The sequence below is a fragment of the Cebidichthys violaceus genome, unplaced genomic scaffold (assembly GCF_023349555.1).
Source record: "Cebidichthys violaceus isolate CVI_PGR_0920_01 unplaced genomic scaffold, fCebVio1.0.p SCAF_2, whole genome shotgun sequence".
In the NCBI taxonomy this organism is placed as follows: Eukaryota; Metazoa; Chordata; class Actinopteri; order Perciformes; family Stichaeidae; genus Cebidichthys; species Cebidichthys violaceus.
The window spans coordinates 8223200-8363008 of record NW_027176372.1 but is presented as its reverse complement, the minus strand read 5'-3'; the positions used below and the strand labels follow the sequence as shown (position 1 = coordinate 8363008).

The 139809-nt window shown below is 43.2% G+C and overlaps 4 protein-coding genes, 57 non-coding genes and 1 pseudogene across 61 annotated transcripts; 4 read left to right on the top strand and 58 right to left on the bottom strand.

Moving 5' to 3' along the window:
- Positions 1-38148: 38148 nt before the first annotated feature.
- Positions 38149-39281, bottom strand: LOC137875818 (uncharacterized; annotated as a pseudogene).
- A 1176-nt stretch (positions 39282-40457) lies between these two features.
- Positions 40458-54650, top strand: LOC137875817 (uncharacterized). The gene is made up of 11 exons (XM_068715319.1): positions 40458-40972; positions 47061-47137; positions 48482-49180; positions 49323-49394; positions 49493-49564; positions 50060-50113; positions 50212-50319; positions 50530-50604; positions 50696-51806; positions 52016-53151; positions 53429-54650. Exons 1-11 carry the CDS (start codon positions 40458-40460, stop codon positions 54478-54480), a joined length of 4971 nt encoding a protein of 1656 aa, XP_068571420.1. The 3' UTR covers positions 54481-54650.
- Positions 44919-44989, bottom strand: trnas-gcu (transfer RNA serine (anticodon GCU)). The gene has a single exon. It is a non-coding gene; the product is annotated as a tRNA-Ser (tRNA).
- Positions 46072-46142, bottom strand: trnag-acc (transfer RNA glycine (anticodon ACC)). Its single transcript has one exon. It is a non-coding gene; the product is annotated as a tRNA-Gly (tRNA).
- A 2343-nt stretch (positions 54651-56993) lies between the features above and the next one.
- On the bottom strand, positions 56994-57064 carry trnag-gcc (transfer RNA glycine (anticodon GCC)). The gene has a single exon. It is a non-coding gene; the product is annotated as a tRNA-Gly (tRNA).
- A 705-nt stretch (positions 57065-57769) lies between these two features.
- Positions 57770-57840, bottom strand: trnag-gcc (transfer RNA glycine (anticodon GCC)). The gene has a single exon. It is a non-coding gene; the product is annotated as a tRNA-Gly (tRNA).
- A 330-nt stretch (positions 57841-58170) lies between these two features.
- Positions 58171-58241, bottom strand: trnag-gcc (transfer RNA glycine (anticodon GCC)). Its single transcript has one exon. It is a non-coding gene; the product is annotated as a tRNA-Gly (tRNA).
- Positions 58242-58546: 305 nt separating this feature from the next.
- On the bottom strand, positions 58547-58617 carry trnaa-ggc (transfer RNA alanine (anticodon GGC)). The gene has a single exon. It is a non-coding gene; the product is annotated as a tRNA-Ala (tRNA).
- Positions 58618-58946: 329 nt separating this feature from the next.
- On the bottom strand, positions 58947-59017 carry trnag-gcc (transfer RNA glycine (anticodon GCC)). The gene has a single exon. It is a non-coding gene; the product is annotated as a tRNA-Gly (tRNA).
- Positions 59018-59724: 707 nt separating this feature from the next.
- Positions 59725-59795, bottom strand: trnag-gcc (transfer RNA glycine (anticodon GCC)). Its single transcript has one exon. It is a non-coding gene; the product is annotated as a tRNA-Gly (tRNA).
- Positions 59796-61703: 1908 nt separating this feature from the next.
- Positions 61704-61774, bottom strand: trnag-gcc (transfer RNA glycine (anticodon GCC)). Its single transcript has one exon. It is a non-coding gene; the product is annotated as a tRNA-Gly (tRNA).
- Positions 61775-62104: 330 nt separating this feature from the next.
- Positions 62105-62175, bottom strand: trnag-gcc (transfer RNA glycine (anticodon GCC)). Its single transcript has one exon. It is a non-coding gene; the product is annotated as a tRNA-Gly (tRNA).
- Positions 62176-62480: 305 nt separating this feature from the next.
- On the bottom strand, positions 62481-62551 carry trnaa-ggc (transfer RNA alanine (anticodon GGC)). Its single transcript has one exon. It is a non-coding gene; the product is annotated as a tRNA-Ala (tRNA).
- Positions 62552-62880: 329 nt separating this feature from the next.
- On the bottom strand, positions 62881-62951 carry trnag-gcc (transfer RNA glycine (anticodon GCC)). Its single transcript has one exon. It is a non-coding gene; the product is annotated as a tRNA-Gly (tRNA).
- Positions 62952-63658: 707 nt separating this feature from the next.
- On the bottom strand, positions 63659-63729 carry trnag-gcc (transfer RNA glycine (anticodon GCC)). The gene has a single exon. It is a non-coding gene; the product is annotated as a tRNA-Gly (tRNA).
- A 2169-nt stretch (positions 63730-65898) lies between these two features.
- On the top strand, positions 65899-73471 carry LOC137875196 (uncharacterized). Its single transcript, XM_068714230.1, has 10 exons — positions 65899-65952; positions 67303-68001; positions 68144-68215; positions 68314-68385; positions 68881-68934; positions 69033-69140; positions 69351-69425; positions 69517-70627; positions 70837-71972; positions 72250-73471. Exons 2-10 carry the CDS (start codon positions 67308-67310, stop codon positions 73299-73301), a joined length of 4374 nt encoding a protein of 1457 aa, XP_068570331.1. The 5' UTR covers positions 65899-65952; positions 67303-67307; the 3' UTR covers positions 73302-73471.
- A 1139-nt stretch (positions 73472-74610) lies between these two features.
- On the bottom strand, positions 74611-74681 carry trnag-gcc (transfer RNA glycine (anticodon GCC)). The gene has a single exon. It is a non-coding gene; the product is annotated as a tRNA-Gly (tRNA).
- Positions 74682-75011: 330 nt separating this feature from the next.
- Positions 75012-75082, bottom strand: trnag-gcc (transfer RNA glycine (anticodon GCC)). The gene has a single exon. It is a non-coding gene; the product is annotated as a tRNA-Gly (tRNA).
- A 305-nt stretch (positions 75083-75387) lies between these two features.
- trnaa-ggc (transfer RNA alanine (anticodon GGC)) lies at positions 75388-75458 on the bottom strand. Its single transcript has one exon. It is a non-coding gene; the product is annotated as a tRNA-Ala (tRNA).
- A 329-nt stretch (positions 75459-75787) lies between these two features.
- Positions 75788-75858, bottom strand: trnag-gcc (transfer RNA glycine (anticodon GCC)). The gene has a single exon. It is a non-coding gene; the product is annotated as a tRNA-Gly (tRNA).
- Positions 75859-76590: 732 nt separating this feature from the next.
- trnag-gcc (transfer RNA glycine (anticodon GCC)) lies at positions 76591-76661 on the bottom strand. The gene has a single exon. It is a non-coding gene; the product is annotated as a tRNA-Gly (tRNA).
- A 706-nt stretch (positions 76662-77367) lies between these two features.
- Positions 77368-77438, bottom strand: trnag-gcc (transfer RNA glycine (anticodon GCC)). The gene has a single exon. It is a non-coding gene; the product is annotated as a tRNA-Gly (tRNA).
- Positions 77439-78143: 705 nt separating this feature from the next.
- Positions 78144-78214, bottom strand: trnag-gcc (transfer RNA glycine (anticodon GCC)). Its single transcript has one exon. It is a non-coding gene; the product is annotated as a tRNA-Gly (tRNA).
- A 331-nt stretch (positions 78215-78545) lies between these two features.
- Positions 78546-78616, bottom strand: trnag-acc (transfer RNA glycine (anticodon ACC)). Its single transcript has one exon. It is a non-coding gene; the product is annotated as a tRNA-Gly (tRNA).
- Positions 78617-78946: 330 nt separating this feature from the next.
- Positions 78947-79017, bottom strand: trnag-gcc (transfer RNA glycine (anticodon GCC)). The gene has a single exon. It is a non-coding gene; the product is annotated as a tRNA-Gly (tRNA).
- A 305-nt stretch (positions 79018-79322) lies between these two features.
- trnag-gcc (transfer RNA glycine (anticodon GCC)) lies at positions 79323-79393 on the bottom strand. Its single transcript has one exon. It is a non-coding gene; the product is annotated as a tRNA-Gly (tRNA).
- A 1107-nt stretch (positions 79394-80500) lies between these two features.
- On the bottom strand, positions 80501-80571 carry trnag-acc (transfer RNA glycine (anticodon ACC)). The gene has a single exon. It is a non-coding gene; the product is annotated as a tRNA-Gly (tRNA).
- A 330-nt stretch (positions 80572-80901) lies between these two features.
- trnag-gcc (transfer RNA glycine (anticodon GCC)) lies at positions 80902-80972 on the bottom strand. The gene has a single exon. It is a non-coding gene; the product is annotated as a tRNA-Gly (tRNA).
- A 305-nt stretch (positions 80973-81277) lies between these two features.
- On the bottom strand, positions 81278-81348 carry trnag-gcc (transfer RNA glycine (anticodon GCC)). The gene has a single exon. It is a non-coding gene; the product is annotated as a tRNA-Gly (tRNA).
- A 706-nt stretch (positions 81349-82054) lies between these two features.
- Positions 82055-82125, bottom strand: trnag-gcc (transfer RNA glycine (anticodon GCC)). Its single transcript has one exon. It is a non-coding gene; the product is annotated as a tRNA-Gly (tRNA).
- Positions 82126-82430: 305 nt separating this feature from the next.
- On the bottom strand, positions 82431-82501 carry trnag-gcc (transfer RNA glycine (anticodon GCC)). Its single transcript has one exon. It is a non-coding gene; the product is annotated as a tRNA-Gly (tRNA).
- Positions 82502-82830: 329 nt separating this feature from the next.
- Positions 82831-82901, bottom strand: trnag-gcc (transfer RNA glycine (anticodon GCC)). The gene has a single exon. It is a non-coding gene; the product is annotated as a tRNA-Gly (tRNA).
- A 331-nt stretch (positions 82902-83232) lies between these two features.
- trnag-acc (transfer RNA glycine (anticodon ACC)) lies at positions 83233-83303 on the bottom strand. The gene has a single exon. It is a non-coding gene; the product is annotated as a tRNA-Gly (tRNA).
- Positions 83304-83608: 305 nt separating this feature from the next.
- Positions 83609-83679, bottom strand: trnag-gcc (transfer RNA glycine (anticodon GCC)). Its single transcript has one exon. It is a non-coding gene; the product is annotated as a tRNA-Gly (tRNA).
- A 329-nt stretch (positions 83680-84008) lies between these two features.
- Positions 84009-84079, bottom strand: trnag-gcc (transfer RNA glycine (anticodon GCC)). Its single transcript has one exon. It is a non-coding gene; the product is annotated as a tRNA-Gly (tRNA).
- Positions 84080-84786: 707 nt separating this feature from the next.
- trnag-acc (transfer RNA glycine (anticodon ACC)) lies at positions 84787-84857 on the bottom strand. The gene has a single exon. It is a non-coding gene; the product is annotated as a tRNA-Gly (tRNA).
- A 731-nt stretch (positions 84858-85588) lies between these two features.
- Positions 85589-85659, bottom strand: trnas-gcu (transfer RNA serine (anticodon GCU)). The gene has a single exon. It is a non-coding gene; the product is annotated as a tRNA-Ser (tRNA).
- A 681-nt stretch (positions 85660-86340) lies between these two features.
- Positions 86341-86411, bottom strand: trnag-gcc (transfer RNA glycine (anticodon GCC)). The gene has a single exon. It is a non-coding gene; the product is annotated as a tRNA-Gly (tRNA).
- A 681-nt stretch (positions 86412-87092) lies between these two features.
- On the bottom strand, positions 87093-87163 carry trnag-gcc (transfer RNA glycine (anticodon GCC)). Its single transcript has one exon. It is a non-coding gene; the product is annotated as a tRNA-Gly (tRNA).
- A 330-nt stretch (positions 87164-87493) lies between these two features.
- trnag-gcc (transfer RNA glycine (anticodon GCC)) lies at positions 87494-87564 on the bottom strand. Its single transcript has one exon. It is a non-coding gene; the product is annotated as a tRNA-Gly (tRNA).
- Positions 87565-89047: 1483 nt separating this feature from the next.
- On the bottom strand, positions 89048-89118 carry trnag-gcc (transfer RNA glycine (anticodon GCC)). The gene has a single exon. It is a non-coding gene; the product is annotated as a tRNA-Gly (tRNA).
- Positions 89119-89448: 330 nt separating this feature from the next.
- On the bottom strand, positions 89449-89519 carry trnas-gcu (transfer RNA serine (anticodon GCU)). Its single transcript has one exon. It is a non-coding gene; the product is annotated as a tRNA-Ser (tRNA).
- Positions 89520-90200: 681 nt separating this feature from the next.
- trnag-gcc (transfer RNA glycine (anticodon GCC)) lies at positions 90201-90271 on the bottom strand. Its single transcript has one exon. It is a non-coding gene; the product is annotated as a tRNA-Gly (tRNA).
- A 330-nt stretch (positions 90272-90601) lies between these two features.
- Positions 90602-90672, bottom strand: trnag-gcc (transfer RNA glycine (anticodon GCC)). Its single transcript has one exon. It is a non-coding gene; the product is annotated as a tRNA-Gly (tRNA).
- A 1082-nt stretch (positions 90673-91754) lies between these two features.
- trnag-gcc (transfer RNA glycine (anticodon GCC)) lies at positions 91755-91825 on the bottom strand. Its single transcript has one exon. It is a non-coding gene; the product is annotated as a tRNA-Gly (tRNA).
- Positions 91826-92155: 330 nt separating this feature from the next.
- On the bottom strand, positions 92156-92226 carry trnag-gcc (transfer RNA glycine (anticodon GCC)). The gene has a single exon. It is a non-coding gene; the product is annotated as a tRNA-Gly (tRNA).
- A 681-nt stretch (positions 92227-92907) lies between these two features.
- trnag-gcc (transfer RNA glycine (anticodon GCC)) lies at positions 92908-92978 on the bottom strand. Its single transcript has one exon. It is a non-coding gene; the product is annotated as a tRNA-Gly (tRNA).
- Positions 92979-93308: 330 nt separating this feature from the next.
- trnag-gcc (transfer RNA glycine (anticodon GCC)) lies at positions 93309-93379 on the bottom strand. Its single transcript has one exon. It is a non-coding gene; the product is annotated as a tRNA-Gly (tRNA).
- Positions 93380-93709: 330 nt separating this feature from the next.
- On the bottom strand, positions 93710-93780 carry trnas-gcu (transfer RNA serine (anticodon GCU)). The gene has a single exon. It is a non-coding gene; the product is annotated as a tRNA-Ser (tRNA).
- Positions 93781-94862: 1082 nt separating this feature from the next.
- trnag-gcc (transfer RNA glycine (anticodon GCC)) lies at positions 94863-94933 on the bottom strand. Its single transcript has one exon. It is a non-coding gene; the product is annotated as a tRNA-Gly (tRNA).
- A 305-nt stretch (positions 94934-95238) lies between these two features.
- trnag-gcc (transfer RNA glycine (anticodon GCC)) lies at positions 95239-95309 on the bottom strand. The gene has a single exon. It is a non-coding gene; the product is annotated as a tRNA-Gly (tRNA).
- A 330-nt stretch (positions 95310-95639) lies between these two features.
- On the bottom strand, positions 95640-95710 carry trnag-acc (transfer RNA glycine (anticodon ACC)). Its single transcript has one exon. It is a non-coding gene; the product is annotated as a tRNA-Gly (tRNA).
- Positions 95711-96441: 731 nt separating this feature from the next.
- trnag-gcc (transfer RNA glycine (anticodon GCC)) lies at positions 96442-96512 on the bottom strand. The gene has a single exon. It is a non-coding gene; the product is annotated as a tRNA-Gly (tRNA).
- A 706-nt stretch (positions 96513-97218) lies between these two features.
- Positions 97219-97289, bottom strand: trnas-gcu (transfer RNA serine (anticodon GCU)). The gene has a single exon. It is a non-coding gene; the product is annotated as a tRNA-Ser (tRNA).
- Positions 97290-97594: 305 nt separating this feature from the next.
- Positions 97595-97665, bottom strand: trnag-acc (transfer RNA glycine (anticodon ACC)). The gene has a single exon. It is a non-coding gene; the product is annotated as a tRNA-Gly (tRNA).
- Positions 97666-99148: 1483 nt separating this feature from the next.
- On the bottom strand, positions 99149-99219 carry trnag-acc (transfer RNA glycine (anticodon ACC)). Its single transcript has one exon. It is a non-coding gene; the product is annotated as a tRNA-Gly (tRNA).
- Positions 99220-100210: 991 nt separating this feature from the next.
- LOC137875195 (uncharacterized) lies at positions 100211-107777 on the top strand. Its single transcript, XM_068714229.1, has 10 exons — positions 100211-100264; positions 101609-102307; positions 102450-102521; positions 102620-102691; positions 103187-103240; positions 103339-103446; positions 103657-103731; positions 103823-104933; positions 105143-106278; positions 106556-107777. The coding sequence occupies exons 2-10, from the start codon at positions 101614-101616 to the stop codon at positions 107605-107607; spliced, it is 4374 nt and encodes a 1457-aa protein (XP_068570330.1). The 5' UTR covers positions 100211-100264; positions 101609-101613; the 3' UTR covers positions 107608-107777.
- A 1140-nt stretch (positions 107778-108917) lies between these two features.
- On the bottom strand, positions 108918-108988 carry trnas-gcu (transfer RNA serine (anticodon GCU)). Its single transcript has one exon. It is a non-coding gene; the product is annotated as a tRNA-Ser (tRNA).
- A 305-nt stretch (positions 108989-109293) lies between these two features.
- trnag-gcc (transfer RNA glycine (anticodon GCC)) lies at positions 109294-109364 on the bottom strand. The gene has a single exon. It is a non-coding gene; the product is annotated as a tRNA-Gly (tRNA).
- Positions 109365-109694: 330 nt separating this feature from the next.
- Positions 109695-109765, bottom strand: trnag-acc (transfer RNA glycine (anticodon ACC)). Its single transcript has one exon. It is a non-coding gene; the product is annotated as a tRNA-Gly (tRNA).
- A 2374-nt stretch (positions 109766-112139) lies between these two features.
- On the top strand, positions 112140-122541 carry LOC137875816 (uncharacterized). Its single transcript, XM_068715318.1, has 12 exons — positions 112140-112803; positions 112946-113017; positions 113116-113187; positions 113683-113736; positions 113835-113942; positions 114153-114227; positions 114321-115431; positions 115641-116776; positions 117054-118096; positions 120474-120688; positions 121230-121263; positions 122047-122541. The coding sequence occupies exons 1-12, from the start codon at positions 112140-112142 to the stop codon at positions 122539-122541; spliced, it is 5079 nt and encodes a 1692-aa protein (XP_068571419.1).
- On the bottom strand, positions 119250-119320 carry trnag-gcc (transfer RNA glycine (anticodon GCC)). Its single transcript has one exon. It is a non-coding gene; the product is annotated as a tRNA-Gly (tRNA).
- Positions 122542-139809: the final 17268 nt, after the last annotated feature.

The window sequence follows — 139809 nt, the reverse complement described above, 5'->3', positions numbered from 1 at the left end:
TCTTTATTTCCTTTATCTCTATTTTCCTCCATGATGACCTGAAGAGGAATCCGTTTTCCAGGACGGCCAGGACCTGCAGTTGATGTCTATATTGTAAAATCACAATATAAAGAATCCACATGACAAAATGATACATAGAATGTGAAGATGTATGAAAAATCTTGGGTCAGGGAGGATGTCAAGCAGCTCCCAGGTTCCGCCAAACTGCTAGAGCCTGAGCCACATGACCTGATCTCTACCGTTGTACTTTGGAAAGAGGCTACACAAACATACAGGCAAAAGTGAAGCACATCATTCACGCAGATAGGATAAATAGATAAAGAAGAAGAGATGCTGAATCTCCTGGGCAACGGAGATCCAGATCCAATATGAGGAATGAGACACCGATAGCTAGGAGAGAGAGAGACGATCCCAGAAGGCTGAGTTAAAACTTTTTTCACTGTTCTCGCAGTTGGTGTGGTGCGGATGATGATGTTGCGCAATTTGCAACTTGGGTGACCGTACGTGGAGAGTGTCAACGCCAAGCCGTGTACCTCCAAGATTTTGTAACAATGACTATTAGGCTTACACTATACTTTGACACTGAGACCAAAGCGCCAGCCGCATAATGAACGAGAGGGTGGTAAAATGTGAAGGGAATCATATAATTGATGCTTTATCTGATTGAATTAAAAAAACAAAAAAAACAGGGTTTTTCAAAGAAGAGGGTACTCCTGACCATTCTTGTCCAGATGGATGATCAGGTCTGATTGAATTCTGATTATTATGATCGTCACAATGCCTTAAACATAATTCTCGTATAACAGGTTTCATGACTGGCAGCAGTGGGTTGTAGTTCTGTAGCTGAACATGACCTCTGACCCCACTATGGAGGAGGAAAAGACAACAGAAATAGACACTGGGAGAGAAAAGAAACTTTCCATGTTTTCGATGATCAGAGGAGCTTTTGTGGTTTGAGTCTGTGACACCGGGTCGCTGTCTATGGTTTCCGTTATTCTTTCTCTCCACTTGTCTTTGCTGCTGCTCCGTCTGTCTGCGGAGACGGGGTATGAGAAAAGGGGATTGGAGGGAAGTTTGTTGTGTGCGTTTTTTGTCTGGCAAAGGTGCTTTGACTGAGCGTTCATGCCAGTATTCAGCATAGCACTGCTACCGCAGGATATGCAGTCAGAAATAGATAAGTGGGGAGATAAAGAGAGACAGACGGCCGGCAACACAGGAACTGACTGCAGGAAAGCAAAAAAATGACTGTGTATAATGCCAGTGCACTGCACAATCCTCTTTAATCTCCAGAAACATTTCAGAAAAGGAGAAAAAAACGACCATTGTCCCCCACTGACAGCTACGCAAAAGTGGTATTTTACAAACCATTAACACAGGAATGGCTGGGATTATTTTCTATACATGTGAGGGACAACATTCCCTCTAATTTTCAATCCAAAGGAAATCAAAACTGATGCTTCCAGACACGATAGATAAAGTACTGTAGCAGCGTGTGCTGGCGTATTGGAAATGTATTTCTGCGATGCGGTTTTATTTTTTGATGTTTCCAGGGGGGTTGAGGTAAACAGAGGTACAGGGAAGTAGTGATTGATGGAGGGGATTTGAGGTAGGTGGAGTATTTTGGCTGTTGCGTTCTGACTTAAAGGGTCGCTGTATACTCTTTTTGCAATAAGCCACAAGAGGCCAGAACAATTGGGTATACTGCATATACCTGGCAATGTTTTATTAATTAACACACAGCAAAAAATGACAGTGTAGCAAGAGAAAAGTGAGCATAATAGGCTACAAATAAACATGGTGGAAGTATCTTAACCTTTATTTATTTCTAATGGACATCAGGGGGTGACTCCTCTGGTTGCAAAAATAAGTCAGATTGTATAGATGTCCATGAGAAAATGAAAATACTTCTCACTTGATTTATTACCTCAAGTAACCATTATATGTTTATGGTCTCAATTCTTCTTCAGTACAGAATGATAAATTCAGTGAATTATGGTCCCATTTAGGGTAAAATAGACCATCAAGCAGAGTATGCTGTAGGGCGGTGCTACCTTGTGATTGACAGAGTTAAAATAAAACAAGATGCCAATGGGCCAAAAACCAAGACGGCGACGGCCAAAATGCGGATCTCGAGGTTTCAAAAGTGTATACCACAAAACAATGGGTGATGTCACTGTGACTACGACCACTTCTTATATATACAGTAGTCTATGCTCAACACTTTCTCATTCTCAGGTGGCCTTTCGCTTCACACTCGACGTACCCCTTGAGCATCAGTTTTTAACACGTCAGGGAGATCGTGTTAATTTCTTACATTAGTGTCTAACTAACTAGAAACCAATAACTCCCTTGACTAGCTAGTGGCCAGTGTCTCTTGTGACTAATGACACTAAAGAATCACGTGACGAGCGACTGACGTGACAAAATATGTTTACTTTTAGATTCACACGAGATACAAACAGAGGTCTCCTGGGTTTAAGTCCTGTGTTTGTTTGACCCATCTAACACCCTTCCTGCTTTCCCTCTGCCCAGTACCTCTGTGCATTGGTATCAGAAGCAGAGGGGCCTTGGTCGAGCCTCGGTATTTGAAGAGTTTGAAGTGAAAACATGATGGGCTGATTAAACATAAATCCCAGTAGGCTCTTTTTCTTTCTTTTGCCGGCACCTTTTGTGTTTATTGTCCTGTGCTTTCATTGAAAAACAGGGGAGCGTACTCCTGACCATGCTTGTACTGGTGGATGATCATATCTGGAAACGGCGAACAGATCACGTAGTCTGTTTAACGGTGCCAGTTTTGTTTTGTTTTTTCAGCTCTTAAATTTCTCTCTCATTAATTTCATAGTGTCTCCTTCCTTTTCTAACCTTCTCTATCCTTTCCATCTTTTTCCACCACTCATCCTTGCTTTGTCCTCCCAACAAATCAAAGTTAACGACATAATCTGACATTTTGAAACAACTTGTTTGGCACAGTAATACTAAAGTAATGCTTTCACAGCTTTGTGTTTGTAGAGTATTTTAACAACAGTTTTGAAAGAAGCTCAGCCAATCACAATCAAGGACCTAAACAATCCGTCTTGTAACTGACAATTGAGGACACTGTCTCCTTGAGGGTGATACAGCTGGTGAAAGGTGGCTTGCCTCCATGATAATTTTTGTTGTTTTGTATTAGTTTAAAAATGTAGCTGAAGCTGTTGGAGACAAAGTCATTGTGTTCAAAATACACTTATTTCTCAGCCTAAATCAAGTTTCAAGGCCGCATCACAGTGAGTCTTTCAACCCCATGAAATAACACACCATAAATTTGCTCTATGCCTAACTGGAATGTCTTATATCTATTCTGGGAAAATCACTCCTACATTGGGTGTGATTAATTAACTAAAATGCACCATAAAACTCAGTAGTCAGTGCTCCAACCCAGAGGGTTACTGGATAATGAAGTCCCTCAAACGTTTAAGTGCAAGTCTATTTATTGTTCCGAATATAAAAGAAGATTAATAAACCCAACACATACCCAAGTCATACACGGCCCTACGCTTCAAATTATGACATTCGAGGTAAACCGTATCGAAATAAATTTCCAACGTACGTTTACACAGATTGTAAAGGCCCACTGCGGGCTTCATGTTTGACTCAGTCCGCAGAGCCCTGAAGCCCCGCACAGAGTTCTGTTGCTTGTTTATTCAAAGTATATCAATAGTGATCATGTTGCATGTTCAAATTTCACCAAATGTGTCACTGCACGTCCGTGAGTCGCCATTAACACATCCGCCAAGCATAAAGTAGTTTGGAAGAACGATTCTCGAGATATGTGAAGGACACACACTCACATACATACATGCAGACAGCTTTTATAGGCCGATTTAAATCATGTCTTGTGTCATATCAAATCATCGCTGATATGATGAATTACATTTCAAATGACTTTTAAATGAATCCCTGACTTTAAATCAGTCTACATTCTTATTATGTGACTGCTGTTAAATGCAGTAAGTGTCGAAATATACTCTGTCAACTGAAGATGTTAATGATGAAGATGATAATAGAGGATGAATGAACAGAATTAGAAATGACCCCGGTGCACGGTTATAAGCCTAAACAACTGAAATATCAATATATAATTTTAAAGTGGTAGTATAAAAGTCCAGTTTTGATTCATGCTCCAGTTATTTCAATATTTCAATCGATATTCATTAGTATCATGAGACCAATAACAGTGAAAAAAAACAGACAAGTTCAAAATATATAAAAAAGATCAGAAAACTGCTGCATTTTACCTTTTCAATTTAAATGAAACACATGTAAGGCAGAGTGCAATAGCTGTGTTTCTGATTTACGTTTTGTGAGAACAGTTTTTTAAAGGATACCACCATCAGCTAAAATAGATATACATTTATAATAGGCATTAGAACATGACCTATCCATTTCACAATTTGCAGGTAACTTTTAACCCTCTTTTTTTCAATCTCTCTTTGTGACCAATATCAACGGATTATTGCAGTTCAACCAGCCACAGCACAAACTAAATCTCCATTTCATGTTGTATTTAACATGTTTCCTGTTGGTTTGATTCGGAACCACCTGATAGAAGAGGGGAGAAGAGAGCAGGGGGCTGTGAGGAGTTTCGCACCGAATGTGATGGAATCCTGTCCTATTGCATTAGTTGTTATCAGTGAACAATACCAATCGGATGGTATAAATCTCTTCTCCTGCCTTCAGGCCATGTTTTCCTGTTCTACATCTCGCTCAAACTGGCCTGACTGGCACGTTGTACAATCAAGATTGTTCCTCACAGTTGGAAAAAAAATCGTTGTTTACGCAATATATTGCATTTTAATAGGTTTCTGACCCGCAGCTAGTTTAGCATAAAGAATTGGCCAGTCAAGACACCTTACTAATCAGAAAAGAAAATCGAGGGGCACGTTCACGAAAGGGCTGGTGGCTTATGGGGCTGCTAAACCTGCACACATGAGAGAAAAAGACACTGTGCAATTGTCAAAAGCATCTGCTGATGATGAAGCACTCTTACTTTGCTGCGTCTGGGACAGGGGTCGGCAACCCGCGGCTCTGGAGCCGCCTCTGTTGTGGCTCCCTGAGGCTACATCCACACTAACAAAAACGATTTCCATCCACACAGCGCTTCAGCATCGTTTTCAAAATGATCTCCGTCCAGACTAAAACGTCTGTAAACGAATATCACGTGACTATTCACGTACACTGGGCATGCGGGTGGGTGCCGGTGTAAACAGGAAGCCCACTCCATAGGGCTGGTAACGCCGCTGGACACGCCGACAAAATAAAAAATGTTTTATTAGATTGTCAACTAAAATGTGCGTCACATCCTACTACATCGCTGTCAAGCTAATTATGATTTGCAGACCTCCGCCCTCAGTAAACTATTGTAAGCTATTATTGTAACGGGTGGTGTATGGACCCAATTGCAGTACAAAGGACTCAGAAGACAGAGGTAAAAGTTCAACGTTTTACTTAGACTCCGGCAGACAGGCAAACGGTTTAGAAACCGGCAAACAGGAATCAGGAGAGGAGAGGAGAGGCAAAGTTCTTGGTCAGGGTCAGAAGGCTAGGTCGAATAACCAGGAGGCAGACGAAGCAGGGAATCAGGGACAGGCGAGGTCGGTACCGGGAAGACAGGCAGGAGAACGCTGGAAAGACTTGCATGGCAAAGAACAATCTGGCAAAGGAGCGAGTGTGGAGCTGGTGACTATATGCTGGGCTGATTGCATGTGATGAGAGGCAGCTGTGTGCACAGGTGAGTGGAGTGAACTGACGAGGTGGGCGTGGCTGACAGGCTGAGTGGGGCAGAGGCAGGATCAATGGAAAATTACTGATGGCTGGATGACTGAACTGTGACAATTATGTTGAGCACGTTAAGAGCTCTCTAGGAAGCAGTGTTCCTGTGTATGTGTTTGGTGCTTTTATTGTGGATGATGAGACAGAAGAAGAAAAAGAGGTTCTGGTGAAGTGTGGGAGAAGTGAATAAAGTTGCTGCCGTCTTGGCGCAGATTACGGAGCCCCGTGTTTATTATTTTATTATTGTCATAAAGCATTGCCGCAACATTAAGGCTCGGCTACACTATCAATGGATAAATCCTCAAAAAATAAAAGTCATGGAGGAAAATGGAGAGTTTAATTCTGCGTGGACGTATTCATTTGCTTTCACTGCTAGCGATGCTGGCTTACCTGCATGCTTGAAATGTGGTGAGAAATTAGCAAACAACAAAAAATGTAATGTTAAAAGACACTTCCAAAACAAGCACACATTAGCTGAAAAGTATCAAGCTGGAGATGAGCGAAAAAGAGCGATTTCTCAACTGCTGTAGCAAATTGAGCACGTTTTTTCTCCTTTTTATAAGAGTTTGATATTGTTATAACAGGTGAAATAGTAAACAAAATGTCAAGAATTGTCTTTATTGTTGTTCTATAATTTCATAAATACAACAAACTATAGTTTTTGTATACATAATATAAACTATATATAAAACTTTATAAGCTGTGATATCAAATAGCTTTGGCGGCTCCAGACTAAATTTATTTGGTGAAAAACAGGGCAAAATGGCTCTTTGGATAGTAAAGGTTGCCGACCCCTGGTCTAGGTGCTTCTGTGCTATTTGCAAATACTCCAATGAGGTAAAATGCAGACGTTTGAGCAAAATTGACACCTTTCTATGCAAATGAGCCTCATTGCATAAACAGTAAAATTCACAAAGATCGGCACTAATAGCCACACGCAGTTACACTGAAATTATCTTATCTTATCTTTAGAGTCGGCGGGAACTAAAGCGCATTTCTAAGGGGTGTCCGCTCAAACTCATTTATTTTGGGATATAAAAGAATATATGAAGAAAGCGTCCTTATATGTCATTTTTTAAAGAAAGGCGCGTTGCTCTTAATGTATTGTCTCAGCTAGAAAAATAGAGAATAAGAGAATGTAATATTTTGATAGAATATTTTCCCCATTAACAATATATAATTTCACCCACTGTACTCTGCAGTGCAAAGGCGTAAATGAAAAGGGGAGGAGTTTAATGAGCCCTAGGTGAGTACCTAAGTCCGATTCTATATGGCTCAAGCCTGGCCTGAAACGACTTAGCCTGTCGGCTTATGAATTAAGCTGACTCACCCCTCACAACCGACACAATAACCTTGAGTGTGTTTATATTTTGCCACATAGATAACTGCAATCAGAAGCCAAAAAGGGCAATTTGCACTGAGCTGTAAAACTCAATGGCTGCGTTTTTTCTTTTTGCGCTGTAATATCATTAGAGCAATATCTTTAGTGAATCGAACCTTGAAGCAGGGCAGATATCGGTTGCACATGGATGCGCAATTTGGGACGGAATGGATTGCAGCTTGGGCCGCATGCAAGAGTTACCAAATATGGTACGAGAGAAAAGGTCAAGGGATCAATCAAAGACATTAGGATACACCTTCTGGGGATCAAGAATGTCTCAAGCTTATTTCATGCCTATCAATTGTTGAGACGTTGCAATCTGGAGCAAACCAAATTGTGGAAAACAGAAGTACAATTATTGTTGTTCTCACAAATTCCTCAAATTTGGATGAAAGCTTTTTTTCTTTGCTCCACAGCATGTGTTTTGCTGTTTCCAGTGTTATCCAGCACATTGTCAGGTCAACCTTCAGCTGTTAACAATAGGAGCTCAGACAGGTGAAGACACGCTGGCAAAATGAAAAAAGATATTCATTGCTCAAAGAGATTCATTCATCGTCTTACAATGCATTGTTTGCCTGGAGTCTCACCTCAACATAATATAATACAAAAACTGTCCCACTTAAGCTTCATGCGGTTCTGATAAGAATAAACCACTATTCTTTTTTCATGTGTATGTGCAGCAGCGGCATCAAAACATGCTTATCATATGAAATGTTCCATTCTTTAACACTATATAAACATAATGGGGGGGAGATACGTGACCTCATTGTTAATGCAAAAAAACAAAGGCTGCAAGTAATTTCGATAACTGTAATGCAGAATAAAACACCAGTTTCCAGATGATGAATATCTTAATGTTTAGAGGGAAAATGCTTCCTATTATCACCATTGAACACATGACATGTTGCTGGGATTAACAGAGATGCCATGAATTGGTATACATTTCCATTTAGGTGACTCACCCCCCCCCCGTAATGCTATATAACATGAATTCTAGTGCTCCAATATCATTTCTGGTTGCCATGGCATCAGGCCTCTCTATCATTGACAGCGACCTTACACCACTTATGATAGTTATTACTCATTTTCAAAGGCGACCTGCTCCACACTGGCACACTTACACAAGCGTAGAGGTTTTGAGAAAGTGCTTGCTTCAATGTTAAACCCAGATACACCCTTATTTGTAGAGAGGACCACCTATGAATATCTGCTGGCGGGTCTTAAATAAGTCAAAGCTGGATGCAGAACGTAATTTGGCCCTGGGTCAATAGATGGGTTATGTTTTATACAAAAGCCCCTATTTTACTTTGGAGTGATATCAGGGACAAATCCAGGCTTGGAGCATTTTTAATTATGTGCATATCATCCACTATCTCATCATGGAGGATAAAGAATCTTTTATTCTTCTTTTTTATCTCCACATCACAGATTAGACTCTTCAACCTCAAACTGTGGAAAAGCATTTTCACTTTCGCAAAAGTGAAGCGGATGGCCCAAAAATTAATGGAACCCATTTTCAAGAAAATCTTCCACTTCAGTTTCCAGCAATCTTAGCTACCCTACAGACCTGCCGAACCTATCTTCATCATTGAGGATGAAGTGGGTTTGTCAGGAACGTGTCAGAAAAGCTGTGGGGCTCGATGCACTCTTACCTGAAAGCCTCAAACACTGCAAAAATCTCTTCTCCACTTTATTTCTGTTACCATTATTCCCGAGCTGTGGAGCGATGTTGGGTTAGCGGTTTGTGCCACAGGCCTGCAGTCACTGAGGCCAGTGGCTCAAAATGAATACAATCTGTATTTGCGCATATGAGACTGACCCCAGAGACCACAAATTATGGACTACGTTTCAACTGAAGTAACAACCAGAACGTTCAGCACGCTTTGTCCCGGAACATTGGTAAGCTAATTCTTGTCTACCTTTATCTAATAACTCTTAACATGAAGCCACAAAATGTATTCAACAAGACGTGTCAGTTTATTTTCAGTTCATACCGGTCCTTTTAGTTAATTATAAATCTCTGTGATATTTATTAAATCTGGTTTTACTTTTGTCTAATAGTCTATTATGGGTTTACATTTGTGTATAGCTACATTAGCAGAATTAATGCATTTACAATCATGTTTTCTTAGACATCCCAAAAACTTTTCAGGAGACATTGTACAACTGTTTCCTCAGAACCCAAATCCCATAGTGATTACAATGGCTGACATCTTGGCAGTTTCACAGTAATCTGGAAATAAACGTTTAGCGCTTCAACCAGCAATATGTGAATGATGTGGTTCCCCTGCTTCTGTGTTTTCCTTGATAAGCCCCGTCACCATGTGTTACATCTGCCGGTTGATGGCCATCAGTATTGTGCCAACACGCGGGTGTTTGCGACAATACAAAGCCAATATTTCCTCTTCAGTAATGTCTGCCTCCCCTGTGGATCGCTGGTCATGATGTTCTGTCGGCCGGGTGAATTATAGTCAATTGGTTGCATAATCAACCCACACATTCATCATAGATGCCGTTCCCCATGGCAACCCTGCTAAATAAATTAGTCCCTCACTCGTTTTCAGCCTCCCTCGGATTCCTGCGTCGCCCCTTTGATTCTCTCCATCGCTCGATCCGTCAGTTTTCTCTGTCACTGTTGGTTCCTTGTCCTTGTCTCTGTCCGTCCCCTCAGTCATTTTCATTCGTTCCTGCTATTCTATTTTCTACCTCTCCCTTTGTCCTTTCTTGTCCATTTTCTGTTAGCTCCCCCGCTGTCTGCCTCTGGGTGTCCTGTGTCTTCCCCTATCTGTTTATCTATCTGTCTAGACATCATCCCACCTCTGTCTGTCTCACTCCCTCTCATTTACTTTCACCCTCTTTGGCTCTACTTTGTCCCTTTTTGTCACTTTTTCTTCGTTCTTTCCCTCTCCAAGACATGAAGAAAAGACATGAATTCAGGCTGCAGTGAGCATATATTAATAAAGGATCTGGTCTGGAAATGGTCTGTTTTTTACATAAAGGGTTTCTGTGCATTCATTATCGTATTTTTTTGGCACCTTTTAAACTGGCCTCACCCTACATGCATGGTATCCTTTTTTTCATCACAAACTCAGCTTTAAATCTGACTGATCATTTAATGATTAATTAATCGCATGTTTTTTTGCGATTAATCGCATTGTTATGCTACAAAAATAATTTAAATTAAAGCTGCAAGCAGCGATGAGCGGGCCCTCGCATCTTTGCGTACGTCGAGGGTACTTACAAGACCTCAGCTTACGCGGCCAAGAATGTCTGCGACCATCAGATAACGTGACCACGAGTTAGACGTTTTTTTCCTGCTTGGAGTATTTGACCCTGGAAATTGTGCTTTGCAAATAGTCCACCACTTCCTGCAACCACTGTGTAGCGCTAAACAACGTGCATCAACATAATTTATGTTGCTCTATATCAAGTGTAGACAACATCATGTAACTTTCATGTGAATCGGATATTGTTTGTCAAATAACGCTGATTTCCTTTCGCCATTAGGTGGCGCTTTGACTTAGATGGAAAATTGGCTTGTAGACATCCTCAAGCCATGACTGTTATGAAGCATGGCAAGTTTGGGACAGATTTGAACAAGTCCAGTAGAGATACATCAGCTTGCTGTTTCATGGGGAGTCACGTAAAATGGCCGCCACGCCACGGCTACACCATTCAATCAAACGTAAAGCTTTTGATAACTTTTAATCACAAAGGTCTTTAGATTGTAGTGGATCTGAAAAACTCCCTAGGAGGAGTTTGTTAAAGTATAGCACCTAGAAATGGTCAAAAATGAATGGAAAATGCACACAAAGATCAGACCAGACTTCCAGTATGGTTTACAGCATAGTCTCAAGAGACTTTTTTAAATCTACATGTGGTACATGTGCCTACTAAATTTCATACATGGGGCTGGGGCTGCTTTGTTGAAAATTTGCAGGGGGCACTATCGAGGCAATTTATAACGGCCAAGCCAAAAATCCACATGAAATCTGTATTTGCATCACCTATGACATATGTACAAAGTTCCATGAGTTGAGTATCCCAAGTTACAAATAAATCTATCCAAATGAGCATTCCCGATTCTCTCGTACAGTCAAACGTCCGTCTCCTGAATCATATAAATCATCTCAGCAACAAGTCCATACACTACTTCATGGTGATCTAGCAATAGCTTGTCTTAACAACTGGTTTCAAATGCACAGCTAACAGTATGAAAGCAAAGCTAACGATTAGTATGCTAATGCTAACGGCTAATCGCGATTAGCAACACAACTTGTTTTACACTGTAACAATTAGTCACAGTCCAGCGTCCGTCTCCTGAATCAAATAAATCATCTAAGCAACAAGTCCATACACTACTTCATGGTGATCTAGCAATAGCTTAAGCCCCTAGGTCCCCCATTTGGACGCAAGTGTACATAAAACGTACAGAGTTTAGTGTACAAAGTGACTGCCAAAGAACCCACGAAGAACGAATATAATGATGTTATAGTTCTGGAAAAACATCAGAAACTTGGGAACAACATGAACCAAGCCACAACTCCCATCAGCCAAGCAAACAAATAACAAAATATCATTAAAGCTGCAAGCAGCATTGATCGGGCCCTCGCAACGTCACACACGTCGAGGGTACTGGCAGGACTCTGGTTGATGCGGCAATGCATTTCTGTGACCATCATACACTGCACGCACAAGTTAGATGATATTTCCTGCGTCGACCAGCAGCATAGCAAGACCATGTTGCCAGGTCTTAAGCCTCAAATGTTTTGAGTGTACCTCCGATACAATCATAAATGTAAGCCTGTTAAGATCATTAAGAAAATGAACGTGTGAATGTGCTTCAGTATTTGTAACATAACAGACTGTCAGGTTACTGGGATGGAGTTCAACTCCCTGCAGTGTCCTACTGATTGTATTTGGACTTACATGAAAGTTAACAGCAGTGTCATTTGTTTTTACTTGAACACTTTAATTTGACACTGTTTTCATTTTAAGCTCTTCTGTAACTTTAGATTGTAGTGTGAAGCATTCATTGTAACATTTAACCTGATTCTCATGTAGAAGCTCTAGACAGATCATTTATACTAATGCCCACTGACATGGTTTGAAAAACACTGTTGATTAACTTTTGTTCTCCAAGCATCTTAGTTTGCACATATTTAGATCAGAGAAGTCTTTTTCTCATGGTGTGCCCACAAACCCTGTTTGGGCCGCTGTTATTATAGAATTCTGTCTACGTCCGTGGTTGCCAGTAGGTGGCGCTATGACTATGAGTTAATATTGGCATGCAGAAGTCCTAAAATCACGACAGCAATCAAGCATGTCAAGTTTGGGGCAGTTTTGACAAAGTAAGGTTGAGTTACAAAAGCTTGATGGATGATGGCGAATCATGTAAAATTGCCGCGACACCAAGTCCATGTTATCCGATGAAACATCAAGCTTTTAGTAACTTTCAATCGTTAAGGTCTTTAGGTTGTTCTGACCAAATTCTAAGCTGATCGGATTATTTCCCTAGGAGGACTTCGTAGTGCAGCACCTGGAAAAGGAAATAAAACCACAAGAAATTCATACAAAATTCAAATTGGCTGACTTCCGGTTGGGTTTAGAGCATGGACCCCTAAGACTTTTTTTTAAGTCTACATGTGATACACCTGCTTACTTAATTTCATACATCTAGGTGAAACATACTGCGAGGGCTGCATCGTCGAAATATTGTAGGGGGCGCTATCGAGCCGAGTTGCCACTCTGAAGCATTAAAATCACATCAGATAACTACATTCAGGATTTTAAATGTGTGTGACAAGTTTGATTTTGTTTTGAGTATTTTTAGCCCCTCAAAAACACCTTTGTTTTTCATGGCGAGGAATGCGTCGCCACGGCAACGGCATTTCACGAAACAACAAGCTTTGAGTAACTTTTAATCACAAAGGTCTTTAGATTGTTCTGACCAAATTCTAAGTTGATCTGATTAGTTCCCTGGGAGGAGTTTGTTAAAGTAGAGCGCCTGGAAATTGAAAAAACGACACTAGAAATTCAGACTAAATTCAAAATGGCTGACTTCCGGTTGGGTTTAGGGCATGGCCCCAAGAGACTTTTATTTAAGTCCACATGTGATACATGTGCCTACCAAATTTTGTTATTCTATGTGAAACGTACTGCGAGGGCTGCTTTGTCGAAATTTTGTAGGGGGCGCTATTGAGCCGATTTAACACTCTGATTGAATAAAATCATATTATAGAACTACATTTTGGCCTTGTGATCTGTGTGTCAAGTTTGCTTGTGTTTCGAGCTTTTTTAACCTCTCCAAATGACCATCGTTTTTCACGGCGAAGACTGCGTTACCACGGCAACGGCGTTCGACGAAACATCAAAAGCTTAGAGAACTGGCATTATGAACTTCTTACATTTGTGTGGAACAAATTTGATGTTGATCTGATTTTCCAACTAAGAGAAACAAGCCAATGTATAAAGACTTTAACTTACTGTTGCCAGTAGGTGGCGCTATGACTATGATTCAAAATTGGCTTGCAGATGTCTTCAGGCCTGGAGTTTAATCAAACATGTGAAATCTGGTAAAGATCTGATGATGCGGAGTCGAGTTACATCAGTTTATTCGTTCATGGCGAAGGATCGAAATTCGCAGAGCCGCCACGTCGCCACGCTTCGACAACTTCCTACAATTTTCACAATGAAGCATTATCAAGGTCTTAAGGCTTTTGTGACAAAATTTGAGAGGGATCCGATTAATCTGTGAGCAGTAGGGTGTCAAAGTACACAACCTATGACTTCCTGTTGCCACTAGGTGGCGCTATTACTATGATTCAAAATTGTCATATACATGTGTTCAGGGTCAGGATGTTATGACATGAGAAATTTGGAGCAGATTAGGCAATGTACAGCCGAGTTACAACAACTTCCTGTTTCATGGCGAATGGTGTTTTTTTGCCGCCACGCCACGGACACATAGTTCGATAACTTTTTGATCTTTGAGTATCGTTTCACTGCCAAGGTCTCAAGAGCATACTGACCAAATCTGAAGGCAATCGGGTTTAATCTCTAGGAGGAGTTCGTTAAAGTACGGCGCCTTGAAACGGTCCAAAAACGTCATAAAATTCAAAATGGCCGACTTCCTGTTTGGTTTAGGATATACCTCCTTTTGACTTTTTTGTACGTCCCATCACGTTCCACATTCCTACCAAATTTCATACAGCTAGGTGAAACCCAAAGTTGGGGCTACTCTGTAGGGGGCGCTATCGAGCCAAAATGTCATGCCGCAGCTGGACACCCCAATAATACTGGAATTTTTACCACGATTGAATTTTGTGCCAAATTTCAAAAGATTCCCAGTATCCCAAGCACCTCCTTTTTGCGATGAAACTGGTACGATAATAATAATAATAATAATAAAAAACATTAGAATAACAATAGGTCCTCCGCTCCGACTATGTCGGTGCTCGGGCCCTAATAATAATAATAATAATAAAAAACATTAGAATAACAATAGGTCCTCCGCTCCGACTACGTCGGTGCTCGGGCCCTAATAAATCATAACTCAATATCACTGGACCTGACCAGAGAAAACAGCTGCTACGTGCTAGCTACGAAAATGCTGCATGAAAAAGCATGTCCGCTTGACGCACATTACGGAGATATCCTCCATTTCTCTCCCCGGTAAACATCATATATTCAGCATATATTCAGGTATTCAGCATCAAGCACAAAAAAGTCACACAGCTTTATCGAATATTGTACTCACTTTTGGTCGAATCACAGCGAAAAAATTAAATATTTCCGTACTTCCACGTCTCTGTATGTCCAGCTGCATGTGCTCCGTGTGAATCCGTTCGATTCGTGTCTCTCCGATACTGGTCGGCTTCTGGGGAGGGATGTAGTCTCAGCAAATTGGATTTCAGATCTGACTTCAGATGGGACGTTTTTTATTCTGATTGGCTATTAGTGCTGTCAATCATCTAACTTTCAATTCCCTGCAATTCTATTGGCTTATAGGAGGGCTCAATGGCGAAAATCGGAGAAAGGGGGGCTGAGCTGCAGCCCTGAACAGAGAGAGAGGACTGGATCTGAAAATAGTTGAATGAACACAGAGACTTAGAAAGAGCTTAGAAAGGGCTTAGGGCCTTCAAATAAAGCCCAAACTGCTCTATTTAGATGTAGTGAACACCATTAGTGATATATACAAGTTAAATATATAGTTTGGTACATCATAAAGTTAAAACAACACACATTGTGCAACATGTGTAAATATTGGAATCCTCGCCTGAAATTTCTGTACTGTATCCTCTCTAGCTTATGAATGCTTCACTTTATCTAAGTGAAAATGTGAATAGAGACATATAGTTCTATGATCTGGGACAGCTTGAAAGCTTGGATCTACATGATTTCTAAAAAAAATTAAAGCTGCAAGCAGCGATGAACGGGCCCTCGCCTCCTCCCGCACGTCGGGGGTGCCGGCGGGACTCCAACGTATGCAGCCGAGATTGTCTGCGACAGTCGGACAACGCACGTCGGAGTCCGATGATTTTTTTCTGCTTGGACTGCGTGACGCAGGAAATGATGCTATGCAAATAGTCCACAGCATCCTGTATCCGCTGTGTGGTGCTACAGAACATGCACAGACATGTTTTATGTTGCTCTATAACAACTGTAGACAACATTGTGTAAAAGTCATGTAAATCGGATGCCAGTTGTCAAAAAACGCATAATTACTTTGGCCAGCAGGTGGCGCTGTGAGTATTAGTGAAAATTAGCTTGTAGACATCCTCAGGCCATGAGTGTTATCAAGCATGGGAAGTTTAGGAGCGTTTGGAACAAGTCCGGCTGAGTTACATCAGCTTTTTTCATGGGGAGTCACGTAAAGTAGCCGCCCGCTACGGCTAAACCATTCCGTCAAACGTAAAGCTTTTGATAACTTTTAATCACAAAGGTCTTGAGACTGTACCGACCAAATTTGAAGTGGATCCGACAAAGTGCCTAGGAGGAGTTTGTTAAAGTATAGCAACTAGAAATGAGCCTAAATCCATTGAAAAATGACACAAAAATCAAAATGGCCGACTTCCGGTACGGTTTAGAGCATGGTCCCAATAGACTTATTTGTAAGTCTCTCTGAGATACATAATCCTACCAAGTTTCATACAGGTACCTCATACGTAGCGCTGGGGCTGCTCTTTTGAAATATTGTAGGGGGCGCTATGGAGGCAATTTAAAACGGCCAAGCCAAACACCCATATAAGATATGTCCTCCCATTACCTATAACACATGTATAAAGTTCCATGAGTTTTTGAGCATTGCAAGCCACTGATCCATCAGCCTACTTTTTTATGGCGAATGATGCGTTGCCGCGGCAACAGCGTTCAACGAAAACTCCCAATATTCATGATGGTGCATCATCAATGTGTTAAGACTATCTTTACAAAATTTCAGACTGATCTGGTGAACTGGCTAGGAGGAGTAATTAAAAGTATAAAATATGACATTTCCTTTTGCCAGTAGGTGGAACTATGAGTTATTGAACATTTTTCAATTGAAATGTGCTAAGAGTTGAAGTAGCATCATGCATAAGAAATTTCGTGCAGATTGAATAATGTACCTTGGAGTTATAACAACTTCTTTTTTCCCGGCCAATGAGGCAAAATGGCCGCCCCACCACGTCAAGGTTCTTTGATGAAAACTCTAGCTTTTGATAACTTTTCATCACAAAGGTCTTAAGAGCATCCTGACCAAATTTGAAGTCGATCGCATGAATTCTCTAGGAGGAGTTCGCTGAAATACAAAGGCTGAAAACGTGAAAAATCACCAAAAAACTGAAATTGAGTGAAATACTGTAGCGCCCCTTATAGGTTGAATGGAATGAAAATTGCAGGGTATGTTCCACCATGCAATATGCACAAATACTGCAAATTTGGTGATTTTAGGATACACGGTTGAGAAGTTATGTGTATTGAAAAACAAGCCATGCTCCAAGACGTTCATTGGTCCGTATCTTCTAAACGCTTTAAGATATCAACAAGCTTTTCATAACTTCATGTGATCTTGATCCAATAATGATCCACAGAAAATTTGGTAGCAATCGGACCAAGTGTGTAGGAGGAGTTCTCAAAAATGTGTTTTTCACAAAATTCAAGATGGCGGAACATTTTTCCAGGCGGAGATTAGTGGTCTGAGAGGCTTTTTTGTAGAGCTAGTGGATCTGGACATGTGTGTCGAATTTCGAGTAAATCGGACATACTGGCCGAGGGGCGTCGCCGGTCCAACTTTGAGGGGGCGCTAGAGAGACATTTCTTTTCACCTATATATAAAACCTATATCATACCTCTATTTTCACCAGGCCGACAAGTCTGCAAAATTTGGTGAGTTTTCATGCATGGCAAGTACCCCAAATATGCTCCCAAACGATAAAAATAAAAATCATAATAATAATAAAAACTCTTAGAAACTCAATAGGGCCTTCGCTGGCCCGACGTTGTCGGTGGCTCGGGCCCTAATAATACCCCATACAATCTCAATAGGGCCTTTGCTGGCCCGACGTTGTCGGTGGCTCGGGCCCCAATAATAATAATAATACCCCATAGAATTTCAATAGGGCCTTCGCTGGCCCGACGTTGTCGGTGGCTCGGGCCCTAATAATAATACCCCATAGAATTTCAATAGGGCCTTCGCTGGCCCGACGTTGTCGGTGGCTCGGGCCCTAATAATAATAATAATAATACCCCATAGAATTTCAATAGGGCCTTCGCTGGCCCGACGTTGTCGGTGGCTCGGGCCCTAATAATAATAATAATAATACCCCTTAGAAACTCAATAGGGCCTTCGCTGGCCCGACGTTGTCGGTGGCTCGGGCCCTAATAAAACCCCTTAGAAACTCAATAGGGCCTTCGCTGGCCCGACGTTGTCGGTGGCTCAGGCCCTAATAATACCCCATAGAATTTCAATAGGGCCTTCGCTGGCCCGACGTTGTCGGTTGCTCGGGCCCTAATAAAACCCCTTACAAAACTCAATAGGGCCTTCGCTGGCCAGACGTTGTCGGTGGCTCGGGCCCTAATAATAAACATTAGAATCTCAATAGGGCCTTCGCTGGCCCGACGTTGTCGGTGGCTCGGGCCCTAAATATCCTGAAATTGCTTTTTTTTTCAGGCGAAAGTTAGAATATTTCAATTTGTGCTGTGTGCCATCTTAATTTACTCTTAACAAGTAACATATCTACTGATATTTACACATATAAACACATCTCACCAGTGTTAGGGTTATTTTATTACCAAACGTATTAAAATAGCCCTTACAGTTGCAACACTACACTCATTGTAGTATGGGTATGCTATTTTCGAGCTGAGGCCTAAAAATAGGCTGGGGCTTAACAACTGGTTTCAAGCGCACAGCTAACAGTATAAAAGCACAGCTAACAGTATGAAAGCAAAGCTAACGGTTATTATGCTAATGATAACGGCTAATCGCGATTAGTAACACAACTTGTTTTACACTATAACATTTAGTCACAGTATAGAAAACAATTCACAAACTCGTATTTACCTCTTGTACATCACAACAGTCCAAACCATAGGATAACTGGTCATCAGCCATTAAGTTATGAACATTATTGCACTCTCACAATAGTCACTATTCACTTGATGGTGATAATTCGCTTCTCCATTTCTCCAACACACTGAACCTGGCCGCATACGACTAAGTCCCACCCCTCTACATGAGAATGGGCTTGGATTGGCTGTTAGTTTCAGGACAAGCCAATTAAATAAAGTCAAAAGAAAGATTGACATATACTGCTACACAAGTTAGGCTGTTAGGGAGAACACACGTTCTGAATCATGTACTTATCAAACAAACTATGCTTATTTGCATGAACTGCAACTTTTGAACTGTAAAGCTTATGAGTCTCTTATTGAAATACATTTTATCCACCCATATCTATTTTTACCCATTCTTGTACAGTTTTAACTTAGTTTTAGAAAACCATTTATATCCTGATGTCTGAATTAATTTTTAACAAGGGCTACACCAATATTCTACTAGTTCCTGAATCCACTATGTGGCGCTAGAGAACACATGCAAACATACATTATGTTGCTCTACAACAAGTGCTCTTTTAGGGCCTATATCAAGTGTAGACAACATCATGTAAATTACATGTGAATCGGATATTGTTTGTCAAATAACGCAGATTTCCTTTCGCCATGAGGTGGTGCTTTGACTTATATGGAAAATTGGCTTGTAGACATCCTCAAGCCATAACTGGTATCAAGCATGGCAAGTTTGGGACAGATTTGAACAAGTCCAGTGGAGATACATCAGCTTGCTGTTTCATGGGGAGTCACGTAAAATGGCCGCCACGCCACGGCTACACCATTCAATCAAACGTAAAGAATTTGATAACTTTTAATCACAAAGGTCTTTAGATAGTACTGACCAAATTTGAATTGGATCCGCAAAATTCCCTAGGAGGAGTTCGTTAAAGTATAGCGCCTAGAAATGGTCAAAAATGAATGGAAAATTCAAACAAAAATCAAAATAGCAGACTTCCAGTATAATTTAGAGCATAGTCTCAAGAGACTTTGCTCAAGACTGTGTCTCAATGTGTTACATATGTCTACTAAATTTCATACATCTAGGTGAAATGTACCGCTGGGGCTGCTCTTTTGAATATTGGTAGGGGGCGCTGTCAAGGCAATTTCTAAAAGAAAAGGCAAAACCCCATATTAGTTATTTATGTTTATCACCTTTGACACATGTGCAAAGTTCCATGACTATTTGTTCATCCTAAGCCACAGAAAACTGAGCTTCCATTTCACGGTGAATAATGCGTTGCCATGGCAACATATTTTAATGAAAACTCACAAAATTCATGATGATGTATCATCAATGTTTCAAGGCTTTCCTCAGAAAATGTGAGGTCCATCAGATCAACTGGCTAGGAGGAGTACATCAAAGTATAAAACGTGTCATTTCCTTTTGCCAGTAGGTGGCGCTATGACTTTGAGAACATTTTGGCATGGAAATGTGCTCAAGCCTGAAATAGCATTATGCATAACAAATTTTGGGCAGATTGGACAATGTACCTCTGAGTTACAACAACTCCCTCTTTCATAGCGAATGGCACAAAATGTGAGCGAAGTGGGCGCACGCCATGTCAAGGTCGTTCAATGAAAACTCACCATTTTGATACATTTTCATCACAAAGGTCTTTAAATTGTCCTGACCAAATTTGATGTTGATCGCATAAACTCTGTAGGAGGAGTTTGTCAAAATACAAAGCCTGAAAACGTAGTTTAATGGGAGTCGCATAAAATGAACGCCACGGCTACGCCATTCCATCAAACATAAAGCTTTTGATAACTTTTAATCACAAAGGTCTTTGGATTGTACTGTCCAAATGTGAAGTGGCTCTGACAAAGTCCCTAGGAGGAGTTCGTTAAAGTATAGCGAATAGAAATCGAGGGAAAATTCACATAAAAATCAAAATGGCCGACTTTTGGTTGATTTTAGAGCATGGTCCCAAGAGACTTTTTTGTAAGTCTCCATAGGATACATGTGCCAACCAAATTTCATACATGTAGGTTAAACGAGGCGCTGGGGCTGCTTTGTTGAAAATCTGCAGGGGGCGCTATCGAGACAATTTAGAACGACCAAGCCAAAAATCCACATGAGATCTTTAATTTCATCACCTACGACATATGTACAAAGTTTCATGAGTTTTTGAGTATCGCAAATCACAGAAAAATCAGCTTGCTTTTTCATGGCGAACAAAGCGTTGCTACGGCAACAGAGTTATACGAAACCTCACAATATCCATGATGAACTATCATCAATGTCTAAAGGCTTTCTTTCTAGAATGTGAGGTTGATCTGGTGAAATGGCTAGGCGGAGTACATCAAAGTGTAAAACTTGTCATTTCCCTTTGCCAGTAGGTGGCGCTATGATTATGTGAAAATTGAGGCATGGGAATGTTTTTAGGCCTGGACTAGCATCCTGCATAAGAAATTTTGGGCAGATTTGACAATGTACCTTGGAGTTACAACAACTTCAATTTTCATGAAAAATTGACCAAAATGGATGCCACGCCACGCCAAGGTTGTTGCATGAAAACTCATGATTTTGATAACTTTTCATTATAAAAGTCTTAAGATCGTGCTGACCAAATTTGAAGCCGATCGCATAAATACTGTAGGAGGAGTTCGTGAAAATACAAAGCCTGAAAACGGGAAAAATGGCCAAAAAGAGCTAACTACTGTAGCGTCCCCTAATGGCTGAAGGAAATGAAAATGTGAGGGTACGTTACAGATTGCTATGTGGACATTTGCCTCAAATTTTGTGATGATAGGCACAATGGTTTTAAAGTGAGGTTGATTGATGTACAGAGCCACGCCCCTGATAAGTTCATTGGCCCATAACTTGATAACGCGATAAGTTATCAAACTTGGGGGGGTTTTGATGAAATTGAATGAATAATGATCCACAGCAAATTTGGTAGCAATCTGACACAGCGTTTAGGAGCAGTTTGCAAAAATGTGTTTTTCACAAAAATGAAAATGGTGGAAATCTGAATGGGCGGAGCTAAAAAATTTGAGTGTAATGATTGTAGAGCAGATGGAGCTGAATATGTGTGTCAAAGTTCATGTTAATCAGACATGTTGGGTGAAGGCCGTGGCCTGTGAAACTGTAGGGGGCGCTAGTGAGCCATTTTGTCATACATGAGCATGCGACCCATAAAATCTCAAATTTTCACGCAGTCCTGATCCGCCTGCCAAATTTGGGGAGTTTTTGAGTATGATAAAGCCCTGAAAAATGCGATTTTAGAGGAGAAATAATAATAATAATTTTTTGAATTACAATAGGGCCTTCGCCCGACTTTATCGGTGCTCGGGCCCTAATAATAATTCTTTGAATTACAATAGGGCCTTCGCCCGACTTCGTCGGTGCTCGGGCCCTAATAATAATACCCCATACAATTTCAATAGGGCCTTCGCTGGCCCGACGTTGTCGGTGGCTCGGGCCCTAATTAATCATTTCTTTTTTTGGTATTTTGGTCAGACACATATGCAATGCTGATTAGCATGTAATATGTGTGGTATTTGTTATAAATGTACGTTGGTACATAGAGGGTGATAAGAAGCTGTACTTGGAGGGACTTAGGACCCAGGGGAATGTAGGTGAAGGAAACAGGAAGAGATGCAACACAAACAGCTGTTCACCGCTTGCTGCCCGGTGTTACGGTTTAACCAATGCGTCCGTTGTTGTCATAGGTACAGCAGCTGTTGCAAATTGTATTTTGGCTGAAGCTTGCCAGTTAACAGGGTCCCTGGTTAAACCGTAACACCGGTTCTTGTGTTTAAAATGTCTGCTTCATAATAAAAAAAGACTGTGTTAATTAATAATGACGTCACAATCTGAATTTCAAAACGTACAGATGCATTCTGCAAGTAGAAATTGATCCTGCGCTCATGAACAGGACACAGTTTGTTAAAGAGGTAACAGGCTACAGAGAGAAAACACCTCTACAGTAATGATTACTGAGTGTCTTTATAAGTTATTAGTATTATTAGTTACTATTATTAAGTACAGTGATCATGTTAACAGACACAAACTTCTCAAATCCTCTCCAGCTGTTAAAGCCGATTGACAGCTGATCACAGCAGAATCAGACGTCGCTTCACGTGACGCAACAGAGGAAAGGAAGTCTCATGTATCTTAAAACATATTTCCTCATTCCTCTCTTCTTGCATGGTTTCCTCCATGCATCCCTGGTGGGAGGGACTAAGACACAAGGAAAGGACCCAAGTGAGGGAAACAGGGTTGCAATTAAGAGACTTGGGATGTACACCAAGTCTAATACGCTTAGCTATGCATGCAACTCAGTATGAGGTCAGACCATAACATCTCACATTGCTTTACCAGAGACCTTTCATTATTAATGGCAGTGGTGGGAGTTGGACCCACGCCTCCTGAGAGACTGGAGCCTTTTTTTTTTTGCTTAATATCTGAGCTGCAGAGAACATTCAGAATATGCTAAATAAAGTCCTCTCCTGTTCATGAGGTCAAGAATCTGAAGGAGAAGGCATTCGTGTGCACAGTGGATCAGTGCCAAGTCAATGTGAAAAAAAAGAGGTTTTGACAGCAATATTTTTTAAGTTTGCGATTCCCACATAAAAGTGGCTGCTCTCGAGCTGAAGAGGATCAATTCCCAGTCTCATCTACAAATACATTTCTTATTTGGTCCGCTTTAATTTGGACTGTGCAACCAAACCAGACCAGATTGAAAACAAACCAAGAAAATCAACTTCCCTCAATCCAAACGGACTATGTCTTGTGAAACATCCCATATAAAGCAAAAGCAGCTCAAATTAAATTTAGTTTCCCATAACATGATGTCTCGGTCCCAACTGTGATCAGCTGATCATTGCACATGATTTGTTTCACGTTATTCTGGGGAATTAATATATTTTTATGAGATTCTTTTTTTTTTTTTACCAAAAATAGATGAATAAATAAAACTGAAAATTTTGTTTTTGAGTTTTTTTTAAACGTGGTTAATTTTGACTTTGACACACTGACACAAACAGCAGGCTCCTGAGTGAAAGTCGTCCTGCATCTGTTTACACCGACTTTCACGGACTCAGTTAGAAATATATTTATGATATGCCAAAAGAAAAAAAAAAGCAATACAAAATAGGATTCCCTTGAAATGTAAATAACAATGCATGTTTTTTGTATGGGAACATCATTTTTAGGAGACCCACACATTGAGGCGACTAATGCGGACACTGTAGGCCCTTTTGGCAGGAGGAGGAGGGGCTCCCTTAAATCCCTACATTAACAAGGTTGTCTGTAGGGATTCATTACTCTCTGTGAATACAGCATGTTGGTAAGCAGTGTCGTGCTGAAACTGTTAAACAACTAATTGATTAGTCAACCAACAAAAAAAATAACTGTCATCAATTTCAATAACCAATTAACACTAACTGATAATGTATGTTTAAATATGCAAATGAGATATCTTAAGGAATATGTGCTAATCTACATACATTTCTAGAACAGGAAGATGGATATTGGATGACGCGAGTGAATTTCAGATATCTCTTTGTATTACTCCAGAAATCAGTAAATACTGCCAACAGACATAATAAAAAAGCACTTTTTAAATAATAAAATGGTCTCTAAATCTGACTATGAATTGTATAAGAATAAACCCCTCAGTAAAAAACTTCAGAATATAGATAGGGAGGAAACTGGAAAGTTTGGTGTATGTAAGTGACAAAAAACTAATTTTAAGAAAACACCCGTTAAAGCTATATATTGTAAAATTCTATACATTTTGCAAGACACAACAGGTGAAGAGGATTAAAACATGCATTAACTAATAGATATAACCATGACACTTTCCCAGTTGATAATTTAAATTGAGATTAAGTTGTACGGTGTTTTTAACTGTTTGCTCCTTCATGTCCTAGGTGTTAATGATGTGAACCAAATATCTCAAACAGCTTCCAGTAAGCCTTAGTCTGGTATAATACCACTACAAATGACATCACATTATACAGCTGTCTCTATTTGTATTATGCAGTTTACTGTCCTCATGGGGAACTTTTTTTACCTTCCACGAGAGATGAAGTTTGGTCTGCTCCTATCCTCCATGACTGCTTCAGTCGATTCTCTCTGCTGTGGATGAAGAGAAATAAACACATTTGATTGCAATTGTCAGAAGAATAATGTGCCTTCATAGCTGAAATAAAAACACTTGACTTCAGAGATCAGTATCTACAAACCTCTTGTTGAGAGAAGTCAAAAGAATACTAATATTTCTGATGTATTACTTGATATTAACAGTGTAGAACTGTAAAACAAACCTTTTGTCAATACCAAGTTAGATCAGACATCGTTGCAGATTGTTTTGTAGCTTAACCTTTAGCAAAGTTTTCAACAAGTGTGTCTGATCTCAAACTACTGGGAATGAATGTGAGGCTGCTGTTTGTGTCAGTCAGAACATTACAGTTCAATGAACATACAGTGGAATTTCTTAGAAATATTTCCAAGCTATCTTCTAGTTCTTTTTTGTTTGTTTTTTAATTTAAAATTAAATAATGGCCAGTATAGTTTGGCCAGCCCAGCGCTAGACGCAGACACCAAATGTGGATTATGGTTGAAAATAAAAGCCAACAAATCCATTACTTCTCCCTGTTTGAGTATCCTTTGTTAAAAACTAAAGTGACCAGCTGTTTTAGGAAATTAGAGAATTTTAAAGGACAAATTTCTTCAGTATACTCCACCGTTAAATGCTTAAGAATATACACATACATTTTTGTAAAAGGCTCTGTAACTTCCCAAAACAGCTGGTCACTGTAATGTTAAGAGCTTGTTACTAAAACATTAGTGCATTTATTGTGGACTATCTTATGCGGTGGATTAATCCACCGTGGCAACTATCAACAGATATAAGGGAATACTTTCTGTTTTTTGAAGAAAAAAAATGAAGCAACAAATAAATACATAGAAATGTCTGAAAATGTTTCCCGCAGCATAATCCACTTCACACCAAGTACACAACCTCCACTAAACTCAAAGTGACAAGTGCATCCTGACAGGCAGTCACATCCATGTATAACATTCATTGGATATAACAAGGTTAAGAAGCAGGTCGAAATTGTTTGCCTTCCTACAGCCATATTTTGTTGACCATTTTCATGGCAGACATTTTAGCTGTGTCTGAATTCACTCCCTATTTAAGACACTTATTTACTACACTACGCTATTTCATTTGAGAGTCCGAATTCCAAGTTTGAAGTGTATGCTCTTGAACACGTCTTTTGACTCATCACAGCAGGAAAAGCACAGGTGTAGGCTGGTTAATATTAATGATGACTCTGTTCCATTTTAGTGTCCCAGAAAGCCATACTGACCTACTGAAAGATAATGCACCTGTGTCCTGCTGTGACATGGCAATATGTCATGATAAAGACCTTTGTCTAACACCACACTAGGGGGCGGGCTTAGGTAAGGGTCAATTTAATTAATTGTATTAGGTCACGTATGACTAATAGCTGATGTTGGCTAATGTAGTCTAACGTTAGCTAACTCACTGCTGTGAAACTGCCAGCACTGAGTCGGTTAGGCTGACCTCTCCGTTCTTTACTTGTACTAATGTTACACTACCTTTTGATATGTTGCAGATGAACATTTCAATGGTTTTATCCCAGGAGCAAAACAATAAGTGAACACGCTACACCTCACTTTTTAGTTGTTTTCTGCTTCTTGTTGGTTCCAACCTAGCACTGAATGGCTTACATGGCACTAAGACGTGAATCAATTTAGTATATTTAGTAAATATTTTACTTTCAAAACCTGTTGACTTAAATACATGAGGGATTGGACAGGGACGTCACATTTATTTCCCTCTTGTCCTGCTTCTGCCCTACCTTTTTCCCTGTTGCAAGAAAATACCTTGCTTCAACGTTTACTGGATTAAATCCCTTGTTTCTTTTAGAAGTACTTGTATTTTTGAGCTTGCCAGTGATGAGCCGACCAGTGATGACTGGAATAATGCTGTGAAGGATTCTTCACCCTTTTACCTCAAATTCAAGACTGTACAGCCATAAATATACGTCAAACTGCACTTATGAGTTCACGTATTTCACAGGGATGAATACGCAACTCTTCTTTATTAGTTGTTTCATTGGAAATATATATTTTTTTGTCCTCATCTTAAGTTTCCAGAATCAAATCATTGTTTTCTGTTGAATAGTGCTGATGTCGCCCCCACACAGTCGCAGCTCACTGTAGCTGGAAAAATTCATCATGTTTAAAAAGGGCCTGTAATGTCATGACCCCAGGGCCTGCTAAACCCATTTAATACCCATGACTGCCGTCATCCGCAATGGTAAATGCAACTGTGCTGATTTTATACTCTCACTGTGCATTCATGGTGTGCTGGTGTAGAGTTTTTCTCTATAACAGGAACAAGTGTTGTGTAAATGTTATACTAAAGGTGTGTATTTGTGAATAATTGTGAATCCATAGCAAAATGTTTACATTATTGAACTTTTACTCTCTTTATGGTTATAGTTACTGTGAGGAACTTTTAACTGGTTATGAAACAGTTTCACTTTATTACTGACGCTTCTATATGACCTTCATCAGTAAACAAGACCATCAGCAAGAAGATTGGCTATGTTTTCAATAGTTATTCCTAATGCTTGTCATCGGTGCCACCGGGTCCGATTCTGGCAACATCAGACGAAATCATGCAGGTTCACCATAACAGACTCCAGCGGGGCCTCGGACAGCGACCAGCCCAGTGGATCCACCAGGATCCTCGCCACTCCGCTAGCAGCCAACACCTACACCACGCTGCTGGTGGCCCAGGCAGTATTGCAGGGCCTGCTGGGGGGGAAGGGAGGCACGCCAGTAACATTTGTTATTCTAAAGCGAATCTGGGGCTCAGAAACACTGCCGCCAAAATCCACCCAAAGTTATAGTTCCTCATAGTAGCTTTAAATACAAACATTGCCGCTGATTATTCCCATTTAAAGTTGAATATTCAGATTGGAAGAGAAGCTACAGTTTAATATATGTTAAGTTTGGTGTGTACTTTTGGATGATTGATGAAAATGTAGAGCATTGATTAATAGTAATGTGTTTTCATTATCTCAGAAAGAGCTCCTCATGGGGAGCGGGTCCCTTTTCACGGAGTGGCCATGTTGCACCACCATGTTTCTACAGTAGCCCAGAACGGACAAACCAAAGACTGGCACTAGAGAGAGCCTTTCAAGTTTTAATGTTACCTGAGGGCCACAGTAGTTCTCTGACATGCTTGGAAAGGGAGGAGTGAGCAGAGGCGTAAGCTCTTGCTTGCGATCTGAAACCTCATTACTAGATGCCGCCAAATCCTACAAACTCCTCCTTTTTTCTGCTATTCTGCAATTTGGTTCAGAATGCAAAATCGTAGGCTAAACCGGCACAAAGAATGTCATCGTCCATCAAAATATGAAATAGCAACATACTATATTATGTCATTTGGGCACTAACTTATCTTAAAGTACTACTGTCTCACCCTCAACATGTAAAGCTAACAATTTTCTATGCATGTTTTCACATTGTGATGTTGTTGAGTGTTTTGTGTGATGCAGCGGCTTGGAGCCCAAGACAATTTTTCCTGCAGAACAATACAATAATATATAATAAATAATATTATTTATCTATCTGCTCAGCACCAAATGGCAAACAGACAATTTAAGCGATTAGCTAGACTACAGGAGCTTTTAATAGCTTAAGAATCAGATATTTCGGGGGTCACGTGATGCAGCGAAGCTAGGTAGACGCTGGCCCAGAGGCTCTTCAAACAAATCCATTTTAAAACCTTTTAAAACACCCAAAGTCAGTCCCAACCTGGTCGGACAGCTTTATTATGGTCCGAAGAACCAGAAACAAACAACTAAACTCAGCTGGTGAGCAAACTCTGACATCTATTGATAAAACAACTCCCAAGAATAGTGACGAAGAAGTTCATGTCATGGCGGCGGCGGCACAAGAGCACATAGGCGGTGTGAAAGACTCTCTCATTCTTCAAGAGATACGAAACGGTAATCAAGCTCTCTCCAGTAAACTCGACTCTAAAACCGCAGAAATTAACCAATCTATCTCTGGACTGAAAACGATGCTGGATACACTGAGCACCCGCATAACCAAAGCGGAAGACCGCATTAGCACAGCGGAGGACCAGCTGGTGGGCCTAGATTCTCGCGTCCAAAAACTAAGTAAAGAAAATTACTTTTTAATGGAGAAAGTCGACCAGCTGGAAAACTACAGCCGACGCAACAATATATGCGTTGTTAACCTGAATGAGAGCTGCGAGGGAAACGACCCTGTGAACTTTTTTACCAAGTGGATCCCAGCCACTCTCGGACGAGAGCATTTCACTGAGCCGCTGATCATAGAGCGAGCACACCGAACTCTTACACACTGTCCACCTGCAGACCAGAGACTGAGACATGTATTGATACGCCTGCTTAAATACCAAGACCGGGACAAAATCCTGCGCATCGCCACACAGAGGTCCAAAGAGAACAACGGCCACGTCATGTACGAAGATAAGCCTGTGTTGTTTTTTCCGGACCTGAGCGCCAGCTTGATGAAACGCAGAAAGGAGTTCGATCAAGTTAAGAGGGAGCTTCGATCCAAGGACATCCCGTTTGCCCTGCTTCACCCTGTAACACTGAGGATCATGCTTCCCGATGGAAGACGAAAATTCTTCAAAACACCAAAAGAAGCGGCAGCATTCCTGCGGGACTCCCCGGGACAAACATAACGGACCAGGCGGACGGAACCAACAGGTGGATGAAACCCAGACACGCAGCAGCAGCTCTCAGGAGCTGTCTCTCTTTAGCACTGCCGTCACTCTTGTTAGGTTAAAGATGTTGGGATAAAGTAAGTGATGGCAGCAATTCAAGTTTAAGTTTTTTCTGATAGATTGGTTTCATATTAACCCACCCTGCTTGCGTTCTAATAATTTCAGAAAAGGGTGTTTTCAGCATTTGTTATAATTTCTTGTTACACTTAAAATTGGATACCATACATATTGTTAAAATCTTTCTCAGACAAAGCCTTGGGCTGGTTTGTATGTTTCTGAACCAGCCAGACATGTCATACTTGACAAGTGCAAAGTGCACAACCCAGTTTGATAGGGAAGATAGTGTAAAATGTTCAGGATTAGGCACTTGGGGGGAAGAGGGGTGGGTGAAGAGGTTTGTTTTCTTCGTTAATGTTGGTGCTTTGGTTTATCTTTTTTTATTTGATCACAGGAGATACACTGGCTCTTGCACAGTGAATTTACAAAGAGGCGATGACACTCTGATGTCCACACTTGGCATTAATGAGTAGGGTAGTGAAGTTTGTTAGCTTTAATGTGAATGGGCTAAATGGACCTGTTAAAAGGAAGAGAGTTTTGACACACCTTAAAAAACTGCAAACAGATATCGCTTTTTTACAAGAGACCCATCTTACCACACAGGAGCATAAAAAGCTGAGAAGAGAATGGGTAGGACACGTACTATCATCATCATTTAACTCAAAAGCAAGGGGGGTTGCTATTTTAATAAATAAAATGATGGAATTCTGTATCTAACAGACCCGGTTAACTCTCTCACTAAACTACAGACGCTACTATTTCAGGATACAAGGTCAATTTGGAAAAAAGTGAAATTATTCCACTCACAAACTTCGATCACACTGAATACCACCAAACAACCCCATTTAAGTGGCTACCGAATATTAAATATCTAGGAATAATTACAGATAATGATCTTAAAAACTTGTACAAATTGAATTACCTCCCATTGCTGAGTAAAATCGACAACGACCTACGTCGATGGATGAATCTACCCATTACTCTAATTGGTCGAATAAACTGTGTGAAAATGAATATTCTCCCGAGGTTGCAGTATCTTTTCCAGTCCTTACCCATTCCATTACCTCAAACCTTTTTTTAAAACCCTCAACAAACACATTAGGCAGTTTTTATGGAACTGTAAAATGCCAAGGTTGTCAATGGAAAAATTAACATGGGATTATAGTCTAGGAGGTTTTCGACTACCCAATTTAAAGAAATATTATTTAGCAGCCCAGATGCGATATATTTTGTCATTTTTTGACGGTGGTGCTGCCCCCTCTTGGATACAAATTGCACTTCATCCTTTGAAAGAAGAAACCTCCAGTGATTTTATTTATAAATGGAACTCCAAAACCATATCCAGCAGGACAGACAATCCTATTTTGAAACACTTTATTAAAATATGGTATGAAGTTCACAAAACTCTTGGACTAAATATGAGACTATCACCAAAAACACCTCTAAGACAAAATGAACTTCTACCCATGACTCTAAATAACAAGATTCTGGAGACTTGGCATGACAGAGGAATCCAGCATCTCGAAGATTGCTTTGATCAAGGACTTCTCATGTCTTTTGAAGAACTGAAGAGAAAGTATGACTTGTCCAGTAGAACTTTCTTTTGTTACCTCCAGTTAAGATCTTTTTTGAGAACCAACCTGGGCCCTGGAATGACTCTACCTGTGTTAACTAATGTGGAAAAATTGCTTCACCAGGGAAATGTGTACAAATTTATTTCTAAAATGTACTCCATGTTGCTGAATGAGGGCCCAAAACCAGGATTACACAGATCCAGGATGAGATGGGAATCAGACTTGAATATAAGAATTGATGAACAACTCTGGTCAGATTTGTGCCAGAACAGTTTGTCAGCAACGGTTAATGCCCGGTACAGACTTGTTCATTATAATTTTCTTCATCAGCTGTACCTTACCCCACAGAAGCTACATAAATCCAAACCTGAATTGTCAGAAATGTGTTTCAGATGTGGTATAGAGGTTGGCTCCTTCCTACCTGGCTTTGCACAAAGGTGAGGTCCTTTTGGTATGACTTTTGTAATACAATAACTAAGATCACAGGTGTTACCTTTCCATTAGATCCTGAGCTATGTTTACTGGGAAACTTCACAACTCTCAACAGGTCTTTAACAAAGCCCCAAATTAAACTTGCAGTAGTTGCTTTATGTGTGGCCAGGAAATGTATTGCAATGACATGGAAATCTGATTCCCCCACTCTCATCGACAAATGGTCTGTGGAAATGAACAGTTGTATTCCTCTTGAAAAGATTGCATATAGTCTCAGAAAAAGATATCATTTATTTTTGAAAATCTGGCAGCCTTATTTGGAGTACATGGGTACAACACTAACAGTACAATAGGACTGTAATTATTTGAAGTTACAATATGCTTTGTGCTGTGTCACTTTATGCACCAACCTTTTTTGTTTTTTGGTTTGTTAGGGTGGGGGGAATTATTTATTTACTTAATTTTATTTCATGTATTTGTGTTTTTTTTTCTTTCTTAGCGTGTTATGTAATTTTTTGTAATGTTTAATGTACTGTGTTCTGTAAGCTCTGCACGTTCTCTTGCTTGGTTAAAAAACTTGGAAAAATAAAATATTCCAAAAAAAAAAAAGAATCAGATATTTCTCTCAGGAGCAATAACAATAAAAAAACAAAAATAAACAAGTAGTAATTATTTGAAGTGTAGCACTGTGTATAAAATGCAAGTATAACCCTACTGACTGAACTAGAATTATCTCTTCAAGCTTCAAGCTTTGTTACTCACTTCGTGAACTATTGACCTCTGAAGACACTGTGCTTCGATCCGATGCCCATTCTCTGTTTTCAGTCTTCAGAACAATATGTCCCAGATTAAATTCCTCTCCTTTGGAAAGTTGCCATATTAGATGCACTTTATAGCCTTAGCGAGAAGTAGGCCAAAAAAAGCCCTTTTGGCTGCTAATCTTGCCCAGCACGCCTCGCTGAAGCTGCAAGGCATTTCTCTGGTGGCTGCCTTATTTGTTTCATCATCAATACCCTCTTTGGAAGGATTTGCTCAGTTTGGCTTGACTGTGCAGGAAAGAACAGGGGTAGAAAGATGGCAGAGAAAGAGGAGGAGAGGGACGGTCAAGCGTTAGAAGACAGAGAGAGGGGGGGGGGTATGTGCGCGGTCGCTTTTAAACAACTTGAGCTGTATTGAAAAGATGACAGGGAAGAGATAAAGAAAAGAGTTTATTATGGGAGGTGTGACAGAGTAAGGGAGGAAAAACAGAAGAGAGGAGAGATGAGAAGGGGAAGAGGAGAGCAGACTGGTTAGACCTTCATAGAAAACAGAGGAGATGTTGGCAACAGGCAAGACAGGCATAAAAAGTCAGGAAAAGAATGACATAGTTGTCTGCTACAAAAAAAGATATTTAATCCTTTATTTAACCCCTCCCTATTAAATAATGTGTTTTCCACATTTTCCACTTTTTTAACAAATCCTAGCAAGAAGCCTGCTGTATCTCCACAAACAAACATATTTAAAAGTCTTTACTTTATATGGAACATCCATTAGCGTCACGAGAGCAGCTGAAATGTTATTCCTCATATTGTCAGAATTTACGGACAAAGTGTAACAAAAATTAATACTTAAACGTTTTCAGAGATTTCGCCACAGTCTTCTGGCCACCTTGATCCGTGTCTGACCGTATGAAGACCTTGGGATCATATCATGTTTCAAGGTTCAAGGGTCATTTATTGTCATTTTGCGACACAGGGTTGCACACAGAATGCAGTTGTAGCTTAGTCCATTCATGCGACACAAGAAAAAAACATGACAAAACACAAACAGTTGCCATTCCTGTCGTGTTTTTTTTTTTAAATTTGAATCAGGAACAGCAGCAACAGAAACACTTATACATTCTATCATTTTAGCATTAAATATTTGGAATCTGGGGAACATTTTCCATCAACTTTGACTATGTTTTTTGCACCAACAACCATTGATTTGAATACAGTTTAAATTTCAGCTGTTGACTTCTATCAATATTCACGATAGGTCCTTATTCCGACCATTGGCCAAAAGCCCATTTCTCCGACAGCCAGTTATCCCAAAAAACAAACCATTGCTCCCAAAGCCTAATGCTCCCAGAGGTGGGATGGGGAACAGAAGCACATGGCTGATACAAAATGACATCATCGGACCTTCCTGATTTTTAGCGAGGCACTGAGGCATGACCCCCCCCCCCACAGACACACACACACACACACACTTTGCAACCTCTAACCCTTTGTTGGTTGGATTGGTTATGTTTAGGCATGAGAAGGAAGATTATTTAGGTGGTCAGCCAACCACAGGCAGAGCAGGGCGGGTCATGCCTTTGCCATGGTAGGAAAATAAATATTGCGACTGTGAAGATCCGATGACTCAGCCTCCCCAAGACTACTGTGACTAACAAGAGGATGGTTTCTGGGTGGTTACTGATTGCAGTTTTAATCACCAGCGTCATAATTAAAAAAAATAAAACTAGCCTTGCTGGGCCAGTAGACTAGATTTGAGGTTGATTTTAGTCCTGCTAGAATCAACCTCAAATCTTTTGGTGAGAGATTGTTTGGGATTTGTTTTGGTGCAGTAAAGTCTTGGTAAATAATACATCCATGCATGAACTTGCTTTGACAAGAATATGTTTGACTCTTAGAGAGCATCACAACTTTCCTCCCAAGGAGATTTAAGACTCGCAAAAGCTGTCATATCAATGTCAAAATGCTGCAATGTATCTGCGGCTACACAACCATATACCTAATAAAGCTGTTACACCCACGGTGGTTAGGAGGTAGGGAGATTTACGAGGAGAGAAGTGTCTGCCTTTTTGCTTCTCGAGCGGCACTAAAAATATGGACAGGTCTTAGAAGAAGCACATGAGAGGAGAGGAACAGAAGAAATGATGAGAGAGAAAGTGACAGAAGGGTGGGGAGGGGGAGACAGGGAGTCACCATTCCCCCTAATAGAGCAAGCTTCTGCAATGCTTTTCCCCCTGATTAAACTAATGACCAATTTGAAGCAGTTTAAGAGCTACTTCGGAGGCTCTCCGTCTCTCTCTCTTTCTCTCTCTCTTCTTCTTTTCTTCTTCATCTACTCCATTGCTGTCCCTTACTTCCCCCCGCTTTCTAATACTACTCGTCTTTCTGTCATCTGCTCCATTCCTCCTCTCTGTCGAGAGATACATCTACCTCTGTGTCTGTGTGTGTCCTCCAGCAGCAAGCTGCCCATTCGTCTGTAATAAATATACAAAGTGCATGGAGAATATAGAGCATAGAAAAGAGTATGGAGAGAGAGAGAGAGAAAGAGAGAGAAAAGACCACGCACAGAAGCATTCTCAGCAGGGCATAGATTGGATTTTCCTAGAGCAAATATTTCTAAGAGGCAGAGCTCGTCCGGATGTGGAAACGATCTAATTGATTGAGTTTGACCTCAAGGGGCGGAACTATAGTTATTTAAGTGTCCAATTAGGCAGCAAGCAATCAAGTTCAAAATAAACAGTCTTTGATGGAAATATATGTAAAACAAAATTAAATAATATTGTCTTAAGCTAACTAAACTGGTAACACAATTTAGCAGCAGCAGGGAGAATATATTTACCTCAACTGCAAAAAGAACCAGGCCTTTATTTGAAACATATATTATAATATATCAGAGACAGCTTCAGGGTTAAGCCATGACCTAGAATATCCACAGTCTGGTTGGACACCTTTGTTGCATCTTTATTCCTCCCTTGATTTCTGTTACTTCTCTTCTGTCACTTGTTCATGTTAAAAGGAAGACCTCTCCCTATTTTCCAATCAAGCCCATTCCATTGCATCAGGACAACAGTAACATAAAATCCATTATCTGTTACATGTTAAAAGTGCAGTGTGTAGGATTTGGCGGCATCTTGCTGTGAGGTTGCAGATTGCAACCAACTGAAACTCCTCCCGTGTGTCAAGCATGTAGGAGAACAACAGTGGGCGATGGAAAAACGTGAATAGCCTGATCTCAAGCCAGTGCTTGGCTTGTCAACACATTCTCAATACCAACTTGTCAAATACCAACGATTGGTCAGTGGCCCGAGGCTTCAATCTCTGAAGCTATAGCTAACCCTCTTGCGAGTTTTTTTTTTTATTTCCTATAAATTCTTCACAATAAACATGCCCCATTTGTTCTATGCTGTGTATTCTTCCTTCCTGCAGTATTTGTAGACATATTTTATTAAAGAATAGCCACAAATAAATCTGCAATATTTCAGTGATAATGTGTGTAGTGTGTATGTATGTATGTATGTAGTCCATTTATTTCTCTATTCAGTTGTTTTGGTCCATTTGCAAACTTTAGCTTGTCAGGTTAGAAGAGGAAAGAGCTATCATCAGCTAGAAGGTCTTTTTTCATATCAGAAGAGCAAACAGCATAAGCAATGTGAACTATACAACTTAAACTCTTGATCCCCAGCTCAATGGCTGTTGAACTTGAAACTTGTTTTAGGACACACAGGAGAGTCCAAATCAAAAGCATGTTTTATTCAACAAACCACAATTGAATATGCTAATATTCAGCGACAGACTTGCATCGTCTTTTGTGCCACAGTATCGCAAGATGGGATTGTTTTGGTGTCTGTCATGTGGGGCCCTGAAACACTACACACAAGTAGTTGCTACTTCCTATTTCAATAGGTTCCACTGTGAGGAGAACAACCCCCGCGAAAACGCCCTAAACGATTTCCATTAATTTCCAATGGTAGTGCTAATCCATTCGGGATGTAATATAATCTTGGCCACCAGCAGCACTGTGGAGCCGAATGATTTAATATATATTTGTCCACTAGTTGTGCTGTGGAGCCGTTTTGCGAGTGAAAGACTTTCTCTGGCATTCCTCCATCAGTCACAGCCAAGATCTCGTGTCGACATTACGCTGAACGGTAGCTGTCATTAAGATGAAAGACGATGAGCTAAAATGTAATGATAATTACTCTTGGCTCTGTCTGACATTTTATTGTTCACTTTGAAAGCTATAAAGATCAAGTTAGTTGTGTTTCTTCAGTTTTATTGACTCAAAGTCGAATGTCTTTTGATTTTGCTACCTTACATGCCAACGTAACGTAACCTGAAGCTGTTAACACTTCATATGGGTTTATTCCTATGGGACTTTGTTGGGATTTTGTGGTCGAAAGTATCACAAGTTAACATGAACGTGCATTTAAATATATGATTTAGCATTTACTACTGTACATCAGTGAATATAGATGCTGACCAGCGGCCGGTTAAGGTTAACGTTACATTCACTCAGGACATTACTTTACATACACATAATGAAAGAACAAGCTATGAACAGACCCGGTGCTTCATTTGAATCGCGTAACGTTAAATAAACACGCACGTCTTCGTTGTATTACGTTACTGATGAACACGTGGTAAACGTGTCTTAAATTTTCTTTCTCATTTACACTCAGTAAGCCATAAATATTTGAATTAAGTACAAATTTCACCATTAATCGCCATTAATGCATGTAGTTTATAGTTATGTGCTGCTCCACATGTATTTGACAGCATTAGTTACTAATTACTTAGCAGATTAAGGTTATCATACAAAATGTACTCAATAAATGATGTGTTATTACAGATTAAACTACCAGCAGTGTATAATGTCACTAAAATGAGCTCCATCTTTAAAGTGATAAACACATTAATGCCTCATTAACTATAGTACTATATTAATAAATAAGTACTTTTATTTTTGGTCCTTAAAGTTTTTTTCAATGCTCAATGTTTTGTACTTTTACTTAAGACTTTGAGTATGTAAGATTTGAATGCAGGACCTTTACTATTATTATGTTGTTGTTTTACTAAAGTACTAGATCTGTAGACTTTCTCCATCACTGTTAAAAAAGGGGGAAACCAGAATATGATGATGTTGATTATTACATAGTATAATCATAGTCCAATGCTGTTTGGGATGGTCAAAAGGTGAATTGAGTTCCGGACGTTTCTTGATAAGACACTTCACACTTCCTTGTTACTTGAGTCACATGACTGGGGGGTTGTAAATGAAGGTGTGACTCCCCACTAGGCTGAGCTTCCTTCACCTTCAAGTTCTTTTCCATGAGTCGTTCAAAGGGATTTTCCCACAGGGGGGTCTGCCATTGAAGTGGAAATAGTTTGGCTCAACAAACACTGAGGCTACATCCACACTAATACAATTTTGTTTTAAAGCGGAGTTTTAAAACAAAAACGATCTTCGTCCACACGGCGTTTCAGCAGTTTTCGAAATGATCTCCATCCAGACATTACATTACATTACAGTCATTTAGCAGACGCTTTTATCCAAAGCGACTTACAATAAGTGCATTCAACATTGGTAATCAAAAGAACTACTAGTCACCAGAAGTCATGAGTACATTTCCTTTTTCAAACAAGCATCTAAGAGCATGAAGCAGAGCATAACTCAGAGCCAAAGTACAGTGCAGAAACAAAGAAAAACAGTTATTGTATTCCTATTACTTTTTTGCAGTAAGTGCAACAAGCTAGTATGAATACAATAAGTGCTAAGTGGAAGGCTCAGGGTAGCACTTCCTGAAGAGGTGGGTTTTCAGCCTGCGCCGAAAGATGGGCAGCAACTCTGCTGTCCTGACGTCAGTGGGAAGTTCATTCCACCACTGTGGGGCCAGGACAGAAAACAGCCGTGACCGGGTCGATCGGCCACAGGGACCTCTGAGCGACGGGGCAACCAATTGCCCTGAGGCAGCAGAGCGAAGTGGTAGGGCGGGGGTGTAGGGCTTGACCATGGCCTGGAGATACGAAGGAGCTGTTCCTTTCACTGCCCTGTAGGCTAGCACCAGAGTCTTAAACTGCATGCGAGCTCTTACAGGTAGCCAGTGTAGAGAACGGAGAAAGGAAGTTGTGTGGGAGAACTTGGGGCTATTAAACACCAAGCGAGCTGCGGCTTTCTGGACAAGCTCCATAGGTCTGATGGCCGTCGCCGGGGCTCCGGCGAGTAGAGAGTTGCAGTAGTCCAGGTGGGAGATGACAAGAGCCTGGATGAGAACCTGCGCTGTCTCGTCAGTGAGGAAGGGACGAATCCTCCTGATGTTGTAGAACAGGAATCTGCAGGAGCGTGTAACGGATGAAATGTTTGCTGAGAATGACAGTTGGTCAACAAGGGTCACACCCAGGTTCCTCGCAGTCTGAGTGGGCGTCACCACGGTATCATCAATGGTGATGGACAGGTCCCGGTGCAGGCAACCCTTCTCCGGGAGGAACAGTAGCTCGGTTTTGTCTAGGTTGAGCTTGAGGTGGTGTGTCGTCATCCACTTCGAGATGTCAGCCAAGCACGCAGCGATGCGTGTCTCCACTTGGGTGTCACTGGGGGTAAATGACAAGACCAGCTGGGTGTCATCGGCATAACAATGGTAGGAGAAGTCATGCGAGCGAATAATAGAACTCAGAGATGTTGTGTAGAGCGAGAAGAGAAGGGGGCCCAGGACTGAACCTTGCGGAACCCCTGTAGTCAGCATGCGTGGTTCCGACACGGCCCCCCTCCAGGTCACCTGGTAAGATCGACCTGTCAGGTAGGATGCAAACAGGGAGAGTGCAGAACCTGAGACGCCCATCCCCCAAGGGTGGAGAGGAGGATCTGATGGTTCACAGTGTCAAACGCCGCAAACAAGTCCAGGAGAATCAGGACAGAGGAGAGAGAGTTAGCTCTCGCGGCATGAAGCGACTCTGTCACCGCAAGGAGGGCTGTTGCTGTCGAGTGACCCACTTTGAACCGGGACTGGTGGGGATCCAAAAGGCTGTTCTGGTGCAGATAGGAAGACAGTTGGTTAAAGACAGCACGTTCAAGTGTTTTGGATAGAAAGGGTAAAAGAGAAACCGGTCTGAAGTTCTTGACATCAGAGGGGTCAAGTGATGGTTTCTTCAGAAGGGGGGTGACACTGGCAGTCTTGAAGGCCGTGGGAAAGCATCCTGAAACAAGAGATGTGTTGATGAGGTGGGTGAGGAAAGGAAGGAGTTCATTCGCAATAGACTGAAGAGGGGAAGGGATCGGGTCAAGGGAGCACGTGGTGGGGCGGTTAGATGTAACAAGGTTGAGGACCTCGTTAGGGGAGAGAGGAGCCAGATAAGTACAGCTATCTACTGATTGCTCATTGTCTGCCAGGAGTGGAAGTTCTGCCATTGCAATCAGCAATCAAGGCTTGCTCAAACAAGCAGAAACTCAGAAAGCACTTCACAACTGAGGCAACTGAGACAGGCCTAAGTACAGCTATCAAGACAGTTTAAAGCAAGTTAGTTTAAAGCAGGCCTAAGTACAGCTATCAAGACAGTTTAAAGCAAGTTAGTTTAAAGCAGGCCTAAGTACAGCTATCAAGACACTTAGTTTAAAGCAAGAACAAGATACTTATCAAATGCAGGTGAGTTTAGAAGTTCAGCTGTTTCTCCAGGAAATGGATACACTGAAGTTAAAACTCAAACTGGATTACTTATATCCTTGAGAGGTGGAAGCTCCGCCTTTGCAATCAGCAATCAAGGCTTGCTCAAACAAGCAGAAACTCAGAAAGCACTTCACAACTGAGGCAACTGAGACAGGCCTAAGTACAGCTATCAAGACACTTAGTTTAAAGCAAGAACAAGATACAAATGCAGGTGAGTTTAGAAGTTCAGCTGTTCCTCCAGGAGATGGATATACATCAGCCCAGAAAAACTACAAGAGAGGCAGGAACTCTGGCACTCTCTGACAGAGGGCAGTGAGGCCACCAGTGTGCCAGTTGTGACCAGGACCGTTGCAGTCATTAACCCGCCTCCACCTGTTCAGACCCTGACTCAAGCCTCCATTGAGAAAATAGTACAAAACATCATGGAGAAGCAGCAGCAACAGCAAAAAAAACAGCAACAACAACAACAGTCAAAGGAAAAGAAGACCCAGACAAAAAGGTGTCTTTCTTGTGGCCAGCCAAAGTCCAGGTATGAGAATGATGGTTCTTCTATCCACTTCTTCTTCCAGCAGGGCCCTGTCAGATACTTGTACTGCTCCACGAAAGTTTTTAAAGCTTATGGTGCAGACGGTCTGACAAACCCAAGAATGCCCTTTGTCGACTTTGCAGAGACAAAGTTCTTTCAGCTGGAACTGGATGCCACAAGGAAAAGGGTGGAGGAGAGAGGACAGCAGAAGAGGAAGAGGACTGAATCCCAGCCACCAGGTCGTAAGTGCGGATTCTGTAAGATGGAACTGAAGCAGGGCCCAAACAGTCCTCATATTCATACGGGGTTCCCTGGAATAACAGGGAAGTACATTTACTGCCCTGGTAAAGTCTTTTCCTTTTACAAAGACCAGGGCATGGAAAAGCAGATGACCTGGACTGAGTTCCAGAGGTCTCCTGACAGAAAAAAAGAAATGGGAGGTTGAAAAGGTTTTGTCATGTGTATATACTGTATATATTTGCTCATTTTAACAATTAAATTATTTTTTACTGGATTTATTATTATATTTGTTGTACATATTTGTGTTGTTTATTTGTGACCGTGCACTATGGGATCTGTGTTCAACATTTACTGTCACAGTTGTGTTTAATACATATATTTTGTTCACTAATGTTTACATGTCTCATTAACAAGTGAATCATGATAGTGAACAGTAAATAAATATTTAATTGAAGTAATTAGGGCCCGAGCACCGACGTAGTCGGAGCGGAGGACCTATTGTTATTCTAATGTTTTTTATTATTATTATTATTATTATTATTAGGGCCCGAGCACCGACGTAGTCGGAGCGGAGGACCTATTGTTATTCTAATGTTTTTTATTATTATTATTATTATTATTATTAGGGCCCGAGCACCGACGTAGTCGGAGCGGAGGACCTATTGTTATTCTAATGTTTTTTATTATTATTATTATTATTATTATTATTATCGTACCAGTTTCATCGCAAAAAGGAGGTGCTTGGGATACTGGGAATCTTTTGAAATTTGGCACAAAATTCAATCGTGGTGAAAATTCCAGTATTATTGGGGTGACGTGGCGGCTCTGCGAATTTCGATCCTTCGCCATGAACGAATAAACTGATGTAACTCGACTCCGCATCATCAGATCTTTACCAGATTTCACATGTTTGATTAAACTCCAGGCCTGAAGACATCTGCAAGCCAATTTTGAATCATAGTCATAGCGCCACCTACTGGCAACAGTAAGTTAAAGTCTTTATACTTTGGCTTGTTTCTCTTAGTTGGAAAATCAGATCAACATCAAATTTGTTCCACACAAATGTAAGAAGTTCATAATGCCAGTTCTCTAAGCTTTTGATGTTTCGTCCAACGCCGTTGCCGTGGTAACGCAGTCTTCGCTGTGAAAAACGATGGTCATTTGGAGAGGTTAAAAAAGCTCGAAACACAAGCAAACTTGACACACAGATCACAAGGCCAAAATGTAGTTCTATAATATGATTGTATTCAATCAGAGTGTTAAATCGGCTCAATAGCGCCCCCTACAAAATTTCGACAAAGCAGCCCTCGCAGTACGTTTCACATAGATTAACAAAATTTGGTAGGCACATGTATCACATGTGGACTTAAATAAAAGTCTCTTGGGGCCATGCCCTAAACCCAACCGGAAGTCAGCCATTTTGAATTTAGTCTGAATTTCTAGTGTCGTTTTTTCAATTTCCAGGCGCTCTACTTTAACGAACTCCTCCCAGGGAACTAATCAGATCAACTTAGAATTTGGTCAGAACAATCTAAAGACCTTTGTGATTAAAAGTTACTCAAAGCTTGTTGTTTCGTGAAATGCCGTTGCCGTGGCGATGCATTCCTCGCCATGAAAAACAAAGGTGTTTTTGAGGGGCTAAAAATACTCAAAACAAAATCAAACTTGTCACACACATTTAAAATCCTGAATGTAGTTATCTGATGTGATTTTAATGCTTCAGAGTGGCAACTCGGCTCGATAGCGCCCCCTACAATATTTCGACGATGCAGCCCTCGCAGTACGTTTCACCTAGATGTATGAAATTAAGTAAGCAGGTATATCACATGTAGACTTAAAAAAAAGTCTTAGGGGTCCATGCTCTAAACCCAACCGGAAGTCAGCCAATTTGAATTTTGTATGAATTTCTTGTCAAAACTGCCCCAAACTTGACATGCTTGATTGCTGTTGTGATTTTAGGACTTCTGCATGCCAATATTAACTCATAGTCATAGCGCCACCTACTGGCAACCACGGACGTAAACAGAATTCTATAATAACAGCGGCCCAAACTGGGTTTGTGGGCACACCATGAGAAAAAGACTTCTCTGATCTAAATATGTGCAAACTAAGATGCTTGGAGAACAAAAGTTAATCAACAGTGTTTTTCAAACCATGTCAGTGGGCATTAGTATAAATGATCTGTCTAGAGCTTCTACATGAGAATCAGGTTAAATGTAACAATGAATGCTTCACACTACAATCTAAAGTTACAGAAGAGCTTAAAATAAAAACAGTGTCAAATTAAAGTGTTCAAGTAAAAACAAATGACACTGCTGTTCTGTTAACGTTCATGTAAGTCCAAATACAATCAGTAGGACACTGCAGGGAGTTGAACTCCATCCCAGTAACCTGACAGTCTGTTATGTTACAAATACTGAAGCACATTCACACGTTCATTTTCTTAATGATCTTAACAGGCTTACATTTATGATTGTATTGAAGGTACACTCAAAACATTTGAGGCTTAAGACCTGGCAACATGGTCTTGCTATGCTGCTGGTCGACGCAGGAAATATCATCTAACTTGTGCATGCAGTGTATGATGGTCACAGAAATGTATTGCCGCATCAACCAGAGTCCTGCCAGTACCCTCGACGTGTGTGACGTTGCGAGAGCCCGATCAATGCTGCTTGCAGCTTTAATTAAGTGATTGCAATTTAAATGTTCATAGTTAGGAAAACTGCAATATACTAGGTTAATAGCCATAAATAAATCATGCACTTGATAATGTGTCTGCCACTACAATCTAGTGATAATCAGTAAATGTTAAAGTTGGATACACATTTCTTGATTCATAAATAGCTCTTTATCATTGATGAGTGGCTTTGCCCCAACTGAGACTCAAACCTGTGTCCAGGAGCTGAGACCAGCACTGTGAAAGTGGACTTTGAGCACCTTGCTTACTGCAATTTCATTGGCTGTCAGCATATGCCAACTATACGCGACTGGCCCCCGCGTGGCAGGCGAGAATTCTACCATTGAACCACCAATGCCGACATAACTCCCACCCGATAAGGAGAAAAAAACGAGAAATGATTGGCGCAGCAACAGTGACAAAAAGATAACGATGAAAAGCCAACACCAGCCTAAAATCCAAACTGACATTGTCTGCGCAACATCGACCACCAGAAACATCTGTGTTTGACTACTTTGCGTAGTCGGGATGTCACGAATACAACAAGTGTTACCTCGAACCATTCCCATTTTTGCTTGTACACCTTTGCATCCCAGTGTAAATGATTCCCGTAGAACCCTTACATGAATGGTAACCAATTGGGTAACCACAGTAAAACCTTGCTGCATTGGCCGGGAATCAGACCCTGATCTCCCGCATGGCAGGCGAGAATTCTACCATTTAACCACCAATGCTGATATAAAACCTACCCGAGAAGGCGAAAAAAACGAGAAATGAATGGAGCAGCAACAGTGACAAAGAGATAGTGATGAAAAGCCAACACCAGCCTAAAATCCAAACTGACATTGTCTGCGCAACATCGACCACCAGAAACATCTGTGTTTGACTACTTTGCGTAGTCGGGATGTCACGAATACAACAAGTGTTACCTCGAACCATTCCCATTTTTGCTTGTACACCTTTGCATCCCAGTGTAAATGATTCCCGTAGAACCCTTACATGAATGGTAACCAATTGGGTAACCACAGTAAAACCTTGCTGCATTGGCCGGGAATCAGACCCTGATCTCCCGCATGGCAGGCGAGAATTCTACCATTTAACCACCAATGCTGATATAAAACCTACCCGAGAAGGCGAAAAAAACGAGAAATGAATGGAGCAGCAACAGTGACAAAGAGATAGTGATGAAAAGCCAACACCAGCCTAAAATCCAAACTGACATTGTCTGCGCAACATCGACCACCAGAAACATCTGTGTTTGACTACTTTGCGTAGTCGGGATGTCACGAATACAACAAGTGTTTCCAAATCACGAGAATATAGCACTTACCTCGAACCATTCGCATTTTTGCTCGAACACCTGTGTATCTCAGTGTAAATGATTCCCGGAGAACCCTTACATGAATGGTAACCAATTGGGTAACTACAGTAAAGGCATGCTGCATTGGCCGGGAATCGGACCCAGATCTCCCGCGTAGCAGGTGAGAATTCTACCATTGAACCACCAATGCCAATATAACTCCAACCCGATAAGGCGAAAAAAACGAGAAATGATTGGCGCAGCAACAGTGACAAAGAGATAACGATGAAAAGCCAAAACCAGCCTAAAATCCAAACTGACATTGTCTGCGCAACATCGACCACCAGAAACATCTGTGTTTGACTACTTTGCGTAGTGGGGATGTCACGAATACAACAAGTGTTACCTTGAACTATTCTCATTTTTGCTTGTACACCTTTGCATCCCAGTGTAAATGATTCTCGTAGAACCCTTACATGAATGGTAACCCATTGGGTCACCACAGTAAAAGCTTGCTGCATTGGCCGGGAATCGGACCCAGATCTACCGCGTGGCAGGCAAGAATTCTACCATTGAACCACCAATGCCGATATAACTCCAACCCGATAAGGGGAAAAAAACGAGAAATGATTGGCGCAGCAACAGTGACAAAGAGATAACGATGAAAAGCCAACACCAGCCTAAAATCCAAACTGACATTCTCTGCGCAACATCGACCACCAGAAACATCTGTGTTTGACTACTTTGCGTAGTCGGGATGTCACGAATACAACAAGTGTTACCTCGAACCATTCCCATTTTTGCTTGTACACCTTTGCATCCCAGTGTAAATGATTACCGTAGAACCCTTACATGAATGGTAACCAATTGGGTAACCACAGTAAAACCTTGCTGCATTGGCTGGGAATCAGACCCTGATCTCCCGCATGGCAGGCGAGAATTCTACCATTGAACCACCAATGCTGAGGTAACACCAACCCGAGAAGGCGAAAAAAACGAGAAATGATTTGAGCAGCAACAGTGACAAAGAGATAATGATGAAAAGCCAACACCAGCCTAAAATCCAAACTGACATTGTCTGCGCAACATCGACCACCAGAAACATCTGTGTTTGACTACTTTGCGTAGTCGGGATGTCACAAATACAAAAAGTGTTTTCAAATAACGAGAATATAGCACTTACCTCGAACCATTCCCATTTGTGATTGTACACCTTTGCATCCCAGTGTAAATGATTCCCGTAGAACCCTTACATGAATGGTAACCAATTGGGTAACCACAGTAAAAGCTTGCTGCATCGGCCGGGAATCGGACCCTGAACTCCCGCATGGTAGGCGAGAATTCTACCATTGAACCACCAATGCTGAGTTAACACCAACCCGAGAAGGCGAAAAAAACGAGAAATGATTGGAGCAGCAACAGTGACAAAGAGATAATGATGAAAAGCCAACACCAGCCTAAAATCCAAACTGACATTGTCTGCGCAACATCGACCACCAAAAACATCTGTGTTTGACTACTTTGCGTAGTCGGGATGTCACGAATACAACAAGTGTTAGCTCGAACCATTCCCATTTTTGCTCGTACACCTTTGCATCCCAGTGTAAATGAGTCCCGTAGAACCCTTACATGAACGGTAACCAATTGGGTAACCACAGTAAAACCTTGCTGCATTGGCCGGGAATCAGACCCGGATCTCCCGCATGGCAGGCGAGAATTCTACCATTTCACCACCAATGCTGATATAACACCTACCCGAGAAGGCGAAAAAAACGAGAAATGAATGGAGCAGCAACAGTGACAAAGAGATAGTGATGAAAAGCCAACACCAGCCTAAAATCCAAACTGACATTGTCTGCGCAACATCGACCACCAAAAACATCTGTGTTTGACTACTTTGCGTAGTCGGGATGTCACGAATACAACAAGTGTTACCTCGAACTATTCCCATTTTTGCTTGTACACCTTTGCATCCCAGTGTAAATGATTCCCGTAGAACCCTTACATGAATGGTAACCCATTGGGCCACCACAGTAAAAGCTTGCTGCATTGGCCGGGAATCGGACCCGGATCTCCCGCGCGGCACCCGGGGATTCTTTAGCTAAAAGTCCCTAAACCGTTTCCCATTCATTTTCAATGGTAGTCCTAAACCAGTACGGATGTAATATATTTTTGGCCATCAGCAGCGCTGTGGAGCCAAAAGGACGTAATGTGTTCGGCTGGCCGCTAGTTGCGCTTTGGAGCCGTTTCGCGAGTGACAGACTTTCTCCGGTGTTTGTCAGTCAGTCGCAGCCTGGAAAGAGCATCGACCTCCCGCATTTTCCTAGAACTCTTCGCTGTGTGGACGCTACGTTAAACGGTAAGTCATTAAGATGAATAGCAATGAATTAAAATGTCATTATAATTAGTCTGGGCTGTCTGACATTCACTTGAACGCTAAAAAGATAAAGTGAGTCGTCTTTCTTCAGTGTTATTGTGTTGAAGTCGGACTTCTGTATGAGTTTGTTACCTTACATGCTAACGTAACGTAACCTGAAGCCGTTAACGGTTCATACCGGTTCATTCATGTCCGACTTTGTTGTGTTTTTTTGGCCGAAATTACCACAAGTTAATACGAACGTGCATTCAAATATATAGGTTAGCATTTACTGCTGTCCGATGAATATAGAGGCTGACCAGCGGCCGGTTAAGGTTAAGGTGAACGTTAGATATACTCTGTTACTTTACATACACGTAACGAAAAAACAACGAGCTATGACCGGACCCGGTGCTTCATTTGAATCACGTAACGTTAAATAAACACGCACGTCTCCGTTGGATCACGTCACGTATCGTCATTAATGCACGTAGTTCATAGTTACGTACATTAACTGCTCCACTGTTTGACATTAGTTACTAGTTACTTAGCAGATAGGACATCAGACAAAATATACTCAACTAATAAATGATGATGTGTTATTACAGATTACACTACCAGCAGTATATCAAGTCATTAAAGTGATGAACACATTAATACCTCAATAATTATAATACTATAATATAATGTATATTATTCTGCATTATGAGTTTATTTTTTGTACTTTTACTTAAGTAAGACTTTGAGTAAGTACGATTTAAATGCAGGACTTTTACTTGTAAAAGAGTATTTACACCATGTAGTGGTATTAATAATAATATTATTTTTTTTACTGAAGTACAAGGCCTATATACTTTCTCCATCACTGTTAAAATCAGAGATCACCAGAATATGATGATGTTGTTGTTTATTACATCGTATAATCTCTATTGCATGTTTGTTTGGGAGGGTGAAAAGGTGAATTGAGTTCCGAGCATTTCTTGATAAGACACTTCACACTTCATTGTTACTTCAGTCACATGACCGGGGGTCGTAAATGAAGGTGTGACTCCCCACTAGGCTGAGCTTCCTTCACCTCCCAAGTTCTTTTCCATCAGTCGTTCAAAGGCTTTCACCCACAGGGGGTCTGCCATTGAAGTGTAAATCAATCGCTGACTCAACAAGCACAGAGTTCATGTCAAATTGACAGGAACAGGCACTGAAGGTCCACACATGATCAACAACATCACATGTTAGGCTGATATACTAACCTCCTAAACCCTATCTATTAACATCTGTTATGAAAACAATGGCTGTCCATAAGGTAGTAATAGACTTATTCATATATTCTACTCTTTGTCATTACAGGTAAAATGCACAAACAGTTTTTTTTCCCTGGGAGAATGACGGTTACGTTCCGTAAGGGACCACTGGGATTTCTCCGTCAGGATCCGACTGATGCAGCCAAAGTCCTCAAAGACAACCCGTCTCTACAGGACAAGTCTGCAGCTGTGAAGGAGGAGCTGGTCAGACAGAATGCTCTGACTGTGGTCCGCCAGAGAGGAGGGGATGCCTCAGATAGAACTGAGGTGACTGGAGACTACATCCTGCAGTTTGGGAAGTACAAGGGCAAGTCCTTCCGCTGGCTCCTGGAGAATGACATTGGGTACACCATCTACCTAATCAGGAACCAGCAAAAGGAGGAGGCTGCAGGAGTGTTCATGGCAGCGGGGCACAGCAAGGACAGCCTGCTGTCATTTGTGAGCTATTCCCTCAGCTTTCAAGAAATCCAGTCTCTTCTCAGCTATGAGGAACAAAAGCCAGCTGTGACAGCAGCAGCAGCATCGGAGGATGACCAGCTGGTTGGTTTTGGCTCTCGTGCCAACAACACCTGGAGAGAGATTTGGCACAGCAGAGGTGATGGCTATGCATCTTTTATACTAAAGAAAAGCTGTGCTCCAGGGACGAAGATGCAGAAACTCCAGGTGTACCTCCAGAAGAAGCTGCATCCACCCTCTGGCTCCTCTGTGATGACACAACGTTCACCTGCTCCTGCTGAAGCCATGGGTGGGTCTGGTTTCCTGTTTGTTTTAGAGAGATGTACACGCTGTCATACACACCATCATTCCAGTCATTTAAGTCATACCCGCCCACGTACAAGAAGATATTCATTTAATGACATTCTGATTCTTGTCTGTTTGCATCTCAGTGATGGATGAAGATGAAGAGCTGGAGAGAGGGATGCTGAGTATCTCTCCTTCAAAGCAACAAGTGCAGTGCTGTGAGTAAACAGTTGCTGTCTTTTGTTTCTTTGTTTCTACCACCTGAAGATGTATTCTATTCAGTATATATGATATATTTTTTGTTTGTGTTTAACAGCTGTTTCTGCATCATCATCGTCATCATCATCATCTACAGCCAGACAACAGCAGGCTTCAGGAAGAAAAAGAGGTTTTTCACCAAAAACGTTCTGCCGTCAACTGACAGCCCTGGGACCATGAATTCTTATCCCACATGAAGCATGACTTGAGCCGTTCTCATGTTGACCATGTTCTGGTCCTGTTTGTGTTTTGGTGTTCTACTTGTTGTCCTAGTGACTATGAATTGATACCAGTCATGATGAGGGTACGTATCACTTTTTGTTTTCTTATATGGATAAAAAGAAAAAATATGTATGCATGTGAAACTTCTGTGTTACTAACACCTGAATGCATGTGTTTGAAGTGTGCCATGTTGCTTCACTTGCCTAGGTTACATCATACTGAATATTAACCCATCGAAACATAAACACACGTGTATGAATGAAGTATATTCTTTATATATTAATGTGAGAAACAGTCTGTTTCATTGGATAAGGCTGAGAAAGGCAGGTGAAGTAACCATACTAACAGTAGTGTTTGTATGTTGTCAAAATATAAATGACTGACATGTTTTTTTCTGTTGTAGAACCATCTGCTGCACTGGCTGCACCAACTCCTCTGAAGGGTTCACAAGTAGATGGTAAATGCATCTAACGTTTAAAGATATCCGTCATATTCACTGTGCTCATATCCGTTATAAAGCATTGGTTCTGGTTTGTGATCCTTCTCTCCTTGCAGCCGCCGCTCTAACTGTGAAGAGACCGGTGCCTGTTCCCCAGGAGCTCATGTGTCTGCTGCCAGAAGGACCGGCTCGTCCATCAACAGAAGCGACTGTCACAGTTCCTGGTGTGCATTATTTGACCTGTATTTGCATCTTAAAAATATCCATATGTAGTGTCCATCAATACTGTTGTTAATTCTTTAAAGTCTGTTTTAGACTTACTGCTGCACTGTATACAGTAACATGACATCTACACTACAGTGTAGATGTCATGTTACATTCTTGCTTCATGTTACTGTCAATAATAATAATAACATGTTTAATATTCTCTATAGTGTCAGAGGCCCCCCGGATTTCTCCTGAGACGTCTGCAGAGCCCGGTCAACTGTCACCTGCACAGAGAGATCAACGTTAGTATTAGAATGTGTTTCATGGCAAAAAGATTAAATCAAGTCGCACCAAAATGGTACTAATTAGCCCTGTTTATTCTTGTCTGACTAGGTGAGCCATTACCCAGGCCGTTAGCTGTGCCCACCCGTCCTCCTCCACAGCTCCCTGGCTACGACCAGGAAGTCAGCCAGTGGACCTGTTCACAGCAGCAGAGGATCTGGATGAAGACAGAGCTGGAATCCATGGGTCTCTGGCCGGGCTCCTTTCCTGTGCGCAACCTCATGAAGATGGTGTCATTGTGGCGTCTCCCTCCCCAGCCAGAATTAATTGACAGCGTCTCAGATCTTCCTTCCCCAAAGTACTTTCAGCTCCATCCCTTCTTCATATGGAAGCCAGAGAATGAGAACTTGATGGCTAGACTGAGGAACAATTACACTCTGCCGTGCATTGAAGGTTGTGCCCGGCCTCAAGTTGTCTCTGCAGGTGTTGGTAGACCTCGTGCGATTGTCGGTGTCACTGGACAGTACTACCTGTTGTCATCCAGGCTGTGCTGCAAAGTGTGCAGGAAGAGGTGGTACGCTGACAACCCAGTGTGGCTGGACAAACTCCCAAAGAGGTTCACAAACCTGTTGCCAGCAGTACTGACCTACAAGAAGGCCATTTGTAAATCGGTCATGGACGAGCTCAGGCGGACAGGCAACTCACCCACCGACATGGCAAAGCAGATCATGGAGATGATGCACCTGAAATTTGAACGTGCTCACCTGGCCTACCTCCTCAGCTGCCAAAACATCATGGATGCTGAGGCAGGAAAGTACGACCAAAGAACCATCACTCAGTTCATCAGGCAGGAAACCAAGCCAGCTCCCTTCGGAGAGTACGCTGATCCAGTTGGCTGGAACGGGATCTCTGTGTCTGCTCACTACCTGACCGACTGCCTGCTGCACGAGTACCAACACCAGGAGAGTGCCATAAAAAAACTCCTGCAGGGCACCTTTGGACAGGCTCTCCGCTCAGACCACACACGCAAAGTTGCGAGGAAGGTCACCTTTTCATCCGGCACCATGTCCTCGTATGCGGTCATGAATGAGAACTGGATGATCCTTTCATGGGTGATGGTGCAGTCGGAGACAGAGAAGTCCCTGAAGCCCATGTACGAGGGACTAGCACAGCGCTACAGCACTGCAGGCATAGAGAAGGCACAATACCAGTGGGTAGACAGGTAAATTATAATCAGTACTTTTTACCATCATTGGTGACACAAACAGCTCAGAATCACACTTACATTGCTTTTCATATTTCCAGTTTGATGACAGAAAATCCCTTTGCATTCATTTTATTGTGACGACCATATACACTGGACTACACATGGTGGTTGATATGACTACTTTAACATTCATGGCTATACTTTGTCTATATTTTTTCTTTCAGGGATTGCTGTGCAGCATTTAAGGTGGCTGAATCGTTTGCAGGAGAGCATCTGAACTGGGATTCTTGGAGAACAACTGATGCCATTGTTGCCGGGGCCACTTCTGGTAACCTGCTGAACACCTGTGCATCAAGATCCCACTTCAGTGCAAACATAACTATCAAGCTGGACTTATTCCACTGCATGAGGCGGTTCCTCCGTGAGTGTGTGTCAGAGCATCATGCCCTGTACAGCTCTTTTGCTCAGTTCCTGTCTGCAGCTTTTTCTGTGGTGGATCAGGAAGACCTGCAGAGGCTTAAAGCTGCATATGCCTTCTGTGGAATTCAGCCTGCCAACCCAACCAAGCTCCACATTCGCGAGCACTGCAGGACCAGGATTCCACAGCCTGAGGAGCTCATCAAGAGGGTTGAGGGAGTTTTCCAGCAGTTTCACCTTGCGAGTGATCCAAATGGCACTCCTCTCTTCAAGCCCTCAATGCTGAAGGCATGGCGGATTCAGCGGGTGCACATCCTGCGAAGTTGCCTGAGTGATCCTGTGGTGGAAGGAGGGACTTTGTACAGGTATGGAGGAACACTGCAGCTGAACCATATGCAGGGTGAAGGGGCCAAAGTTCCTGTTTGGATCCCCATCAGAGGCACGTCTCAGCAGGAGGGCTATCACTTCCACCAGGCTCAGTGGGTCACTGGAACACGTGTTTCCACAGAGCTGTTTCAAGCTCAGGGGATGACTGGGGTGGCACGGTGGAACTACCAGCGCCTGGTGGACTTGAAGCAGCCAGGCGTTCACCTCCCAGCTGTCTTTGATCCGGCATTGATTGCACAGCTCAACGCGGTCTCTGAACGGGTGTTGGGGCAGGTCAAGTATCCAGCTTTTCATCTCACTGGTAGAGACACTGGAGAGAAGTTTGGCCTGGAATACGTTGAGCCTGGTTGCCGCCCAGTTCTTCTAGACTGGGACAAGCACAGGAGCAAGACAGACTCCGCCCAGGCCCAGAATTCACCTCCTCAAAGCGGCCCGCCCGCTGCCCAGACTGCGCTTCCTCAGTCATCCTCAATGGCACCGCCCAAGTTGCTTCAGTTTTCTCCATGCCCTGCTGCTGATTCTGCTGCCAAACCAGAAGTGAATCCCACTACAACAGGTAAACATCTAACAGACAGACAAAGTAGTGCACCAGACTTCAGTTGGTAGTAACTCGATTTTATTCATATTTAATGACAAGCGTAATGGATGATTCACTTTTCCTTTTTTACGCGATGTGACAATATTGTGCAATTGAAAACATGTACAAAAACATACCAGTCAGCCATTTATCTAAAAGCGGAAAGTGTGTTTTCACCCATACAAGTGTATGAATTAGGGCTTTTCCCTTCTGTAGGTCAGAATGTCTTATTGTACTCTGTCTTTTGTTTTTATAGAAACCACACGTTGGCCGTCTCTGCCCCTGCTGTCCTCACCAACTGGCGCCCGCACTGGACCTGTGAAGACAGGAGGGAGAGTTTTTGTGTTGGACCACAAGCGATGGCCGGCCCCCATGAAGGCAGCCATCGACAACCTGCTCAATATTCACCGTGGGCAGAAGGACATGCTCAGGCTTGTGGACCAGGACTATGCTGCTCTAGTTCACAACTCCTGTACAGACCCCAACAGCATGCTCCACCCAACAACAAAATTGCACATCTCACTGTATGTAAAGCACCTGAGCAAATTATTAAACACCAGCTCATCTTTGAACATCAGCCCAGAAAAACTGCAAGAGAGGCAGGAACTCTGGCACTCTCTGACAGAGGGCAGTGAGACCACCAGTGTGCCAGTTGTGACCATGCCCGTTGCAGTCATTAACCCGCCTCCACCTGTTCAGACCCTGACTCAAGCCTCCATTGAGGAAATGGTACGAAACATCATGGAGAAACAGCAGCAGCAACAACAACAACAACAACAACAACAGTCAAAGGAAAAAAAGACCCAGACAAAAAGGTGTCTTTCTTGTGGTCAGCCAAAGTCCAGGTATGAGAATGATGGTTCTTCTATCCACTTCTTCTTCCAGCAGGGCCCTGTCAGATACTTTTACTGCTCCACGAAAGTTTTTAAAGTTTATGGTGCAGACGGTCTGACAAACCCAAGAATGCCCTTTGTCGACTTTGCAGAGACAAAGTTCTTTCAGCTGGAACTGGATGCAACAAGGAAAAGGGTGGAGGAGAGAGGACAGCAGAAGAGGAAGAGGACTGAATCCAAGCCCACAGGTCGTAAGTGCGGATTCTGTAAGATGGAACTGAAGCAGGGCCCAAACAGTCCTCATGTTCATACGGGGTTCCCTGGACTAACAGGGAAGTACATTTACTGCCCTGGTAAAGTCTTTTCCTTTTACAAAGACCAGGGCATGGAGAAGCAGATGACCTGGACTGAGTTCCAGAGGTCTCCTTTTTATGAGACAGAAAAAAAGAGATGGGAGGTTGAAAAGGGAAAATAAGAGACATGAGTGTTTTGTCGTGTATATACTGTATATATTTGCTCATTTTTTACTGGATTTATTATTATATTTGTTGTACATATTTGTGTTGTGTATTTGTGATCTTGCACTATGGGCTCTGTGTTCAACATTTACTGTCCCTGTTGTGTTTAATAAATATATTTTGTTCACTAATGTTTACATGTCTCATTAATAAGTGAATCATTATAGTGAACAGTAAATAAATATTTAATTGAAGTAATTAAGTGATTGCAATTTAAATGTTCATAATTAGGAAAACTGCAATATAATAGGTTAATAGCCATAAATAAATCATGCACTTGATAATATGTCTGCCACTACAATCTAGTGATAATCAGTAAATGTTAAAGTTGGATACACATTTCTTGATTCATAAATAGCTCTTTATCATTGATGAGTGGCTTTGCCCCAACTGAGACTCGAACCTGCGTCCAGGAGCTGAAACCAGCACTGTGAAAGTGGACTTTGAGCACCTTGGACAGCGTTAATAATGCTACAATTTCATTGGCTGTCAGCGTATGCCAACTATACGCGACTGGCCCCCGCGTGGCAGGCGAGAATTCTACCATTGAACCACCAATGCCGATATAACTCCCACCCGATAAGGAGAAAAAAACGAGAAATGATTGGCGCAGCAACAGTGACAAAGAGATAACGATGAAAAGCCAACACCAGCCTAAAATCCAAACTGACATTGTCTGCGCAACATCGACCACCAGAAACATCTGTGTTTGACTACTTTGTGTAGTCGGGATGTCATGAATACAACAAGTATTATCAAATCACGAGAACATAGCACTTACCTCGAACCATTCCCATTTTTGCTCGTACACCTTTGCATCCCAGTGTAAATGAGTCCCGTAGAACCCTTACATGAACGGTAACCAATTGGGTAACCACAGTAAAAGCTTGCTGCATTGGCCGGGAATCGGACCCAGATCTCCCGCGTGGCAGGCGAAAATTCTACCATTGAACCACCAGTGACGATATAACTCCCACCCGATAAGGAGAAAAAAACGAGAAATGATTGGCGCAGCAACAGTGACAAAAAGATAACGATGAAAAGCCAACACCAGCCTAAAATCCAAACTGACATTGTCTGCGCAACATCGACCACCAGAAACATCTGTGTTTGACTACTTTGCGTAGTCGGGATGGCACGAATACAACAAGTGTTACCTCGAACCATTCCCATTTTTGCTTGTACACCTTTGCATCCCAGTGTAAATGATTCCCGTAGAACCCTTACATGAATGGTAACCAATTGGGTAACCACAGTAAAACCTTGCAGCATTGGCCGGGAATCAGACCCTGATCTCCCGCATGGCAGGCGAGAATTCTACCATTTAACCACCAATGCTGATATAACACCTACCCGAGAAGGCGAAAAAAACGAGAAATGAATGGAGCAGCAACAGTGACAAAGAGATAGTGATGAAAAGCCAACACCAGCCTAAAATCCAAACTGACATTGTCTGCGCAACATCGACCACCAGAAACATCTGTGTTTGACTACTTTGCGTAGTCGGGATGTCACGAATACAACAAGTGTTTCCAAATCACGAGAATATAGCACTTACCTCGAACCATTCGCATTTTTGCTCGAACACCTGTGTATCCCAGTGTAAATGATTCCCGTAGAACCCTTACATGAATGGTAACCAATTGGGTAACCACAGTAAAGGCATGCTGCATTGGCCGGGAATCGGACCCAGATCTCCCGCGCAGCAGGTGAGAATTCTACCATTGAACCACCAATGCCAATATAACTCCAACCCGATAAGGCGAAAAAAATGAGAAATGATTGGCGCAGCAACAGTGACAAAGAGATAACGATGAAAAGCCAAAACCAGCCTAAAATCCAAACTGACATTGTCTGCGCAACATCGACCACCAAAAACATCTGTGTTTGACTACTTTGCGTAGTCGGGATGTCACAAATACAAAAAGTGTTTTCAAATAACGAGAACATAGCACTTACCTCGAACCATTCCCATTTTTGCTCGTACACCTTTGCATCCCAGTGTAAATGAGTCCCGTAGAACCCTTACATGAATAGTAACCAATAGGGTACGACAGTAAAACCTTGCTGCATTGGCCGGTAATCGGACTCGGATCTCCCACATGGCAGGCGAGAATTCTACCATTGAACCACCAATGCTGATATAATACCTACCTGAGAAGGCGAAAAAAAACGAGAAATGAATGGAGCAGCAACAGTGACAAAGAGATAATGATGAAAAGCCAACACCAGCCTAAAATCCAAACTGACATTGTCTGCGCAACATCGACCACCAGAAACATCTGTGTTTGACTACTTTGCGTAGTCGGGATGTCACGAATACAACAAGTGTTTCCAAATCACGAGAATATAGCACTTACCTCGAACCATTCGCATTTTTGCTCGAACACCTGTGTATCCCAGTGTAAATGATTCCCGTAGAACCCTTACATGAATGGTAACCAATTGGGTAACCACAGTAAAAGCTTACTGCATTGGCCGGGAATCGGACCCGGATCTCCCGCGTGGCAGGCGAGAATTCTACCATTGAACCACCAATGCTGATATAACTCCCACCCGATAAGGAGAAAAAAACGAGAAATGATTGGCGCAGCAACAGTGACAAAGAGATAACGATGAAAAGCCAACACCAGCCTAAAATCCAAACTGACATTGTCTGCGCAACATCGACCACCAGAAACATCTGTGTTTGACTACTTTGCGTAGTCGGGATGTCACGAATACAACAAGTGTTACCTCGAACCATTCCCATTTTTGCTTGTACATCTTTGCATCCCAGTGTAAATGATTCCCGTAGAACCCTTACATGAATGGTAACCAATTGGGTAACCACAGTAAAACCTTGCTGCATTGGCCGGGAATCAGACCCTGATCTCCCGCATGGCAGGCGAGAATTCTACCATTTAACCACCAATGCTGATATAACACCTACCCGAGAAGGCGAAAAAAACGAGAAATGAATGGAGCAGCAACAGTGACAAAGAGATAGTGATGAAAAGCCAACACCAGCCTAAAATCCAAACTGACATTGTCTGCGCAACATCGACCACCAGAAACATCTGTGTTTGACTACTTTGCGTAGTCGGGATGTCACGAATACAACAAGTGTTTCCAAATCACGAGAATATAGCACTTACCTCGAACCATTCGCATTTTTGCCCGAACACCTGTGTATCTCAGTGTAAATGATTCCCGTAGAACCCTTACATGAATAGTAACCAATAGGGTACGACAGTAAAACCTTGCTGCATTGGCCGGGAATCAGACCCGGATCTCCCGCATGGCAGGCGAGAATTCTACCATTGAATCACCAATGCTGAGTTAATACCAACCCGAGAAGGCGAAAAAAACGAGAAATGATTGGAGCAGCAACAGTGACAAAGAGAGATTGATGAAAAGCCAACACTAGCCTAAAATCCAAACTGACATTGTCTGCGCAACATCGACCACCAAAAACATCTGTGTTTGACTACTTTGCGTAGTCGGGATGTCACAAATACAAAAAGTGTTTTCAAATAACGAGAACATAGCACTTACCTCGAACCATTCCCATTTGTGATTGTACACCTTTGCATCCCAGTGTAAATGATTCCCGTAGAACCCTTACATGAATGGGAACCAATTGGGTAACCACAGTAAAAGCTTACTGCATTGGCCGGGAATCGGAACCGGATCTCCCGCGTGGCAGGCGAGAATTCTACCATTGAACCACCAATGCCGATATAACTCCCACCCGATAAGGAGAAAAAAACGAGAAATGATTGGCGCAGCAACAGTGACAAAGAGATAACGATGAAAAGCCAACACCAGCCTAAAATCCAAACTGACATTGTCTGCGCAACATCGACCATCAGAAACATCTGTGTTTGACTACTTTGCGTAGTTGGGATGTCACGAAGACAACAAGTGTTAGCTTGAACCATTCCCATTTTTGCTCGTACACCTTTGCATCCCAGTGTAAATGAGTCCCGTAGAACCCTTACATGAACGGTAACCAATTGGGTAACCACAGTAAAAGCTTGCTGCATTGGCCGGGAATCGGACCCAGATCTCCCGCGTGCCAGGCAAAAATTCTACCATTGAACCACCAATGCCGATATAACTCCCACCCGATAAGGAGAAAAAAACGAGAAATGATTGGCGCAGCAACAGTGACAAAAAGATAACGATGAAAAGCCAACACCAGCCTAAAATCCAAACTGACATTGTCTGCGCAACATCGACCACCAGAAACATCTGTGTTTGACTACTTTGCGTAGTCGGGATGGCACGAATACAACAAGTATTATCAAATCACGAGAATATAGCACTTACCTCGAACCATTCCCATTTTTGCTCGTACACCTTTGCATCCCAGTGTAAATGAGTCCCGTAGAACCCTTACATGAATAGTAACCAATAGGGTACGACAGTAAAACCTTGCTGCATTGGCCGGGAATCGGACCCGGATCCCCCGCATGGCAGGCGAGAATTCTACCATTGAACCACCAATGCTGATATAATACCTACCCGAGAAGGCGAAAAAAAACGAGAAATGAATGGAGCAGCAACACTGACAAAGAGATAACGATGAAAAGCCAACACCAGCCTAAAATCCAAACTGACATTCTCTGCGCAACATCGACCACCAGAAACATCTGTGTTTGACTACTTTGCGTAGTCGGGATGTCACGAATACAACAAGTGTTACCTCGAACCATTCCCATTTTTGCTTGTACACCTTTGCATCCCAGTGTAAATGATTACCGTAGAACCCTTACATGAATGGTAACCAATTGGGTAACCACAGTAAAACCTTGCTGCATTGGCTGGGAATCAGACCCTGATCTCCCGCATGGCAGGCGAGAATTCTACCATTGAACCACCAATGCTGAGGTAACACCAACCCGAGAAGGCGAAAAAAACGAGAAATGATTTGAGCAGCAACAGTGACAAAGAGATAATGATGAAAAGCCAACACCAGCCTAAAATCCAAACTGACATTGTCTGCGCAACATCGACCACCAGAAACATCTGTGTTTGACTACTTTGCGTAGTCGGGATGTCACAAATACAAAAAGTGTTTTCAAATAACGAGAATATAGCACTTACCTCGAACCATTCCCATTTGTGATTGTACACCTTTGCATCCCAGTGTAAATGATTCCCGTAGAACCCTTACATGAATGGTAACCAATTGGGTAACCACAGTAAAAGCTTGCTGCATTGGCCGGGAATCGGACCCTGATCTCCCGCGTGGCAGGCGAGAATTCTACCATTGAACCACCAATGCCGATATAACTCCCACCCGATAAGGAGAAAAAAACGAGAAATGATTGGCGCAGCAACAGTGACAAAGAGATAACGATGAAAAGCCAACACCAGCCTAAAATCCAAACTGACATTGTCTGCGCAACATCGACCACCAGAAACATCTGTGTTTGACTACTTTGTGTAGTCGGGATGTCATGAATACAACAAGTATTATCAAATCACGAGAACATAGCACTTACCTCGAACCATTCCCATTTTTGCTCGTACACCTTTGCATCCCAGTGTAAATGAGTCCCGTAGAACCCTTACATGAACGGTAACCAATTGGGTAACCACAGTAAAAGCTTGCTGCATTGGCCGGGAATCGGACCCAGATCTCCCGCGTGGCAGGCGAAAATTCTACCATTGAACCACCAGTGACGATATAACTCCCACCCGATAAGGAGAAAAAAACGAGAAATGATTGGCGCAGCAACAGTGACAAAAAGATAACGATGAAAAGCCAACACCAGCCTAAAATCCAAACTGACATTGTCTGCGCAACATCGACCACCAGAAACATCTGTGTTTGACTACTTTGCGTAGTCGGGATGGCACGAATACAACAAGTGTTACCTCGAACCATTCCCATTTTTGCTTGTACACCTTTGCATCCCAGTGTAAATGATTCCCGTAGAACCCTTACATGAATGGTAACCAATTGGGTAACCACAGTAAAACCTTGCAGCATTGGCCGGGAATCAGACCCTGATCTCCCGCATGGCAGGCGAGAATTCTACCATTTAACCACCAATGCTGATATAACACCTACCCGAGAAGGCGAAAAAAACGAGAAATGAATGGAGCAGCAACAGTGACAAAGAGATAGTGATGAAAAGCCAACACCAGCCTAAAATCCAAACTGACATTGTCTGCGCAACATCGACCACCAGAAACATCTGTGTTTGACTACTTTGCGTAGTCGGGATGTCACGAATACAACAAGTGTTTCCAAATCACGAGAATATAGCACTTACCTCGAACCATTCGCATTTTTGCTCGAACACCTGTGTATCCCAGTGTAAATGATTCCCGTAGAACCCTTACATGAATGGTAACCAATTGGGTAACCACAGTAAAGGCATGCTGCATTGGCCGGGAATCGGACCCAGATCTCCCGCGCAGCAGGTGAGAATTCTACCATTGAACCACCAATGCCAATATAACTCCAACCCGATAAGGCGAAAAAAATGAGAAATGATTGGCGCAGCAACAGTGACAAAGAGATAACGATGAAAAGCCAAAACCAGCCTAAAATCCAAACTGACATTGTCTGCGCAACATCGACCACCAAAAACATCTGTGTTTGACTACTTTGCGTAGTCGGGATGTCACAAATACAAAAAGTGTTTTCAAATAACGAGAACATAGCACTTACCTCGAACCATTCCCATTTTTGCTCGTACACCTTTGCATCCCAGTGTAAATGAGTCCCGTAGAACCCTTACATGAATAGTAACCAATAGGGTACGACAGTAAAACCTTGCTGCATTGGCCGGTAATCGGACTCGGATCTCCCACATGGCAGGCGAGAATTCTACCATTGAACCACCAATGCTGATATAATACCTACCTGAGAAGGCGAAAAAAAACGAGAAATGAATGGAGCAGCAACAGTGACAAAGAGATAATGATGAAAAGCCAACACCAGCCTAAAATCCAAACTGACATTGTCTGCGCAACATCGACCACCAGAAACATCTGTGTTTGACTACTTTGCGTAGTCGGGATGTCACGAATACAACAAGTGTTTCCAAATCACGAGAATATAGCACTTACCTCGAACCATTCGCATTTTTGCCCGAACACCTGTGTATCTCAGTGTAAATGATTCCCGTAGAACCCTTACATGAATAGTAACCAATAGGGTACGACAGTAAAACCTTGCTGCATTGGCCGGGAATCAGACCCGGATCTCCCGCATGGCAGGCGAGAATTCTACCATTGAATCACCAATGCTGAGTTAATACCAACCCGAGAAGGCGAAAAAAACGAGAAATGATTGGAGCAGCAACAGTGACAAAGAGAGATTGATGAAAAGCCAACACTAGCCTAAAATCCAAACTGACATTGTCTGCGCAACATCGACCACCAAAAACATCTGTGTTTGACTACTTTGCGTAGTCGGGATGTCACAAATACAAAAAGTGTTTTCAAATAACGAGAACATAGCACTTACCTCGAACCATTCCCATTTGTGATTGTACACCTTTGCATCCCAGTGTAAATGATTCCCGTAGAACCCTTACATGAATGGGAACCAATTGGGTAACCACAGTAAAAGCTTACTGCATTGGCCGGGAATCGGAACCGGATCTCCCGCGTGGCAGGCGAGAATTCTACCATTGAACCACCAATGCCGATATAACTCCCACCCGATAAGGAGAAAAAAACGAGAAATGATTGGCGCAGCAACAGTGACAAAGAGATAACGATGAAAAGCCAACACCAGCCTAAAATCCAAACTGACATTGTCTGCGCAACATCGACCATCAGAAACATCTGTGTTTGACTACTTTGCGTAGTTGGGATGTCACGAAGACAACAAGTGTTAGCTTGAACCATTCCCATTTTTGCTCGTACACCTTTGCATCCCAGTGTAAATGAGTCCCGTAGAACCCTTACATGAACGGTAACCAATTGGGTAACCACAGTAAAAGCTTGCTGCATTGGCCGGGAATCGGACCCAGATCTCCCGCGTGCCAGGCAAAAATTCTACCATTGAACCACCAATGCCGATATAACTCCCACCCGATAAGGAGAAAAAAACGAGAAATGATTGGCGCAGCAACAGTGACAAAAAGATAACGATGAAAAGCCAACACCAGCCTAAAATCCAAACTGACATTGTCTGCGCAACATCGACCACCAGAAACATCTGTGTTTGACTACTTTGCGTAGTCGGGATGGCACGAATACAACAAGTATTATCAAATCACGAGAATATAGCACTTACCTCGAACCATTCCCATTTTTGCTCGTACACCTTTGCATCCCAGTGTAAATGAGTCCCGTAGAACCCTTACATGAATAGTAACCAATAGGGTACGACAGTAAAACCTTGCTGCATTGGCCGGGAATCGGACCCGGATCCCCCGCATGGCAGGCGAGAATTCTACCATTGAACCACCAATGCTGATATAATACCTACCCGAGAAGGCGAAAAAAAACGAGAAATGAATGGAGCAGCAACACTGACAAAGAGATAACGATGAAAAGCCAACACCAGCCTAAAATCCAAACTGACATTCTCTGCGCAACATCGACCACCAGAAACATCTGTGTTTGACTACTTTGCGTAGTCGGGATGTCACGAATACAACAAGTGTTACCTCGAACCATTCCCATTTTTGCTTGTACACCTTTGCATCCCAGTGTAAATGATTACCGTAGAACCCTTACATGAATGGTAACCAATTGGGTAACCACAGTAAAACCTTGCTGCATTGGCTGGGAATCAGACCCTGATCTCCCGCATGGCAGGCGAGAATTCTACCATTGAACCACCAATGCTGAGGTAACACCAACCCGAGAAGGCGAAAAAAACGAGAAATGATTTGAGCAGCAACAGTGACAAAGAGATAATGATGAAAAGCCAACACCAGCCTAAAATCCAAACTGACATTGTCTGCGCAACATCGACCACCAGAAACATCTGTGTTTGACTACTTTGCGTAGTCGGGATGTCACAAATACAAAAAGTGTTTTCAAATAACGAGAATATAGCACTTACCTCGAACCATTCCCATTTGTGATTGTACACCTTTGCATCCCAGTGTAAATGATTCCCGTAGAACCCTTACATGAATGGTAACCAATTGGGTAACCACAGTAAAAGCTTGCTGCATTGGCCGGGAATCGGACCCTGATCTCCCGCGTGGCAGGCGAGAATTCTACCATTGAACCACCAATGCCGATATAACTCCCACCCGATAAGGAGAAAAAAACGAGAAATGATTGGCGCAGCAACAGTGACAAAGAGATAACGATGAAAAGCCAACACCAGCCTAAAATCCAAACTGACATTGTCTGCGCAACATCGACCACCAGAAACATCTGTGTTTGACTACTTTGTGTAGTCGGGATGTCATGAATACAACAAGTATTATCAAATCACGAGAACATAGCACTTACCTCGAACCATTCCCATTTTTGCTCGTACACCTTTGCATCCCAGTGTAAATGAGTCCCGTAGAACCCTTACATGAACGGTAACCAATTGGGTAACCACAGTAAAAGCTTGCTGCATTGGCCGGGAATCGGACCCAGATCTCCCGCGTGGCAGGCGAAAATTCTACCATTGAACCACCAGTGACGATATAACTCCCACCCGATAAGGAGAAAAAAACGAGAAATGATTGGCGCAGCAACAGTGACAAAAAGATAACGATGAAAAGCCAACACCAGCCTAAAATCCAAACTGACATTGTCTGCGCAACATCGACCACCAGAAACATCTGTGTTTGACTACTTTGCGTAGTCGGGATGGCACGAATACAACAAGTGTTACCTCGAACCATTCCCATTTTTGCTTGTACACCTTTGCATCCCAGTGTAAATGATTCCCGTAGAACCCTTACATGAATGGTAACCAATTGGGTAACCACAGTAAAACCTTGCAGCATTGGCCGGGAATCAGACCCTGATCTCCCGCATGGCAGGCGAGAATTCTACCATTTAACCACCAATGCTGATATAACACCTACCCGAGAAGGCGAAAAAAACGAGAAATGAATGGAGCAGCAACAGTGACAAAGAGATAGTGATGAAAAGCCAACACCAGCCTAAAATCCAAACTGACATTGTCTGCGCAACATCGACCACCAGAAACATCTGTGTTTGACTACTTTGCGTAGTCGGGATGTCACGAATACAACAAGTGTTTCCAAATCACGAGAATATAGCACTTACCTCGAACCATTCGCATTTTTGCTCGAACACCTGTGTATCCCAGTGTAAATGATTCCCGTAGAACCCTTACATGAATGGTAACCAATTGGGTAACCACAGTAAAGGCATGCTGCATTGGCCGGGAATCGGACCCAGATCTCCCGCGCAGCAGGTGAGAATTCTACCATTGAACCACCAATGCCAATATAACTCCAACCCGATAAGGCGAAAAAAATGAGAAATGATTGGCGCAGCAACAGTGACAAAGAGATAACGATGAAAAGCCAAAACCAGCCTAAAATCCAAACTGACATTGTCTGCGCAACATCGACCACCAAAAACATCTGTGTTTGACTACTTTGCGTAGTCGGGATGTCACAAATACAAAAAGTGTTTTCAAATAACGAGAACATAGCACTTACCTCGAACCATTCCCATTTTTGCTCGTACACCTTTGCATCCCAGTGTAAATGAGTCCCGTAGAACCCTTACATGAATAGTAACCAATAGGGTACGACAGTAAAACCTTGCTGCATTGGCCGGTAATCGGACTCGGATCTCCCACATGGCAGGCGAGAATTCTACCATTGAACCACCAATGCTGATATAATACCTACCTGAGAAGGCGAAAAAAAACGAGAAATGAATGGAGCAGCAACAGTGACAAAGAGATAATGATGAAAAGCCAACACCAGCCTAAAATCCAAACTGACATTGTCTGCGCAACATCGACCACCAGAAACATCTGTGTTTGACTACTTTGCGTAGTCGGGATGTCACGAATACAACAAGTGTTTCCAAATCACGAGAATATAGCACTTACCTCGAACCATTCGCATTTTTGCTCGAACACCTGTGTATCCCAGTGTAAATGATTCCCGTAGAACCCTTACATGAATGGTAACCAATTGGGTAACCACAGTAAAAGCTTACTGCATTGGCCGGGAATCGGACCCGGATCTCCCGCGCGGCACCCGGGGATTCTTTAGCTAAAAGTCCCTAAACCGTTTCCCATTCATTTTCAATGGTAGTCCTAAACCAGTACGGATGTAATATATTTTTGGCCATCAGCAGCGCTGTGGAGCCAAAAGGACGTAATGTGTTCGGCTGGCCGCTAGTTGCGCTTTGGAGCCGTTTCGCGAGTGACAGACTTTCTCCGGTGTTTGTCAGTCAGTCGCAGCCTGGAAAGAGCATCGACCTCCCGCATTTTCCTAGAACTCTTCGCTGTGTGGACGCTACGTTAAACGGTAAGTCATTAAGATGAATAGCAATGAATTAAAATGTCATTATAATTAGTCTGGGCTGTCTGACATTCACTTGAACGCTAAAAAGATAAAGTGAGTCGTCTTTCTTCAGTGTTATTGTGTTGAAGTCGGACTTCTGTATGAGTTTGTTACCTTACATGCTAACGTAACGTAACCTGAAGCCGTTAACGGTTCATACCGGTTCATTCATGTCCGACTTTGTTGTGTTTTTTTGGCCGAAATTACCACAAGTTAATACGAACGTGCATTCAAATATATAGGTTAGCATTTACTGCTGTCCGATGAATATAGAGGCTGACCAGCGGCCGGTTAAGGTTAAGGTTAAGGTGAACGTTAGATATACTCTGTTACTTTACATACACGTAACGAAAAAACAACGAGCTATGACCGGACCCGGTGCTTCATTTGAATCACGTAACGTTAAATAAACACGCACGTCTCCGTTGGATCACGTCACGTATCGTCATTAATGCACGTAGTTCATAGTTACGTACATTAACTGCTCCACTGTTTGACATTAGTTACTAGTTACTTAGCAGATAGGACATCAGACAAAATATACTCAACTAATAAATGATGATGTGTTATTACAGATTACACTACCAGCAGTATATCAAGTCATTAAAGTGATGAACACATTAATACCTCAATAATTATAATACTATAATATAATGTATATTATTCTGCATTATGAGTTTATTTTTTGTACTTTTACTTAAGTAAGACTTTGAGTAAGTACGATTTAAATGCAGGACTTTTACTTGTAAAAGAGTATTTACACCATGTAGTGGTATTAATAATAATATTATTTTTTTTACTGAAGTACAAGGCCTATATACTTTCTCCATCACTGTTAAAATCAGAGATCACCAGAATATGATGATGTTGTTGTTTATTACATCGTATAATCTCTATTGCATGTTTGTTTGGGAGGGTGAAAAGGTGAATTGAGTTCCGAGCATTTCTTGATAAGACACTTCACACTTCATTGTTACTTCAGTCACATGACCGGGGGTCGTAAATGAAGGTGTGACTCCCCACTAGGCTGAGCTTCCTTCACCTCCCAAGTTCTTTTCCATCAGTCGTTCAAAGGCTTTCACCCACAGGGGGTCTGCCATTGAAGTGTAAATCAATCGCTGACTCAACAAGCACAGAGTTCATGTCAAATTGACAGGAACAGGCACTGAAGGTCCACACATGATCAACAACATCACATGTTAGGCTGATATACTAACCTCCTAAACCCTATCTATTAACATCTGTTATGAAAACAATGGCTGTCCATAAGGTAGTAATAGACTTATTCATATATTCTACTCTTTGTCATTACAGGTAAAATGCACAAACAGTTTTTTTTCCCTGGGAGAATGACGGTTACGTTCCGTAAGGGACCACTGGGATTTCTCCGTCAGGATCCGACTGATGCAGCCAAAGTCCTCAAAGACAACCCGTCTCTACAGGACAAGTCTGCAGCTGTGAAGGAGGAGCTGGTCAGACAGAATGCTCTGACTGTGGTCCGCCAGAGAGGAGGGGATGCCTCAGATAGAACTGAGGTGACTGGAGACTACATCCTGCAGTTTGGGAAGTACAAGGGCAAGTCCTTCCGCTGGCTCCTGGAGAATGACATTGGGTACACCATCTACCTAATCAGGAACCAGCAAAAGGAGGAGGCTGCAGGAGTGTTCATGGCAGCGGGGCACAGCAAGGACAGCCTGCTGTCATTTGTGAGCTATTCCCTCAGCTTTCAAGAAATCCAGTCTCTTCTCAGCTATGAGGAACAAAAGCCAGCTGTGACAGCAGCAGCAGCATCGGAGGATGACCAGCTGGTTGGTTTTGGCTCTCGTGCCAACAACACCTGGAGAGAGATTTGGCACAGCAGAGGTGATGGCTATGCATCTTTTATACTAAAGAAAAGCTGTGCTCCAGGGACGAAGATGCAGAAACTCCAGGTGTACCTCCAGAAGAAGCTGCATCCACCCTCTGGCTCCTCTGTGATGACACAACGTTCACCTGCTCCTGCTGAAGCCATGGGTGGGTCTGGTTTCCTGTTTGTTTTAGAGAGATGTACACGCTGTCATACACACCATCATTCCAGTCATTTAAGTCATACCCGCCCACGTACAAGAAGATATTCATTTAATGACATTCTGATTCTTGTCTGTTTGCATCTCAGTGATGGATGAAGATGAAGAGCTGGAGAGAGGGATGCTGAGTATCTCTCCTTCAAAGCAACAAGTGCAGTGCTGTGAGTAAACAGTTGCTGTCTTTTGTTTCTTTGTTTCTACCACCTGAAGATGTATTCTATTCAGTATATATGATATATTTTTTGTTTGTGTTTAACAGCTGTTTCTGCATCATCATCGTCATCATCATCATCTACAGCCAGACAACAGCAGGCTTCAGGAAGAAAAAGAGGTTTTTCACCAAAAACGTTCTGCCGTCAACTGACAGCCCTGGGACCATGAATTCTTATCCCACATGAAGCATGACTTGAGCCGTTCTCATGTTGACCATGTTCTGGTCCTGTTTGTGTTTTGGTGTTCTACTTGTTGTCCTAGTGACTATGAATTGATACCAGTCATGATGAGGGTACGTATCACTTTTTGTTTTCTTATATGGATAAAAAGAAAAAATATGTATGCATGTGAAACTTCTGTGTTACTAACACCTGAATGCATGTGTTTGAAGTGTGCCATGTTGCTTCACTTGCCTAGGTTACATCATACTGAATATTAACCCATCGAAACATAAACACACGTGTATGAATGAAGTATATTCTTTATATATTAATGTGAGAAACAGTCTGTTTCATTGGATAAGGCTGAGAAAGGCAGGTGAAGTAACCATACTAACAGTAGTGTTTGTATGTTGTCAAAATATAAATGACTGACATGTTTTTTTCTGTTGTAGAACCATCTGCTGCACTGGCTGCACCAACTCCTCTGAAGGGTTCACAAGTAGATGGTAAATGCATCTAACGTTTAAAGATATCCGTCATATTCACTGTGCTCATATCCGTTATAAAGCATTGGTTCTGGTTTGTGATCCTTCTCTCCTTGCAGCCGCCGCTCTAACTGTGAAGAGACCGGTGCCTGTTCCCCAGGAGCTCATGTGTCTGCTGCCAGAAGGACCGGCTCGTCCATCAACAGAAGCGACTGTCACAGTTCCTGGTGTGCATTATTTGACCTGTATTTGCATCTTAAAAATATCCATATGTAGTGTCCATCAATACTGTTGTTAATTCTTTAAAGTCTGTTTTAGACTTACTGCTGCACTGTATACAGTAACATGACATCTACACTACAGTGTAGATGTCATGTTACATTCTTGCTTCATGTTACTGTCAATAATAATAATAACATGTTTAATATTCTCTATAGTGTCAGAGGCCCCCCGGATTTCTCCTGAGACGTCTGCAGAGCCCGGTCAACTGTCACCTGCACAGAGAGATCAACGTTAGTATTAGAATGTGTTTCATGGCAAAAAGATTAAATCAAGTCGCACCAAAATGGTACTAATTAGCCCTGTTTATTCTTGTCTGACTAGGTGAGCCATTACCCAGGCCGTTAGCTGTGCCCACCCGTCCTCCTCCACAGCTCCCTGGCTACGACCAGGAAGTCAGCCAGTGGACCTGTTCACAGCAGCAGAGGATCTGGATGAAGACAGAGCTGGAATCCATGGGTCTCTGGCCGGGCTCCTTTCCTGTGCGCAACCTCATGAAGATGGTGTCATTGTGGCGTCTCCCTCCCCAGCCAGAATTAATTGACAGCGTCTCAGATCTTCCTTCCCCAAAGTACTTTCAGCTCCATCCCTTCTTCATATGGAAGCCAGAGAATGAGAACTTGATGGCTAGACTGAGGAACAATTACACTCTGCCGTGCATTGAAGGTTGTGCCCGGCCTCAAGTTGTCTCTGCAGGTGTTGGTAGACCTCGTGCGATTGTCGGTGTCACTGGACAGTACTACCTGTTGTCATCCAGGCTGTGCTGCAAAGTGTGCAGGAAGAGGTGGTACGCTGACAACCCAGTGTGGCTGGACAAACTCCCAAAGAGGTTCACAAACCTGTTGCCAGCAGTACTGACCTACAAGAAGGCCATTTGTAAATCGGTCATGGACGAGCTCAGGCGGACAGGCAACTCACCCACCGACATGGCAAAGCAGATCATGGAGATGATGCACCTGAAATTTGAACGTGCTCACCTGGCCTACCTCCTCAGCTGCCAAAACATCATGGATGCTGAGGCAGGAAAGTACGACCAAAGAACCATCACTCAGTTCATCAGGCAGGAAACCAAGCCAGCTCCCTTCGGAGAGTACGCTGATCCAGTTGGCTGGAACGGGATCTCTGTGTCTGCTCACTACCTGACCGACTGCCTGCTGCACGAGTACCAACACCAGGAGAGTGCCATAAAAAAACTCCTGCAGGGCACCTTTGGACAGGCTCTCCGCTCAGACCACACACGCAAAGTTGCGAGGAAGGTCACCTTTTCATCCGGCACCATGTCCTCGTATGCGGTCATGAATGAGAACTGGATGATCCTTTCATGGGTGATGGTGCAGTCGGAGACAGAGAAGTCCCTGAAGCCCATGTACGAGGGACTAGCACAGCGCTACAGCACTGCAGGCATAGAGAAGGCACAATACCAGTGGGTAGACAGGTAAATTATAATCAGTACTTTTTACCATCATTGGTGACACAAACAGCTCAGAATCACACTTACATTGCTTTTCATATTTCCAGTTTGATGACAGAAAATCCCTTTGCATTCATTTTATTGTGACGACCATATACACTGGACTACACATGGTGGTTGATATGACTACTTTAACATTCATGGCTATACTTTGTCTATATTTTTTCTTTCAGGGATTGCTGTGCAGCATTTAAGGTGGCTGAATCGTTTGCAGGAGAGCATCTGAACTGGGATTCTTGGAGAACAACTGATGCCATTGTTGCCGGGGCCACTTCTGGTAACCTGCTGAACACCTGTGCATCAAGATCCCACTTCAGTGCAAACATAACTATCAAGCTGGACTTATTCCACTGCATGAGGCGGTTCCTCCGTGAGTGTGTGTCAGAGCATCATGCCCTGTACAGCTCTTTTGCTCAGTTCCTGTCTGCAGCTTTTTCTGTGGTGGATCAGGAAGACCTGCAGAGGCTTAAAGCTGCATATGCCTTCTGTGGAATTCAGCCTGCCAACCCAACCAAGCTCCACATTCGCGAGCACTGCAGGACCAGGATTCCACAGCCTGAGGAGCTCATCAAGAGGGTTGAGGGAGTTTTCCAGCAGTTTCACCTTGCGAGTGATCCAAATGGCACTCCTCTCTTCAAGCCCTCAATGCTGAAGGCATGGCGGATTCAGCGGGTGCACATCCTGCGAAGTTGCCTGAGTGATCCTGTGGTGGAAGGAGGGACTTTGTACAGGTATGGAGGAACACTGCAGCTGAACCATATGCAGGGTGAAGGGGCCAAAGTTCCTGTTTGGATCCCCATCAGAGGCACGTCTCAGCAGGAGGGCTATCACTTCCACCAGGCTCAGTGGGTCACTGGAACACGTGTTTCCACAGAGCTGTTTCAAGCTCAGGGGATGACTGGGGTGGCACGGTGGAACTACCAGCGCCTGGTGGACTTGAAGCAGCCAGGCGTTCACCTCCCAGCTGTCTTTGATCCGGCATTGATTGCACAGCTCAACGCGGTCTCTGAACGGGTGTTGGGGCAGGTCAAGTATCCAGCTTTTCATCTCACTGGTAGAGACACTGGAGAGAAGTTTGGCCTGGAATACGTTGAGCCTGGTTGCCGCCCAGTTCTTCTAGACTGGGACAAGCACAGGAGCAAGACAGACTCCGCCCAGGCCCAGAATTCACCTCCTCAAAGCGGCCCGCCCGCTGCCCAGACTGCGCTTCCTCAGTCATCCTCAATGGCACCGCCCAAGTTGCTTCAGTTTTCTCCATGCCCTGCTGCTGATTCTGCTGCCAAACCAGAAGTGAATCCCACTACAACAGGTAAACATCTAACAGACAGACAAAGTAGTGCACCAGACTTCAGTTGGTAGTAACTTGATTTTATTCATATTTAATGACAAGCGTAATGGATGATTCACTTTTCCTTTTTTACGCGATGTGACAATATTGTGCAATTGAAAACATGTACAAAAACATACCAGTCAGCCATTTATCTAAAAGCGGAAAGTGTGTTTTCACCCATACAAGTGTATGAATTAGGGCTTTTCCCTTCTGTAGGTCAGAATGTCTTATTGTACTCTGTCTTTTGTTTTTATAGAAACCACACGTTGGCCGTCTCTGCCCCTGCTGTCCTCACCAACTGGCGCCCGCACTGGACCTGTGAAGACAGGAGGGAGAGTTTTTGTGTTGGACCACAAGCGATGGCCGGCCCCCATGAAGGCAGCCATCGACAACCTGCTCAATATTCACCGTGGGCAGAAGGACATGCTCAGGCTTGTGGACCAGGACTATGCTGCTCTAGTTCACAACTCCTGTACAGACCCCAACAGCATGCTCCACCCAACAACAAAATTGCACATCTCACTGTATGTAAAGCACCTGAGCAAATTATTAAACACCAGCTCATCTTTGAACATCAGCCCAGAAAAACTGCAAGAGAGGCAGGAACTCTGGCACTCTCTGACAGAGGGCAGTGAGACCACCAGTGTGCCAGTTGTGACCATGCCCGTTGCAGTCATTAACCCGCCTCCACCTGTTCAGACCCTGACTCAAGCCTCCATTGAGGAAATGGTACGAAACATCATGGAGAAACAGCAGCAGCAACAACAACAACAACAACAACAACAGTCAAAGGAAAAAAAGACCCAGACAAAAAGGTGTCTTTCTTGTGGTCAGCCAAAGTCCAGGTATGAGAATGATGGTTCTTCTATCCACTTCTTCTTCCAGCAGGGCCCTGTCAGATACTTTTACTGCTCCACGAAAGTTTTTAAAGTTTATGGTGCAGACGGTCTGACAAACCCAAGAATGCCCTTTGTCGACTTTGCAGAGACAAAGTTCTTTCAGCTGGAACTGGATGCAACAAGGAAAAGGGTGGAGGAGAGAGGACAGCAGAAGAGGAAGAGGACTGAATCCAAGCCCACAGGTCGTAAGTGCGGATTCTGTAAGATGGAACTGAAGCAGGGCCCAAACAGTCCTCATGTTCATACGGGGTTCCCTGGACTAACAGGGAAGTACATTTACTGCCCTGGTAAAGTCTTTTCCTTTTACAAAGACCAGGGCATGGAGAAGCAGATGACCTGGACTGAGTTCCAGAGGTCTCCTTTTTATGAGACAGAAAAAAAGAGATGGGAGGTTGAAAAGGGAAAATAAGAGACATGAGTGTTTTGTCGTGTATATACTGTATATATTTGCTCATTTTTTACTGGATTTATTATTATATTTGTTGTACATATTTGTGTTGTGTATTTGTGATCTTGCACTATGGGCTCTGTGTTCAACATTTACTGTCCCTGTTGTGTTTAATAAATATATTTTGTTCACTAATGTTTACATGTCTCATTAATAAGTGAATCATTATAGTGAACAGTAAATAAATATTTAATTGAAGTAATTAAGTGATTGCAATTTAAATGTTCATAATTAGGAAAACTGCAATATAATAGGTTAATAGCCATAAATAAATCATGCACTTGATAATATGTCTGCCACTACAATCTAGTGATAATCAGTAAATGTTAAAGTTGGATACACATTTCTTGATTCATAAATAGCTCTTTATCATTGATGAGTGGCTTTGCCCCAACTGAGACTCGAACCTGCGTCCAGGAGCTGAAACCAGCACTGTGAAAGTGGACTTTGAGCACCTTGGACAGCGTTAATAATGCTACAATTTCATTGGCTGTCAGCGTATGCCAACTATACGCGACTGGCCCCCGCGTGGCAGGCGAGAATTCTACCATTGAACCACCAATGCCGATATAACTCCCACCCGATAAGGAGAAAAAAACGAGAAATGATTGGCGCAGCAACAGTGACAAAGAGATAACGATGAAAAGCCAACACCAGCCTAAAATCCAAACTGACATTGTCTGCGCAACATCGACCACCAGAAACATCTGTGTTTGACTACTTTGCGTAGTCGGGATGTCACGAATACAACAAGTGTTACCTCGAACCATTCCCATTTTTGCTTGTACATCTTTGCATCCCAGTGTAAATGATTCCCGTAGAACCCTTACATGAATGGTAACCAATTGGGTAACCACAGTAAAACCTTGCTGCATTGGCCGGGAATCAGACCCTGATCTCCCGCATGGCAGGCGAGAATTCTACCATTTAACCACCAATGCTGATATAACACCTACCCGAGAAGGCGAAAAAAACGAGAAATGAATGGAGCAGCAACAGTGACAAAGAGATAGTGATGAAAAGCCAACACCAGCCTAAAATCCAAACTGACATTGTCTGCGCAACATCGACCACCAGAAACATCTGTGTTTGACTACTTTGCGTAGTCGGGATGTCACGAATACAACAAGTGTTTCCAAATCACGAGAATATAGCACTTACCTCGAACCATTCGCATTTTTGCCCGAACACCTGTGTATCTCAGTGTAAATGATTCCCGTAGAACCCTTACATGAATAGTAACCAATAGGGTACGACAGTAAAACCTTGCTGCATTGGCCGGGAATCAGACCCGGATCTCCCGCATGGCAGGCGAGAATTCTACCATTGAATCACCAATGCTGAGTTAATACCAACCCGAGAAGGCGAAAAAAACGAGAAATGATTGGAGCAGCAACAGTGACAAAGAGAGATTGATGAAAAGCCAACACTAGCCTAAAATCCAAACTGACATTGTCTGCGCAACATCGACCACCAAAAACATCTGTGTTTGACTACTTTGCGTAGTCGGGATGTCACAAATACAAAAAGTGTTTTCAAATAACGAGAACATAGCACTTACCTCGAACCATTCCCATTTGTGATTGTACACCTTTGCATCCCAGTGTAAATGATTCCCGTAGAACCCTTACATGAATGGGAACCAATTGGGTAACCACAGTAAAAGCTTACTGCATTGGCCGGGAATCGGAACCGGATCTCCCGCGTGGCAGGCGAGAATTCTACCATTGAACCACCAATGCCGATATAACTCCCACCCGATAAGGAGAAAAAAACGAGAAATGATTGGCGCAGCAACAGTGACAAAGAGATAACGATGAAAAGCCAACACCAGCCTAAAATCCAAACTGACATTGTCTGCGCAACATCGACCATCAGAAACATCTGTGTTTGACTACTTTGCGTAGTTGGGATGTCACGAAGACAACAAGTGTTAGCTTGAACCATTCCCATTTTTGCTCGTACACCTTTGCATCCCAGTGTAAATGAGTCCCGTAGAACCCTTACATGAACGGTAACCAATTGGGTAACCACAGTAAAAGCTTGCTGCATTGGCCGGGAATCGGACCCAGATCTCCCGCGTGCCAGGCAAAAATTCTACCATTGAACCACCAATGCCGATATAACTCCCACCCGATAAGGAGAAAAAAACGAGAAATGATTGGCGCAGCAACAGTGACAAAAAGATAACGATGAAAAGCCAACACCAGCCTAAAATCCAAACTGACATTGTCTGCGCAACATCGACCACCAGAAACATCTGTGTTTGACTACTTTGCGTAGTCGGGATGGCACGAATACAACAAGTATTATCAAATCACGAGAATATAGCACTTACCTCGAACCATTCCCATTTTTGCTCGTACACCTTTGCATCCCAGTGTAAATGAGTCCCGTAGAACCCTTACATGAATAGTAACCAATAGGGTACGACAGTAAAACCTTGCTGCATTGGCCGGGAATCGGACCCGGATCCCCCGCATGGCAGGCGAGAATTCTACCATTGAACCACCAATGCTGATATAATACCTACCCGAGAAGGCGAAAAAAAACGAGAAATGAATGGAGCAGCAACACTGACAAAGAGATAATGATGAAAAGCCAACACCAGCCTAAAATCCAAATTGACATTGTCTGCGCAACATCGACCACCAGAAACATCTGTGTTTGACTACTTTGCGTAGTCGGGATGTCACGAATACAACAAGTATTATCAAATCACGAGAATATAGCACTTACCTCGAACCATTCCCATTTTTGCTCGTACACCTTTGCATCCCAGTGTAAATGATTCCCGTAGAACCCTTACATGAATGGTAACCAATTGGGTAACCACAGTAAAACCTTGCTGCATTGGTCGGGAATCGGACCCTGAACTCCCGCATGGTAGGCGACAATTCTACCATTGAACCACCAATGCTGAGTTAACACCAACCCGAGAAGGCGAAAAAAACGAGAAATGATTGGAGCAGCAACAGTGACAAAGAGATAATGATGAAAAGCCAACACCAGCCTAAAATCCAAACTGACATTGTCTGCGCAACATCGACCACCAAAAACATCTGTGTTTGACTACTTTGCGTAGTCGGGATGTCACAAATACAAAAAGTGTTTTCAAATAACGAGAATATAGCACTTACCTCGAACCATTCCCATTTGTGATTGTACACCTTTGCATCCCAGTGTAAATGATTCCCGTAGAACCCTTACATGAATGGTAACCCATTGGGTAACCACAGTAAAAGCTTGCTGCATTGGCCGGGAATCGGACCCGGATCTCCCGCGTGGCAGGCGAGAATTCTACCATTGAACCACCAATGCCGATATAACTCCAACCCGATAAGGCGAAAAAAACGAGAAATGATTGGCGCAGCAACAGTGACAAAGAGATAACGATGAAAAGCCAAAACCAGCCTAAAATCCAAACTGACATTGTCTGCGCAACATCGACCACCAGAAACATCTGTGTTTGACTACTTTGCGTAGTGGGGATGTCACGAATACAACAAGTGTTACCTTGAACTATTCTCATTTTTGCTTGTACACCTTTGCATCCCAGTGTAAATGATTCTCGTAGAACCCTTACATGAATGGTAACCCATTGGGTCACCACAGTAAAAGCTTGCTGCATTGGCAGGGAATTGGACCATGAACTCCCGCATGGTAGGCGAGAATTCTGCCATTGAACCACCAATGCTGAGTTAACACCAACCCGAGAAGGGGAAAAAAACGAGAAATGATTGGAGCAGCAACAGTGACAAAGAGATAATGATGAAAAGCCAACACCAGCCTAAAATCCAAACTGACATTGTCTGCGCAACATCGACCACCAAAAACATCTGTGTTTGACTACTTTGCGTAGTCGGGATGTCACAAATACAAAAAGTGTTTTCAAATAACGAGAATATAGCACTTACCTCGAACCATTCCCAATTGTGATTGTACACCTTTGCATCCCAGTGTAAATGATTCCCGTAGAACCCTTACATGAATGGTAACCAATTGGGTAACCACAGTAAAAGCTTGCTGCATTGGCCGGGAATCGGACCCGGATCTCCCGCGTGGCAGGCGAGAATTCTACCATTGAACCACCAATGCCGATATAACTCCCACCCGATAAGGAGAAAAAAACGAGAAATGATTGGCGCAGCAACAGTGACAAAGAGATAACGATGAAAAGCCAACACCAGCCTAAAATCCAAACTGACATTGTATGCGCAACATCGACCACCAGAAACATCTGTGTTTGACTACTTTGCGTAGTCGAGATGTCACGAATACAACAAGTGTTACCTCGAACTATTCCCATTTTTGCTTGTACACCTTTGCATCCCAGTGTAAATGATTCCCGTAGAACCCTTACATGAATGGTAACCCATTGGGTAACCACAGTAAAAGCTTGCTGCATTGGCCGGGAATCGGACCCGGATCTCACGCATGGCATGCGAGAATTCTACCATTGAACCACCAATGCCGATATAACTCCAACCCGATAAGGCGAAAAAAACGAGAAATGATTGGCGCAGCAACAGTGACAAAGAGATAACGATGAAAAGCCAAAACCAGCCTAAAATCCAAACTGACATTGTCTGCGCAACATCGACCACCAGAAACATCTGTGTTTGACTACTTTGTATAGTCGGGATGTCACGAATACAACAAGTATTATCAAATCACGAGAATATAGCACTTACCTCGAACCATTCCCATTTTTGCTCGTACACCTTTGCATCCCAGTGTAAATGAGTCCCGTAGAACCCTTACATGAATAGTAACCAATAGGGTACGACACTAAAACCTTGCTGCATTGGCCGGGAATCGGACCCGGATCCCCCGCATGGCAGGCGAGAATTCTACCATTGAACCACCAATGCTGATATAATACCTACCCGAGAAGGCGAAAAAAAACGAGAAATGAATGGAGCAGCAACACTGACAAAGAGATAATGATGAAAAGCCAACACCAGCCTAAAATCCAAATTGACATTGTCTGCGCAACATCGACCACCAGAAACATCTGTGTTTGACTACTTTGCGTAGTCGGGATGTCACGAATACAACAAGTATTATCAAATCACGAGAATATAGCACTTACCTCGAACCATTCCCATTTTTGCTCGTACACCTTTACATCCCAGTGTAAATGATTCCCGTAGAACCCTTACATGAATGGTAACCAATTGGGTAACCACAGTAAAACCTTGCTGCATCGGCCGGGAATCGGACCCTGAACTCCCGCATGGTAGGCGAGAATTCTACCATTGAACCACCAATGCTGAGTTAACACCAACCCGAGAAGGCGAAAAAAACGAGAAATGATTGGAGCAGCAACAGTGACAAAGAGATAATGATGAAAAGCCAACACCAGCCTAAAATCCAAACTGACATTGTCTGCGCAACATCGACCACCAAAAACATCTGTGTTTGACTACTTTGCGTAGTCGGGATGTCACAAATACAAAAAGTGTTTTCAAATAACGAGAATATAGCACTTACCTCGAACCATTCCCATTTGTGATTGTACACCTTTGCATCCCAGTGTAAATGATTCCCGTAGAACCCTTACATGAATGGTAACCAATTGGGTAACCACAGTAAAAGCTTGCTGCATTGGCCGGGAATCGGACCCGGATCTCCCGCGTGGCAGGCGAGAATTCTACCATTGAACCACCAATGCCGATATAACTCCTACCCGATAAGGAGAAAAAAACGAGAAATGATTGGCGCAGCAACAGTGACAAAGAGATAACGATGAAAAGCCAACACCAGCCTAAAATCCAAACTGACATTGTCTGCGCAACATCGACCACCAGAAACATCTGTGTTTGACTACTTTGCGTAGTCGGGATGTCACGAATACAACAAGTGTTACCTCAAACTATCCCCATTTTTGCTTGTACACCTTTGCATCCCAGTGTAAATGATTCCCGTAGAACCCTTACATGAATGGTAACCCATTGGGTAACCACAGTAAAAGCTTGCTGCATTGGCCGGGAATCGGACCCGGATCTCCCGCATGGCAGGCGAGAATTCTACCATTGAACCACCAATGCCGATATAACTCCAACCCGATAAGGCGAAAAAAACGAGAAATGATTGGCGCAGCAACAGTGACAAAGAGATAACGATGAAAAGCCAAAACCAGCCTAAAATCCAAACTGACATTGTCTGCGCAACATCGACCACCAGAAACATCTGTGTTTGACTACTTTGTGTAGTCGGGATGTCATGAATACAACAAGTATTATCAAATCACGAGAACATAGCACTTACCTCGAACCATTCCCATTTTTGCTCGTACACCTTTGCATCCCAGTGTAAATGAGTCCCGTAGAACCCTTACATGAATAGTAACCAATAGGGTACGACAGTAAAACCTTGCTGCATAGGCCGGGAATCGGACTCGGATCTCCCACATGGCAGGCGAGAATTCTACCATTGAACCACCAATGCTGATATAATACCTACCCGAGAAGGCGAAAAAAAACGAGAAATGAATGGAGCAGCAACAGTGACAAAGAGATAATGATGAAAAGCCAACACCAGCCTAAAATCCAAATTGACATTGTCTGCGCAACATCGACCACCAGAAACATCTGTGTTTGACTACTTTGCGTAGTCGGAATGTCACGAATACAACAAGTGTTACCTCGAACTAATCCCATTTTTGCTTGTACACCTTTGCATCCCAGTGTAAATGATTCCCGTAGAACTCTTACATGAATGGTAACCCATTGGGTAACCACAGCAAAACCTTGCTGCATTGGCCTGGAATCGGACCCGGAGCTCCCGCATGGCAGGCAAGAATTCTACCATTGAACCACCAACGCTGAGGTAACACCAACCCAAGAAGGCGAAAAAAACGAGAAATGATTGGAGCAGCAACAGTGACAAAAAGATAACGATGAAAAGCCAAAACTAGCCTAAAATCCAAATTGACATTGTCTGCGCAACATCGAACAACAGAAACATCTGTGTTTGACTACTTTGCGTAGTCGGGATGTCACGAATACAACAAGTATTATCAAATCACGAGAATATAGCACTTACCTCGAACCATTCCCATTTTTGCTCGTACACCTTTGCATCCCAGTGTAAATGAGTCCCGTAGAACCCTTACATGAATAGTAACCAATTGGGTAACCACAGTAAAACCTTGCTGCATCGGCCGGGAATCGGACCCTGAACTCCCGCATGGTAGGCGAGAATTCTACCATTGAACCACCAATGCTGAGTTAACACCAACCCGAGAAGGCGAAAAAAACGAGAAATGATTGGAGCAGCAACAGTGACAAAGCGATAATGATGAAAAGCCAACACCAGCCTAAAATCCAAACTGACATTGTCTGCGCAACATCGACCACCAAAAACATCTGTGTTTGACTACTTTGCGTAGTCGGGATGTCACAAATACAAAAAGTGTTTTCAAATAACGAGAATATAGCACTTACCTCGAACCATTCCCATTTGTGATTGTACACCTTTGCATCCCAGTGTAAATGATTCCCGTAGAACCCTTGCATGAATGGTAACCAATTGGGTAACCACAGTAAAAGCTTGCTGCATTGGCCGGGAATCGGACCCGGATCTCCCGCGTGGCAGGCGAGAATTCTACCATTGAACCACCAATGCCGATATAACTCCCACCCGATAAGGAGAAAAAAACGAGAAATGATTGGCGCAGCAACAGTGACAAAGAGATAACGATGAAAAGCCAACACCAGCCTAAAATCCAAACTGACATTGTCTGCGCAACATCGACCACCAGAAACATCTGTGTTTGACTACTTTGCGTAGTCGGGATGTCACGAATACAACAAGTGTTACCTCAAACTATTCCCATTTTTGCTTGTACACCTTTGCATCCCAGTGTAAATGATTCCCGTAGAACCCTTACATGAATGGTAACCCATTGGGTAACCACAGTAAAAGCTTGCTGCATTGGCCGGGAATCGGACCCGGATCTCCCGCATGGCAGGCGAGAATTCTACCATTGAACCACCAATGCCGATATAACTCCAACCCGATAAGGCGAAAAAAACGAGAAATGATTGGCGCAGCAACAGTGACAAAGAGATAACGATGAAAAGCCAAAACCAGCCTAAAATCCAAACTGACATTGTCTGCGCAACATCGACCACCAGAAACATCTGTGTTTGACTACTTTGCGTAGTGGGGATGTCACGAATACAACAAGTGTTACCTTGAACTATTCTCATTTTTGCTTGTACACCTTTGCATCCCAGTGTAAATGATTCTCGTAGAACCCTTACATGAATGGTAACCCATTGGGTCACCACAGTAAAAGCTTGCTGCATTGGCAGGGAATTGGACCATGAACTCCCGCATGGTAGGCGAGAATTCTGCCATTGAACCACCAATGCTGAGTTAACACCAACCCGAGAAGGAGAAAAAAACGAGAAATGATTGGAGCAGCAACAGTGACAAAGAGATAATGATGAAAAGCCAACACCAGCCTAAAATCCAAACTGACATTGTCTGCGCAACATCGACCACCAAAAACATCTGTGTTTGACTACTTTGCGTAGTCGGGATGTCACAAATACAAAAAGTGTTTTCAAATAACGAGAATATAGCACTTACCTCGAACCATTCCCAATTGTGATTGTACACCTTTGCATCCCAGTGTAAATGATTCCCGTAGAACCCTTACATGAATGGTAACCAATTGGGTAACCACAGTAAAAGCTTGCTGCATTGGCCGGGAATCGGACCCGGATCTCCCGCGTGGCAGGCGAGAAATCTACCATTGAACCACCAATGCCGATATAACTCCCACCCGATAAGGAGAAAAAAACGAGAAATGATTGGCGCAGCAACAGTGACAAAGAGATAACGATGAAAAGCCAACACCAGCCTAAAATCCAAACTGACATTGTATGCGCAACATCGACCACCAGAAACATCTGTGTTTGACTACTTTGCGTAGTCGGGATGTCACGAATACAACAAGTGTTACCTCGAACTATTCCCATTTTTGCTTGTACACCTTTGCATCCCAGTGTAAATGATTCCCGTAGAACCCTTACATGAATGGTAACCCATTGGGTAACCACAGTAAAAGCTTGCTGCATTGGCCGGGAATCGGACCCGGATCTCACGCATGGCAGGCGAGAATTCTACCATTGAACCACCAATGCCGATATAACTCCAACCCGATAAGGCGAAAAAAACGAGAAATGATTGGCGCAGCAACAGTGACAAAGAGATAACGATGAAAAGCCAAAACCAGCCTAAAATCCAAACTGACATTGTCTGCGCAACATCGACCACCAGAAACATCTGTGTTTGACTACTTTGTATAGTCGGGATGTCACGAATACAACAAGTATTATCAAATCACGAGAATATAGCACTTACCTCGAACCATTCCCATTTTTGCTCGTACACCTTTGCATCCCAGTGTAAATGAGTCCCGTAGAACCCTTACATGAATAGTAACCAATAGGGTACAACACTAAAACCTTGCTGCATTGGCCGGGAATCGGACCCGGATCCCCCGCATGGCAGGCGAGAATTCTACCATTGAACCACCAATGCTGATATAATACCTACCCGAGAAGGCGAAAAAAAACGAGAAATGAATGGAGCAGCAACACTGACAAAGAGATAATGATGAAAAGCCAACACCAGCCTAAAATCCAAATTGACATTGTCTGCGCAACATCGACCACCAGAAACATCTGTGTTTGACTACTTTGCGTAGTCGGGATGTCACGAATACAACAAGTATTATCAAATCACGAGAATATAGCACTTACCTCGAACCATTCCCATTTTTGCTCGTACACCTTTACATCCCAGTGTAAATGATTCCCGTAGAACCCTTACATGAATGGTAACCAATTGGTTAACCACAGTAAAACCTTGCTGCATCGGCCGGGAATCGGACCCTGAACTCCCGCATGGTAGGCGAGAATTCTACCATTGAACCACCAATGCTGAGTTAACACCAACCCGAGAAGGCGAAAAAAACGAGAAATGATTGGCGCAGCAACAGTGACAAAGAGATAACGATGAAAAGCCAACACCAGCCTAAAATCCAAACTGACATTGTCTGCGCAACATCGACCACCAGAAACATCTGTGTTTGACTACTTTGCGTAGTCGGGATGTCACGAATACAACAAGTGTTACCTCGAACTATTCCCATTTTTGCTTGTACACCTTTGCATCCCAGTGTAAATGATTCCCGTAGAACCCTTACATGAATGGTAACCCATTGGGTAACCACAGTAAAAGCTTGCTGCATTGGCCGGGAATCCGACCCGGATCTCCCGCATGGCAGGCGAGAATTCTACCATTGAACCACCAATGCCGATATAACTCCAACCCGATAAGGCGAAAAAAACGAGAAATGATTGGCGCAGCAACAGTGACAAAGAGAAAACGATGAAAAGCCAAAACCAGCCTAAAATCCAAACTGACATTGTCTGCGCAACATCGACCACCAGAAACATCTGTGTTTGACTACTTTGTGTAGTCGGGATGTCATGAATACAACAAGTATTATCAAATCACGAGAACATAGCACTTACCTCGAACCATTCCCATTTTTGCTCGTACACCTTTGCATCCCAGTGTAAATGAGTCCCGTAGAACCCTTACATGAATAGTAACCAATAAGGTACGACAGTAAAACCTTGCTGCATTGGCCGGGAATCGGACTCGGATCTCCCACATGGCAGGCGAGAGTTCTACCATTGAACCACCAATGCTGATATAATACCTACCCGAGAAGGCGAAAAAAAACGAGAAATGAATGGAGCAGCAACAGTGACAAAGAGATAATGATGAAAAGCCAACACCAGCCTAAAATCCAAATTGACATTGTCTGCGCAACATCGACCACCAGAAACATCTGTGTTTGACTACTTTGCGTAGTCGGAATGTCACGAATACAACAAGTGTTACCTCGAACTATTCCCATTTTTGCTTGTACACCTTTGCATCCCAGTGTAAATGATTCCCGTAGAACTCTTACATGAATGGTAACCCATTGGGTAACCACAGCAAAACCTTGCTGCATTGGCCTGGAATCGGACCCGGAGCTCCCGCATGGCAGGCAAGAATTCTACCAATGAACCACCAACGCTGAGGTAACACCAACCCGAGAAGGCGAAAAAAACGAGAAATGATTGGAGCAGCAACAGTGACAAAAAGATAACGATGAAAAGCCAAAACTAGCCTAAAATCCAAATTGACATTGTCTGCGCAACATCGACCAACAGAAACATCTGTGTTTGACTACTTTGCGTAGTCGGGATGTCACGAATACAACAAGTATTATCAAATCACGAGAATATAGCACTTACCTCGAACCATTCCCATTTTTGCTCGTACACCTTTGCATCCCAGTGTAAATGAGTCCCGTAGAACCCTTACATGAATAGTAACCAATTGGGTAACCACAGTAAAACCTTGCTACATTGGCCGGGAATCGGACCCTGAACTCCCGCATGGTAGGCGAGAATTCTACCATTGAACCACCAATGCTGAGTTAACACCAACCCGAGAAGGCGAAAAAAACGAGAAATGATTGGAGCAGCAACAGTGACAAAGAGATAATGATGAAAAGCCAACACTAGCCTAAAATCCAAACTGACATTGTCTGCGCAACATCGACCACCAAAAACATCTGTGTTTGACTACTTTGCGTAGTCGGGATGTCACAAATACAAAAAGTGTTTTCAAATAACGAGAACATAGCACTTACCTCGAACCATTCCCATTTTTGCTCGTACACCTTTGCATCCCAGTGTAAATGAGTCCCGTAGAACCCTTACATGAATAGTAACCAATTGGGTAACCACAGTAAAACCTTGCTGCATTGGCCGGGAATCAGACCCTGATCTCCCGCATGGCAGGCGAGAATTCTACCATTTAACCACCAATGCTGATATAACACCTACCCGAGAAGGCGAAAAAAATGAGAAATGAATGGAGCAGCAACAGTGACAAAGAGATAGTGATGAAAAGCCAACACCAGCCTAAAATCCAAACTGACATTGTCTGCGCAACATCGACCACCAGAAACATCTGTGTTTGACTACTTTGCGTAGTCGGGATGTCACGAATACAACAAGTGTTTCCAAATCACGAGAATATAGCACTTACCTCGAACCATTCGCATTTTTGCTCGAAGACCTGTGTATCTCAGTGTAAATGATTCCCGTAGAACCCTTACATGAATGGTAACCAATTGGGTAACCACAGTAAAGGCATGCTGCATTGGCCGGGAATCGGACCCAGATCTCCCGCGTAGCAGGTGAGAATTCTACCATTGAACCACCAATGCCAATATAACTCCAACCCGATAAGGCGAAAAAAACGAGAAATGATTGGCGCAGCAACAGTGACAAAGAGATAACGATGAAAAGCCAAAACCAGCCTAAAATCCAAACTGACATTGTCTGCGCAACATCGACCACCAGAAACATCTGTGTTTGACTACTTTGCGTAGTGGGGATGTCACGAATACAACAAGTGTTACCTTCAACTATTCTCATTTTTGCTTGTACACCTTTGTATCCCAGTGTAAATGATTCTCGTAGAACCCTTACATGAATGGTAACCCATTGGGTCACCACAGTAAAAGCTTGCTGCATTGGCAGGGAATCGGACCCTGAACTCCCGCATGGTAGGCGAGAATTCTACCATTGAACCACTAATGCTGAGTTAACACCAACCCGAGAAGGGGAAAAAAACGAGAAATGATTGGAGCAGCAACAGTGACAAAGAGATAATGATGAAAAGCCAACACCAGCCTAAAATCCAAACTGACATTGTCTGCGCAACATCTACCACCAGAAACATCTGTGTTTGACTACTTTGCGTAGTGGGGATGTCACGAATACAACAAGTGTTACCTTGAACTATTCTCATTTTTGCTTGTACACCTTTGTATCCCTGTGTAAATGATTCCCGTAGAACCCTTACATGAATGGTAACCAATTGGGTAACCACAGTAAAAGCTTGCTGCATTGGCCGGGAATCGGACCCGGATCTCCCACGTGGCAGGCGAGAATTCTACCATTGAACCACCAATGCCGATGTAACTCCCACCAGATAAGGAGAAAAAAACGAGAAATGATTGGCGCAGCAACAGTGACAAAGAGATAACGATGAAAAGCCAAAACCAGCCTAAAATCCAAACTGACATTGTCTGCGCAACATCGACCACCAGAAACATCTGTGTTTGACTACTTTGCGTAGTGGGGATGTCACGAATACAACAAGTGTTACCTTCAACTATTCTCATTTTTGCTTGTACACCTTTGTATCCCAGTGTAAATGATTCTCGTAGAACCCTTACATGAATGGTAACCCATTGGGTCACCACAGTAAAAGCTTGCTGCATTGGCAGGGAATCGGACCCTGAACTCCCGCATGGTAGGCGAGAATTCTACCATTGAACCACTAATGCTGAGTTAACACCAACCCGAGAAGGGGAAAAAAACGAGAAATGATTGGAGCAGCAACAGTGACAAAGAGATAATGATGAAAAGCCAACACCAGCCTAAAATCCAAACTGACATTGTCTGCGCAACATCTACCACCAGAAACATCTGTGTTTGACTACTTTGCGTAGTGGGGATGTCACGAATACAACAAGTGTTACCTTGAACTATTCTCATTTTTGCTTGTACACCTTTGTATCCCAGTGTAAATGATTCCCGTAGAACCCTTACATGAATGGTAACCAATTGGGTAACCACAGTAAAAGCTTGCTGCATTGGCCGGGAATCGGACCCGGATCTCCCACGTGGCAGGCGAGAATTCTACCATTGAACCACCAATGCCGATGTAACTCCCACCAGATAAGGAGAAAAAAACGAGAAATGATTGGCGCAGCAACAGTGACAAAGAGATAATGATGAAAAGCCAACACCAGCCTAAAATCCAAACTGACATTGTCTGCGCAACATCGACCACCAAAAACATCTGTGTTTGACTACTTTGCGTAGTCGGGATGTCACAAATACAAAAAGTGTTTTCAAATAACGAGAATATAGCACTTACCTCGAAACATTCCCATTTGTGATTGTACACCTTTGCATCCCAGTGTAAATGATTCCCGTAGAACCCTTACATGAATGGTAACCAATTGGGTAACCACAGTAAAAGCTTGCTGCATTGGCCGGGAATCGGACCCGGATCTCCCGCGTGGCAGGCGAGAATTCTACCATTGAACCACCAATGCCGATATAACTCCCACCCGATAAGGAGAAAAAAACGAGAAATGATTGGCGCAGCAACAGTGACAAAGACATAACGATGAAAAGCCAACACCAGCCTAAAATCCAAACTGACATTGTCTGCGCAACATCGACCACCAGAAACATCTGTGTTTGACTACTTTGCGTAGTCGGGATGTCACGAATACAACAAGTGTTTCCAAATCACGAGAATATAGCACTTACCTCGAACCATTCGCATTTTTGCTCGAAGACCTGTGTATCTCAGTGTAAATGATTCCCGTAGAACCCTTACATGAATGGTAACCAATTGGGTAACCACAGTAAAGGCATGCTGCATTGGCCGGGAATCGGACCCAGATCTCCCGCGTAGCAGGTGAGAATGCTACCATTGAACCACCAATGCCAATATAACTCCAACCCGATAAGGCGAAAAAAACGAGAAATGATTGGCGCAGCAACAGTGACAAAGAGATAACGATGAAAAGCCAAAACCAGCCTAAAATCCAAACTGACATTGTCTGCGCAACATCGACCACCAGAAACATCTGTGTTTGACTACTTTGCGTAGTGGGGATGTCACGAATACAACAAGTGTTACCTTGAACTATTCTCATTTTTGCTTGTACACCTTTGTATCCCAGTGTAAATGATTCTCGTAGAACCCTTACATGAATGGTAACCCATTGGGTCACCACAGTAAAAGCTTGCTGCATTGGCAGGGAATCGGACCCTGAACTCCCGCATGGTAGGCGAGAAATCTACCATTGAACCACTAATGCTGAGTTAACACCAACCCGAGAAGGGGAAAAAAACGAGAAATGATTGGAGCAGCAACAGTGACAAAGAGATAATGATGAAAAGCCAACACCAGCCTAAAATCCAAACTGACATTGTCTGCGCAACATCTACCACCAGAAACATCTGTGTTTGACTACTTTGCGTAGTGGGGATGTCACGAATACAACAAGTGTTACCTTCAACTATTCTCATTTTTGCTTGTACACCTTTGTATCCCAGTGTAAATGATTCCCGTTGAACCCTTACATGAATGGTAACCAATTGGGTAACCACAGTAAAAGCTTGCTGCATTGGCCGGGAATCGGACCCGGATCTCCCACGTGGCAGGCGAGAATTCTACCATTGAACCACGAATGCCGATGTAACTCCCACCAGATAAGGAGAAAAAAACGAGAAATGATTGGCGCAGCAACAGTGACAAAGAGATAATGATGAAAAGCCAACACCAGCCTAAAATCCAAACTGACATTGTCTGCGCAACATCGACCACCAAAAACATCTGTGTTTGACTACTTTGCGTAGTCGGGATGTCACAAATACAAAAAGTGTTTTCAAATAACGAGAATATAGCACTTACCTCGAACCATTCCCATTTGTGATTGTACACCTTTGCATCCCAGTGTAAATGATTCCCGTAGAACCCTTACATGAATGGTAACCAATTGGGTAACCACAGTAAAAGCTTGCTGCATTGGCCGGGAATCGGACCCGGATCTCCCGCGTGGCAGGCGAGAATTCTACCATTGAACCACCAATGCCGATATAACTCCCACCCGATAAGGAGAAAAAAACGAGAAATGATTGGCGCAGCAACAGTGACAAAGACATAACGATGAAAAGCCAACACCAGCCTAAAATCCAAACTGACATTGTCTGCGCAACATCGACCACCAGAAACATCTGTGTTTGACTACTTTGCGTAGTCGGGATGTCACGAATACAACAAGTGTTTCCAAATCACGAGAATATAGCACTTACCTCGAACCATTCGCATTTTTGCTCGAAGACCTGTGTATCTCAGTGTAAATGATTCCCGTAGAACCCTTACATGAATGGTAACCAATTGGGTAACCACAGTAAAGGCATGCTGCATTGGCCGGGAATCGGACCCAGATCTCCCGCGTAGCAGGTGAGAATTCTACCATTGAACCACCAATGCCAATATAACTCCAACCCGATAAGGCGAAAAAAACGAGAAATGATTGGCGCAGCAATAGTGACAAAGAGATAACGATGAAAAGCCAAAACCAGCCTAAAATCCAAACTGACATTGTCTGCGCAACATCGACCACCAGAAACATCTGTGTTTGACTACTTTGCGTAGTGGGGATGTCACGAATACAACAAGTGTTACCTTGAACTATTCTCATTTTTGCTTGTACACCTTTGTATCCCAGTGTAAATGATTCTCGTAGAACCCTTACATGAATGGTAACCCATTGGGTCACCACAGTAAAAGCTTGCTGCATTGGCAGGGAATCGGACCCTGAACTCCCGCATGGTAGGCGAGAATTCTACCATTGAACCACTAATGCTGAGTTAACACCAACCCGAGAAGGGGAAAAAAACGAGAAATGATTGGAGCAGCAACAGTGACAAAGAGATAATGATGAAAAGCCAACACCAGCCTAAAATCCAAACTGACATTGTCTGCGCAACATCTACCACCAGAAACATCTGTGTTTGACTACTTTGCGTAGTGGGGATGTCACGAATACAACAAGTGTTACCTTGAACTATTCTCATTTTTGCTTGTACACCTTTGTATCCCAGTGTAAATGATTCCCGTAGAACCCTTACATGAATGGTAACCAATTGGGTAACCACAGTAAAAGCTTGCTGCATTGGCCGGGAATCGGACCCGGATCTCCCACGTGGCAGGCGAGAATTCTACCATTGAACCACCAATGCCGATGTAACTCCCACCAGATAAGGAGAAAAAAACGAGAAATGATTGGCGCAGCAACAGTGACAAAGAGATAATGATGAAAAGCCAACACCAGCCTAAAATCCAAACTGACATTGTCTGCGCAACATCGACCACCAAAAACATCTGTGTTTGACTACTTTGCGTAGTCGGGATGTCACAAATACAAAAAGTGTTTTCAAATAACGAGAATATAGCACTTACCTCGAAACATTCCCATTTGTGATTGTACACCTTTGCATCCCAGTGTAAATGATTCCCGTAGAACCCTTACATGAATGGTAACCAATTGGGTAACCACAGTAAAAGCTTGCTGCATTGGCCGGGAATCGGACCCTGATCTCCCGCGTGGCAGGCGAGAATTCTACCATTGAACCACCAATGCCGATATAACTCCCACCCGATAAGGAGAAAAAAACGAGAAATGATTGGCGCAGCAACAGTGACAAAGACATAACGATGAAAAGCCAACACCAGCCTAAAATCCAAACTGACATTGTCTGCGCAACATCGACCACCAGAAACATCTGTGTTTGACTACTTTGCGTAGTCGGGATGTCACGAATACAACAAGTGTTTCCAAATCACGAGAATATAGCACTTACCTCGAACCATTCGCATTTTTGCTCGAAGACCTGTGTATCTCAGTGTAAATGATTCCCGTAGAACCCTTACATGAATGGTAACCAATTGGGTAACCACAGTAAAGGCATGCTGCATTGGCCGGGAATCGGACCCAGATCTCCCGCGTAGCAGGTGAGAATGCTACCATTGAACCACCAATGCCAATATAACTCCAACCCGATAAGGCGAAAAAAACGAGAAATGATTGGCGCAGCAACAGTGACAAAGAGATAACGATGAAAAGCCAAAACCAGCCTAAAATCCAAACTGACATTGTCTGCGCAACATCGACCACCAGAAACATCTGTGTTTGACTACTTTGCGTAGTGGGGATGTCACGAATACAACAAGTGTTACCTTGAACTATTCTCATTTTTGCTTGTACACCTTTGTATCCCAGTGTAAATGATTCTCGTAGAACCCTTACATGAATGGTAACCCATTGGGTCACCACAGTAAAAGCTTGCTGCATTGGCAGGGAATCGGACCCTGAACTCCCGCATGGTAGGCGAGAAATCTACCATTGAACCACTAATGCTGAGTTAACACCAACCCGAGAAGGGGAAAAAAACGAGAAATGATTGGAGCAGCAACAGTGACAAAGAGATAATGATGAAAAGCCAACACCAGCCTAAAATCCAAACTGACATTGTCTGCGCAACATCTACCACCAGAAACATCTGTGTTTGACTACTTTGCGTAGTGGGGATGTCACGAATACAACAAGTGTTACCTTCAACTATTCTCATTTTTGCTTGTACACCTTTGTATCCCAGTGTAAATGATTCCCGTTGAACCCTTACATGAATGGTAACCAATTGGGTAACCACAGTAAAAGCTTGCTGCATTGGCCGGGAATCGGACCCGGATCTCCCACGTGGCAGGCGAGAATTCTACCATTGAACCACCAATGCCGATGTAACTCCCACCAGATAAGGAGAAAAAAACGAGAAATGATTGGCGCAGCAACAGTGACAAAGAGATAATGATGAAAAGCCAACACCAGCCTAAAATCCAAACTGACATTGTCTGCGCAACATCGACCACCAAAAACATCTGTGTTTGACTACTTTGCGTAGTCGGGATGTCACAAATACAAAAAGTGTTTTCAAATAACGAGAATATAGCACTTACCTCGAACCATTCCCATTTGTGATTGTACACCTTTGCATCCCAGTGTAAATGATTCCCGTAGAACCCTTACATGAATGGTAACCAATTGGGTAACCACAGTAAAAGCTTGCTGCATTGGCCGGGAATCTGACCCGGATCTCCCGCGTGGCAGGCGAGAATTCTACCATTGAACCACCAATGCCGATATAACTCCCACCCGATAAGGAGAAAAAAACGAGAAATGATTGGCGCAGCAACAGTGACAAAGACATAACGATGAAAAGCCAACACCAGCCTAAAATCCAAACTGACATTGTCTGCGCAACATCGACCACCAGAAACATCTGTGTTTGACTACTTTGCGTAGTGGGGATGTCACGAATACAACAAGTGTTACCTTGAACTATTCTCATTTTTGCTTGTACACCTTTGTATCCCAGTGTAAATGATTCTCGTAGAACCCTTACATGAATGGTAACCCATTGGGTCACCACAGTAAAAGCTTGCTGCATTGGCAGGGAATCGGACCCTGAACTCCCGCATGGTAGGCGAGAATTCTACCATTGAACCACTAATGCTGAGTTAACACCAACCCGAGAAGGGGAAAAAAACGAGAAATGATTGGAGCAGCAACAGTGACAAAGAGATAATGATGAAAAGCCAACACCAGCCTAAAATCCAAACTGACATTGTCTGCGCAACATCTACCACCAGAAACATCTGTGTTTGACTACTTTGCGTAGTGGGGATGTCACGAATACAACAAGTGTTACCTTCAACTATTCTCATTTTTGCTTGTACACCTTTGTATCCCAGTGTAAATGATTCCCGTTGAACCCTTACATGAATGGTAACCAATTGGGTAACCACAGTAAAAGCTTGCTGCATTGGCCGGGAATCGGACCCGGATCTCCCACGTGGCAGGCGAGAATTCTACCATTGAACCACCAATGCCGATGTAACTCCCACCAGATAAGGAGAAAAAAACGAGAAATGATTGGCGCAGCAACAGTGACAAAGAGATAATGATGAAAAGCCAACACCAGCCTAAAATCCAAACTGACATTGTCTGCGCAACATCGACCACCAAAAACATCTGTGTTTGACTACTTTGCGTAGTCGGGATGTCACAAATACAAAAAGTGTTTTCAAATAACGAGAATATAGCACTTACCTCGAACCATTCCCATTTGTGATTGTACACCTTTGCATCCCAGTGTAAATGATTCCCGTAGAACCCTTACATGAATGGTAACCAATTGGGTAACCACAGTAAAAGCTTGCTGCATTGGCCGGGAATCTGACCCGGATCTCCCGCGTGGCAGGCGAGAATTCTACCATTGAACCACCAATGCCGATATAACTCCCACCCGATAAGGAGAAAAAAACGAGAAATGATTGGCGCAGCAACAGTGACAAAGACATAACGATGAAAAGCCAACACCAGCCTAAAATCCAAACTGACATTGTCTGCGCAACATCGACCACCAGAAACATCTGTGTTTGACTACTTTGCGTAGTCGGGATGTCACGAATACAACAAGTGTTTCCAAATCACGAGAATATAGCACTTACCTCGAACCATTCGCATTTTTGCTCGAAGACCTGTGTATCTCAGTGTAAATGATTCCCGTAGAACCCTTACATGAATGGTAACCAATTGGGTAACCACAGTAAAGGCATGCTGCATTGGCCGGGAATCGGACCCAGATCTCCCGCGTAGCAGGTGAGAATTCTACCATTGAACCACCAATGCCAATATAACTCCAACCCGATAAGGCGAAAAAAACGAGAAATGATTGGCGCAGCAATAGTGACAAAGAGATAACGATGAAAAGCCAAAACCAGCCTAAAATCCAAACTGACATTGTCTGCGCAACATCGACCACCAGAAACATCTGTGTTTGACTACTTTGCGTAGTGGGGATGTCACGAATACAACAAGTGTTACCTTGAACTATTCTCATTTTTGCTTGTACACCTTTGTATCCCAGTGTAAATGATTCTCGTAGAACCCTTACATGAATGGTAACCCATTGGGTCACCACAGTAAAAGCTTGCTGCATTGGCAGGGAATCGGACCCTGAACTCCCGCATGGTAGGCGAGAATTCTACCATTGAACCACTAATGCTGAGTTAACACCAACCCGAGAAGGGGAAAAAAACGAGAAATGATTGGAGCAGCAACAGTGACAAAGAGATAATGATGAAAAGCCAACACCAGCCTAAAATCCAAACTGACATTGTCTGCGCAACATCTACCACCAGAAACATCTGTGTTTGACTACTTTGCGTAGTGGGGATGTCACGAATACAACAAGTGTTACCTTGAACTATTCTCATTTTTGCTTGTACACCTTTGTATCCCAGTGTAAATGATTCCCGTAGAACCCTTACATGAATGGTAACCAATTGGGTAACCACAGTAAAAGCTTGCTGCATTGGCCGGGAATCGGACTCGGATCTCCCACGTGGCAGGCGAGAATTCTACCATTGAACCACCAATGCCGATGTAACTCCCACCAGATAAGGAGAAAAAAACGAGAAATGATTGGCGCAGCAACAGTGACAAAGAGATAATGATGAAAAGCCAACACCAGCCTAAAATCCAAACTGACATTGTCTGCGCAACATCGACCACCAAAAACATCTGTGTTTGACTACTTTGCGTAGTCGGGATGTCACAAATACAAAAAGTGTTTTCAAATAACGAGAATATAGCACTTACCTCGAACCATTCCCATTTGTGATTGTACACCTTTGCATCCCAGTGTAAATGATTCCCGTAGAACCCTTACATGAATGGTAACCAATTGGGTAACCACAGTAAAAGCTTGCTGCATTGGCCGGGAATCGGACCCGGATCTCCCGCGTGGCAGGCGAGAATTCTACCATTGAACCACCAATGCCGATATAACTCCCACCCGATAAGGAGAAAAAAACGAGAAATGATTGGCGCAGCAACAGTGACAAAGACATAACGATGAAAAGCCAACACCAGCCTAAAATCCAAACTGACATTGTATGCGCAACATCGACCACCAGAAACATCTGTGTTTGACTACTTTGCGTAGTCGGGATGTCACCAATACAACAAGTGTTACCTCGAACTATTCCCATTTTTGCTTGTACACCTTTGCATCCCAGTGTAAATGATTCCCGTAGAACCCTTACATGAATGGTAACCCATTGGGTAACCACAGTAAAAGCTTGCTGCATTGGCCGGGAATCGGACCCGGATCTCACGCATGGCAGGCGAGAATTCTACCATTGAACCACCAATGCCGATATAACTCCAACCCGATAAGGCGAAAAAAACGAGAAATGATTGGCGCAGCAACAGTGACAAAGAGATAACGATGAAAAGCCAAAACCAGCCTAAAATCCAAACTGACATTGTCTGCGCAACATCGACCACCAGAAACATCTGTGTTTGACTACTTTGTATAGTCGGGATGTCACGAATACAACAAGTATTATCAAATCACGAGAATATAGCACTTACCTCGAACCATTCCCATTTTTGCTCGTACACCTTTGCATCCCAGTGTAAATGAGTCCTGTAGAACCCTTACATGAATAGTAACCAATTGGGTAACCACAGTAAAACCTTGCTACATTGGCCGGGAATCGGACCCTGAACTCCCGCATGGTAGGCGAGAATTCTACCATTGAACCACCAATGCTGAGTTAACACCAACCCGAGAAGGCGAAAAAAACGAGAAATGATTGGAGCAGCAACAGTGACAAAGAGATAATGATGAAAAGCCAACACTAGCCTAAAATCCAAACTGACATTGTCTGCGCAACATCGACCACCAAAAACATCTGTGTTTGACTACTTTGCGTAGTCGAAATGTCACAAATACAAAAAGTGTTTTCAAATAACGAGAACATAGCACTTACCTCGAACCATTCCCATTTTTGCTCGTACACATTTGCATCCCAGTGTAAATGAGTCCCGTAGAACCCTTACATGAATAGTAACCAATTGGGTAACCACAGTAAAACCTTGCTACATTGGCAGTGAATCGGACCCTGAACTCCCGCATGGTAGGCGAGAACTCTATCATTGAACCACCAATGCCGAGTTAACACCAACCCGAGAAGGCGAAAAAAATGAGAAATGATTGGAGCAGCAACAGTGACAAAGAGATAATGATGAAAAGCCAACACCAGCCTAAAATCCAAACTGACATTGTCTGCGCAACATCGACCACCAAAAACATCTGTGTTTGACTACTTTGCGTAGTCGGGATGTCACAAATACAAAAAGTGTTTTCAAATAACGAGAACATGGCACTTACCTCGAACCATTCTCATTTGTGATTGTACACCTTTGCATCCCAGTGTAAATGATTCCCGTAGAACCCTTACATGAATGGTAACCAATTGGGTAACCACAGTAAAAGCTTACTGTATTGGCCGGGAATCGGACCCGGATCTCCCGCGTGGCAGGCGAGAATTCTACCATTGAACCACCAATGCCGATATAACTCCCACCCGATAAGGAGAAAAAAACGAGAAATGATTGGCGCAGCAACAGTGACAAAGAGATAACGATGAAAAGCCAACACCAGCCTAAAATCCAAACTGACATTGTCTGCGCAACATCGACCACCAGAAACATCTGTGTTTGACTACTTTGCGTAGTCGGGATGTCACGAATACAACAAGTGTTACCTCGAACCATTCCCATTTTTGCTTGTACATCTTTGCATCCCAGTGTAAATGATTCCCGTAGAACCCTTACATGAATGGTAACCAATTGGGTAACCACAGTAAAACCTTGCTGCATTGGCCGGGAATCAGACCCTGATCTCCCGCATGGCAGGCGAGAATTCTACCATTTAACCACCAATGCTGATATAACACCTACCCGAGAAGGCGAAAAAAACGAGAAATGAATGGAGCAGCAACAGTGACAAAGAGATAGTGATGAAAAGCCAACACCAGCCTAAAATCCAAACTGACATTGTCTGCGCAACATTGACCACCAGAAACATCTGTGTTTGACTACTTTGCGTAGTCGGGATGTCACGAATACAACAAGTGTTTCCAAATCACGAGAATATAGCACTTACCTCGAACCATTCACATTTTTGCTCGAACACCTGTGTATCTCAGTGTAAATGATTCCCGTAGAACCCTTACATGAATGGTAACCAATTGGGTAACCACAGTAAAGGCATGCTGCATTGGCCGGGAATCGGACCCAGATCTCCCGCGTAGCAGGTGAGAATTCTACCATTGAACCACCAATGCCAATATAACCCCAACCCGATAAGGCGAAAAAAACGAGAAATGATTGGCGCAGCAACAGTGACAAAGAGATAACGATGAAAAGCCAAAACCAGCCTAAAATCCAAACTGACATTGTCTGCGCATCATCTACCACCAGAAACATCTGTGTTTGACTACTTTGCGTAGTGAGGATGTCACGAATACAACAAGTGTTACCTTGAACTATTCTCATTTTTGCTTGTACACCTTTGTATCCCAGTGTAAATGAGTCCTGTAGAACCCTTACATGAATAGTAACCAATTGGGTAACCACAGTAAAACCTTGCTACATTGGCCGGGAATCGGACCCTGAACTCCCGCATGGTAGGCGAGAATTCTACCATTGAACCACCAATGCTGAGTTAACACCAACCCGAGAAGGCGAAAAAAACGAGAAATGATTGGAGCAGCAACAGTGACAAAGAGATAATGATGAAAAGCCAACACTAGCCTAAAATCCAAACTGACATTGTCTGCGCAACATCGACCACCAAAAACATCTGTGTTTGACTACTTTGCGTAGTCGAAATGTCACAAATACAAAAAGTGTTTTCAAATAACGAGAACATAGCACTTACCTCGAACCATTCCCATTTTTGCTCGTACACCTTTGCATCCCAGTGTAAATGAGTCCCGTAGAACCCTTACATGAATAGTAACCAATTGGGTAACCACAGTAAAACCTTGCTACATTGGCAGTGAATCGGACCCTGAACTCCCGCATGGTAGGCGAGAACTCTATCATTGAACCACCAATGCCGAGTTAACACCAACCCGAGAAGGCGAAAAAAATGAGAAATGATTGGAGCAGCAACAGTGACAAAGAGATAACGATGAAAAGCCAACACCAGCCTAAAATCCAAACTGACATTGTCTGCGCAACATCGACCACCAGAAACATCTGTGTTTGACTACTTTGCGTAGTCGGGATGTCACGAATACAACAAGTGTTACCTCGAACCATTCCCATTTTTGCTTGTACATCTTTGCATCCCAGTGTAAATGATTCCCGTAGAACCCTTACATGAATGGTAACCAATTGGGTAACCACAGTAAAACCTTGCTGCATTGGCCGGGAATCAGACCCTGATCTCCCGCATGGCAGGCGAGAATTCTACCATTTAACCACCAATGCTGATATAACACCTACCCGAGAAGGCGAAAAAAACGAGAAATGAATGGAGCAGCAACAGTGACAAAGAGATAGTGATGAAAAGCCAACACCAGCCTAAAATCCAAACTGACATTGTCTGCGCAACATTGACCACCAGAAACATCTGTGTTTGACTACTTTGCGTAGTCGGGATGTCACGAATACAACAAGTGTTTCCAAATCACGAGAATATAGCACTTACCTCGAACCATTCACATTTTTGCTCGAACACCTGTGTATCTCAGTGTAAATGATTCCCGTAGAACCCTTACATGAATGGTAACCAATTGGGTAACCACAGTAAAGGCATGCTGCATTGGCCGGGAATCGGACCCAGATCTCCCGCGTAGCAGGTGAGAATTCTACAATTGAACCACCAATGCCAATATAACCCCAACCCGATAAGGCGAAAAAAACGAGAAATGATTGGCGCAGCAACAGTGACAAAGAGATAACGATGAAAAGCCAAAACCAGCCTAAAATCCAAACTGACATTGTCTGCGCATCATCTACCACCAGAAACATCTGTGTTTGACTACTTTGCGTAGTGAGGATGTCACGAATACAACAAGTGTTACCTTGAACTATTCTCATTTTTGCTTGTACACCTTTGTATCCCAGTGTAAATGAGTCCTGTAGAACCCTTACATGAATAGTAACCAATTGGGTAACCACAGTAAAACCTTGCTACATTGGCCGGGAATCGGACCCTGAACTCCCGCATGGTAGGCGAGAATTCTACCATTGAACCACCAATGCTGAGTTAACACCAACCCGAGAAGGCGAAAAAAACGAGAAATGATTGGAGCAGCAACAGTGACAAAGAGATAATGATGAAAAGCCAACACTAGCCTAAAATCCAAACTGACATTGTCTGCGCAACATCGACCACCAAAAACATCTGTGTTTGACTACTTTGCGTAGTCGAAATGTCACAAATACAAAAAGTGTTTTCAAATAACGAGAACATAGCACTTACCTCGAACCATTCCCATTTTTGCTCGTACACCTTTGCATCCCAGTGTAAATGAGTCCCGTAGAACCCTTACATGAATAGTAACCAATTGGGTAACCACAGTAAAACCTTGCTACATTGGCAGTGAATCGGACCCTGAACTCCCGCATGGTAGGCGAGAACTCTATCATTGAACCACCAATGCCGAGTTAACACCAACCCGAGAAGGCGAAAAAAATGAGAAATGATTGGAGCAGCAACAGTGACAAAGAGATAATGATGAAAAGCCAACACCAGCCTAAAATCCAAACTGACATTGTCTGCGCAACATCGACCACCAAAAACATCTGTGTTTGACTACTTTGCGTAGTCGGGATGTCACAAATACAAAAAGTGTTTTCAAATAACGAGAACATGGCACTTACCTCGAACCATTCTCATTTGTGATTGTACACCTTTGCATCCCAGTGTAAATGATTCCCGTAGAACCCTTACATGAATGGTAACCAATTGGGTAACCACAGTAAAAGCTTACTGCATTGGCCGGGAATCGGACCCGGATCTCCCGCGCGGCACCCGGGGATTCTTTAGCTAAAAGTCCCTAAACCGTTTCCCATTCATTTTCAATGGTAGTCCTAAACCAGTACGGATGTAATATATTTTTGGCCATCAGCAGCGCTGTGGAGCCAAAAGGACGTAATGTGTTCGGCTGGCCGCTAGTTGCGCTTTGGAGCCGTTTCGCGAGTGACAGACTTTCTCCGGTGTTTGTCAGTCAGTCGCAGCCTGGAAAGAGCATCGACCTCCCGCATTTTCCTAGAACTCTTCGCTGTGTGGACGCTACGTTAAACGGTAAGTCATTAAGATGAATAGCAATGAATTAAAATGTCATTATAATTAGTCTGGGCTGTCTGACATTCACTTGAACGCTAAAAAGATAAAGTGAGTCGTCTTTCTTCAGTGTTATTGTGTTGAAGTCGGACTTCTGTATGAGTTTGTTACCTTACATGCTAACGTAACGTAACCTGAAGCCGTTAACGGTTCATACCGGTTCATTCATGTCCGACTTTGTTGTGTTTTTTTGGCCGAAATTACCACAAGTTAATACGAACGTGCATTCAAATATATAGGTTAGCATTTACTGCTGTCCGATGAATATAGAGGCTGACCAGCGGCCGGTTAAGGTTAAGGTGAACGTTAGATATACTCTGTTACTTTACATACACGTAACGAAAAAACAACGAGCTATGACCGGACCCGGTGCTTCATTTGAATCACGTAACGTTAAATAAACACGCACGTCTCCGTTGGATCACGTCACGTATCGTCATTAATGCACGTAGTTCATAGTTACGTACATTAACTGCTCCACTGTTTGACATTAGTTACTAGTTACTTAGCAGATAGGACATCAGACAAAATATACTCAACTAATAAATGATGATGTGTTATTACAGATTACACTACCAGCAGTATATCAAGTCATTAAAGTGATGAACACATTAATACCTCAATAATTATAATACTATAATATAATGTATATTATTCTGCATTATGAGTTTATTTTTTGTACTTTTACTTAAGTAAGACTTTGAGTAAGTACGATTTAAATGCAGGACTTTTACTTGTAAAAGAGTATTTACACCATGTAGTGGTATTAATAATAATATTATTTTTTTTACTGAAGTACAAGGCCTATATACTTTCTCCATCACTGTTAAAATCAGAGATCACCAGAATATGATGATGTTGTTGTTTATTACATCGTATAATCTCTATTGCATGTTTGTTTGGGAGGGTGAAAAGGTGAATTGAGTTCCGAGCATTTCTTGATAAGACACTTCACACTTCATTGTTACTTCAGTCACATGACCGGGGGTCGTAAATGAAGGTGTGACTCCCCACTAGGCTGAGCTTCCTTCACCTCCCAAGTTCTTTTCCATCAGTCGTTCAAAGGCTTTCACCCACAGGGGGTCTGCCATTGAAGTGTAAATCAATCGCTGACTCAACAAGCACAGAGTTCATGTCAAATTGACAGGAACAGGCACTGAAGGTCCACACATGATCAACAACATCACATGTTAGGCTGATATACTAACCTCCTAAACCCTATCTATTAACATCTGTTATGAAAACAATGGCTGTCCATAAGGTAGTAATAGACTTATTCATATATTCTACTCTTTGTCATTACAGGTAAAATGCACAAACAGTTTTTTTTCCCTGGGAGAATGACGGTTACGTTCCGTAAGGGACCACTGGGATTTCTCCGTCAGGATCCGACTGATGCAGCCAAAGTCCTCAAAGACAACCCGTCTCTACAGGACAAGTCTGCAGCTGTGAAGGAGGAGCTGGTCAGACAGAATGCTCTGACTGTGGTCCGCCAGAGAGGAGGGGATGCCTCAGATAGAACTGAGGTGACTGGAGACTACATCCTGCAGTTTGGGAAGTACAAGGGCAAGTCCTTCCGCTGGCTCCTGGAGAATGACATTGGGTACACCATCTACCTAATCAGGAACCAGCAAAAGGAGGAGGCTGCAGGAGTGTTCATGGCAGCGGGGCACAGCAAGGACAGCCTGCTGTCATTTGTGAGCTATTCCCTCAGCTTTCAAGAAATCCAGTCTCTTCTCAGCTATGAGGAACAAAAGCCAGCTGTGACAGCAGCAGCAGCATCGGAGGATGACCAGCTGGTTGGTTTTGGCTCTCGTGCCAACAACACCTGGAGAGAGATTTGGCACAGCAGAGGTGATGGCTATGCATCTTTTATACTAAAGAAAAGCTGTGCTCCAGGGACGAAGATGCAGAAACTCCAGGTGTACCTCCAGAAGAAGCTGCATCCACCCTCTGGCTCCTCTGTGATGACACAACGTTCACCTGCTCCTGCTGAAGCCATGGGTGGGTCTGGTTTCCTGTTTGTTTTAGAGAGATGTACACGCTGTCATACACACCATCATTCCAGTCATTTAAGTCATACCCGCCCACGTACAAGAAGATATTCATTTAATGACATTCTGATTCTTGTCTGTTTGCATCTCAGTGATGGATGAAGATGAAGAGCTGGAGAGAGGGATGCTGAGTATCTCTCCTTCAAAGCAACAAGTGCAGTGCTGTGAGTAAACAGTTGCTGTCTTTTGTTTCTTTGTTTCTACCACCTGAAGATGTATTCTATTCAGTATATATGATATATTTTTTGTTTGTGTTTAACAGCTGTTTCTGCATCATCATCGTCATCATCATCATCTACAGCCAGACAACAGCAGGCTTCAGGAAGAAAAAGAGGTTTTTCACCAAAAACGTTCTGCCGTCAACTGACAGCCCTGGGACCATGAATTCTTATCCCACATGAAGCATGACTTGAGCCGTTCTCATGTTGACCATGTTCTGGTCCTGTTTGTGTTTTGGTGTTCTACTTGTTGTCCTAGTGACTATGAATTGATACCAGTCATGATGAGGGTACGTATCACTTTTTGTTTTCTTATATGGATAAAAAGAAAAAATATGTATGCATGTGAAACTTCTGTGTTACTAACACCTGAATGCATGTGTTTGAAGTGTGCCATGTTGCTTCACTTGCCTAGGTTACATCATACTGAATATTAACCCATCGAAACATAAACACACGTGTATGAATGAAGTATATTCTTTATATATTAATGTGAGAAACAGTCTGTTTCATTGGATAAGGCTGAGAAAGGCAGGTGAAGTAACCATACTAACAGTAGTGTTTGTATGTTGTCAAAATATAAATGACTGACATGTTTTTTTCTGTTGTAGAACCATCTGCTGCACTGGCTGCACCAACTCCTCTGAAGGGTTCACAAGTAGATGGTAAATGCATCTAACGTTTAAAGATATCCGTCATATTCACTGTGCTCATATCCGTTATAAAGCATTGGTTCTGGTTTGTGATCCTTCTCTCCTTGCAGCCGCCGCTCTAACTGTGAAGAGACCGGTGCCTGTTCCCCAGGAGCTCATGTGTCTGCTGCCAGAAGGACCGGCTCGTCCATCAACAGAAGCGACTGTCACAGTTCCTGGTGTGCATTATTTGACCTGTATTTGCATCTTAAAAATATCCATATGTAGTGTCCATCAATACTGTTGTTAATTCTTTAAAGTCTGTTTTAGACTTACTGCTGCACTGTATACAGTAACATGACATCTACACTACAGTGTAGATGTCATGTTACATTCTTGCTTCATGTTACTGTCAATAATAATAATAACATGTTTAATATTCTCTATAGTGTCAGAGGCCCCCCGGATTTCTCCTGAGACGTCTGCAGAGCCCGGTCAACTGTCACCTGCACAGAGAGATCAACGTTAGTATTAGAATGTGTTTCATGGCAAAAAGATTAAATCAAGTCGCACCAAAATGGTACTAATTAGCCCTGTTTATTCTTGTCTGACTAGGTGAGCCATTACCCAGGCCGTTAGCTGTGCCCACCCGTCCTCCTCCACAGCTCCCTGGCTACGACCAGGAAGTCAGCCAGTGGACCTGTTCACAGCAGCAGAGGATCTGGATGAAGACAGAGCTGGAATCCATGGGTCTCTGGCCGGGCTCCTTTCCTGTGCGCAACCTCATGAAGATGGTGTCATTGTGGCGTCTCCCTCCCCAGCCAGAATTAATTGACAGCGTCTCAGATCTTCCTTCCCCAAAGTACTTTCAGCTCCATCCCTTCTTCATATGGAAGCCAGAGAATGAGAACTTGATGGCTAGACTGAGGAACAATTACACTCTGCCGTGCATTGAAGGTTGTGCCCGGCCTCAAGTTGTCTCTGCAGGTGTTGGTAGACCTCGTGCGATTGTCGGTGTCACTGGACAGTACTACCTGTTGTCATCCAGGCTGTGCTGCAAAGTGTGCAGGAAGAGGTGGTACGCTGACAACCCAGTGTGGCTGGACAAACTCCCAAAGAGGTTCACAAACCTGTTGCCAGCAGTACTGACCTACAAGAAGGCCATTTGTAAATCGGTCATGGACGAGCTCAGGCGGACAGGCAACTCACCCACCGACATGGCAAAGCAGATCATGGAGATGATGCACCTGAAATTTGAACGTGCTCACCTGGCCTACCTCCTCAGCTGCCAAAACATCATGGATGCTGAGGCAGGAAAGTACGACCAAAGAACCATCACTCAGTTCATCAGGCAGGAAACCAAGCCAGCTCCCTTCGGAGAGTACGCTGATCCAGTTGGCTGGAACGGGATCTCTGTGTCTGCTCACTACCTGACCGACTGCCTGCTGCACGAGTACCAACACCAGGAGAGTGCCATAAAAAAACTCCTGCAGGGCACCTTTGGACAGGCTCTCCGCTCAGACCACACACGCAAAGTTGCGAGGAAGGTCACCTTTTCATCCGGCACCATGTCCTCGTATGCGGTCATGAATGAGAACTGGATGATCCTTTCATGGGTGATGGTGCAGTCGGAGACAGAGAAGTCCCTGAAGCCCATGTACGAGGGACTAGCACAGCGCTACAGCACTGCAGGCATAGAGAAGGCACAATACCAGTGGGTAGACAGGTAAATTATAATCAGTACTTTTTACCATCATTGGTGACACAAACAGCTCAGAATCACACTTACATTGCTTTTCATATTTCCAGTTTGATGACAGAAAATCCCTTTGCATTCATTTTATTGTGACGACCATATACACTGGACTACACATTGTGGTTGATATGACTACTTTAACATTCATGGCTATACTTTGTCTATATTTTTTCTTTCAGGGATTGCTGTGCAGCATTTAAGGTGGCTGAATCGTTTGCAGGAGAGCATCTGAACTGGGATTCTTGGAGAACAACTGATGCCATTGTTGCCGGGGCCACTTCTGGTAACCTGCTGAACACCTGTGCATCAAGATCCCACTTCAGTGCAAACATAACTATCAAGCTGGACTTATTCCACTGCATGAGGCGGTTCCTCCGTGAGTGTGTGTCAGAGCATCATGCCCTGTACAGCTCTTTTGCTCAGTTCCTGTCTGCAGCTTTTTCTGTGGTGGATCAGGAAGACCTGCAGAGGCTTAAAGCTGCATATGCCTTCTGTGGAATTCAGCCTGCCAACCCAACCAAGCTCCACATTCGCGAGCACTGCAGGACCAGGATTCCACAGCCTGAGGAGCTCATCAAGAGGGTTGAGGGAGTTTTCCAGCAGTTTCACCTTGCGAGTGATCCAAATGGCACTCCTCTCTTCAAGCCCTCAATGCTGAAGGCATGGCGGATTCAGCGGGTGCACATCCTGCGAAGTTGCCTGAGTGATCCTGTGGTGGAAGGAGGGACTTTGTACAGGTATGGAGGAACACTGCAGCTGAACCATATGCAGGGTGAAGGGGCCAAAGTTCCTGTTTGGATCCCCATCAGAGGCACGTCTCAGCAGGAGGGCTATCACTTCCACCAGGCTCAGTGGGTCACTGGAACACGTGTTTCCACAGAGCTGTTTCAAGCTCAGGGGATGACTGGGGTGGCACGGTGGAACTACCAGCGCCTGGTGGACTTGAAGCAGCCAGGCGTTCACCTCCCAGCTGTCTTTGATCCGGCATTGATTGCACAGCTCAACGCGGTCTCTGAACGGGTGTTGGGGCAGGTCAAGTATCCAGCTTTTCATCTCACTGGTAGAGACACTGGAGAGAAGTTTGGCCTGGAATACGTTGAGCCTGGTTGCCGCCCAGTTCTTCTAGACTGGGACAAGCACAGGAGCAAGACAGACTCCGCCCAGGCCCAGAATTCACCTCCTCAAAGCGGCCCGCCCGCTGCCCAGACTGCGCTTCCTCAGTCATCCTCAATGGCACCGCCCAAGTTGCTTCAGTTTTCTCCATGCCCTGCTGCTGATTCTGCTGCCAAACCAGAAGTGAATCCCACTACAACAGGTAAACATCTAACAGACAGACAAAGTAGTGCACCAGACTTCAGTTGGTAGTAACTCGATTTTATTCATATTTAATGACAAGCGTAATGGATGATTCACTTTTCCTTTTTTACGCGATGTGACAATATTGTGCAATTGAAAACATGTACAAAAACATACCAGTCAGCCATTTATCTAAAAGCGGAAAGTGTGTTTTCACCCATACAAGTGTATGAATTAGGGCTTTTCCCTTCTGTAGGTCAGAATGTCTTATTGTACTCTGTCTTTTGTTTTTATAGAAACCACACGTTGGCCGTCTCTGCCCCTGCTGTCCTCACCAACTGGCGCCCGCACTGGACCTGTGAAGACAGGAGGGAGAGTTTTTGTGTTGGACCACAAGCGATGGCCGGCCCCCATGAAGGCAGCCATCGACAACCTGCTCAATATTCACCGTGGGCAGAAGGACATGCTCAGGCTTGTGGACCAGGACTATGCTGCTCTAGTTCACAACTCCTGTACAGACCCCAACAGCATGCTCCACCCAACAACAAAATTGCACATCTCACTGTATGTAAAGCACCTGAGCAAATTATTAAACACCAGCTCATCTTTGAACATCAGCCCAGAAAAACTGCAAGAGAGGCAGGAACTCTGGCACTCTCTGACAGAGGGCAGTGAGACCACCAGTGTGCCAGTTGTGACCATGCCCGTTGCAGTCATTAACCCGCCTCCACCTGTTCAGACCCTGACTCAAGCCTCCATTGAGGAAATGGTACGAAACATCATGGAGAAACAGCAGCAGCAACAACAACAACAACAACAACAACAGTCAAAGGAAAAAAAGACCCAGACAAAAAGGTGTCTTTCTTGTGGTCAGCCAAAGTCCAGGTATGAGAATGATGGTTCTTCTATCCACTTCTTCTTCCAGCAGGGCCCTGTCAGATACTTTTACTGCTCCACGAAAGTTTTTAAAGTTTATGGTGCAGACGGTCTGACAAACCCAAGAATGCCCTTTGTCGACTTTGCAGAGACAAAGTTCTTTCAGCTGGAACTGGATGCAACAAGGAAAAGGGTGGAGGAGAGAGGACAGCAGAAGAGGAAGAGGACTGAATCCAAGCCCACAGGTCGTAAGTGCGGATTCTGTAAGATGGAACTGAAGCAGGGCCCAAACAGTCCTCATGTTCATACGGGGTTCCCTGGACTAACAGGGAAGTACATTTACTGCCCTGGTAAAGTCTTTTCCTTTTACAAAGACCAGGGCATGGAGAAGCAGATGACCTGGACTGAGTTCCAGAGGTCTCCTTTTTATGAGACAGAAAAAAAGAGATGGGAGGTTGAAAAGGGAAAATAAGAGACATGAGTGTTTTGTCGTGTATATACTGTATATATTTGCTCATTTTTTACTGGATTTATTATTATATTTGTTGTACATATTTGTGTTGTGTATTTGTGATCTTGCACTATGGGCTCTGTGTTCAACATTTACTGTCCCTGTTGTGTTTAATAAATATATTTTGTTCACTAATGTTTACATGTCTCATTAATAAGTGAATCATTATAGTGAACAGTAAATAAATATTTAATTGAAGTAATTAAGTGATTGCAATTTAAATGTTCATAATTAGGAAAACTGCAATATAATAGGTTAATAGCCATAAATAAATCATGCACTTGATAATATGTCTGCCACTACAATCTAGTGATAATCAGTAAATGTTAAAGTTGGATACACATTTCTTGATTCATAAATAGCTCTTTATCATTGATGAGTGGCTTTGCCCCAACTGAGACTCGAACCTGCGTCCAGGAGCTGAAACCAGCACTGTGAAAGTGGACTTTGAGCACCTTGGACAGCGTTAATAATGCTACAATTTCATTGGCTGTCAGCGTATGCCAACTATACGCGACTGGCCCCCGCGTGGCAGGCGAGAATTCTACCATTGAACCACCAATGCCGATATAACTCCCACCCGATAAGGAGAAAAAAACGAGAAATGATTGGTGCAGCAACAGTGACAAAGAGATAACGATGAAAAGCCAACACCAGCCTAAAATCCAAACTGACATTGTCTGCGCAACATCGACCACCAGAAACATCTGTGTTTGACTACTTTGCGTAGTCAGGATGTCACGAATACAACAAGTGTTACCTCGAACCATTCCCATTTTTGCTTGTACATCTTTGCATCCCAGTGTAAATGATTCCCGTAGAACCCTTACATGAATGGTAACCAATTGGGTAACCACAGTAAAACCTTGCTGCATTGGCCGGGAATCAGACCCTGATCTCCCGCATGGCAGGCGAGAATTCTACCATTTAACCACCAATGCTGATATAACACCTACCCGAGAAGGCGAAAAAAACGAGAAATGAATGGAGCAGCAACAGTGACAAAGAGATAGTGATGAAAAGCCAACACCAGCCTAAAATCCAAACTGACATTGTCTGCGCAACATTGACCACCAGAAACATCTGTGTTTGACTACTTTGCGTAGTCGGGATGTCACGAATACAACAAGTGTTTCCAAATCACGAGAATATAGCACTTACCTCGAACCATTCACATTTTTGCTCGAACACCTGTGTATCTCAGTGTAAATGATTCCCGTAGAACCCTTACATGAATGGTAACCAATTGGGTAACCACAGTAAAGGCATGCTGCATTGGCCGGGAATCGGACCCAGATCTCCCGCGTAGCAGGTGAGAATTCTACCATTGAACCACCAATGCCAATATAACCCCAACCCGATAAGGCGAAAAAAACGAGAAATGATTGGCGCAGCAACAGTGACAAAGAGATAACGATGAAAAGCCAAAACCAGCCTAAAATCCAAACTGACATTGTCTGCGCAACATCTACCACCAGAAACATCTGTGTTTGACTACCTTGCGTAGTGAGGATGTCACGAATACAACAAGTGTTACCTTGAACTATTCTCATTTTTGCTTGTACACCTTTGTATCCCAGTGTAAATGATTCCCGTAGAACCCTTACATGAATGGTAACCAATTGGGTAACCACAGTAAAAGCTTGCTGCATTGGCCGGGAATCGGACCCGGATCTCCCACGTGGCAGGCGAGAATTCTACCATTGAACCACCAATGCCGATGTAACTCCCACCAGATAAGGAGAAAAAAACGAGAAATGATTGGCGCAGCAACAGTGACAAAGAGATAACGATGAAAAGGCAACACCAGCCTAAAATCCAAACTGACATTCTCTGAGCAACATCGACCACCAGAAACATCTGTGTTTGACTACTTTGCGTAGTCGGGATGTCACGAATACAACAAGTGTTATCAAATCACGAGAATATAGCACTTACCTCGAACCATTCTCATTTTTGCTTGTACACCTTTACATCCCAGTGTAAATGATTCCCGTAGAACCCTTACATGAATGGTAACCAATTGGGTAACCACAGTAAAACCTTGCTGCATCGGCCGGGAATCGGACCCTGAACTCCCGCATGGTAGGCGAGAATTCTACCATTGAACCACCAATGCTGAGTTAACACCAACCCGAGAAGGCGAAAAAAACGAGAAATGATTGGAGCAGCAACAGTGACAAAGAGATAATGATGAAAAGCCAACACCAGCCTAAAATCCAAACTGACATTGTCTGCGCAACATCGACCACCAAAAACATCTGTGTTTGACTACTTTGCGTAGTCGGGATGTCACGAATACAACAAGTGTTAGCTCGAACCATTCCCATTTTTGCTCGTACACCTTTGCATCCCAGTGTAAATGAGTCCCGTAGAACCCTTACATGAACGGTAACCAATTGGGTAACCACAGTAAAACCTTGCTGCATTGGCCGGGAATCAGACCCGGATCTCCCGCATGGCAGGCGAGAATTCTACCATTTCACCACCAATGCTGATATAACACCTACCCGAGAAGGCGAAAAAAACGAGAAATGAATGGAGCAGCAACAGTGACAAAGAGATAGTGATGAAAAGCCAACACCAGCCTAAAATCCAAACTGACATTGTCTGCGCAACATCGACCACCAAAAACATCTGTGTTTGACTACTTTGCGTAGTCGGGATGTCACGAATACAACAAGTGTTACCTCGAACTATTCCCATTTTTGCTTGTACACCTTTGCATCCCAGTGTAAATGATTCCCGTAGAACCCTTACATGAATGGTAACCCATTGGGCCACCACAGTAAAAGCTTGCTGCATTGGCCGGGAATCGGACCCGGATCTCCCGCGCGGCACCCGGGGATTCTTTAGCTAAAAGTCCCTAAACCGTTTCCCATTCATTTTCAATGGTAGTCCTAAACCAGTACGGATGTAATATATTTTTGGCCATCAGCAGCGCTGTGGAGCCAAAAGGACGTAATGTGTTCGGCTGGCCGCTAGTTGCGCTTTGGAGCCGTTTCGCGAGTGACAGACTTTCTCCGGTGTTTGTCAGTCAGTCGCAGCCTGGAAAGAGCATCGACCTCCCGCATTTTCCTAGAACTCTTCGCTGTGTGGACGCTACGTTAAACGGTAAGTCATTAAGATGAATAGCAATGAATTAAAATGTCATTATAATTAGTCTGGGCTGTCTGACATTCACTTGAACGCTAAAAAGATAAAGTGAGTCGTCTTTCTTCAGTGTTATTGTGTTGAAGTCGGACTTCTGTATGAGTTTGTTACCTTACATGCTAACGTAACGTAACCTGAAGCCGTTAACGGTTCATACCGGTTCATTCATGTCCGACTTTGTTGTGTTTTTTTGGCCGAAATTACCACAAGTTAATACGAACGTGCATTCAAATATATAGGTTAGCATTTACTGCTGTCCGATGAATATAGAGGCTGACCAGCGGCCGGTTAAGGTTAAGGTGAACGTTAGATATACTCTGTTACTTTACATACACGTAACGAAAAAACAACGAGCTATGACCGGACCCGGTGCTTCATTTGAATCACGTAACGTTAAATAAACACGCACGTCTCCGTTGGATCACGTCACGTATCGTCATTAATGCACGTAGTTCATAGTTACGTACATTAACTGCTCCACTGTTTGACATTAGTTACTAGTTACTTAGCAGATAGGACATCAGACAAAATATACTCAACTAATAAATGATGATGTGTTATTACAGATTACACTACCAGCAGTATATCAAGTCATTAAAGTGATGAACACATTAATACCTCAATAATTATAATACTATAATATAATGTATATTATTCTGCATTATGAGTTTATTTTTTGTACTTTTACTTAAGTAAGACTTTGAGTAAGTACGATTTAAATGCAGGACTTTTACTTGTAAAAGAGTATTTACACCATGTAGTGGTATTAATAATAATATTATTTTTTTTACTGAAGTACAAGGCCTATATACTTTCTCCATCACTGTTAAAATCAGAGATCACCAGAATATGATGATGTTGTTGTTTATTACATCGTATAATCTCTATTGCATGTTTGTTTGGGAGGGTGAAAAGGTGAATTGAGTTCCGAGCATTTCTTGATAAGACACTTCACACTTCATTGTTACTTCAGTCACATGACCGGGGGTCGTAAATGAAGGTGTGACTCCCCACTAGGCTGAGCTTCCTTCACCTCCCAAGTTCTTTTCCATCAGTCGTTCAAAGGCTTTCACCCACAGGGGGTCTGCCATTGAAGTGTAAATCAATCGCTGACTCAACAAGCACAGAGTTCATGTCAAATTGACAGGAACAGGCACTGAAGGTCCACACATGATCAACAACATCACATGTTAGGCTGATATACTAACCTCCTAAACCCTATCTATTAACATCTGTTATGAAAACAATGGCTGTCCATAAGGTAGTAATAGACTTATTCATATATTCTACTCTTTGTCATTACAGGTAAAATGCACAAACAGTTTTTTTTTCCTGGGAGAATGACGGTTACGTTCCGTAAGGGACCACTGGGATTTCTCCGTCAGGATCCGACTGATGCAGCCAAAGTCCTCAAAGACAACCCGTCTCTACAGGACAAGTCTGCAGCTGTGAAGGAGGAGCTGGTCAGACAGAATGCTCTGACTGTGGTCCGCCAGAGAGGAGGGGATGCCTCAGATAGAACTGAGGTGACTGGAGACTACATCCTGCAGTTTGGGAAGTACAAGGGCAAGTCCTTCCGCTGGCTCCTGGAGAATGACATTGGGTACACCATCTACCTAATCAGGAACCAGCAAAAGGAGGAGGCTGCAGGAGTGTTCATGGCAGCGGGGCACAGCAAGGACAGCCTGCTGTCATTTGTGAGCTATTCCCTCAGCTTTCAAGAAATCCAGTCTCTTCTCAGCTATGAGGAACAAAAGCCAGCTGTGACAGCAGCAGCAGCATCGGAGGATGACCAGCTGGTTGGTTTTGGCTCTCGTGCCAACAACACCTGGAGAGAGATTTGGCACAGCAGAGGTGATGGCTATGCATCTTTTATACTAAAGAAAAGCTGTGCTCCAGGGACGAAGATGCAGAAACTCCAGGTGTACCTCCAGAAGAAGCTGCATCCACCCTCTGGCTCCTCTGTGATGACACAACGTTCACCTGCTCCTGCTGAAGCCATGGGTGGGTCTGGTTTCCTGTTTGTTTTAGAGAGATGTACACGCTGTCATACACACCATCATTCCAGTCATTTAAGTCATACCCGCCCACGTACAAGAAGATATTCATTTAATGACATTCTGATTCTTGTCTGTTTGCATCTCAGTGATGGATGAAGATGAAGAGCTGGAGAGAGGGATGCTGAGTATCTCTCCTTCAAAGCAACAAGTGCAGTGCTGTGAGTAAACAGTTGCTGTCTTTTGTTTCTTTGTTTCTACCACCTGAAGATGTATTCTATTCAGTATATATGATATATTTTTTGTTTGTGTTTAACAGCTGTTTCTGCATCATCATCGTCATCATCATCATCTACAGCCAGACAACAGCAGGCTTCAGGAAGAAAAAGAGGTTTTTCACCAAAAACGTTCTGCCGTCAACTGACAGCCCTGGGACCATGAATTCTTATCCCACATGAAGCATGACTTGAGCCGTTCTCATGTTGACCATGTTCTGGTCCTGTTTGTGTTTTGGTGTTCTACTTGTTGTCCTAGTGACTATGAATTGATACCAGTCATGATGAGGGTACGTATCACTTTTTGTTTTCTTATATGGATAAAAAGAAAAAATATGTATGCATGTGAAACTTCTGTGTTACTAACACCTGAATGCATGTGTTTGAAGTGTGCCATGTTGCTTCACTTGCCTAGGTTACATCATACTGAATATTAACCCATCGAAACATAAACACACGTGTATGAATGAAGTATATTCTTTATATATTAATGTGAGAAACAGTCTGTTTCATTGGATAAGGCTGAGAAAGGCAGGTGAAGTAACCATACTAACAGTAGTGTTTGTATGTTGTCAAAATATAAATGACTGACATGTTTTTTTCTGTTGTAGAACCATCTGCTGCACTGGCTGCACCAACTCCTCTGAAGGGTTCACAAGTAGATGGTAAATGCATCTAACGTTTAAAGATATCCGTCATATTCACTGTGCTCATATCCGTTATAAAGCATTGGTTCTGGTTTGTGATCCTTCTCTCCTTGCAGCCGCCGCTCTAACTGTGAAGAGACCGGTGCCTGTTCCCCAGGAGCTCATGTGTCTGCTGCCAGAAGGACCGGCTCGTCCATCAACAGAAGCGACTGTCACAGTTCCTGGTGTGCATTATTTGACCTGTATTTGCATCTTAAAAATATCCATATGTAGTGTCCATCAATACTGTTGTTAATTCTTTAAAGTCTGTTTTAGACTTACTGCTGCACTGTATACAGTAACATGACATCTACACTACAGTGTAGATGTCATGTTACATTCTTGCTTCATGTTACTGTCAATAATAATAATAACATGTTTAATATTCTCTATAGTGTCAGAGGCCCCCCGGATTTCTCCTGAGACGTCTGCAGAGCCCGGTCAACTGTCACCTGCACAGAGAGATCAACGTTAGTATTAGAATGTGTTTCATGGCAAAAAGATTAAATCAAGTCGCACCAAAATGGTACTAATTAGCTCTGTGTTTATTCTTGTCTGACTAGGTGAGCCGTTACCCAGGCCGTTAGCTGTGCCCACCCGTCCTCCTCCACAGCTCCCTGGCTACGACCAGGAAGTCAGCCAGTGGACCTGTTCACAGCAGCAGAGGATCTGGATGAAGACAGAGCTGGAATCCATGGGTCTCTGGCCGGGCTCCTTTCCTGTGCGCAACCTCATGAAGATGGTGTCATTGTGGCGTCTCCCTCCCCAGCCAGAATTAATTGACAGCGTCTCAGATCTTCCTTCCCCAAAGTACTTTCAGCTCCATCCCTTCTTCATATGGAAGCCAGAGAATGAGAACTTGATGGCTAGACTGAGGAACAATTACACTCTGCCGTGCATTGAAGGTTGTGCCCGGCCTCAAGTTGTCTCTGCAGGTGTTGGTAGACCTCGTGCGATTGTCGGTGTCACTGGACAGTACTACCTGTTGTCATCCAGGCTGTGCTGCAAAGTGTGCAGGAAGAGGTGGTACGCTGACAACCCAGTGTGGCTGGACAAACTCCCAAAGAGGTTCACAAACCTGTTGCCAGCAGTACTGACCTACAAGAAGGCCATTTGTAAATCGGTCATGGACGAGCTCAGGCGGACAGGCAACTCACCCACCGACATGGCAAAGCAGATCATGGAGATGATGCACCTGAAATTTGAACGTGCTCACCTGGCCTACCTCCTCAGCTGCCAAAACATCATGGATGCTGAGGCAGGAAAGTACGACCAAAGAACCATCACTCAGTTCATCAGGCAGGAAACCAAGCCAGCTCCCTTCGGAGAGTACGCTGATCCAGTTGGCTGGAACGGGATCTCTGTGTCTGCTCACTACCTGACCGACTGCCTGCTGCACGAGTACCAACACCAGGAGAGTGCCATAAAAAAACTCCTGCAGGGCACCTTTGGACAGGCTCTCCGCTCAGACCACACACGCAAAGTTGCGAGGAAGGTCACCTTTTCATCCGGCACCATGTCCTCGTATGCGGTCATGAATGAGAACTGGATGATCCTTTCATGGGTGATGGTGCAGTCGGAGACAGAGAAGTCCCTGAAGCCCATGTACGAGGGACTAGCACAGCGCTACAGCACTGCAGGCATAGAGAAGGCACAATACCAGTGGGTAGACAGGTAAATTATAATCAGTACTTTTTACCATCATTGGTGACACAAACAGCTCAGAATCACACTTACATTGCTTTTCATATTTCCAGTTTGATGACAGAAAATCCCTTTGCATTCATTTTATTGTGACGACCATATACACTGGACTACACATGGTGGTTGATATGACTACTTTAACATTCATGGCTATACTTTGTCTATATTTTTTCTTTCAGGGATTGCTGTGCAGCATTTAAGGTGGCTGAATCGTTTGCAGGAGAGCATCTGAACTGGGATTCTTGGAGAACAACTGATGCCATTGTTGCCGGGGCCACTTCTGGTAACCTGCTGAACACCTGTGCATCAAGATCCCACTTCAGTGCAAACATAACTATCAAGCTGGACTTATTCCACTGCATGAGGCGGTTCCTCCGTGAGTGTGTGTCAGAGCATCATGCCCTGTACAGCTCTTTTGCTCAGTTCCTGTCTGCAGCTTTTTCTGTGGTGGATCAGGAAGACCTGCAGAGGCTTAAAGCTGCATATGCCTTCTGTGGAATTCAGCCTGCCAACCCAACCAAGCTCCACATTCGCGAGCACTGCAGGACCAGGATTCCACAGCCTGAGGAGCTCATCAAGAGGGTTGAGGGAGTTTTCCAGCAGTTTCACCTTGCGAGTGATCCAAATGGCACTCCTCTCTTCAAGCCCTCAATGCTGAAGGCATGGCGGATTCAGCGGGTGCACATCCTGCGAAGTTGCCTGAGTGATCCTGTGGTGGAAGGAGGGACTTTGTACAGGTATGGAGGAACACTGCAGCTGAACCATATGCAGGGTGAAGGGGCCAAAGTTCCTGTTTGGATCCCCATCAGAGGCACGTCTCAGCAGGAGGGCTATCACTTCCACCAGGCTCAGTGGGTCACTGGAACACGTGTTTCCACAGAGCTATTTCAAGCTGAGGGGATGACTGGGGTGGCACGGTGGAACTACCAGCGCCTGGTGGACTTGAAGCAGCCAGGCGTTCACCTCCCAGCTGTCTTTGATCCGGCATTGATTGCACAGCTCAACGCGGTCTCTGAACGGGTGTTGGGGCAGGTCAAGTATCCAGCTTTTCATCTCACTGGTAGAGACACTGGAGAGAAGTTTGGCCTGGAATACGTTGAGCCTGGTTGCCGCCCAGTTCTTCTAGACTGGGACAAGCACAGGAGCAAGACAGACTCCGCCCAGGCCCAGAATTCACCTCCTCAAAGCGGCCCGCCCGCTGCCCAGACTGCGCTTCCTCAGTCATCCTCAATGGCACCGCCCAAGTTGCTTCAGTTTTCTCCATGCCCTGCTGCTGATTCTGCTGCCAAACCAGAAGTGAATCCCACTACAACAGGTAAACATCTACCAGACAGACAAAGTAGTGCACCAGACTTCAGTTGGTAGTAACTCGATTTTATTCATATTTAATGACAAGCGTAATGGATGATTCACTTTTCCTTTTTTACGCGATGTGACAATATTGTGTAATTGAAAACATGTACAAAAACATACCAGTCAGCCATTTATCTAAAAGCGGAAAGTGTGTTTTCACCCATACAAGTGTATGAATTAGGGCTTTTCCCTTCTGTAGGTCAGAATGTCTTATTGTACTCTGTCTTTTGTTTTTATAGAAACCACACGTTGGCCGTCTCTGCCCCTGCTGTCCTCACCAACTGGCGCCCGCACTGGACCTGTGAAGACAGGAGGGAGAGTTTTTGTGTTGGACCACAAGCGATGGCCGGCCCCCATGAAGGCAGCCATCGACAACCTGCTCAATATTCACCGTGGGCAGAAGGACATGCTCAGGCTTGTGGACCAGGACTATGCTGCTCTAGTTCACAACTCCTGTAAAGACCCCAACAGCATGCTCCACCCAACAACAAAACTGCACATCTCACTGTATGTAAAGCACCTGAGCAAATTATTAAACACCAGCTCATCTTTGAACATCAGCCCAGAAAAACTGCAAGAGAGGCAGGAACTCTGGCACTCTCTGACAGAGGGCAGTGAGACCACCAGTGTGCCAGTTGTGACCATGCCCGTTGCAGTCATTAACCCGCCTCCACCTGTTCAGACCCTGACTCAAGCCTCCATTGAGGAAATAGTACGAAACATCATGGAGAAACAGCAGCAGCAACAACAACAACAACAACAACAACAACAACAACAGTTAAAGGAAAAGAAGACCCAGACAAAAAGGTGTCTTTCTTGTGGCCAGCCAAAGTCCAGGTATGAGAATGATGGTTCTTCTATCCACTTCTTCTTCCAGCAGGGCCCTGTCAGATACTTTTACTGCTCCACGAAAGTTTTTAAAGCTTGTGGTGCAGACGGTCTGACAAACCCAAGAATGCCCTTTGTCGACTTTGCAGAGACAAAGTTCTTTCAGCTGGAACTGGATGCAACAAGGAAAAGGGTGGAGGAGAGAGGACAGCAGAAGAGGAAGAGGACTGAATCCCAGCCCACAGGTCGTAAGTGCGGATTCTGTAAGATGGAACTGAAGCAGGGCCCAAACAGTCCTCATGTTCATACGGGGTTCCCTGGACTAACAGGGAAGTACATTTACTGCCCTGGTAAAGTCTTTTCCTTTTACAAAGACCAGGGCATGGAGAAGCAGATGACCTGGACTGAGTTCCAGAGGTCTCCTTTTTATGAGACAGAAAAAAAGAGATGGGAGGTTGAAAAGGGAAGACAAGAGACATGAGTGTTTTGTCGTGTATATACTGTATATATTTGCTCATTTTTTACTGGATTTATTATTATATTTGTTGTACATATTTGTGTTGTGTATTTGTGACCTTGCACTATGGGCTCTGTGTTCAACATTTACTGTCCCTGTTGTGTTTAATAAATATATTTTGCCCCAACTGAGACTCGAACCTGCGTCCAGGAGCTGAAACCAGCACTGTGAAAGTGGACTTTGAGCACCTTGGACAGCGTTAATAATGCTACAATTTCATTGGCTGTCAGCGTATGCCAACTATACGCGACAGGCGTGTGGCAGGCGAGAATTCTACCATTGAACCACCAATGCTGATTTAACACCAACCCGAGAAAGCGAAGAAAACGAGAAATGATTGGAGCAGCAACAGTGACAAAGAGATAATGATGAAAAGCCAACACCAGCCTAAAATCCAAAAAAAACGAGAAATGATTGGAGCAGCAACAGTGACAAAGAGATAATGATGAAAAGCCAACACCAGCCTAAAATTTAAACTGACATTGTCTGCGCAACTTTGACCACCAGAAACATCTGTGTTTGACTACTTTGCGTAGTCGGGATGTCATGAATACAACAAGTTTTTTCAAATAACAAGAATCCAGCACTTACCTTGAACCATTCGCATTTTTGATCGTACACCTTTGTATCTCTGTGTAAATGTTTCCCGTAGAACCCTTACATGAATGGTAACCAAAGTAAAACCTTGCTGCATTGGCCTGAAATCGGACCCGGATCTCCCGTGTGGCAGGGTACAATTCCACCATTGAACCATCAATGCTGATATAAAACCATCCGGAGAAGGCGAAAAAAACGAGAAATGAATGGAGCAGCAACAGTGACAAAGAGATAATGATGGAAAGCCAAAACCAGCCTAAAATCCAAACTGACATTGTCTGCGAAACTTCGACCACCAGAAACATCTGTGTTTGACTACTTTGCGTCGTCGGGATGTCACGAATACAACAAGTGTTTTCAAATAACAAGAATCCAGCACTTACCTCGAACCATTTGCATTTTTGCTCGTACACCTTTGTATCCCAGTGTAAATGATTCCCGTAGAACCCTTACATGAATGGTAACCAATTGGGTATCCACAGTAAAGGCTTGCTGTATTGGCCGGGAATCGGACCCGGATCTCCCGCGTGGCAGGCGAGAATTCTACCATTGAACCACCAATGCCGATATAACTCCAACCCGATAAGGCGAAAAAAACGAGAAATGATTGGCGCAGCAACAGTGACAAAGAGATAATGATGAAAAGCCAACACCAGCCTAAATTCCAAACTGACATTGTCTGCGCAACTTTGTCCACCAGAAACATCTGTGTTTGACTACTTTGCGTAGTCGGGATGTCACGAATACAACAAGTGTTTTCAAATAACAAGAATCCAGCACTTACTTCGAACCATTCGCATTTTTGATCGTACACCTTTGTATCTCTGTGTAAATGTTTCCCGTAGAACCCTTACATGAATGGTAACCAATTGGGTATCCACAGTAAAATTTTGCTGCATTGGCCTGAAGTCGGACCCGGATCTCTCGCGTGGCAGGGTAGAATTCCACCATTGAACCATCAATGCTGATATAACACCTTCCGGAGAAGGCGAAAAAAACGAAAAAATGAATGGAGCAGCAACAGTGACAAAGAGATAATGATGGAAAGCCAACACCAGCCTAAAATCCAAACTGACATTGTCTGCGCAACATCGACCACCAGAAACATCTGTGTTTGACTACTTTGCGTAGTCGGGATGTCACGAATACAACAAGTGTTTTCAAATCACGAGAATATAGCACTTACCTCGAACCATTCGCATTTTTGCTCGAACACCTTTGTATCCCAGTGTAAATGATTCCCGTAGAACCCTTACATGAATGGTAACCAATTGGGTAACCACAGTAAAATACTGCTGCATTGACCAGGAATCGGACCCGGATCTGATGCAGAATATTACACATTATTAATATAATTATTGAGGCATTAATGTGTTCATCACTTTAATGTTGCAGCTCATTGTAATGACTTTATATACTGCTGGTAGCTTAATCTGTAATAACACATCATTTATTAGTTTACTATATTGAGTATGATAACCTTAATCTGCTAAGTAACCAGTAACTAATGCTGTCAAATACATGTGGAGCAGTTAATGTACATAACTATGAACTACGTGCATTAATGACGATACGTGGCGTGATCCAACGGAGACGTGCATGTTTATTTAACGTTACGTGATTCAAATGAAGCACCGGGTCCGGTCATAGCTTGTTCTTCTTTCGTTACGTGTCCGTAAAGTAACGTCCAGACAGAGTACTGGTATTTCTTCGTCAGGATCTGACTGATACAGCCAAAGTCCTCAATGACAACCCGTCTCTGCAGAACAAGTCTGCAGCTGTGAAGGAGGAGCTGGTCAGACAGAATGCTCTGACTGTGGTCCGCCAGAGAGGAGGGGACGCTTCAGATAGAACTGAGGTGACTGGAGACTACATCCTGCAGTTTGGGAAGCACAAGGGCAAATCCTTCCGCTGGCTCCTGGAGAATGACAAGTGTGCCATGTTGCTTCACCTGCCTAGGTTACATCATAATGACTGGCGACTGAATATTAACCCATTGATACATAAACACACGTGTATGAATTAAGTATATTCTTTATATATTAATGTGGGAAACAGTCTGATTCATTTGATAAAGCTGAGAAAGGCAGGTGAAGTAACAATACTAACAGTAGTGTTTGTATATTGTCAAAATATAAATGACTTACATGTTTTTTTCCATTGTAGAACCATCTGCTACACTGGTTAAGGTGAAGGTGAACATTAGATATACTCTGTTACTTTACATACACGTAACGAAAGAACAACAAGCCATGACCGGACCCGGTGCTTCATTTGAATCACGTAACGTTAACGTTAAATAAACACGCACATCTCCAATGTATCACGTCACATATCGTCATTAATGCATGTACTTCACAGTTACGTACATTTACTGCTCCACGTGTATTTGACATTAGTTACTAGTTATTTTGCAGATTAAGGACATCAGAGAAAATATACTCAACTAATAAATGATGATGTGTTATTACAGATTAAACTACCAGCAGTATATAAAGTCATTAAAGGTATGAACACATTAATACCTCAATAATTATAATACTATAATATAATGTATAATATTTTGCATCATGAGTACTTTTATTTTTGCTCCTTAAAGCTTATTTTTTGTACTTTTACTTAAGTAAGACTTTAAGTACGATTTAAATGCAGGCCTTTTACTTGTAAAAGAGTATTTACACCATGTAGTGGTATTAATATATGTATTTGTTTACTGAAGTACAAGGCCTGTATACTTTCTCCATCACTGTTAAAATCAGAGATCACCAGAATATGATAATGTTGTTTATTACATAGTATTATCATAGTCTACTGCATGTCTGTTTGGGAGGGTGAAAAGGTGAATTGAGTTCCGGGCATTTCTTGATAAGACACTTCATACTTCATTGTCACTTCAGTCACATGACCGGGGGGATTGTAAACACCCACTAGGCTGAGTTTCCTTCATCTCCCAAGTTCTTTTCCATGAGTCATTCAAAGGGTTTCACCCACTGGGGGGTCTGCCATTGAATTGTAAATTGCTGACTCAACAAACACAGAGTTCATGTCAAGTTGACAGGAAGACAGGCACTGAAGGTCCACACATGATCAACAACATCACATGTTAGGCTGATATACTAACCTCCTAACCCCTATGTATTAACATCTGTTATGTAAACAATGACTGTCCATAACATAGTAATAGACTTATTCATATATTCTACTCTTTGTCATTACAGGTAAAATGCAGTTTTTTTTCCCTGGGAATCACGGTTACGTTCCGTAAGGGACCACTGGTATTTCTCCGTCAGGATCCGACTGATACAGCCAAAGTCCTCAAAGACAACCCGTCTCTACAGGACAAGTCTGCAGCTGTGAAGGAGGAGCTGGTCAGACAGAATGCTCTGACTGTGGTCCGCCAGAGAGGAGGGGACGCTTCAGATAGAACTGAGGTGACTGGAGAGTATATCCTGCAGTTTGGGAAGTACAAGGGGAAGTCCTTCCGCTGGCTCCTGGAGAATGACATTGGGTACACCATCTACCTAATCAGGAACCAGCAAAAGGAGGAGGCTGCAGGAGTTCTCATGGCAGCGGGCCACAGCAAGGACAGCCTGCTGTCATTTGTGAGCTATTCCCTCAGCTTTCAAGAAATCCAGTCTCTTCTCAGCTATGAGGAACAAAAGCCAGTTGTGACAGCAGCAGCAGCATCGAGGATGACCAGCTGGTTGGTTTTGGCTCTCGTGCCAACAACACCTGGAGAGAGATTTGGCACAGCAGAGGTGATGGCTATGCATCTTTTATACTAAAGAAAAGCTGTGCTCCAGGGACGAAGATGCAGAAACTCCAGGTGTACCTCCAGAAGAAGCTGCATCCACCCTCTGGCTCCTCTGTGATGACACAACGCTCACATGCTCCTGCTGAAGCCATGGGTGGGTCTGGTTTCCTGTTTGTTTTAGAGAGATGTACACACTGTTATTCACACCATCATTCCAGTGATTTAAGTCATACCAGCCCAAGTACAAGAAGATATTCATTTAATGACATTCTGATTCTTGTCTGTTTGCATCTCAGTGATGGATGAAGATGAAGAGCTGGAGAGAGGGATGCTGATTATCTCTCCTTCAACGCAACAAGTGCAGAGCTGTGAGTAAACATTTGCTGTCTTTTATTTCTTTGTTTCTACCATCTGAAGATGTATTCTATTCAGTATATATATATATGATATATTTTTTGTTTGTGTTTAACAGCTGTTTCTGCATCATCATCATCATCATCATTATTTTGACTTTGTGCGTCATAATGTAGGATCATATATGCTGTGTGCCTCCCTGCCTGAGGGTGGTGCTATATATTGTGACAGTTTTCTTTGTATCCTGTAAATGGCAGGTGTTTGGACTGGGGACTCATGAGGCAGGAGATAAGAAGGCACCTGTGGAGGCCGGCCGGCTCACTCTCTTCTCTCCGGCTCCCAACCGGACCGTGCTGCACAGCAAAGGGGATCGCTGTGATACGGAACGGGGCGACCTTATATTATGCTGCGTCCAGGTTCCCCTAGACCGGGCGTAACAATCATCAACAGCCAGACAACAGCAGGCTTCAGGAACAGAAAGAGGTTTTTCACCAAAAACGTTCTGCCGTCAACCGACAACCCTGGGATCATGAATTCTTATCCCAAATGAAGCATGACTTCAACCGTTCTCATGTTGACTATGTGCTGGTCCAGTTTGTGTTTTGGTGTTCTACTTGTTGTGCTAGTGACTATGAATTGATGCCAGTCATGATGAGGGTATGTATCACTCTTTGTTTTCTTATATGGATAAAAAGAAAAAATATGTATATGTGAAACTGCTGTGTTAGTAACACCTGACTGCATGTGTTTGAAGTGTGCCATGTTGCTTCACCTGCCTAGGTTACATCATAAAGACTGGCTACTGAATATTAACCCATTGAAACATAAACACATGTGTATGAATGAAGTATATTCTTTAAATTTTAATGTGAGAAACAGTCTCATTGGATAAGGCTGAGAAAGGCAGGTGAAGTAACGTTCTGCCTATACTAACAGTAGTGTTTGTATATTGTCAAAATATAAATGACTTACAAGGTGTTTTCCGTTGTAGTACCATCTGCTGCACTGGCTGCACCAACTCAGTTGAAGGGTTCACAAGTAGATGGTAAATGCATTTAACATTTAAACATATCTGTGATATTCTCTGGGCTCATATCTGTTGTAAAGCATTGATTATGTTTTGTGATCCTTCTCTCCTTGCAGCCGCCGCTCTAACTGAAGAGACCAGTGCCTGTTCCCCAGGAGCTCATGTGTCTGCTGCCAGAAGGAGCAGGTCGTCCATCAACAGAGGCAACTGTCACTGTTTCTGGTGTGTATTATTTGACCTGTATTTGCATCTTAAGAATATCCATATGTAGTGTCCATCAAAACTGTTGTTAATTCTTTAAATTCTGTTTCATTGTTGTAAATTAGATACTGGTGCACTGTATTCAGACAGAAAGTAGGCAGCACTCCAGTGTCCAGCTTGCTGAGTTTCACAGACTACAGTGTAGATGTCATGTTACATTATTGCTTCATGTTACAGTCAATAATAACAGTCAATAATAATATGTTTAATATTTTCTATAGTGTCAGAGGATCCCCTGATTTCTCCTGCAGAGCTCGGTCAAATGTCAACTGCACAGAGAGATCAACGTTAGTATTACAATGTTTTTCATGTCAAAAAGATGAAATCAAGTCGCACCAAAATCGTAATAATTTGCTCTGTTTATTCTTGTCTGACTAGGTGAGCCATTACCCAGGCTGTTAGCTGTGCCCACCCGTCCTCCTCCACAGCTCCCTAGCTACGACCAGGAAGTCAGCCAGTGGAACTGCTCACAGCAGCAGAGGATCTGGATGAAGACAGAGCTGGAATCCACGGGTCTCTGGCTGGGCTCCTGTCCTGTGCGCAACCTCATGAAGATGGTGTCATTGTGGCGTCTCCCTCTCCAGCCAGAATTAATTGACAGCGTCTCAGATCATCCTTCTCCAAAGTACTTTCAGCTCCATCCCTTCTTCATGAGGAAGCCAGAGAATGAGAACTTAATGGCTAGACTGTGGAACAGTTACACTGCATTGAAGGTTGTGCCCGGCCTCAAGCTGTCTCTGTAAGTGTTGGTAGACCTTATGTGATTGTCGGTGTCACTGGACAGTACTACCTGTTGTCATCCAGGCTGTGCTGCAAAGTGTGCAGGAAGAGGTGGTACACTGACAACCCAGTGTGGCTGGACAAACTCCCAAAGAGGTTCACAAACCTGTTGCCAGCAGTACTGACCTACAAGAAGGCCATTTGTAAATCGGTCATGGACGAGCTCAGGCGGACAGGCAACTCTCCCACCGACACGCAAAGCAGATCATGGAGATGATGCACCTGAAGTTTGAATGTGCTCACCTGGCCTACCTCCTCAGCTGCCAAAACATCATGGATGCTGAGGCAGGAAAGTACGACCAAAGAACCATCACTCAGTTCATCAGACAGGAAACGAAGCCAGCTCCCTTCGGAGATTACGCTGATCCAATTGGCTGGAACGGGATCTCTGTGTCTGCTCACTACCTGACCGACTGCCTGCTGCACGAGTACCAACACCAGGAGAGTGCCATCAAAAAAACTCCTGCAGGGTACCTTTGGACAGGCTCTCCGCTCAGACCACACACTCAAAGTTGCGAGGAAGGTCACCTTTTCATCCGGCACCATGTCCTTGTATGCGGTCATGAATGAGAACTGGATGATCCTTTCATGGGTGATGGTGCAGTCGGACACAGAGAAGTCCCTGAAGCCCATGTACGAGGGGCTAGCACAGCGCTACAGCACTGCAGGCATAGAGAAGGCACAATACCAGTGGGTAGACAGGTAAATTATAATCAGTACTTTTTACCATCATTGGTGACACAAACAGCTCAGAATCACACTTGCATTGCTTTTCATATTTCCAGTTTGATGACAGAAAATCCCTTTGCATTCATTTTATTGTGATGACCATATACACTGGACTACACATGGTGGTTGATATGACCACCATATGACATCTTTCAGGGATTGCCGTGCAGCATTTAAGGTGGCTGAATCGTTTGCAGGAGAGCATCTGAACTGGGATTCTTGGAGATCAACTCATGCCATTGTTGCCGGGGCCACTTCTGGTAACCTGCTGAACATCTGTGCATCAAGATCCCACTTCAGTGCAAACATAACCATCAAGCTGGACTTATTCCACTGTATGAGGCGGTTCCTCCGTGAGTGTGTGTCAGAGCATCATGCCCTGTACAGCTCTTTTGCTCAGTTCCTGTCTGCAGCTTTTTCTGTGGTGGATCAGGAAGACCTGCAGAGGCTTAAAGCTGCATATGCCTTTTGTGGAATTCAGCCTGCCAACCCAACCAAGCCCCACATTCGCGAGCACTGCAGGACCAGGATTCCACAGCCTGAGGAGCTCATCAAGAGGATTGAGGGAGTTTTCCAGCAGTTTCACCTCGCAAGTGATCCAAATGGCGCTCCTCTCTTCAAACCCTCAATGCTGAAGGCATGGCGGATTCAACAGGTGCACATCCTGCGAAGTTGCCTGAGTGATCCTGTGGTGGAAGGTGGGACTTTGTACAGGTATGGAGGAACACTGCAGCTGAACCATGTGCAGGGTGAAGGGGCCAAAGTTTCTGTTTGGATCCCCATCAGAGGCACGTCTCAGCAGGAGGGCTATCACTTCCACCAGGCTCAGTGGGTCACTGGAACACGCGTTTCCACAGAGCTGTTTCAAGCTCAGGAGATGACTGGGGTGGCACGGTGGAACTACCAGCGCCTGGTGGACTTGAAGCAGCCAGGCGTTCACCTCCCAGCTGTCTTTGATCCGGCATTGATTGCACAGCTCAACGCGGTCTCTGAACGGGTGTTGGGGCAGGTCAAGTATCCAGCTTTTCATCTCACTAGTAGAGACACTGGAGAGAAGTTTGGCCTGGAATACGTTGAGCCTGGTTGCCGCCCAGTTCCTCCAGACTGGGACGAGCAAGACAGACTCCGGCCAGGCCCTGAATCCACCTCCTCAAAGCGGCCCGCCCGCTGCCCAGTCTGCGCTTCCTTGGTCATCAATGGCACTGCCCAGTTGCTTCAGTTGATTCTGCTGTAAAAGAAGTGAATCCCAGTACAACTCCCCGGCCTCAGACAGAGCCAGTTAAACATCTAACAGACAGACAAAGTAGTAGACGAGACTTGATTTTAATCATATTTATTTTTATGACTAGTGTAATGGATGTGTTTCACTTGAAATGTGACAATATTTAATGTGTTATTGAATAAACATTTACACAAGCATACCAGTCAGCCATTTATCTAAAAGTGGAAAATGTGTTTTCACCCATACAAGTGTAGGTATTGGGGCTTTTCCCTCCTGTAGGTCAGAATGTCTTATTGTACTCTGTCTTTTGTTTTTATAGAAACCACACATCGGCCGTCTCTGCCCCTGCTGTCCTCACCAACTGGCGCCTGCATTGAACCTATGAAGACAGGAGGGAGAGTTTTTGTGTTGGACCACAAGCCCTCATGAAGGCAGCCATCGATAACCTGCTCAATTTTCACCATGGGCAGAAGGACATTCTCAAGCTTGTGTACCAGGACTATGCTGCTCTAGTTCATAACTCCTGTACAGACCCAACAGCATGCTCCACCCAATAACACGTCATATCTCACAATATGTAAAACACCTTAGCAAGTTGTTAAACACCAGCTCATCTTTAAACACCAGCCCAGAAAAACTGCAAGAGAGGCAGGAACTCTGGCACTCTCTGACAGAGGGCAATGAGAACACCAGTGTGCCAGTTGTTTACCATGCCTGTTGCAGTCGTTAACCCACCTCCACCTGTTAAGACCCCGACTCGAGCCTCCATTGAGAAAATAGTATAAAAAAACAGCATGGAGAAGCAGCAACATCTGTCAGAGCAAAAGACAGACAAAAAAGGTGTCTTTCTTGTGGCTAGCCAAAGTCTGGGTATGAGAATGATGGTTCTTCTATCCACTTATTCTACCAGCAGGGCCCTGTCGGATACTTCTACTGCTCCACTAAAGTTTTTAAAGTCTATGGTGCTGAAGGTCTGACAAACCCAAAAATGCCCTTTGTAGATTTTGCAGAGACAGTTATTTAAGCTGGAACTGGATGCCACAAGGAAAAGGGTGGAGGAGAGAGGACAGCAGAAGAGGACTGAATCCCAGAACACAGGTCACAAGTGTCGATTCTGTAAAATGGAACTGAAACAGTCCTCACAGTCACACGGGGTTCCCTAGAGTAACAGGGAAGTACATTTACTGCCTTATTGAAGTCTTTTCCCTTTACAAGATCAGGGCATGGAGCAGGAGATAACCTGGACTGAGTTCCAGAGGTCTGCTTTTTATGATAAGGGAAAATAAAAGAAAGAAAATGGGAGTGCTTTGTCGTGTATATATAACTTTACTCATTTTAATGAGATTACTTTTTACTGGATACATTATATTTGTTTTACATATTAGTGTTGTATGTGTGACGTTGCACTATATGCTCTGTGTTCAATATTTACTGTCCCTGTTGCGTTTAATAAATATATTTTGTTCACTAATGTCTACATGTCTCATTAATAAGTGAGTTATAATGAAAAGTAAAAAAGATATTTAATTGAAGAAATTAAGTGATTGCAATTTAAATGTTCATAATAAGGAAAACTACAATATAATAGGTTAATAGTCATAAATAAGTCAAGTACTTGATAACCTGTCTGCCACTACAATCTAGTGATAATCAGTAAACAGCAAAGTTGGATACACATTTCTTGATACATAAATAGCTCTTTATCATTGATGTGTGGCTTTACCCCAACTGAGACTTGAAGCTGTGTCCAGGAGCTGAAAACAACAATATGAAAGTAGATTTTAATCACCTTGGACAGCATTAATAATGCTGCAATTTCAGTGAGTTCCACCTATTCGCGACTGGCCCACTGTGAAAGGGTTAAAGTTCTAAGACCAAAACACAGACAACTCCCAGTCCGAACAACACAGAGGAAGTCACCTGTCATTCACCATGTAGCCACGCCCTAAAGCATACCTTGCTTTATGGTCTATTTTTATTTATTTTTTTTTTTAAATAGGACCATAATTTACTGAATTATTAAATTACTGAATGAACATCATGCTGTATTGAAAACTTGAAAGTAGTAATGTTACTGGGGTAATAAAACAAGCGAGAAGCAGGGTCATTTTCTCATAGACATATACAATCAGACTTATTTTTTAATCACAGGAGTCACCCCCTGATGGCCATTAGAAAGAATGCAAGCTCAAGGCACTTCAGCATTGGCTTCACTTTTCTGAACCGGAGCTTGCCGCCTGCTCACAACTAATGCGTATGGCACACCAGCTCATTCTGCAGCGTGACACTTTCCCTCAAGCTCTGTGCCAGATATGTCAGCAATAGATAATAGCACACCCAAGCCATGTGGTAATGTCACGAGCTAGGTGAGCTTCTTCTACCAAAAAAACAGAAGAAAATCCTTCCAGTTTTCTCTCCTCTCGCCGGAGTCTTCTCTCACTCTGTCATTCTGACAGTCTCTCCTATTTGCTCATGTTCCAGATTTCTTGAGCCAGCTCTGTGTCCTTCTCTACTTCTTTTGTTAGAAACAGTTGTTGAGACCATTCATGTCTGTTATCTCATTCTGCCTTTGAATTATTGGTGCCCTGAATCTTTCACAATCTGGTGAAATGTCTCAACAACTACAAATGGATTGCCATGACATTTGGACATGCATCTGTTATCATGAGGTGCAAATTTCCATTTGTCCAATACATTGGTTTATGACCAAATACCTGCAAAACTAATGATATTCCCATAAGCATTAAATGTAGTTTGAATTTATGAGAATTGGTAAATGTTAACATGGCAAAATGATGACTAACATTAAACCTGCTGAAAAAACCCCACACATTATAACCACGTAACATTGTCTCGGTCACATTGTCATTGTAAGCATTTTAGCATCTGGCTCAAAGCAGTGCTAGTAATAATATTAACTTTATTTGTTAAGAACTTATCTAAACAAGGTTACAAAGTGCTTCACAAAATACATAAACCCAAAAACAAAAGAAATAGTGCACAGAAAGGGAAATCAAAACAAGAGAAATATAAAGCAACACAAAAGTTACAAATCACGAATTGAAAAAGGCTTTGCTATAAAAATATGTTTTAAGCAATGATTGAAAAAACAGGTAATGTTACAGCCTCACATAACCTATAGCAATGATTGCATGTGCACCGTTATCCCCACATTTAAATAATATCACATCTCCTCCTTCTCTATATCTGACAAGATTATTTGATTTCCGAACAAGGTCAGACAACATATTTTACTATTTTTTTTCAAATCCAAATATTCTTTACTTTTGCAACGCACTCCAACTATTCCATCTTGGCATCCCGGATCGGGCTGTTGAACTTGACGTGTTGACCATGTTCCACGCCGACAGAGCGCAGGACTCCGGTTGGACACAGCAAATCTAACTCTATGGCTGTGTTTGAAATCACATTAGCATATTATTCATACTAAGCGTGATGCATATGGATTTTGTGAATGTGAGAAATGCCCAGACATATACACGATTATCAATAATTTGCTGCTAGAGAAGTAGTTGTCATAGTTGTTGGTATAGTAGTACACACAGTACACTTGCATGCATGTATGCAAATTCTTACATAAATTATTTTTTTATCCAAACAAATAAAAAATAATAACACCAACAGAGCATTTAGAAAGGTGCAGAATACAAACATCAAAACATGTTTTGATTGTGAATTCATTATTTTCCCCCCCAAAAATCAAAAACCGAGTTTGAAGGGAGGCACCCGACTTTACTCTGGTACCAATAGAAGTGCTCAGCAACAAAAGATGGCGGCCTCTGCATTATGACTTTACCTAAAACTAGCAAGTCACATCCTACGATTGTCATGGATTACATTACATGACTCTTGAAACACCACTGCATAAAGTTAATGCAGGCTACACCTACAGTTGTGGTCAAAAGTTTACATACACTTGTAAAGAACATAATGTCATGGCTCTCTTGAGTTTCCAGTTATTTCTACAACTCTGATTTTTCTCTGATAGAGTGATTGGAACAGATACTTCTTTGTCACAAAAAACATTCATGAAGTTTGGTTCTTTCATGACTTTATTATGGGTTAACAAAAAAAGTGATCAAATCTGCTGGGTCAAAAATATACATACAGCAGTGCTAATATTTGGTTACATGTCCCTTGGCCATTTTCACTTCAATTAGGCGCTTTTGGTAGCCATCCACAAGCTTCTGGCAAGCTTCTCGTTGAATCTTTGACCTCTCCTCTTGACAGAATTGGTGCAGTTCAGTTAAATTTGATGGCTTTCTGACATGGACTTGTTTCTTCAGCATTGTCCACATGTTCTCAATGGGATTTTAAGTCAGGACTTTGGGAAGGCCATTCTAAAACCCTAATTCTAGCCTGATTTAGCCATTCCATTACCACTTTTGATGTGTGTTTGGGGTCATTGTCCTGTTGGAACACCCAACTGCGCCCAAGACCCAACCTTCAGGCTGATGATTTTAGGTTATCTTGAAGAATTTGAAGGTAATCCTCCTTCTTCATTATCCCATTTACTCTCTGTAAAGCACCAGTTCCATTGGCAGCAAAACAGCCCCACAGCATAATACTACCACCACCGTGCTTGACGGTAGGCATGGTGTTCTTGGGGTTAAAGGCCTCACCTTTTCTCCTCCAAACATATTGCTGGGCATTGTGGCCAAACAGCTCGATTTTTGTTTCGTCTGACCACAGAACTTTCCTCCAGAAGGTCTTATCTTTGTCCATGTGATCAGCAGCAAACTTCAGTCGAGCCTTAAGGTGCCGCTTTTGGAGCAAGGGCTTCCTTCTTGCACGGCAGCCTCTCAGTCCATGGAGATGCAAAACACGCTTGACTGTGGACACTGACACCTGTGTTCCAGCAGCTTCTAATTCTTGGCAGATCTGCTTTTTGGTGGTTCTCGGTTGACTCTTCACCCTCCTGACCAATTTTCTCTCAGCAGCAGGTGATAGCTTGCGTTTTCTTCCTGATCGTGGGAGTGACAAAACAGTGCCGTGCACTTTATACTTACAAACAATTGTTTGCACTGTTGCTCTTGGGACCTGCAGCTGCTTTGAAATGGCTCCAAGTGACTTTCCTGACTTGTTCAAGTCAATGATTCGCTTTTTCAGATCCATGCTGAGCTCCTTTGACTTTCCCATTGTAGCGTTTGTGGGCGTTTGTATCCAATGAGCCCTATTTAAATGGCCTCAGAGAAGTCACCAGTTGTAGTCACTCATAATCACTCACAAGAAGTTAAGAGGCCATGCTATGAAGCTCATTTCATTGACACAACTTTCTAAGTCATCAAAATTGCTAATTCATGTTGCTGTATGTATATTTTTGACCCAGCAGATTGTCACTTTTTCTGTTAACACATAATAAAGTCATGAAAGAACCAAACTTCATGAATGTTTTTTGTGACAAAGAAGTATCTGTTCCAATCACTCTATCAGAGAAAAATCAGAGTTGTAGAAATAACTGGAAACTCAAGAGAGCCATGACATTATGTTCTTTACAAGTGTATGTAAACTTTTGACCACAACTGTACATGTCGCAGAAATTACTTCATTACTTTACCACAAAAGATACATCCCTTGACATGACCGTCTGAGGCTGTTCATATTTATTAAGTAACTGTGCAGATCATGGGGTGAGCTAACAGCATTTGAACTCCCTTCAAGTCTGTTTAATTCCTGAATCTCCACCAATCCTGTCAAAGCCTGAATACACAAGAAAGCTGTTCTACAAGTAAAGATGGACACTCTTTTTTTATGTTGTGTAGCATAAAGGATTAACTACCACAACATTGTACATTGCACCTGTGTAATAATTATACAAATAAAATGCTGGTGATCATGACAGAACATATACAGATTAATGTCTCGATGGTTTGGTATCTCTGGATGATATTGCTGACCTGTTGAGAAAGGAGGATGGTTGTTGTCTTCAATTTTTTTTCATATTTTAAAATTCTTACACCATTTCAGACACCAACAGACTTTTAATCTGGAATATAAATCTGAATTTTTTTAAATCTTTGGAACAGCATTCAGGCCATCCCGGGACATAGCTAATGTCCCAAAATACTTAGAAGTTCTCAGAAATTAACTTAAATTGGTAACTCCTCAATATATTTGCCTTTGTTTAACCTTTTTCTCTTTTTTAACCTGCAGAGGTCAACCCAAATTTAACAGACGGTGGCCGGGATTTCCTGCTTTATCCTTCTCACATTTCTTCCTCTTATCATTGTCATATCACAGCTCTCACTTGTCAATCTTTCCACTTGTCCTTGGCTTATGCTCTCTCCGCTCTTACCTCACAGCTTTTCATTTTCAATTATCTTCTCTATTCTTTCCAGTGTAATAATGAGTGAGAGGTGCAGAGGGATTCTCAGGCCTGCCCTCCACCTCCCCCTCTCTCTCACGATCTCTCGCTCTCTTCCATCCTCCATCCTCTCTCCTAGTCTCCCTTTCCCCTTCCCTTTGCTCTCTCATTCATCTCTCTTTGTCTCACTTTCTTTTAAACCAGAGTACGGGGGGAGGCTAATTATACAGATGGTATTCAGCCAGTTCCCATGGCGACTGCACTTTCAACGCAGGGAACGGCAAAATGGCTGACAGTCACTTGCCAAGATGATTACTCACTGTAAATAGTTAAAAGGGAATTGATTTAACCTTTGAGTTTGAGGGCCAGTATCCATATATTGGCAGTGCTGAAACCTAACCAGTGGGCTCATGGTGATGAGGAGATGTTCTATTGGTTTGCATTGACATGTTAAGAGTTACGGCTGGTGTTATTTTGTACTTTTGTTTCTACAAACTCTCTGACAAAACCTCAATACAAGACTTGCATCTCTAGAAATTGATCACAAATGTATAGCTACATTTTATTTTTTAAAGGCTCAGTAATTTCCTAAAACAGCAGGCCACGGTATTTTTAGCAAGCGTTCCTAATAACAGGAGTAAAGAGTTCATTTCTTGGGGACTATTTTCAGCTGGGGATTAATATGCATTTGGTGCACTACAGCACCAGTATGGTGTATGTGGATCATGTATTTAATCACCAGACTTAATAATTACTAACATATATCTATTTTGCATGAAAGCACATTTCGTTAAAGCTGCGTTACTGACCCCTTAGAAAGCCAAAACAATGTGCAACAGCTGGCTTTAAAGCTCTGCACAGCATGGGGAACTGCAGAGTATTCATGCTAGTATCGGTTTATCACTATGAGCGACCCTTTACGCATCACTTAGTGTTTAAACCAATTGTTTATTTAAAAAAAATATATTGATTAGTGCAGCTTTAAGACCTGCATACCTAAAATGGCTGTTGGGCCAATTGTGTTAGTAAGTGACTACATTTTTAATTTGGCTTCCTGTTGCAAACATTCCACAACACTTCCTTGAGGAGATTACCCACTGAGAGGGATTTTGAAAAAGTGTACTCATGCATCACAAAACAAACACATATTTTACAACTCTCACAGACTCCCTTGTGAACTTGTTCCTTTTAATTTCCACTGGTTTTGTAGTGGGGTTAGGGGAAATGCAATAAGACAAGAACAGTACTTAACCACTGCTGGAAGCGTCAGCTTTCAAGCGTCTGGCAAACGAAGGCTAGGGCAAACAAAGGCAACAGGCCGACTTTTTCAAGCCCGACTTCGTCAAGCTAAGACTTCTCGAGCGTGTACTACCATGTGTTTGCATCCTATTTCTGTCCGGTCCTCTGCCCGGCGGTCACGTAGACATTGGGCAGCTTTCAGGAGCCGTGACCCCACTAACCTCATCTATCCTACTCTCTCAGCTCGGGGCGAGCGAGTGGTGGCGGGGGGGCTCTGGAACTGCCAGTCGGCAGTGCCGAAAGCTGAGTTCATCTCGGGTTACGCTTCCTTGCTCTCCCTTAACTTTCTTGCTCTAACTGAGACCTGGATCACACCAGAAAACACCACCACACCCGCAGCTCTGTCAGATGTGTACTCTTTCTCTCACACTCCCAGAGCTGCAAGGCAGGGTTGGTGGTACTGGCCTGCTAATTTCCCCAAAATGGAAATACTCTCTTGTCTCTGTTCCTCAGATCTCCCCGTCCTCTTTCGAATTTCATGCTGTTACTGTCACTTATCCAGTCAAGCTCACCATTGCTGTTGTGTATCGCCCACCAGGGCCTCTTGGTGAGTTCCTGGAGGAGCTCGACACATTAGTCTCGCACTTCCATGACGATGGCTTGGTGCTCATCCTGCTCGGTGACTTCAACATCCAGACCGATAAGCTTGAACCTCTTCTTTCATTCCTCTCCTCCTTTGACCTTTACCACTCTTCTTCTCCTCCTACCCACAAGGCCGGCAACCAGCTGGATCTTATCTTCACTAGGCACTGTTCTACTGCTAACCTCTCTGTCACTCCCCTCCAGCTCTCTGACCACTATTTCATGTCCTACTCCCTCTCCCTATCCTCTGCTCCATCACTTCCTCCGCCTACCCACATGGTTTCTACCTGGAGTCATCTCCGCTCCCTCTCCCCTGCTGATCTTTCCTCTTCTGTCACCTCTGCTCTCCCTCACCCTGAATCCTTCTCTCTCCTATCCCCTGATACTGCTACTGACCTCCTTTCCACCCTTACTTCTTCTTTGGACAAACTCTGTCCCTTCACCTCCATGCCTGCACGCCCAACTCCACCTGTCACGTGGCTGTCGGACTCAGTGCGTACTGATAGACGGAGCCTAAGAGAGGCTGAGCGTAAATGGAGAAAAGGCAAACTCCCGGAGGACCTTCTTAACTTCCAAGCTCTTCTTTCCACTTTTTCCTCCTCTCTATCTACTGCTAAAGCTGCGTTCTTCCGCTCTAAAATCCTAACCTCTGCTTCCAATCCTAAAAAACTCTTTGAAACTTTCACTTCACTCCTCCAACCCCCACCCCCTCCTCCTACTTCCTCCCTTCTCCCTGATGATTTCGCCAACTTCTTTGACAAGAAGGTAAACGATATCAGAACCTCCTTCTCTCAGCCCCTCTCTCCCTGTCCAATCCTGCCCCCACAGCTCTCCCTCCCATCTCCACGCCCCATTTTACCCTTTCTGGCTCCTCTCTCCCCTAACGAGGTCCTCAACCTTGTTACATCTAACCACCCCACCACATGCTCCCTTGACCCGATCCCTTCCCCTCTTCTTCAGTCTATTGCGACTGAACTCCTTCCTTTCCTCACCCACCTCATCAACACATCTCTTGTTTCAGGATGCTTTCCCACGGCCTTCAAGACCGCCAGAGTCTCCCCTCTTCTGAAGAAACCATCACTTGACCCCTCTGATGTCAAGAACTTCAGACCGGTTTCTCTTCTACCCTTTCTATCCAAAACACTTGAACGTGCTCTCTTTAACCAACTGTCTTCCTATCTCCACCAAAACAACCTTTTGGACCCCCACCAGTCCGGGTTCAAAGTCGGTCACTCGACAGAGACGGCCCTCCTTGCGGTGACAGAGTCGCTTCACGCCGCGAGAGCTAACTCTCTCCTCTGTCCTGATTCTCCTGGACTTGTCTGCGGCGTTTGACACAGTGAACCATCAAATCCTCCTCTCATCCCTCGAGGGGATGGGCGTCTCAGGCTCTGCACTCTCCCTGTTTGCATCCTACCTGACGGGTCGATCCTACCAGGTGACCTGGAGGGGGGCCGTGTCGGAACCACGCATGCTGACTACGGGGGTTCCGCAAGGGTCAGTCCTGGGCCCCCTTCTCTTCTCGCTCTACACAACATCTCTGGGTTCTGTTATTCGCTCGCATGACTTCTCCTACCATTGTTATGCCGATGACACCCAGCTGGTCTTGTCATTTCCCCCCGGTGACACCCAAGTGGAGACGCGCATCGCTGCGTGTTTGGCTGACATCTCGAAGTGGATGACGACACACCACCTCAAGCTCAACCTAGACAAAACTGAGCTACTGTTCCTCCCGGGGAAGGGTTGCCCGCACCGGGACCTGCCCATCACCATTGATGATACTGTGGTGACGCCAACTCGGACTGCGAGGAACCTGGGTGTGACCCTGGATGACCAACTGTCATTCTCGGCAAACATTTCATCCATTACACGCTCCTGCAGATTCCTGCTCTACAACATCTGGAGGATTCGTCCCTTCCTGACTGACGAGACGGCGCAGGTTCTCATCCAGGCTCTTGTCATCTCCCGCCTGGACTACTGCAACTCTCTACTCGCCGTAGCCCCGGCGCCGGCCATCAGATCTCTGGAGCTTGTCCAGAAAGCCGCAGCTCGCCTGGTGTTCAATCGCCCCAAGTTCTCCCACACAACTTCCTTTCTCCGTTCTCTACACTGGCTACCTGTAAGAGCTCGCATCCAGTTTAAGACTCTGGTGCTAGCCTACAGGGCAGTGAAAGGAACAGCTCCTTCCTATCTCCAGGCCATGGTCAAGCCTTACACCCCCGCCCGACCACTTCGCTCTGCTGCCTCGGGGCGATTGGTTGCCCCGTCGTTCAGAGGTCCTGGCGGCCGATCGACCCGGTCACGGCTGTTTTCTGTCCTGGCCCCACAGTGGTGGAACGAACTTCCCACTGACGTCAGGACAGCAGAGTCGCTGCCCATCTTTCGGCGCAGGCTGAAAACCCACCTCTTCAGGAAGTGCTACCCTGAGACTTCCACTTAGCACTTATTGTATTCATACTAGCTTGTTGCACTTATTGTATTCGTATTACTTATAGCACTAACTGTTTTTGTTGTTTCTGCACTGTACTTTGGCTCTGAGTTATGCTCTGCTTCATGCTCTTAGATGCTTGTTTGGAAAAGGAAATGTACTTATGACTTCTGGTGACTAGTAGTTCTTTTGATTACCAATGTTGAATGCACTTATTGTAAGTCACTTTGGATAAAAGCGTCTGCTAAATGACTGTAATGTAATGTAATGTAACAGCAGGGAAACACCTTAGTTCTCAAGAGCTACCCTCTCTCGTTGTTGGATTTTGAAAGGCAACGGTTACAGTGGAAAAGCTGGATGTCTTCATTTGTGGAATGTCACCGTGGTTGTAACTGATATTCATTGACGCAGAGGAATAACGCTTTGTGTCTGTTCCTGGCAATCACTGAGAAACAGTGGATTACTAATTTGTCCTATTTAAACAGACACACATTTCTTTAAAGTTCTTTGCAGTATAATAATAGGACTAAAAGCCTACAGTCACGCTTGCAGGCCTGAGATTGTAGTCAGGGGCAGGGGTGCTTTGAACTAGATTTCCACTTGATTTGACCAATACAGACGGCTAAAGCCTTATATGAGCACGAGGACTCTCGATTTTGTCAATTTACATGAGCATTGAGCTGCTCTGCGACAGATTTGATGAATATGAACCCATAGACTTCATGAATATGAACCCATAGACTTCAAACACAACAGCTGAGGCTAATGGAAATGGCAAAGTGAAAATGTTCAACCAAAATACCTTACAAATTGATTTTGACCTGAGAATGGCACCCCGTTTTTGTTCAACCCATCCAGTGGACATTGAGATGCTACACTGGATACGAGAAAACTTGTGATGCTACACCAATGGTCGTGGAATCACCAAAGTCATTATTCTCTGTAGACCTTCAATATTTATAATAAGGCTCATAGCGGTCAATCCAATAGTTGTGGAGATATTTCTGTCCGGACCAAATTGGTGGACCAACCGTCTTACATTGCCAATGCATAAATTGCCTCCTACGGCTGCAAACACAAACTGATGCCATCGAAATAATAAGGAAGACACTAAAATTACATAAAAGTAGTGGCTTTAACTCACAGAAAGTATTAAATCTTCAAAGATAAATCTTACAAAATATATTAAATACCTTAAAAATATTTAAAGCCAAGTATTAATCATTATATTTTAATGGCTGGATCTTTCCCCCCTAATTTACAACAGCCATCTCACAATTATAATCATCCCTCTAAATCTGGACACTGTACTGCCTTTGGAAATTAATGGCATGTGAAGGCCACCGTAAATACACTTCTAATTATCCTTGGTCGTTCCCTCAGTGCACATCGACTTCGGCATAATAACATCATAAACTCTGGAGAACGTATGTATGTGTACAGTGTTATGGGCACAGGGTTAAGAACCGTACAGATATTGGTCTAATACGGCTGTAACATGCATTGCAAATTCTTTCATGGAGAGTCCTCGTTGACCTTTAAGCCTGTTGCCTTGGCAACTGATTGATGGCCGGGACACAGGAGTGAGTCAAGTCATTATCGGTAGAAAGACCAGGGCCACGGCAGAGCATTAGGAGATTAAAAACGTAAAAAAAAAATTCTGTGTTTACAACAAATGTACATTTAGAATTATATCTGTTGTTTTTCTGTTGTTTCCATTTGATCTCTTGGCACTGAGGCTTAATTCGTCCACCCAAAAAATGAGAAACATATCATCAGTCATTTTTTTTAGGATGACTGACCAAAACACTGCACACACACATGGATACAAAGTGAAATGGAACAGTTGCAAGTTATGCTTGTTGGCATTTATTTTCATGGTGCTGTCTTCAACCAGATGTAATATGATATACATGATATAATGTTCTACAATTGTCACTATAAAAGAGGATTCCACTACATTAAATTAATAAACAATACACTAACATTTCACCACTGAACGAGTATAGCATCCCATACATGTTTTGTAGGTTATTTTGTATCCACTACTGAATCTACGAAATATGACGTTCTCCGTCTACAGAAGTACCTTCACTTTTAAACATTTAGAGTCCTACTCACAGACTGTACAATTTCATTTTGGCGTTTAAATTCTTGTGTGCACACGACCATGCGGTCCCATGCCCTTTTATTGGGATTGGCAGGGCATTTACCTATGCTAATTGGGATCAACTGGCACATGCCTTCAGTATCTCAACAATTATTGGATTGATTGCAATTAAATTGGTCCGG

Bases quoted from the DNA above. Each gene is read 5' to 3' on its own strand.
- LOC137875195 (XM_068714229.1), top strand. From the start codon at position 101,614: ATGCACAAACAGTTTTTTTTCCCTGGGAGAATGACGGTTACGTTCCGT. The intron at 102,692-103,186 runs GTTTTTCACCAA...TTTCTGTTGTAG, and splicing joins GGCTTCAGGAAGAAAAAGAG to AACCATCTGCTGCACTGGCT. The intron at 106,279-106,555 runs GTAAACATCTAA...TTGTTTTTATAG, and splicing joins AGTGAATCCCACTACAACAG to AAACCACACGTTGGCCGTCT.
- LOC137875816 (XM_068715318.1), top strand. From the start codon at position 112,140: ATGACGGTTACGTTCCGTAAGGGACCACTGGGATTTCTCCGTCAGGAT. The intron at 116,777-117,053 runs GTAAACATCTAC...TTGTTTTTATAG, and splicing joins AGTGAATCCCACTACAACAG to AAACCACACGTTGGCCGTCT. The intron at 121,264-122,046 runs GTATGAACACAT...TTTCTCCGTCAG, and splicing joins AGTATATAAAGTCATTAAAG to GATCCGACTGATACAGCCAA.
- LOC137875817 (XM_068715319.1), top strand. From the start codon at position 40,458: ATGGAGAAGCAGCAGCAACAGCAAAAAAAACAGCAACAACAACAACAG. The intron at 49,565-50,059 runs GTTTTTCACCAA...TTTCTGTTGTAG, and splicing joins GGCTTCAGGAAGAAAAAGAG to AACCATCTGCTGCACTGGCT. The intron at 53,152-53,428 runs GTAAACATCTAA...TTGTTTTTATAG, and splicing joins AGTGAATCCCACTACAACAG to AAACCACACGTTGGCCGTCT.
- LOC137875196 (XM_068714230.1), top strand. From the start codon at position 67,308: ATGCACAAACAGTTTTTTTTCCCTGGGAGAATGACGGTTACGTTCCGT. The intron at 69,426-69,516 runs GTTAGTATTAGA...TTGTCTGACTAG, and splicing joins ACCTGCACAGAGAGATCAAC to GTGAGCCATTACCCAGGCCG. The intron at 70,628-70,836 runs GTAAATTATAAT...TTTTTCTTTCAG, and splicing joins CAATACCAGTGGGTAGACAG to GGATTGCTGTGCAGCATTTA.